Source organism: Haliotis rubra, unplaced genomic scaffold, assembly GCF_003918875.1.
Source record: "Haliotis rubra isolate DU_JTF1 unplaced genomic scaffold, ASM391887v1 Scf1175, whole genome shotgun sequence".
NCBI classification, from domain to species: Eukaryota; Metazoa; Mollusca; class Gastropoda; order Lepetellida; family Haliotidae; genus Haliotis; species Haliotis rubra.
Window position 1 is genome coordinate 137,967 of NW_025765087.1, and position 130,330 is coordinate 268,296.

The 130,330-nt window shown below is 40.8% G+C and overlaps 5 protein-coding genes across 11 annotated transcripts; 3 read left to right on the top strand and 2 right to left on the bottom strand.

The window, feature by feature from the left end:
* Positions 1-31,652: 31,652 nt before the first annotated feature.
* Positions 31,653-36,460, top strand: LOC124258629 (3-oxoacyl-[acyl-carrier-protein] reductase FabG-like). The gene is made up of 8 exons (XM_046692701.1): positions 31,653-31,786; positions 32,108-32,203; positions 33,194-33,332; positions 33,719-33,759; positions 34,356-34,425; positions 35,069-35,105; positions 35,666-35,726; positions 36,124-36,460. Exons 3-8 carry the CDS (start codon positions 33,263-33,265, stop codon positions 36,286-36,288), a joined length of 444 nt encoding a protein of 147 aa, XP_046548657.1. The 5' UTR covers positions 31,653-31,786; positions 32,108-32,203; positions 33,194-33,262; the 3' UTR covers positions 36,289-36,460.
* Positions 36,461-47,474: 11,014 nt separating this feature from the next.
* On the bottom strand, positions 47,475-63,365 carry LOC124258621 (11-beta-hydroxysteroid dehydrogenase A-like). The gene is made up of 9 exons (XM_046692691.1): positions 63,318-63,365; positions 52,023-52,159; positions 51,659-51,754; positions 50,191-50,329; positions 49,881-49,921; positions 49,518-49,587; positions 49,169-49,205; positions 48,269-48,329; positions 47,475-48,041 (listed from the first exon to the last, which is right to left on the bottom strand). The coding sequence occupies exons 1-6, from the start codon at positions 63,343-63,345 to the stop codon at positions 49,531-49,533; spliced, it is 498 nt and encodes a 165-aa protein (XP_046548647.1). The 5' UTR covers positions 63,346-63,365; the 3' UTR covers positions 47,475-48,041; positions 48,269-48,329; positions 49,169-49,205; positions 49,518-49,530.
* An 11,938-nt stretch (positions 63,366-75,303) lies between these two features.
* LOC124258595 (uncharacterized oxidoreductase MexAM1_META1p0182-like) lies at positions 75,304-81,497 on the top strand. Of its 2 annotated transcripts, none has more exons than XM_046692670.1 (9): positions 75,304-75,485; positions 76,053-76,183; positions 76,458-76,553; positions 77,719-77,857; positions 78,457-78,497; positions 79,049-79,118; positions 80,069-80,105; positions 80,623-80,678; positions 81,096-81,256. In XM_046692670.1, the coding sequence occupies exons 1-9, from the start codon at positions 75,452-75,454 to the stop codon at positions 81,113-81,115; spliced, it is 624 nt and encodes a 207-aa protein (XP_046548626.1). In that variant the 5' UTR covers positions 75,304-75,451; the 3' UTR covers positions 81,116-81,256. The 2 variants fall into 2 exon arrangements, with proteins under 2 accessions (XP_046548626.1, XP_046548620.1); XM_046692664.1 differs by having other exon boundaries at positions 75,312-75,485; positions 80,618-80,678; positions 81,096-81,497.
* A 3,024-nt stretch (positions 81,498-84,521) lies between these two features.
* On the bottom strand, positions 84,522-121,116 carry LOC124258639 (uncharacterized oxidoreductase MexAM1_META1p0182-like). 6 transcript variants are annotated; one of them, XR_006893641.1, is made up of 13 exons: positions 120,955-121,116; positions 114,668-114,798; positions 114,252-114,347; positions 112,852-112,990; positions 112,718-112,758; positions 112,060-112,129; positions 111,368-111,404; positions 110,749-110,809; positions 110,215-110,344; positions 100,074-100,333; positions 99,332-99,462; positions 98,956-99,050; positions 84,522-84,548 (listed from the first exon to the last, which is right to left on the bottom strand). XR_006893641.1 is itself a non-coding variant. In XM_046692722.1 (9 exons), exons 1-9 carry the CDS (start codon positions 120,986-120,988, stop codon positions 95,083-95,085), a joined length of 774 nt encoding a protein of 257 aa, XP_046548678.1. In that variant the 5' UTR covers positions 120,989-121,116; the 3' UTR covers positions 94,846-95,082. The 6 variants fall into 6 exon arrangements, 3 of the variants coding, with proteins under 3 accessions (XP_046548678.1, XP_046548685.1, XP_046548669.1); XR_006893640.1 differs by having other exon boundaries at positions 98,956-99,462; XR_006893639.1 differs by lacking the exon at positions 84,522-84,548 and adding an exon at positions 98,106-98,239 and having other exon boundaries at positions 98,956-99,462.
* Positions 87,547-87,921, top strand: LOC124258671 (cell wall integrity and stress response component 2-like). Its single transcript, XM_046692747.1, has one exon. The coding sequence runs from the start codon at positions 87,547-87,549 to the stop codon at positions 87,919-87,921; it is 375 nt and encodes a 124-aa protein (XP_046548703.1).
* Positions 121,117-130,330: the final 9,214 nt, after the last annotated feature.

A 130,330-nucleotide genomic window follows, 5' to 3' on the forward strand; every position in this document is an offset into this window, starting at 1 on the left:
GTGTCGACGCCGTCGCCCCTACATCTTTTCCTCCACATAGACTTGTCTATTGTCTCGAAAGTAACCCCAACGTACACCGTCAATAGGTTTAATTGCTCTAACCGCTCCCTAATGCAAAACCGTGTGTGTCCACGTCGTCGTCTCTACACCTTTTCCACCACATAGACTTGTTTGTTGTCTCGAAAATAACCCCTGCGTACATCGTCAATAGGTTTAATTGCTCTAACCGCCCCCTAATGCACAACCGTGAGCGCCGATGCCGTCGTCTCGCCAGTTTTCCCAGAAAATTGCATCTACTATTTTATACATCATTTCTGTCTGTCGATGTTGTCCATTGTGTGCGTTGAAGCTATAATCCTTTTAACTACGATCGTAAAGTGAATAGACTTCTTTCTCTCTCCCTCGCTTATCACAAAATGGCGCAAAACGACAACATTCTCATCACGGTTGATGAGGAAGACCCTGTATACGAGTTATTGAGAAATACGGACATGTCTCTTCTAGAACATCCTGAGGATGATTGAAAAGAGTGGAGAGTGAAATTTAATTTAGGCATTATACACAACTTAGTGGTTCAATGGAAGGGAGCAACCTGCCTCACGACCGATACCGTTTAAAAAGGCGTCATGTGCCGCTGACATACTACCCGCTATAAAGTATCCCTGCTACTGATGCCGCCACAAATGGTTTTAAGAAAAGGATCATTATTTCCAAACCATTGCAAATCTCGCCCGTACAGTATTTCAGAAGGATAGGTAATTTGCCTGTCATCTGCCTTAATGTATAGCAGCATTGCTAAAATGATCACATTCTATTATACTGTCAAACTCTCTATAGCGCACTAGTGTCAACCACAACATGCGACACTTTAATCTACCACTTTTCTTCTTCGTAAACACTTCTTCTTCGAGTAAGCCCTTTCCACATACAAACCATGGAATCGTCTTTAACCATATTCTCTTTACTGTAATGTTTCACCATATCGTCCCTAGAAATGTATGGCTGTGTAGGTAATCATGGCTTAGGTGTAGTGTGTTATACTTTGAAAACAATGTATCATATTTTTATAAGGGTCGGTGATACTTTTGGAATGGCCTACCATACTTTTGATACGGTGTGTCATACTTTGAAAACAGTTTATCATATTTTCATAAGGGTGCGTCATACTTTTGGAACAACGTGTCATACTTTGGGCGTGGTTATACATTCTCCCATCATTTTAATAGTAAAATCTGTGAGAATTGTACGAGGCTCAAGTTTCACTTTTGGGAGGATCTGTCATACTTCTTGAGCGGATTGTCGTACGTTTGGGACACTGCGTCATACCTTTGAATGGCTGAACCCTGCTATATATTGGGAGGGGACAGGGGCGATCAAAACGTGTTTCCTTTTGTTTGAAAGAAAATTTACCCATCGTAGATATCAAGCAATTTATAGCTGGCAAAGAGACAATTTTGAGTATATCTATCTCCACGGAGGAATGGTATAAATTAACCGCTAACATTGCGCGTATAAATAATCTTATCAAAGCGTTACTGTGAAACTGATGCAGCGTCTTTGTTAAAACACGTATTACTGTTTTTGTGTTGTTTTCGAGTGTTCGTAGATTTTACTACTGAAAAATGTCCGGAGGAAGTATAACCACACCCAAAGGCATGACACACTGTTCCAAAATTACGACACACTATTCTAAAAGTGTCACACGTCCTTCCCAATGTACGACTAACTGCTCCAAATGTATGACGACTCGTTTCAAAAGTATGACACACTGTTCTAATAATTACACACACTGTTCCAAAAGTATGACAGATCCTCCCTAAACCGTGTCATTAGTCGCGCACCCGGTCTATAGATTGTACTACTAAAAAGTATGGGGAGAACGTATAATCACGTCAAAGGCATGACACACTGTTCCAAAATTATGACACACTATTCTAAAAGTGTCACACGTCCTTCCCAGTGTACAACTAACTGCTCCAAATGTATGACGACTCGTTTCAAAAGTATGACACACTGTTCTAATAATTACACACACTGTTCCAAAAGTATGAAAGACCCTCCGAAAACCGTGTCATTAGTCGCGGACCCGTTCCATAGATTTTACTACCAAAAAAGTATGGGGAGAACGTATAATCACGCCAAAGGCATGACACACTGTTCTAAAATTGCGACACGTATGTCGGTCGTGGTCGGAGTCGCAGCTTCCCCGACGACCGTCTGCTCAGCATTTCATTCCCGATACACAACTCTGAGCGTTTGGCAATCCATTCTATTCACTTTTGCCTAGGTCGGTACACGTCTATTTCTCCGTGTTCTCTGTTTAACTGGTTCCCATGCACTCTAAACTTTTCTACATAGCTACAATGTGTGAAGCCCACGTGTGGTGTCCCCAGTTGTGATATTGCTGGAATATTGCTGAAAGTTGTATAAGTGTACCGAGGTAGACCTTTCTAATGAAACCACTGGGTAATCTTGATTATCGAGGCTAAAATGTGTAGTGGTGAGGTGTCCTGGTATTCGAGAAAAAAGGTGCATCAAAACGAATTTTTTGAAATACCGGACAGAGAGATGTTCAGATTATTAATTAAGTGTATCTGACAGTGATCCGGTCCGTTATTCGAAAAATCTATTTCTTGAAATATTTGAATGTTATCTGTTGTGAGGGTCGAGTAGTTGAATACATTACAATACATGTATGTATGTTATATGTGTGTGTGTGTGTGTGTGTGTGTATGCGTGCGTTGAATACATTACAATACATACCACTACACATTTTAGCCTCGATAATCAAGATTACCCAGTGGTTTCATTAGACAGGTCTACCTCAGTACGCTTATACAACTTTCAGCAATATTCCAGCAATATCACAACTGGGGACACCACACGTGGGCTTCACACATTGTTGCTATGTAGACAAAGTTTAGAGTGCATGGGAACCAGTTTAACAGAGAACACGGAGAAATAGACGTGTACCGACCTAGGCAAAAGTGAATAGAATGGATTGCCATAACGCTCAGGGTTGCGGGGAATGAAATGCTGAGCAGACGACAGTCGTGGGGGGAAGCTGCGACTCCAAACTGACCGACATGTGTCGTAGTTTTGGAACAGTGTGTCATGCCTTTGGCGTGATTATACGTTCTCCCCATACTTTTTTGGTAGTAATATCTATGGAACGGGTCCGCGACTAATGATACGGTTTTCGGAGGGTCTTTCATACTTTTGGAACAGTGTGTGTAATTATTAGAACAGTGTGTCATACTTTTGAAACGAGTCGTCATACATTTGGAGCAGTTAGTTGTATATTGGGAAGGACGTGTGACACTTTTAGAATAGTGTGTCGTAATTTTGGAACAGTGTGTCATGCCTTTGGGTGTGGTTATACTTCCTCCTGTGGCCCATGGGCGAGCGAGTTGAAATTGACAGTTTTCGAAACATTTTGTGTGCCTTTTTTCATCCTTGGCATGTATTAATAACAACTGCATGTTCCATTTGGTCAAAACCCTTGTCAGAAAGTGCCCACAGTGCGGAGAGTTTCTGGACATTCGTGAGTCCAGAATTAAATTGTGACGTGTTAAATATAACATTGAATCAATTACCCATCTCTTCTGGGACTGTGAAATTGTTGCATACATACATACATGCATGCATGCATGCATGCATGCATACATACATACATACATACATACATACATACATACATACATACATACATACATACAGACATACAGACATACAGACATACATACATACAGACATACATACAGACATACATACATACATACATGCATACATGCACACATGCACACATGCACACATGCACACATGCATACATGCATACATGCACACATGCACACATACACACATACACGCATACATGCATACATACACACATACACACATACATACATACATACATACATACATACATACATACATACATACATACATACATACATACATACATACATACATACATACATACATACATACATACATACATACATACATACATACATACATGCATACATACATGCATACATGCACACATGCACACATACACATAGGTATTGGAACCAGAACAAAATACCTGTATCCACAGCATAACTTGTTTCGAAACTTATCGTCCTCTTTTGGTCCTCACGACAAACATTTATTCATGTCGTACTCATGTTGGCTACTGCAGTATTGCCCTGCTACACCGGGCTGAAAATACTTTCTTATGTCATCACTGATTCCTTAATATATTTTTTCACAGGTATTTTGACTTTCAGACCAAATGGAATCTGATGATGTGAGTGTGTGGAAGTCATTCATCACAACAAAGACCTGTATACATGTAACAGGGATTAACAATACGATGGTATGCATGAACGGGATTAACAACAAAAGTGTATACCCATGGTCCTGAATAATGTGATCCACCTTTAGTTGTTGGCGATCTATAGCCTGTTTTATATTGTATCGTCCTCTATTGTTAAAGTATGTTAGATTTCATTAATAGTTTTAAATATATATCTGTGATAGTCTTATTGGTTTTACTGTCCTTTGTGGACAGATATTTTAAAATGATTACCTTGTTTTCATCGCTATATGGCTGTAATATTGCTGATGCGATGTAAAATTTTAACTCACTCACTCACTCACAAAATAGTATATGTGTTGGAGGAAGCCAACTATTCATGAAATATGGCGATATAAATAACTGATGTAATTAATGATTAACGAAAGCTCAGCTATTAAAAGGAGGTACCAACGCCATGTCGAAGGCAGACGTGTAATTTGTAAAAGACACCTTTGATGTCGAAAACGTTGTTACAGAAAACCATATATAAACGTCGGACTGCGCACTCAGGTGAGCTGCAAACTTGTCTGGAGTGTAAGTACTGATCGTCAATAGATATCAAGACTTTCTTTGTTGCTGCTGCTATATACAAATACATCAAGTGATGGTAGTGCAGGATACAGGTTGGTTTTGTTTAAGATTATCAAGAAGTTTCAGTTTACATATTCCTCTAAAGGATTAGATGTTACACCAAATGGGTAAGCTGTATTGTGCATTGCTTGCAGATACAATACCGTTAATGTGTGTACTCAATTTGGCACTTCCAGTAACACCAACCAACTTAACATCGAATAACACTGGTGATGTTAGGTCCACAAATAATCAACTGCTCGAGACTGTCGGCTGAAGCGGAGCTCCACATAAATTCACTTAGTAAATCTTTGATTTAAATGTTGTTCGTGGTCCTGCTCCAGATGGTATGTGGTTGCTGCTGATGTTTGTGCAGAAGTTGATGTTTGCTGAAATAAGGATGATGTTGTTCGTGGTCCTGCTCCTGATGGTATGTGTGAGCTGTTTGTGCAGAAGTTGATGTTTGCTGAAATAAGGATGATGTTGTTCGTGGTCCTGCTCCTGATGGTATGTGTGAGCTGTTTGTGCAGAAGTTGATGTTTGCTGAAATAAGGATGATGTTGTTCGTGGTCCTGCTCCTGATGTATGGTATGTGTGAGCTGTTTGTGCAGAAGTTGATGTTTGCTGAAATAAGGATGATGTTGTTCGTGGTCCTGCTCCTGATGGTATGTGTGAGCTGTTTGTGCAGAAGTTGATGTTTGCTGAAATAAGGATGATGTTGTTCGTGGTCCTGCTCCTGATGGTATGTGTGAGCTGTTTGTGCAGAAGTTGATGTTTGCTGAAATAAGGATGATGTTGTTCGTGGTCCTGCTCCTGATGGTATGTGTGAGCTGTTTGTGAAGTGTGAGCTGTTTGTGCAGAAGTTGATGTTTGCTGAAATAAGGATGATGTTGTTCGTGGTCCTGCTCCTGATGGTATGTGGTTGCTGCTGATGTTTGTGCAGAAGTTGATGTTTGCTGAAATAAGGATGATGTTGTTCGTGGTCCTGCTCCATATGGTATGTGTGAGCTGTTTGTGCAGAAGTTGATGTTTGCTGAAATAAGGATGATGTTGTTCGTGGTCCTGCTCCTGATGGTATGTGGTTGCTGCTGATGTTTGTGCAGAAGTTGATGTTTGCTGAAATAAGGATGATGTTGTTCGTGGTCCTGCTCCTGATGGTATGTGTGAGCTGTTTGTGCAGAAGTTGATGTTTGCTGAAATAAGGATGATGTTGTTCGTGGTCCTGCTCCTGATGGTATGTGTGAGCTGTTTGTGCAGAAGTTGATGTTTGCTGAAATAAGGATGATGTTGTTCGTGGTCCTGCTCCTGATGGTATGTGTGAGCTGTTTGTGCAGAAGTTGATGTTTGCTGAAATAAGGATGATGTTGTTCGTGGTCCTGCTCCTGATGGTATGTGTGAGCTGTTTGTGCAGAAGTTGATGTTTGCTGAAATAAGGATGATGTTGTTCGTGGTCCTGCTCCTGATGGTATGTGTGTGAGCTGTTTGTGCAGAAGTTGATGTTTGCTGAAATAAGGATGATGTTGTTCGTGGTCCTGCTCCTGATGGTATGTGTGAGCTGTTTGTGCAGAAGTTGATGTTTGCTGAAATAAGGATGATGTTGTTCGTGGTCCTGCTCCTGATGGTATGTCGTTGCTGCTGATGTTTGTGCAGAAGTTGATGTTTGCTGAAATAAGGATGATGTTGTTCGTGGTCCTGCTCCTGATGGTATGTGTGAGCTGTTTGTGCAGAAGTTGATGTTTGCTGAAATAAGGATGATGTTGTTCGTGGTCCTGCTCCTGATGGTATGTGTGAGCTGTTTGTGCAGAAGTTGATGTTTGCTGAAATAAGGATGATGTTGTTCGTGGTCCTGCTCCTGATGGTATGTGTGAGCTGTTTGTGCAGAAGTTGATGTTTGCTGAAATAAGGATGATGTTGTTCGTGGTCCTGCTCCTGATGGTATGTGTGAGCTGTTTGTGCAGAAGTTGATGTTTGCTGAAATAAGGATGATGTTGTTCGTGGTCCTGCTCCTGATGGTATGTGTGAGCTGTTTGTGCAGAAGTTGATGTTTGCTGAAATAAGGATGATGTTGTTCGTGGTCCTGCTCCTGATGGTATGTGTGAGCTGTTTGTGCAGAAGTTGATGTTTGCTGAAATAAGGATGATGTTGTTCGTGGTCCTGCTCCTGATGGTATGTGTGAGCTGTTTGTGCAGAAGTTGATGTTTGCTGAAATAAGGATGATGTTGTTCGTGGTCCTGCTCCTGATGGTATGTGTGAGCTGTTTGTGCAGAAGTTGATGTTTGCTGAAATAAGGATGATGTTGTTCGTGGTCCTGCTCCTGATGGTATGTGTGTGAGCTGTTTGTGCAGAAGTTGATGTTTGCTGAAATAAGGATGATGTTGTTCGTGGTCCTGCTCCTGATGGTATGTGTGAGCTGTTTGTGCAGAAGTTGATGTTTGCTGAAATAAGGATGATGTTGTTCGTGGTCCTGCTCTGATGATGGTATGTGAGCTGTGATGTTTGTGCAGAAGTTGATGTTTGCTGAAATAAGGATGATGTTGTTCGTGGTCCTGCTCCTGATGGTATGTAGTTGCTGCTGATGTTTGTGCAGAAGTTGATGTTTGCTGAAATAAGGATGATGTTGTTCGTGGTCCTGCTCCTGATGGTATGTGTGAGCTGTTTGTGCAGAAGTTGATGTTTGCTGAAATAAGGATGATGTTGTTCGTGGTCCTGCTCCTGATGGTATGTGTGAGCTGTTTGTGCAGAAGTTGATGTTTGCTGAAATAAGGATGATGTTGTTCGTGGTCCTGCTCCTGATGGTATGTGTGAGCTGTTTGTGCAGAAGTTGATGTTTGCTGAAATAAGGATGATGTTGTTCGTGGTCCTGCTCCCTGATGGTATGTGTGAGCTGTTTGTGCAGAAGTTGATGTTTGCTGAAATAAGGATGATGTTGTTCGTGGTCCTGCTCCTGATGGTATGTGTGAGCTGTTTGTGCAGAAGTTGATGTTTGCTGAAATAAGGATGATGTTGTTCGTGGTCCTGCTCCTGATGGTATGTAGTTGCTGCTGATGTTTGTGCAGAAGTTGATGTTTGCTGAAATAAGGATGATGTTGTTCGTGGTCCTGCTCCTGATGGTATGTGTGAGCTGTTTGTGCAGAAGTTGATGTTTGCTGAAATAAGGATGATGTTGTTCGTGGTCCTGCTCCTGATGGTATGTGTGAGCTGTTTGTGCAGAAGTTGATGTTTGCTGAAATAAGGATGATGTTGTTCGTGGTCCTGCTCCTGATGGTATGTGTGAGCTGTTTGTGCAGAAGTTGATGTTTGCTGAAATAAGGATGATGTTGTTCGTGGTCCTGCTCCTGATGGTATGTGTGAGCTGTTTGTGCAGAAGTTGATGTTTGCTGAAATAAGGATGATGTTGTTCGTGGTCCTGCTCCTGATGGTATGTGTGAGCTGTTTGTGCAGAAGTTGATGTTTGCTGAAATAAGGATGATGTTGTTCGTGGTCCTGCTCCTGATGGTATGTGTGAGCTGTTTGTGCAGAAGTTGATGTTTGCTGAAATAAGGATGATGTTGTTCGTGGTCCTGCTCCTGATGGTATGTGTGAGCTGTTTGTGCAGAAGTTGATGTTTGCTGAAATAAGGATGATGTTGTTCGTGGTCCTGCTCCTGATGGTATGTGTGAGCTGTTTGTGCAGAAGTTGATGTTTGCTGAAATAAGGATGATGTTGTTCGTGGTCCTGCTCCTGATGGTATGTGTGAGCTGTTTGTGCAGAAGTTGATGTTTGCTGAAATAAGGATGATGTTGTTCGTGGTCCTGCTCCTGATGGTATGTGCTGAGCTGTTTGTGCAGAAGTTGATGTTTGCTGAAATAAGGATGATGTTGTTCGTGGTCCTGCTCCTGATGGTATGTGTGAGCTGTTTGTGCAGAAGTTGATGTTTGCTGAAATAAGGATGATGTTGTTCGTGGTCCTGCTCCTGATGGTATGTGTGAGCTGTTTGTGCAGAAGTTGATGTTTGCTGAAATAAGGATGATGTTGTTCGTGGTCCTGCTCCTGATGGTATGTGTGAGCTGTTTGTGCAGAAGTTGATGTTTGCTGAAATAAGGATGATGTTGTTCGTGGTCCTGCTCCTGATGGTATGTGTGAGCTGATGTTTGTGCAGAAGTTGATGTTTGCTGAAATAAGGATGATGTTGTTCGTGGTCCTGCTCCTGATGGTATGTGTGAGCTGTTTGTGCAGAAGTTGATGTTTGCTGAAATAAGGATGATGTTGTTCGTGGTCCTGCTCCTGATGGTATGTGTGAGCTGTTTGTGCAGAAGTTGATGTTTGCTGAAATAAGGATGATGTTGTTCGTGGTCCTGCTCCTGATGGTATGTGTGAGCTGTTTGTGCAGAAGTTGATGTTTGCTGAAATAAGGATGATGTTGTTCGTGGTCCTGCTCCTGATGGTATGTGTGAGCTGTTTGTGCAGAAGTTGATGTTTGCTGAAATAAGGATGATGTTGTTCGTGGTCCTGCTCCTGATGGTATGTGTGAGCTGTTTGTGCAGAAGTTGATGTTTGCTGAAATAAGGATGATGTTGTTCGTGGTCCTGCTCCTGATGGTATGTGTGAGCTGTTTGTGCAGAAGTTGATGTTTGCTGAAATAAGGATGATGTTGTTCGTGGTCCTGCTCCTGATGGTATGTGTGAGCTGTTTGTGCAGAAGTTGATGTTTGCTGAAATAAGGATGATGTTGTTCGTGGTCCTGCTCCTGATGGTATGTGTGAGCTGTTTGTGCAGAAGTTGATGTTTGCTGAAATAAGGATGATGTTGTTCGTGGTCCTGCTCCTGATGGTATGTATGTATGTGTGAGCTGTTTGTGCAGAAGTTGATGTTTGCTGAAATAAGGATGATGTTGTTCGTGGTCCTGCTCCTGATGGTATGTGTGAGCTGTTTGTGAGCTGTTTGTGCAGAAGTTGATGTTTGCTGAAATAAGGATGATGTTGTTCGTGGTCCTGCTCCTGATGGTATGTGTGAGCTGTTTGTGCAGAAGTTGATGTTTGCTGAAATAAGGATGATGTTGTTCGTGGTCCTGCTCCCTGATGGTATGTGTGAGCTGTTTGTGCAGAAGTTGATGTTTGCTGAAATAAGGATGATGTTGTTCGTGGTCCTGCTCCTGATGGTATGTGTGAGCTGTTTGTGCAGAAGTTGATGTTTGCTGAAATAAGGATGATGTTGTTCGTGGTCCTGCTCCTGATGGTATGTGTGAGCTGTTTGTGCAGAAGTTGATGTTTGCTGAAATAAGGATGATGTTGTTCGTGGTCCTGCTCCTGATGGTATGTGTGAGCTGTTTGTGCAGAAGTTGATGTTTGCTGAAATAAGGATGATGTTGTTCGTGGTCCTGCTCCTGATGGTATGTGTGTGAGCTGTTTGTGCAGAAGTTGATGTTTGCTGAAATAAGGATGATGTTGTTCGTGGTCCTGCTCCTGATGGTATGTGTGAGCTGTTTGTGCAGAAGTTGATGTTTGCTGAAATAAGGATGATGTTGTTCGTGGTCCTGCTCCTGATGGTATGTGTGAGCTGTTTGTGCAGAAGTTGATGTTTGCTGAAATAAGGATGATGTTGTTCGTGGTCCTGCTCCTGATGGTATGTGGTTGTGCTGCTGTTTGTGCAGAAGTTGATGTTTGCTGAAATAAGGATGATGTTGTTCGTGGTCCTGCTCCTGATGGTATGTGTGAGCTGTTTGTGCAGAAGTTGATGTTTGCTGAAATAAGGATGATGTTGTTCGTGGTCCTGCTCCTGATGGTATGTGTGAGCTGTTTGTGCAGAAGTTGATGTTTGCTGAAATAAGGATGATGTTGTTCGTGGTCCTGCTCCTGATGGTATGTGTTGAGCTGTTTGTGCAGAAGTTGATGTTTGCTGAAATAAGGATGATGTTGTTCGTGGTCCTGCTCCTGATGGTATGTGTGAGCTGTTTGTGCAGAAGTTGATGTTTGCTGAAATAAGGATGATGTTGTTCGTGGTCCTGCTCCTGATGGTATGTGTGAGCTGTTTGTGCAGAAGTTGATGTTTGCTGAAATAAGGATGATGTTGTTCGTGGTCCTGCTCCTGATGGTATGTGTGAGCTGTTTGTGCAGAAGTTGATGTTTGCTGAAATAAGGATGATGTTGTTCGTGGTCCTGCTCCTGATGGTATGTGTGAGCTGTTTGTGCAGAAGTTGATGTTTGCTGAAATAAGGATGATGTTGTTCGTGGTCCTGCTCCTGATGGTATGTGTGTGCTGCTGTTTGTGCAGAAGTTGATGTTTGCTGAAATAAGGATGATGTTGTTCGTGGTCCTGCTCCTGATGGTGGTATGTGTGAGCTGTTTGTGCAGAAGTTGATGTTTGCTGAAATAAGGATGATGTTGTTCGTGGTCCTGCTCCTGATGGTATGTGTGAGCTGTTTGTGCAGAAGTTGATGTTTGCTGAAATAAGGATGATGTTGTTCGTGGTCCTGCTCCTGATGGTATGTGTGAGCTGTTTGTGCAGAAGTTGATGTTTGCTGAAATAAGGATGATGTTGTTCGTGGTCCTGCTCCTGATGGTATGTGTGAGCTGTTTGTGCAGAAGTTGATGTTTGCTGAAATAAGGATGATGTTGTTCGTGGTCCTGCTCCTGATGGTATGTGTGAGCTGTTTGTGCAGAAGTTGATGTTTGCTGAAATAAGGATGATGTTGTTCGTGGTCCTGCTCCTGATGGTATGTGTGAGCTGTTTGTGCAGAAGTTGATGTTTGCTGAAATAAGGATGATGTTGTTCGTGGTCCTGCTCCTGATGGTATGTGTGAGCTGTTTGTGCAGAAGTTGATGTTTGCTGAAATAAGGATGATGTTGTTCGTGGTCCTGCTCCTGATGGTATGTGTGAGCTGTTTGTGCAGAAGTTGATGTTTGCTGAAATAAGGATGATGTTGTTCGTGGTCCTGCTCCTGATGGTATGTAGTTGCTGCTGATGTTTGTGCAGAAGTTGATGTTTGCTGAAATAAGGATGATGTTGTTCGTGGTCCTGCTCCTGATGGTATGTGTGAGCTGTTTGTGCAGAAGTTGATGTTTGCTGAAATAAGGATGATGTTGTTCGTGGTCCTGCTCCTGATGGTATGTGTGAGCTGTTTGTGCAGAAGTTGATGTTTGCTGAAATAAGGATGATGTTGTTCGTGGTCCTGCTCCTGATGGTATGTGTGAGCTGTTTGTGCAGAAGTTGATGTTTGCTGAAATAAGGATGATGTTGTTCGTGGTCCTGCTCCTGATGGTATGTGTGAGCTGTTTGTGCAGAAGTTGATGTTTGCTGAAATAAGGATGATGTTGTTCGTGGTCCTGCTCCTGATGGTATGTGGTTGCTGCTGATGTTTGTGCAGAAGTTGATGTTTGCTGAAATAAGGATGATGTTGTTCGTGGTCCTGCTCCATATGATATGGTATGTGTGAGCTGTTTGTGCAGAAGTTGATGTTTGCTGAAATAAGGATGATGTTGTTCGTGGTCCTGCTCCTGATGGTATGTGTGAGCTGTTTGTGCAGAAGTTGATGTTTGCTGAAATAAGGATGATGTTGTTCGTGGTCCTGCTCCTGATGGTATGTGTGAGCTGTTTGTGCAGAAGTTGATGTTTGCTGAAATAAGGATGATGTTGTTCGTGGTCCTGCTCCTGATGGTATGTAGTTGCTGCTGATGTTTGTGCAGAAGTTGATGTTTGCTGAAATAAGGATGATGTTGTTCGTGGTCCTGCTCCTGATGGTATGTGTGAGCTGTTTGTGCAGAAGTTGATGTTTGCTGAAATAAGGATGATGTTGTTCGTGGTCCTGCTCCTGATGGTATGTGTGCTGATGTGTGAGCTGTTTGTGCAGAAGTTGATGTTTGCTGAAATAAGGATGATGTTGTTCGTGGTCCTGCTCCTGATGGTATGTGTGAGCTGTTGTGCAGAAGTTGATGTTTGCTGAAATAAGGATGATGTTGTTCGTGGTCCTGCTCCTGATGGTATGTGTGAGCTGTTTGTGCAGAAGTTGATGTTTGCTGAAATAAGGATGATGTTGTTCGTGGTCCTGCTCCTGATGGTATGTGTGAGCTGTTTGTGCAGAAGTTGATGTTTGCTGAAATAAGGATGATGTTGTTCGTGGTCCTGCTCCTGATGGTATGTGTGAGCTGTTTGTGCAGAAGTTGATGTTTGCTGAAATAAGGATGATGTTGTTCGTGGTCCTGCTCCTGATGGTATGTGTGAGCTGTTTGTGCAGAAGTTGATGTTTGCTGAAATAAGGATGATGTTGTTCGTGGTCCTGCTCCTGATGGTATGTGTGAGCTGTTTGTGCAGAAGTTGATGTTTGCTGAAATAAGGATGATGTTGTTCGTGGTCCTGCTCTGATGGATATATGTGTGAGCTGTTTGTGCAGAAGTTGATGTTTGCTGAAATAAGGATGATGTTGTTCGTGGTCCTGCTCCTGATGGTATGTGTGAGCTGTTTGTGCAGAAGTTGATGTTTGCTGAAATAAGGATGATGTTGTTCGTGGTCCTGCTCCTGATGGTATGTGTGAGCTGTTTGTGCAGAAGTTGATGTTTGCTGAAATAAGGATGATGTTGTTCGTGGTCCTGCTCCTGATGGTATGTGGTTGCTGCTGATGTTTGTGCAGAAGTTGATGTTTGCTGAAATAAGGATGATGTTGTTCGTGGTCCTGCTCCTGATGGTATGTGTGCTGCTGTTTGTGCAGAAGTTGATGTTTGCTGAAATAAGGATGATGTTGTTCGTGGTCCTGCTCCTGATGGTATGTGTGAGCTGTTTGTGCAGAAGTTGATGTTTGCTGAAATAAGGATGATGTTGTTCGTGGTCCTGCTCCTGATGGTATGTGTGAGCTGTTTGTGCAGAAGTTGATGTTTGCTGAAATAAGGATGATGTTGTTCGTGGTCCTGCTCCTGATGGTAATGTGCTGAGCTGTTTGTGCAGAAGTTGATGTTTGCTGAAATAAGGATGATGTTGTTCGTGGTCCTGCTCCTGATGGTATGTGTGAGCTGTTTGTGCAGAAGTTGATGTTTGCTGAAATAAGGATGATGTTGTTCGTGGTCCTGCTCCTGATGGTATGTGTGAGCTGTTTGTGCAGAAGTTGATGTTTGCTGAAATAAGGATGATGTTGTTCGTGGTCCTGCTCCTGATGGTATGTGTGAGCTGTTTGTGCAGAAGTTGATGTTTGCTGAAATAAGGATGATGTTGTTCGTGGTCCTGCTCCTGATGGTATGTGTGAGCTGTTTGTGCAGAAGTTGATGTTTGCTGAAATAAGGATGATGTTGTTCGTGGTCCTGCTCCTGATGGTATGTGTGAGCTGTTTGTGCAGAAGTTGATGTTTGCTGAAATAAGGATGATGTTGTTCGTGGTCCTGCTCCTGATGGTATGTGTGAGCTGTTTGTGCAGAAGTTGATGTTTGCTGAAATAAGGATGATGTTGTTCGTGGTCCTGCTCCTGATGGTATGTGTGAGCTGTTTGTGCAGAAGTTGATGTTTGCTGAAATAAGGATGATGTTGTTCGTGGTCCTGCTCCTGATGGTATGTGTGAGCTGTTTGTGCAGAAGTTGATGTTTGCTGAAATAAGGATGATGTTGTTCGTGGTCCTGCTCCTGATGGTATGTGTGAGCTGTTTGTGCAGAAGTTGATGTTTGCTGAAATAAGGATGATGTTGTTCGTGGTCCTGCTCCTGATGGTATGTGTGAGCTGTTTGTGCAGAAGTTGATGTTTGCTGAAATAAGGATGATGTTGTTCGTGGTCCTGCTCCTGATGGTATGGTTTGTGCAGTGTGAGCTGTTTGTGCAGAAGTTGATGTTTGCTGAAATAAGGATGATGTTGTTCGTGGTCCTGCTCCTGATGGTATGTGTGAGCTGTTTGTGCAGAAGTTGATGTTTGCTGAAATAAGGATGATGTTGTTCGTGGTCCTGCTCCTGATGGTATGTGGTTGCTGCTGATGTTTGTGCAGAAGTTGATGTTTGCTGAAATAAGGATGATGTTGTTCGTGGTCCTGCTCCTGATGGTATGTGTGAGCTGTTTGTGCAGAAGTTGATGTTTGCTGAAATAAGGATGATGTTGTTCGTGGTCCTGCTCCTGATGGTATGTGTGAGCTGTTTGTGCAGAAGTTGATGTTTGCTGAAATAAGGATGATGTTGTTCGTGGTCCTGCTCTGATGATGGTATGTGTGAGCTGTTTGTGCAGAAGTTGATGTTTGCTGAAATAAGGATGATGTTGTTCGTGGTCCTGCTCCTGATGGTATGTGTGAGCTGTTTGTGCAGAAGTTGATGTTTGCTGAAATAAGGATGATGTTGTTCGTGGTCCTGCTCCTGATGGTATGTGTGAGCTGTTTGTGCAGAAGTTGATGTTTGCTGAAATAAGGATGATGTTGTTCGTGGTCCTGCTCCTGATGGTATGTATGTGTGAGCTGTTTTGTGCAGAAGTTGATGTTTGCTGAAATAAGGATGATGTTGTTCGTGGTCCTGCTCCTGATGGTATGTGTGAGCTGTTTGTGCAGAAGTTGATGTTTGCTGAAATAAGGATGATGTTGTTCGTGGTCCTGCTCCTGATGGTATGTGTGAGCTGTTTGTGCAGAAGTTGATGTTTGCTGAAATAAGGATGATGTTGTTCGTGGTCCTGCTCCTGATGGTATGTGTGAGCTGTTTGTGCAGAAGTTGATGTTTGCTGAAATAAGGATGATGTTGTTCGTGGTCCTGCTCCTGATGGTATGTGTGAGCTGTTTGTGCAGAAGTTGATGTTTGCTGAAATAAGGATGATGTTGTTCGTGGTCCTGCTCCTGATGGTATGTGTGAGCTGTTTGTGCAGAAGTTGATGTTTGCTGAAATAAGGATGATGTTGTTCGTGGTCCTGCTCCTGATGGTATGTGTGAGCTGTTTGTGCAGAAGTTGATGTTTGCTGAAATAAGGATGATGTGTTCGTGGTCCTGCTCCTGATGGTATGTGTGAGCTGTTTGTGCAGAAGCTGATGTTTGCTGAAATAAGGATGATGTTGTTCGTGGTCCTGCTCCTGATGGTATGTGTTGCTGAGCTGTTTGTGCAGAAGTTGATGTTTGCTGAAATAAGGATGATGTTGTTCGTGGTCCTGCTCCTGATGGTATGTGTGAGCTGTTTGTGCAGAAGTTGATGTTTGCTGAAATAAGGATGATGTTGTTCGTGGTCCTGCTCCTGATGGTATGTGTGAGCTGTTTGTGCAGAAGTTGATGTTTGCTGAAATAAGGATGATGTTGTTCGTGGTCCTGCTCCTGATGGTATGTGTGAGCTGTTTGTGCAGAAGTTGATGTTTGCTGAAATAAGGATGATGTTGTTCGTGGTCCTGCTCCTGATGGTATGTGTGAGCTGTTTGTGCAGAAGTTGATGTTTGCTGAAATAAGGATGATGTTGTTCGTGGTCCTGCTCCTGATGGTATGTGTGAGCTGTTTGTGCAGAAGTTGATGTTTGCTGAAATAAGGATGATGTTGTTCGTGGTCCTGCTCCTGATGGTATGTGTGAGCTGTTTGTGCAGAAGTTGATGTTTGCTGAAATAAGGATGATGTTGTTCGTGGTCCTGCTCCTGATGGTATGTGTGAGCTGTTTGTGCAGAAGTTGATGTTTGCTGAAATAAGGATGATGTTGTTCGTGGTCCTGCTCCTGATGGTATGGTATGTGTGAGCTGTTTGTGCAGAAGTTGATGTTTGCTGAAATAAGGATGATGTTGTTCGTGGTCCTGCTCCTGATGGTATGTGTGAGCTGTTTGTGCAGAAGTTGATGTTTGCTGAAATAAGGATGATGTTGTTCGTGGTCCTGCTCCTGATGGTATGTGTGAGCTGTTTGTGCAGAAGTTGATGTTTGCTGAAATAAGGATGATGTTGTTCGTGGTCCTGCTCCTGATGGTATGTGTGAGCTGTTTGTGCAGAAGTTGATGTTTGCTGAAATAAGGATGATGTTGTTCGTGGTCCTGCTCCTGATGGTATGTGTGAGCTGTTTGTGCAGAAGTTGATGTTTGCTGAAATAAGGATGATGTTGTTCGTGGTCCTGCTCCTGATGGTATGTGTGAGCTGATGTTTGTGCAGAAGTTGATGTTTGCTGAAATAAGGATGATGTTGTTCGTGGTCCTGCTCCTGATGGTATGTGTGAGCTGTTTGTGCAGAAGTTGATGTTTGCTGAAATAAGGATGATGTTGTTCGTGGTCCTGCTCCTGATGGTATGTGTGAGCTGTTTGTGCAGAAGTTGATGTTTGCTGAAATAAGGATGATGTTGTTCGTGGTCCTGCTCCTGATGGTATGTGTGAGCTGTTTGTGCAGAAGTTGATGTTTGCTGAAATAAGGATGATGTTGTTCGTGGTCCTGCTCCTGATGGTATGTGTGAGCTGTTTGTGCAGAAGTTGATGTTTGCTGAAATAAGGATGATGTTGTTCGTGGTCCTGCTCCTGATGGTATGTGTGTGAGCTGTTTGTGCAGAAGTTGATGTTTGCTGAAATAAGGATGATGTTGTTCGTGGTCCTGCTCCTGATGGTATGTGTGTGAGCTGTTTGTGCAGAAGTTGATGTTTGCTGAAATAAGGATGATGTTGTTCGTGGTCCTGCTCCTGATGGTATGTGTGAGCTGTTTGTGCAGAAGTTGATGTTTGCTGAAATAAGGATGATGTTGTTCGTGGTCCTGCTCCATGATGGTATGTGTGAGCTGTTTGTGCAGAAGTTGATGTTTGCTGAAATAAGGATGATGTTGTTCGTGGTCCTGCTCCTGATATGGTATGTGTGAGCTGTTTGTGCAGAAGTTGATGTTTGCTGAAATAAGGATGATGTTGTTCGTGGTCCTGCTCCTGATGGTATGTGTGAGCTGTTTGTGCAGAAGTTGATGTTTGCTGAAATAAGGATGATGTTGTTCGTGGTCCTGCTCCTGATGGTATGTGTGAGCTGTTTGTGCAGAAGTTGATGTTTGCTGAAATAAGGATGATGTTGTTCGTGGTCCTGCTCCTGATGGTATGTGTGAGCTGTTTGTGCAGAAGTTGATGTTTGCTGAAATAAGGATGATGTTGTTCGTGGTCCTGCTCCTGATGGTATGTGTGAGCTGTTTGTGCAGAAGTTGATGTTTGCTGAAATAAGGATGATGTTGTTCGTGGTCCTGCTCCTGATGGTATGTGTGAGCTGTTTGTGCAGAAGTTGATGTTTGCTGAAATAAGGATGATGTTGTTCGTGGTCCTGCTCCTGATGGTATGTGTGAGCTGTTTGTGCAGAAGTTGATGTTTGCTGAAATAAGGATGATGTTGTTCGTGGTCCTGCTCCTGATGGTATGTGTGAGCTGTTTGTGCAGAAGTTGATGTTTGCTGAAATAAGGATGATGTTGTTCGTGGTCCTGCTCCTGATGGTATGTGGTTGCTGCTGATGTTTGTGCAGAAGTTGATGTTTGCTGAAATAAGGATGATGTTGTTCGTGGTCCTGCTCCATATGGTATGTGTGAGCTGTTTGTGCAGAAGTTGATGTTTGCTGAAATAAGGATGATGTTGTTCGTGGTCCTGCTCCTGATGGTATGTGTGAGCTGTTTGTGCAGAAGTTGATGTTTGCTGAAATAAGGATGATGTTGTTCGTGGTCCTGCTCCTGATGGTATGTGTGAGCTGTTTGTGCAGAAGTTGATGTTTGCTGAAATAAGGATGATGTTGTTCGTGGTCCTGCTCCTGATGGTATGTGTGAGCTGTTTGTGCAGAAGTTGATGTTTGCTGAAATAAGGATGATGTTGTTCGTGGTCCTGCTCCTGATGGTATGTGTGAGCTGTTTGTGCAGAAGTTGATGTTTGCTGAAATAAGGATGATGTTGTTCGTGGTCCTGCTCCTGATGGTATGTGTGAGCTGTTTGTGCAGAAGTTGATGTTTGCTGAAATAAGGATGATGTTGTTCGTGGTCCTGCTCCTATGGTATGTGTGAGCTGTTTGTGCAGAAGTTGATGTTTGCTGAAATAAGGATGATGTTGTTCGTGGTCCTGCTCCTGATGGTATGTGTGAGCTGTTTGTGCAGAAGTTGATGTTTGCTGAAATAAGGATGATGTTGTTCGTGGTCCTGCTCCTGATGGTATGTGTGAGCTGTTTGTGCAGAAGTTGATGTTTGCTGAAATAAGGATGATGTTGTTCGTGGTCCTGCTCCTGATGGTATGTGTGAGCTGTTTGTGCAGAAGTTGATGTTTGCTGAAATAAGGATGATGTTGTTCGTGGTCCTGCTCCTGATGGTATGTGTGAGCTGTTTGTGCAGAAGTTGATGTTTGCTGAAATAAGGATGATGTTGTTCGTGGTCCTGCTCCTGATGGTATGTGTGAGCTGTTTGTGCAGAAGTTGATGTTTGCTGAAATAAGGATGATGTTGTTCGTGGTCCTGCTCCTGATGGTATGTGTGAGCTGTTTGTGCAGAAGTTGATGTTTGCTGAAATAAGGATGATGTTGTTCGTGGTCCTGCTCCTGATGGTATGTGTGAGCTGTTTGTGCAGAAGTTGATGTTTGCTGAAATAAGGATGATGTTGTTCGTGGTCCTGCTCCTGATGGTATGTGTGAGCTGTTTGTGCAGAAGTTGATGTTTGCTGAAATAAGGATGATGTTGTTCGTGGTCCTGCTCCTGATGGTATGTGTGAGCTGTTTGTGCAGAAGTTGATGTTTGCTGAAATAAGGATGATGTTGTTCGTGGTCCTGCTCCTGATGGTATGTGTGAGCTGTTTGTGCAGAAGTTGATGTTTGCTGAAATAAGGATGATGTTGTTCGTGGTCCTGCTCCTGATGGTATGTGTGAGCTGTTTGTGCAGAAGTTGATGTTTGCTGAAATAAGGATGATGTTGTTCGTGGTCCTGCTCCTGATGGTATGTGTGAGCTGTTTGTGCAGAAGTTGATGTTTGCTGAAATAAGGATGATGTTGTTCGTGGTCCTGCTCCTGATGGTATGTGTGCTGCTGTTTGTGCAGAAGTTGATGTTTGCTGAAATAAGGATGATGTTGTTCGTGGTCCTGCTCCTGATGGTATGTGTGAGCTGTTTGTGCAGAAGTTGATGTTTGCTGAAATAAGGATGATGTTGTTCGTGGTCCTGCTCCTGATGGTATGTGTGAGCTGTTTGTGCAGAAGTTGATGTTTGCTGAAATAAGGATGATGTTGTTCGTGGTCCTGCTCCCTGATGATGGTATGTGTGAGCTGTTTGTGCAGAAGTTGATGTTTGCTGAAATAAGGATGATGTTGTTCGTGGTCCTGCTCCTGATGGTATGTGTGAGCTGTTTGTGCAGAAGTTGATGTTTGCTGAAATAAGGATGATGTTGTTCGTGGTCCTGCTCCTGATGGTATGTGTGAGCTGTTTGTGCAGAAGTTGATGTTTGCTGAAATAAGGATGATGTTGTTCGTGGTCCTGCTCCTGATGGTATGTGTGAGCTGTTTGTGCAGAAGTTGATGTTTGCTGAAATAAGGATGATGTTGTTCGTGGTCCTGCTCCTGATGGTATGTGTGAGCTGTTTGTGCAGAAGTTGATGTTTGCTGAAATAAGGATGATGTTGTTCGTGGTCCTGCTCCTGATGGTATGTGTGAGCTGTTTGTGCAGAAGTTGATGTTTGCTGAAATAAGGATGATGTTGTTCGTGGTCCTGCTCCTGATGGTATGTGTGCTGCTGCTGTTTGTGCAGAAGTTGATGTTTGCTGAAATAAGGATGATGTTGTTCGTGGTCCTGCTCCTGATGGTATGTGTGAGCTGTTTGTGCAGAAGTTGATGTTTGCTGAAATAAGGATGATGTTGTTCGTGGTCCTGCTCCTGATGGTATGTGTGAGCTGTTTGTGCAGAAGTTGATGTTTGCTGAAATAAGGATGATGTTGTTCGTGGTCCTGCTCCTGATGGTATGTGTGTGAGCTGTTTGTGCAGAAGTTGATGTTTGCTGAAATAAGGATGATGTTGTTCGTGGTCCTGCTCCTGATGGTATGTGTGAGCTGTTTGTGCAGAAGTTGATGTTTGCTGAAATAAGGATGATGTTGTTCGTGGTCCTGCTCCTGATGGTATGTGTGAGCTGTTTGTGCAGAAGTTGATGTTTGCTGAAATAAGGATGATGTTGTTCGTGGTCCTGCTCCTGATGGTATGTGTGAGCTGTTTGTGCAGAAGTTGATGTTTGCTGAAATAAGGATGATGTTGTTCGTGGTCCTGCTCCTGATGGTATGTGTGAGCTGTTTGTGCAGAAGTTGATGTTTGCTGAAATAAGGATGATGTTGTTCGTGGTCCTGCTCCTGATGGTATGTGTGAGCTGTTTGTGCAGAAGTTGATGTTTGCTGAAATAAGGATGATGTTGTTCGTGGTCCTGCTCCTGATGGTATGTGTGAGCTGTTTGTGCAGAAGTTGATGTTTGCTGAAATAAGGATGATGTTGTTCGTGGTCCTGCTCCTGATGGTATGTGTGAGCTGTTTGTGCAGAAGTTGATGTTTGCTGAAATAAGGATGATGTTGTTCGTGGTCCTGCTCCTGATGGTATGTGTGTGAGCTGTTTGTGCAGAAGTTGATGTTTGCTGAAATAAGGATGATGTTGTTCGTGGTCCTGCTCCTGATGGTATGTAGTTGCTGCTGATGTTTGTGCAGAAGTTGATGTTTGCTGAAATAAGGATGATGTTGTTCGTGGTCCTGCTCCTGATGGTATGTGTGAGCTGTTTGTGCAGAAGTTGATGTTTGCTGAAATAAGGATGATGTTGTTCGTGGTCCTGCTCCTGATGGTATGTGTGTGAGCTGTTTGTGCAGAAGTTGATGTTTGCTGAAATAAGGATGATGTTGTTCGTGGTCCTGCTCCTGATGGTATGTGTGAGCTGTTTGTGCAGAAGTTGATGTTTGCTGAAATAAGGATGATGTTGTTCGTGGTCCTGCTCCTGATGGTATGTGTGAGCTGTTTGTGCAGAAGTTGATGTTTGCTGAAATAAGGATGATGTTGTTCGTGGTCCTGCTCCTGATGGTATGTGTGAGCTGTTTGTGCAGAAGTTGATGTTTGCTGAAATAAGGATGATGTTGTTCGTGGTCCTGCTCCTGATGGTATGTGTGAGCTGTTTGTGCAGAAGTTGATGTTTGCTGAAATAAGGATGATGTTGTTCGTGGTCCTGCTCCTGATGGTATGTGTGAGCTGTTTGTGCAGAAGTTGATGTTTGCTGAAATAAGGATGATGTTGTTCGTGGTCCTGCTCCTGATGGTATGTGTGAGCTGTTTGTGCAGAAGTTGATGTTTGCTGAAATAAGGATGATGTTGTTCGTGGTCCTGCTCCTGATGGTATGTGTGAGCTGTTTGTGCAGAAGTTGATGTTTGCTGAAATAAGGATGATGTTGTTCGTGGTCCTGCTCCTGATGGTATGTGTGAGCTGTTTGTGCAGAAGTTGATGTTTGCTGAAATAAGGATGATGTTGTTCGTGGTCCTGCTCCTGATGGTATGTGTGAGCTGTTTGTGCAGAAGTTGATGTTTGCTGAAATAAGGATGATGTTGTTCGTGGTCCTGCTCCTGATGGTATGTGTGAGCTGTTTGTGCAGAAGTTGATGTTTGCTGAAATAAGGATGATGTTGTTCGTGGTCCTGCTCCTGATGGTATGTGTGAGCTGTTTGTGCAGAAGTTGATGTTTGCTGAAATAAGGATGATGTTGTTCGTGGTCCTGCTCCTGATGGTATGTGTGAGCTGTTTGTGCAGTGTGAGCTGTTTGTGCAGAAGTTGATGTTTGCTGAAATAAGGATGATGTTGTTCGTGGTCCTGCTCCTGATGGTATGTGTGAGCTGTTTGTGCAGAAGTTGATGTTTGCTGAAATAAGGATGATGTTGTTCGTGGTCCTGCTCCTGATGGTATGTGTGAGCTGTTTGTGCAGAAGTTGATGTTTGCTGAAATAAGGATGATGTTGTTCGTGGTCCTGCTCCTGATGGTATGTGTGAGCTGTTTGTGCAGAAGTTGATGTTTGCTGAAATAAGGATGATGTTGTTCGTGGTCCTGCTCCTGATGGTATGTGTGAGCTGTTTGTGCAGAAGTTGATGTTTGCTGAAATAAGGATGATGTTGTTCGTGGTCCTGCTCCTGATGGTATGTGTGAGCTGTTTGTGCAGAAGTTGATGTTTGCTGAAATAAGGATGATGTTGTTCGTGGTCCTGCTCCTGATGGTATGTGTGAGCTGTTTGTGCAGAAGTTGATGTTTGCTGAAATAAGGATGATGTTGTTCGTGGTCCTGCTCCTGATGGTATGTGTGAGCTGTTTGTGCAGAAGTTGATGTTTGCTGAAATAAGGATGATGTTGTTCGTGGTCCTGCTCCTGATGGTATGTGTGAGCTGTTTGTGCAGAAGTTGATGTTTGCTGAAATAAGGATGATGTTGTTCGTGGTCCTGCTCCTGATGGTATGTGTGAGCTGTTTGTGCAGAAGTTGATGTTTGCTGAAATAAGGATGATGTTGTTCGTGGTCCTGCTCCTGATGGTATGTGTGAGCTGTGTTTGTGCAGAAGTTGATGTTTGCTGAAATAAGGATGATGTTGTTCGTGGTCCTGCTCCCTGATGGTATGTGTGAGCTGTTTGTGCAGAAGTTGATGTTTGCTGAAATAAGGATGATGTTGTTCGTGGTCCTGCTCCTGATGGTATGTGTGTGTGAGCTGTTTGTGCAGAAGTTGATGTTTGCTGAAATAAGGATGATGTTGTTCGTGGTCCTGCTCCTGATGGTATGTGTGAGCTGTTTGTGCAGAAGTTGATGTTTGCTGAAATAAGGATGATGTTGTTCGTGGTCCTGCTCCTGATGGTATGTGGTGTGCTGAGCTGTTTGTGCAGAAGTTGATGTTTGCTGAAATAAGGATGATGTTGTTCGTGGTCCCTGCTCATGATGGTATGTGAGCTGTTTGTGCAGAAGTTGATGTTTGCTGAAATAAGGATGATGTTGTTCGTGGTCCTGCTCCTGATGGTATGTGTGAGCTGTTTGTGCAGAAGTTGATGTTTGCTGAAATAAGGATGATGTTGTTCGTGGTCCTGCTCCTGATGGTATGTGTGAGCTGTTTGTGCAGAAGTTGATGTTTGCTGAAATAAGGATGATGTTGTTCGTGGTCCTGCTCCTGATGGTATGTGTGAGCTGTTTGTGCAGAAGTTGATGTTTGCTGAAATAAGGATGATGTTGTTCGTGGTCCTGCTCCTGATGGTATGTGTGAGCTGTTTGTGCAGAAGTTGATGTTTGCTGAAATAAGGATGATGTTGTTCGTGGTCCTGCTCCTGATGATGGTATATGTGTTGATGTTTGCTGAAATAAGGATGATGTTGTTTGTGCAGAAGTTGATGTTTGCTGAAATAAGGATGATGTTGTTCGTGGTCCTGCTCCTGATGGTATGTGGTTGCTGCTGATGTTTGTGCAGAAGTTGATGTTTGCTGAAATAAGGATGATGTTGTTCGTGGTCCTGCTCCTGATGGTATGTGTGAGCTGTTTGTGCAGAAGTTGATGTTTGCTGAAATAAGGATGATGTTGTTCGTGGTCCTGCTCCTGATGGTATGTGTGAGCTGCTTTGTTTGTGCAGAAGTTGATGTTTGCTGAAATAAGGATGATGTTGTTCGTGGTCCTGCTCCTGATGGTATGTGTGAGCTGTTTGTGCAGAAGTTGATGTTTGCTGAAATAAGGATGATGTTGTTCGTGGTCCTGCTCCTGATGGTATGTGTGAGCTGTTTGTGCAGAAGTTGATGTTTGCTGAAATAAGGATGATGTTGTTCGTGGTCCTGCTCCTGATGGTATGTGTGAGCTGTTTGTGCAGAAGTTGATGTTTGCTGAAATAAGGATGATGTTGTTCGTGGTCCTGCTCCTGATGGTATGTGTGAGCTGTTTGTGCAGAAGTTGATGTTTGCTGAAATAAGGATGATGTTGTTCGTGGTCCTGCTCCTGATGGTATGTGTGAGCTGTTTGTGCAGAAGTTGATGTTTGCTGAAATAAGGATGATGTTGTTCGTGGTCCTGCTCCTGATGGTATGTGTGAGCTGTTTGTGCAGAAGTTGATGTTTGCTGAAATAAGGATGATGTTGTTCGTGGTCCTGCTCCTGATGGTATGTGTGAGCTGTTTGTGCAGAAGTTGATGTTTGCTGAAATAAGGATGATGTTGTTCGTGGTCCTGCTCCTGATGGTATGTGTGAGCTGTTTGTGCAGAAGTTGATGTTTGCTGAAATAAGGATGATGTTGTTCGTGGTCCTGCTCCTGATGGTATGTGTGAGCTGTTTGTGCAGAAGTTGATGTTTGCTGAAATAAGGATGATGTTGTTCGTGGTCCTGCTCCTGATGGTATGTGTGAGCTGTTTGTGCAGAAGTTGATGTTTGCTGAAATAAGGATGATGTTGTTCGTGGTCCTGCTCCTGATGGTATGTGTGTTGCTGCTGATGTTTGTGCAGAAGTTGATGTTTGCTGAAATAAGGATGATGTTGTTCGTGGTCCTGCTCCTGATGGTATGTGTGAGCTGTTTGTGCAGAAGTTGATGTTTGCTGAAATAAGGATGATGTTGTTCGTGGTCCTGCTCCATATGGCATGTGGTTGCTGCTGATGTTTGTGCAGAAGTTGATGTTTGCTGAAATAAGGTTGATGTTGTTCGTGGTCCTGCTCCTGATGGTATGTGTGAGCTGTTTGTGCAGAAGTTGATGTTTGCTGAAATAAGGATGATGTTGTTCGTGGTCCTGCTCCTGATGGTATGTGTGAGCTGTTTGTGCAGAAGTTGATGTTTGCTGAAATAAGGATGATGTTGTTCGTGGTCCTGCTCCTGATGATGGTATGTGTGAGCTGTTTGTGCAGAAGTTGATGTTTGCTGAAATAAGGATGATGTTGTTCGTGGTCCTGCTCCTGATGGTATGTGTGAGCTGTTTGTGCAGAAGTTGATGTTTGCTGAAATAAGGATGATGTTGTTCGTGGTCCTGCTCCTGATGGTATGTGTGAGCTGTTTGTGCAGAAGTTGATGTTTGCTGAAATAAGGATGATGTTGTTCGTGGTCCTGCTCCTGATGATGGTATGTGTGAGCTGTTTGTGCAGAAGTTGATGTTTGCTGAAATAAGGATGATGTTGTTCGTGGTCCTGCTCCTGATGGTATGTGTGAGCTGTTTGTGCAGAAGTTGATGTTTGCTGAAATAAGGATGATGTTGTTCGTGGTCCTGCTCCTGATGGTATGTGGTTGCTGCTGATGTTTGTGCAGAAGTTGATGTTTGCTGAAATAAGGATGATGTTGTTCGTGGTCCTGCTCCTGATGGTATGTGTGAGCTGTTTGTGCAGAAGTTGATGTTTGCTGAAATAAGGATGATGTTGTTCGTGGTCCTGCTCCTGATGGTATGTGTGAGCTGTTTGTGCAGAAGTTGATGTTTGCTGAAATAAGGATGATGTTGTTCGTGGTCCTGCTCCTGATGGTATGTGTGAGCTGTTTGTGCAGAAGTTGATGTTTGCTGAAATAAGGATGATGTTGTTCGTGGTCCTGCTCCTGATGGTATGTGTGAGCTGTTTGTGCAGAAGTTGATGTTTGCTGAAATAAGGATGATGTTGTTCGTGGTCCTGCTCCTGATGGTATGTGGTTGCTGAGCTGTTTGTGCAGAAGTTGATGTTTGCTGAAATAAGGATGATGTTGTTCGTGGTCCTGCTCCTGATGGTATGTGTGAGCTGTTTGTGCAGAAGTTGATGTTTGCTGAAATAAGGATGATGTTGTTCGTGGTCCTGCTCCTGATGGTATGTGTGAGCTGTTTGTGCAGAAGTTGATGTTTGCTGAAATAAGGATGATGTTGTTCGTGGTCCTGCTCCTGATGGTATGTGTGAGCTGTTTGTGCAGAAGTTGATGTTTGCTGAAATAAGGATGATGTTGTTCGTGGTCCTGCTCCTGATGGTATGTGTGAGCTGTTTGTGCAGAAGTTGATGTTTGCTGAAATAAGGATGATGTTGTTCGTGGTCCTGCTCCTGATGGTATGTGTGAGCTGTTTGTGCAGAAGTTGATGTTTGCTGAAATAAGGATGATGTTGTTCGTGGTCCTGCTCCTGATGGTATGTGTGAGCTGTTTGTGCAGAAGTTGATGTTTGCTGAAATAAGGATGATGTTGTTCGTGGTCCTGCTCCTGATGGTATGTGTGAGCTGTTTGTGCAGAAGTTGATGTTTGCTGAAATAAGGATGATGTTGTTCGTGGTCCTGCTCCTGATGGTATGTGTGAGCTGTTTGTGCAGAAGTTGATGTTTGCTGAAATAAGGATGATGTTGTTCGTGGTCCTGCTCCAGATGGTATGTGGTTGCTGCTGATGTTTGTGCAGAAGTTGATGTTTGCTGAAATAAGGATGATGTTGTTCGTGGTCCTGCTCCTGATGGTATGTGTGAGCTGTTTGTGCAGAAGTTGATGTTTGCTGAAATAAGGATGATGTTGTTCGTGGTCCTGCTCCTGATGGTATGTGGTTGCTGCTGATGTTTGTGCAGAAGTTGATGTTTGCTGAAATAAGGATGATGTTGTTCGTGGTCCTGCTCCTGATGGTATGTGTGAGCTGTTTGTGCAGAAGTTGATGTTTGCTGAAATAAGGATGATGTTGTTCGTGGTCCTGCTCCTGATGGTATGTGTGAGCTGTTTGTGCAGAAGTTGATGTTTGCTGAAATAAGGATGATGTTGTTCGTGGTCCTGCTCCTGATGGATGTGTGAGCTGTTTGTGCAGAAGTTGATGTTTGCTGAAATAAGGATGATGTTGTTCGTGGTCCTGCTCCATATGGTATGTGTGAGCTGTTTGTGCAGAAGTTGATGTTTGCTGAAATAAGGATGATGTTGTTCGTGGTCCTGCTCCTGATGGTATGTGTGCTGAGCTGTTTGTGCAGAAGTTGATGTTTGCTGAAATAAGGATGATGTTGTTCGTGGTCCTGCTCCTGATGGTATGTGTGAGCTGATGTTTGTGCAGAAGTTGATGTTTGCTGAAATAAGGATGATGTTGTTCGTGGTCCTGCTCCTGATGGTATGTGTGAGCTGTTTGTGCAGAAGTTGATGTTTGCTGAAATAAGGATGATGTTGTTCGTGGTCCTGCTCCTGATGGTATGTGCAGAGCTGTTTGTGCAGAAGTTGATGTTTGCTGAAATAAGGATGATGTTGTTCGTGGTCCTGCTCCTGATGGTATGTGGTCCTGCAGATGGTTGTGTGCAGAAGTTTTGCATGTTGATGCTGAAATAAGGATGATGTTGTTCGTGGTCCTGCTCCTGATGGTATGTGTGAGATGTTTGTGCAGAAGCTGATGTTTGCTGAAATAAGGATGATGTTGTTCGTGGTCCTGCTCCAGATGGTATGTGTGAGATGTTTGTGCAGAAGCTTATGTTTGCTGAAATAAGGGATGATGTTGTTCGTGGTCCTGCTCTCGATACTGATGGTTTGTGCTGATGTTGTTTGTGCATGGTGGTCATTTGATGTTTGCGGTGTTCATGAAATAAGTGTTGATGGGTTTTTCATGCTGTGTGTAGTAATTCCGTTCTGATGTTTGTATTGTTGTTGTTGTTGGCGGTGCTGCTTATGTTTTTAGGTGCTGTTGATATGGTTTCCAGATGATCGTGTTGGTGCTGTGAAGCAGTTTATTTGATATAATATATTTTAGTTAATGTCATTCTGCCATGAAATCTACCTATCATCTGGCTGTCAGATTTACACACGTTTAAAGTGGTAGTAAAACGAACGCTGAAGTCTGTATTTACATGTGTTTCTTAGGTGTGTACATCTGGCTATTGTTTCCATGTGTTTTCTAGCATGTGTAACAAACGTAAATATTGTGAATATAGGACATGGATTTCAATACCCTTGGAATCTCGTATGACCAGGGTTATGTTTGTCATATATTTAATAACGCGGAAATAATTGGTAATGGGTAAATCGAGTGGTACAGCATTGGCACTAATTTAACATGTATTTCAATGGGTTGGGAATAATACAGTCACATCTGGTTCGTTTACTCGTACGACCCCACCATAATGTACTTATGGCTGAAATATTGCCGAGGTGACGTTAAATTTTAACTCACTCACTCACCCATAATGTACTTTCTCACATACATGCGTTTCGGCGGTTTTATGTAGTTTTACGTCAAGAGCGTTAAATTGATCTATCCTAACTTTTCTTTTGTCTAAATGTTAGCATCTCCCCGTCCAATGGTGTATGCATATAGATTCAGAGTGAAAAAAAGTCTCCACGAGGTTGTATGGCCAAAAGGATGATTTCAACTTCCCCGTAGTCAGCTTCCCTTTCATGTGGAGCAATATTCCAACAGCGCCAGCCTTTGGTGTTTACGTGTCACACTCACCTTGTCTTCGAACACCTGGTATTATCACTATTTGAAAGAGATTAATAAACACATGCTCTGTCATCGTATCACTTGGTGACAATCACTGGATTGTTTGGTGCAAACTCGTTTTCCTTACAAACAACATCGTACAGCTTCTGGAACAAACACATACTCATGAAAGCAAGGAATTCCACAGCTATTTTAAGCGTGCCAAGGTTGTTGGACACAATCTGAAATTTGAGGTTGATTTTAATGATGGCAATGTACTGCTGGACGATACAGCGATAGGAGTAAACCAGGTGAAGTTATTCACCAAGTCTGCTCAGAGTTATTCTTTTGTGCAGACGCTTTCTGAGAAGCCATTACATCGTGTGTACATGCAGTGTGTGGAACAGAACAGCAATCCCACCGACTCCTTCGCCTGGATGAAGTCGGCTGGTCTCAAATGTGAAACTGAGGGCTTCTTTTTGCTGCTCAGGACCAGTCACGTCCCACTCGAAATAGCCTAGATGTGATTCTAAAAGAAAATATTTCTATGAAATGTCGATTATGCAATGAATTTACAGAGACTGTCCAACACCTTGTCAGTGCATGAGTGAGTGAGTTAATATTTATCGTCACATCGGCAATATTTCAGCCATATCGTGACGAGAACATTTATAATTAATTATATTATAGATCAATAAAGTAGGACATTAAAAAAACCTGTTGTCGAAGAACAGTGAGTGAGTGAGTGAGTTAAAATTTAACGTCACATCGGCAATATTTCAGCCATATCGTGACGAGAACATTTCACATTGAAATAGAATATAGATAGATATTATAAAAAACCCGCCGACGAAGGACAGTAAAAATACTAGATAATCACAGATATGAATATAAAACTAGCGAACAAAGCTAAAACATTCCAGTTAAAGAAGACAATACACTGTAAAAATGGGCTATAGATCGCCAACAACTGAAGGTAGATCACCATACTAGGGACCATGGGGACTTACATTACTTTTGTTACCTGCATGGACCCTAGTTGGATTGTCAGTGCATGCCCCTCCTTGGCACAAACAGCATATCTAAAAAGACATGATGGCATGGCTCGTTGCTTTTATTACCGTCTTCCTCACCGTCTTCCTTTGACACCGAGGTCCATCCATGGTACGACCCATGTCCAGGGCGTCATGGAAAATGATGCTTTCAAACTTCTGTGGAATAGGCCCATATACAGCCTCAGAAGAATTCCAGCCAACAAACCTGATCTTGTCCTTTTTGATAAAGCCAATGAATTTATTTATATCATTGAATTTTTCTGTCCCTTTTGACAGCAATGTGATCGGGAAGATTCAGGAAAAGCATGATAAATATGCTGACCTCGCCTTTGAAATGTCTCGCTTGCATCCAAAGTACACTGTCGTCAGGCTCCCCTTTGTTCTCGGTGCCCTTGGTTTGGTACCTCCTGATCAGGAGAATGTCCCGGGTTCTCCACCGGGGGCACAGCCCTTCTGACACTCTGGGTAATGCAGAAGGCTGCAGTGTTGGGAAGCCTTCATATTCTCTGGAAAGTTCTTGGTGGGTTCGACTAGGCAGTGTTTCCTGGGAGAAGTCCCATTCACTGTCTGGGCTGCGTGTAGAGGGGGCGAGGGCCCTGAGCTGATGATGAGCCTTAGCAGCCTGACTGTGCCAGGATCACCCGAAACCCTCTCTGCTGCATTTTAATCTTTAATCTAATGATATTGGCATGACATTTGGACACGACAAATGTAATACTCTTCATTTGAAACGTGGCAAGGTAACTAATGATGGATCGGTCAAGTTACAAGGGGGAGGAGTTATTGAGCATCTTGTGGAAGATCAGGCCTACACCTACCTTGGAATGCAAGTTCGAGACAAGCTCCAGAATGCCCAGATTCAAGACAAACTTCGGGCCGAGTATAAATCTCGCTTAAAGAAAATCTGGAGCTCAGGGCTAAATGTCGAAACAAAGTCAAAGCCCCCAATACTTTTGCTGTGCCAGTCCTCTCCTATTCCTTTGGAGTAGTAGATTGGACAAAACAAGATATCCAGAGTCTTGACCGCCTGACCAGAAGGATCATGTCTGATAACAGAGCCCACCATCCTCGTTCCTCTCTTAATCATTTATATATGCCAGTCAATTCTGGATGTCGGGGTTTGATTAATGTGGAGGCTCTTCATGATAGAATTTTATTGTGTACTTTTGCACATATCTATTAATCGGATGATCCTCTGGTGATGCATGTGAAGACTCATGATGAAAGCAAGGAATTCCACAGCTTTTTTAAGCGTGCCAAGGTTGTTGGACACAATCTGAAATTTGAGGTTGATTTTAATGATGGCAATGTACTGCTGGACAGTACTGCGATAGGAGTAAACCAGGAGAGAGAGAGACAGACACAGAGAGACAAACACAGAGAGAGAGAAGAGAGAGAGAGAGAGAGAGAGAGAGAGAGAGAGAGAGAGAGAGAGAGAGAGAGAGAGTGAGAGAGAGACACACACACACACACACATACAATGAAAAGCTCGCAATTGGGAAATAGTTGCTATCAGTCCATACGTTCTTTGTTTCAGGTTCCAGTTCAGGAATTGGAGCAGGAATTGCAGCAGTGTTTGCGAGAGAAGGCGCCAAACTCTCATTGACTGGCAGAAACCAGAAGGGTTTGGAGGGAGTGGTTAAGAATTGCAAAGCGGAAGCGTCTAATGTAAATAGAAATCAATAGAGAACCATTGAGCTGCTAGACAAGGCCACATGCATTTTAATTTATTTAATTCTATGCCCATCCATTCATAAACACATGGTCCGTGGTGTCACAGGCGTCATGACTGATTGCGTGTCCATTTGAGTCGTGTCCTTCAGGTGTGCCTTGGCCGAGTACAACGATAAACTGGTTCGTTTCAAAATGTGTTGCAAAGTTAAGGCCTCAACATATTGTTAGTTCTTCTTCCTCACTGGCAAAAAAAAAAGAAATTCACATTCATATAGATGGAATGATTTTCAATAGCGTGTTAACGTTCTGTTTTAGGATGTTCTCACAAACGTGGGCGACATCACACAGGGTGCTTTCAGAAAGATTCTGGTGGAAGCAACCAGGAAGAAGTTCGGGAAAATAGACATTCTGGTGAGCATATGGAACTACTTTAGAAGGGTTGGACGGACATATGCATGCATACCTTCTGTACCATCAGAAAGAAAAACATTTCAGGTTCTTGTGAATAATCCGGAACCAGACACGTCCAGCTGAACTTATTGCTTGAAATTGATGCTGCTTTATCTTGTAATCGCGGCATGAGTCCATCCATTTCACAGTGGCTCGTAAACAGGGGTAGGATAAAAACATCCAGTGAGTAATGTTGTTAACATCGGTCCATGCAGCAGGGTTTCTATGTGACGCAAACACTAATCTGACCACTCTTTCAACTAAGTCATGTTTACATAAAGGAAATAACCATTAGGATTGATGTCTAAAAGAAAAATAAACATTTTTCATGCGTTTTTTCAAATGAAATTCCGATTGTGGAATTTATTTTGAGATGTAAGAATGTGTATTTTAATATCAACATTCAAATCGAGTATGGAAACATTTAATATCTCAGTTCCTGCTTGCTATTCTGACGGTATTGGAAAACTTACATATGCAAATAAGTCACACAGCTAGTCGCTATAGTAGATCATCTTTACCAATATGGCTTAATTACAGATCCATCTTGCACATGTGGTAACCCACACGAAGTGACTGATCATAAAAACATGTAAGAGCATGTCCCTGATCTTTTTTCCCTGTGTGAGTAAAATAATTAAAACACCGATTACACGGAGAATCCATTAAGTTCAACATGCCTTGGTTACCGTGTGTATATATTATGTTTATATGACCACGGACAAGCACAGATCTCGGATCCTGATCTAGATCTGTACCAATGTTGGAACCACTAGGCCAAACCATAGTTGTATGAGGCCACTCAAACATCGGATGTCCACTGGATAACTGGTGGATACCATGTCATAATTGTTGCTCAGTCATAAGATTATCGATATATGTACGGGTAGTCGTCACAATTCTGATTAAACCAGTCCATAAACATTTGTGTTATCACTTGTCCGTGTTTAGGTGAACAATGCTGGGATCGCAGGTGTAAGTCCGCTGCAATCAACAACCAAAGAGCTGTACGACAGAACCATGGCCATAAACGTGGAGACACCTGTGTTTTTGACACAGCTAGTTGCACCGTATTTGATTGAATCTAAAGGTACTTACAATCATGTACTTGTGTTTGTGAGTGAGTGTGGATAGTTTTACCATGAGTACGCTTTTTGTCCTGACATTATTTTAAAGCACAGAGATTTCTGAAGATACTAAATACAAAGCGCCTCAAGATTCAGGACAAAACAATGTTTAACAGGAGGATATACTGGGTGTTGCAGCAACAAATTGTTCCTCGTTTCAGACAAAGGATATGATTGTACGTCTTGATGCAGTGATCCAAACATATTGAGTACTTAACATACCTTATATTAACATTTTCCAATAAATAAGATGCCAAAATCTAAAACCTGATATTTTCCTGTTTTATTCAGTAGGATGTTATGTGTGTCATACGTTATAGGACTAAACAAATCTTTTTTTTGTTTTCAGGATGTGTGGTTAATGTTTCAAGTTGCACCACGACTACAATTGTGAGTGTGATGTTGACAAATACAAGATCCACAACCTGTAATACCAACCCCATTAAAACCCAGTCGATCTATTTAAGAATAGGCCACACATATCACACACCAAAGCAAAGGTAGTGTTGTGTGAGTAAAGGAAGAACAGGTTGTGGCAATTTAAGTTTCCTCTCTTTTGTTGTTGAGAGATTCAAAAGATAGCGAGGGAACGTTATTCACCTGCATGCCACCTTTGTGGTGTCTCTTTTGGGACGTCACATGGTTTGATGTTTGTGTCCACTGTGTACCCTGTTTCATCACCCCATGAATCTACATGGTAAAGTTATACCTTGTTGGGGAGGGTGATTTCAGGTGTTCAGTTATTGTCATCTTGAAAACTAAATAGAAAAATGTCTAAGATTCAATCTGATTTTCTCAGGTTTAAGAAATACATGAACAGCACATTTGGGGTCATTACATGCCCTTATCTTGATTGCCCCAAAACCAAACCTTATACTGCTTCATCGTTTTAGATATCTGTATGAACTGAGGTAAACGATCTGCATCTGTTACTTTCATCTGTCATGTAAAGACTATTTAACTTATCAACCTTTCCTCCCGTGCAGTCTCCGGGAGGGGCTATCTACGTCATGTCAAAGGCGGCCTTGGACACATTCACAAGATACCTTGCACATGGTAAAAATACAAAACGTTTCTGAAAATCATGTGTTGCCCACTCATGTACTGTGCAGACAGACCTTTATTGACCAAGCATCTGATCATCGTCGGTTGTAATCGAGCATTCGGATTTTGACTACGAAACATCACGCTGTACATATAACTACACCTAGTGAAAGGCTTCATCTCCATTATTTGTAATCTAGTTAAGGCACAGAAAACATATGTGGTGATATGGGCTTCGCATTTCACTTTGTATCCTTACTTCATCAATTAAACTTGAAAAGATTCTCTCCATAGACAGGAGTGATGGGTAGTTAAAAGGTCATACGATAGGGGGAAACTATCTGATATCTTATTTCTTTTTACATTGTGAAGTAACTGAACATCTGGAATATGAAAATACAATGTAGCTTTAAACTAAAGCAGTCACTCGATATGTAATAACGTATGGCACAAACAATTCTTGACAAACACGTCTCAAACACATAAGATGAACAGATTTAGGATGAATATGAAGCACGATATTTTATCAAACAGGAACTCCAAGCTAGACTTGGTTCAAAAGGAGCTATACCTGTCACAGAAGGCAACTGGTTAATAAAATATTACTAAGCAGCTTTATCAGCAAGCAAATGAACAGCTTAATTTCTTTCTACAGAAATGGTTTCACACGGAGTACGCGTGAATGCAGTTAAGTAAGTACACAAAGAAAGGTAATACTTATATAGAAAGTACTGTTAACTTGTTTAGTCCGTGCATGCTCGGTGTGTGCATGCTGTTGAGGAGATTGATATTAATCTTAGATGTAGACGTTATCACTTTGATTTATTAAAGTTCCGTTTAGTTTATTATCTATACAATGATTAGACTAATGTTTACCATGTCTTCTTTCACATATATTTTCATTTGTTATGAGTATAGCAATTTATTCAGGGCAATCAATACTGTCGACTATGTAACCAGAAACCTCAGAAGTCTTAAAACTTTAGAGTATCGATCACTCCATACATGCACGCGTGCAGCACACGAAGCAGGAAGTTGGAACTGGCAAACAGGAATGAAGTAGTTTTATAACAAAACCAGTAAATCAGCACACCATGTGGCCTTTTGGTTACACGAAGGTAAACACTATCCCTGTGACTGATACATTCATTATTACAGTTTGTGATTGTATTCACTGTCAGATGTGTTGTCTTTCGCTATTGTTGTATTTGGCACGATTGTTCTATTCGCGGTGTTGTTTTTAATGTTTCAGTCCTGGTTACATACCCACTCAGTTATTGTCTCGCAACTTATCGAAAGAAGATTTGGCCATGGTAATTATATTTGTGCTACCACATCTGGAGGGGAAACCGAGAACCAATAACATGAGCAACTTTGATGTACAATTGTCATGTATTGAGAACGAACCTGGTCATCGCGTCATACCCAGTTGCCATTCATGCATAGCCAACATATCATTTAATCCAGAATTCTCGTAATGGTTTATTGTTGTTTAACGTCACAGTCAGCAATAGTCCAACTATATGACTGCGGTCTCTAAATAATCAAGTCTGGACCAGACAATCCAGTGATCAACATCATGAGCATCGATCTAGTCGCCACGACATGCATGTGATTCTCGTAATGAATGTAAATGAGTTTGGTGTTCGAAAACAGCCAGCCCAACAGGATACATTAGTGACCTTGTTTCATTCGCTCACACTGTTCCAGATGGAGAGTGCCGTGACTAAAGCAACGCCAGTTGGTCGGTTGGGTACCGTAGAAGAAATTGGCCACATTGTTGCCTTCCTAGCTTCAGAGAAAGCAGCCTTTGTGACCGGAGAATGTTTCAGGGCCGATGGTGGGTTGACAATGACCACACCAGCCCAAGTATAAAGAAGAGGGTCGCAAGGCGCCCAAATGCCTCCATCAATTGCAGACTGTGTAACGAGCATGTAGTGTGTACCAAATAGACTATACAAGTACGTATGTTTCATCAGTAGCGACCCCTGTTTTTGAGAACATCCTGAAATAGAAAGCTGATCAACCTGATAAATCATTACTTCAACATTCCCTTTGATTTGGCAGTTAGGAAGGATAGTTAATGGCTGTTTTAGGCACTAATTTTGTGACATGACTGGGAACTGTGACTGACTGATCATTGACTTAAGGGATTCTCCATTCTATCTTAAAGTTTAAAACTTGTTATTCCATAAAAACCCGGGTAACAAATCTCCCGATGACAGTTTCAGGGAGTCTTGTCATCTGGTCTTGCAGTTCCTGGCTTATTTCGGCTAACCTAACGGATGACTTTTGACACTGGCGTGGCGATCATGTTCCGCGCGCGAGGATAGGTTAGTCTTGAGGATAAGAAAACCTGCAACTGGTGTGATCAATCTAAGGACAGTTCTACTGTACGGCTTGGCTATCCTTCAGTGTTATTGCTAGGTCATATGTCCACTGTTTGGGGGTTCCCAAGATAGAAGGTCCCAAGCTGGCTTTACATATTAAAGTATAACATAGAAATAAAACACGTTTTTTGCTCCTTTGTTGTTTAACGCCGCACTCGGCAATATTAAAGCTATATGGTGAACGTCTGTTAAAAATCGAACAATCTAGTGATCAATAACATGAGCATTATCATACGCAGCTTTCATATGAAAACGTCCGTCGACCAAGTCAGCGAGTATGACCGCCCGATCCCGTTAATCGCCTGTTGCTGGAGACCAAATCTCCAGAACAAAATCCTTGGATCCACAGTGTTACTTGTTTCATGCGTTAAAGGGCTGTTTTCTCCATAAAACAAACCTTTATTCAGTGCTGTAAAGTCGCGAACACCTTTTGTCATCACAGATTTTCACTGGTTCTTTTATATATACTAGGCATCAAAGAAACGCAGAAACGGATAACTGTAAACGCATTTAAAGTTTTGATTGTATATTTTTGACAACATATCCAGCTTTACCTGAGAAAAGACATTCCTTCCCAAACCCAGAATGGAACTCATGAAATGGTCTCAACTACGCAATCTGATCTCGGAGATGGTACGGTGTTCTCCATTATTTTCATGCAACTCATGCTGCACGTGCTGTTCACAAGGACCAGCCCTAGAAAATGCACCCCCAAACCTGGTTGAAACATTCACATTACAACGTCACCAGGATGCCGCGACTCACGACAGCTCAGAGGAACCAGGCGCTAGGAAGACTTAAAGCTGGCCAAACTGCACAAGCCGTTGCCATTTACTTCCAGGTCAACGTTTGGACAGGCTGCGGCAACGTTTCCGGGCCACCAACACCACAAATGATCGCCCCCGTACTGACAGACCAAGGGTGACCACAAGACGACAAGACCGCCATGTTGTGCGACAGCATGTACAGAATCCCTTCATGCAGGCATCCGAAACAGCACGGAAGACCAATCAGTACTGATACAGTACGCCGACGTCTTAACAGCGGGAACCTCCATTGCCGTAGACATTACCGTGGATCTACCGGCGTGAACGTCTACAGTTTTCCCTACAGCACCAAAACTGGTGATACAGGCAATGGATAACTGTTCTGTTCACAGATTAGAGTCGGTACTGCGTATCAACTGCAGATGGCAGAACAAACATATGGCGACGACGTGGCCAGCGTTACTCAGACCAATGTGTTATGGAAACACACTCATGGGGAGGTGCAAGCATCATGGCATGGGGTGGAATAGGCCTAGAGAGTGGGTCCAGTGGTGTTCCAGAACCTTGGTCCAGGGAGAGGAGGCGGCATCACAACGGTGCGCTACATCGACCAAGCTCTAAGACCCCACGTCATACCACATTTCGCACGTCACCGGAACAACATTTTCCAGCATGATAACGCCCGGGCCCATACTGCCAGAGCTACACGTGACTTCCTACAGCAAAAAGGTGTCAACTTTATGCAGTGGCCAGCCCTTAGTCCTGATTTCAACCCAATTGAACATCTTTGGGATGAAATTCAGAGGAGACTGAATAATATCATACCAAGGCCGAACACAGCCGATTTATTGCGCCAATGGCCTTCATCAATCGATTGGTGCACTCCATGCATGGACGCTGTGCTGCAGTTTTTGCCGCTCGTGGTGGTCACACCAGATACTAAAGTCAAGGGTCCGAATGGACTGCAAACGTTCACGTAATGTCTTGAAATTGTGCTGAGTTATATATTGATGTGTCAAAATATTGTACACAAAAAATGTTTTTGATCCGCTTATTTTGTCCATTTCTGTAATGATTTGATTACAGTGCCTATCTAATTTTGTATTCGCACTGACGTTTTCTTTGCTGCTGAGTATACTTTAGGCGGCTATTTTGACCTTTATACCAAATGTAATCTGAGGATTGTCAAGACTTGACATTCTCTTCCACGTTCCTTTTCTAGTTACGTGTTGCAAATCAGAGTTTGTATTGTTAATGTAAAGTCAATGATAGACATTAGTATTTGATCTATTGAATGGCTATTTGCTCGGGATGTTGGTCATCTTTGTCATTGTCCTTTATTTTTATTTATTTTATGGGGCTAGGGGTGTTAGGGTTTTGGGGTTTTCTTTAGGGAAGGGATCGGACTTTGATTTCGACCGTGCACTTGCGAGGATACTTTTGATGTTGCTGGGGCATTGGGGTAGTCAGTGGTTCAAGTGTTCGCTTGTCATGCCGAAGACCCAGGTTCGATTCCCCAAATGGGCAAAATATGTGAAGCCCATTTTAGGTGTCTCCCGTAGGATATTGCTGGAACATTGCTAAAAGATGCGTAAAATAGAACTCACTCACTCACACTGATGTTTTTTGTGAGGATTGTGCTTATGTTGATAGTGGGGTTGTTGTTGAAGCTGTGGTTGTTTATCGTTCATATATAATCTTCTCTCCCCATGGAATCAAGGACTGGCAAGACATCCTGCAATATTTACTGTTAAGAAGAGAATGTCATTGAGTTCAATCACAATTCGTGTTTAGTTAATCACATTCTTCGATGATATTGAAGTCTGTTTTTTTCTAAATGTTCAAAATAACAGTCGATCATTTGAATACTTGACAGTTCACAAATATATTCACATAAATAAATGAGTATGAATCTCTTCCAGACAGATTTCATGTCAATGCATATAACAACGGTGGTAGATCCGATGACTATTACAGGTCACGGGTTCGGGTGTTAAAATGGAGGTCGAGAAAATATGTCTTTGTTCAGACGGGGATAGCCTTCACTCTGTCACTCTGTTACCATGTAAAACTTAATCTCCAAACTCTAAGTGTGTAATATTGCCTGTTAATTGCTGAAGTGTAACACGATAAACATGTCACACAACACACATAGTCATATCGTCCAGAGCACACTTCAACAGCTGTTAAACGCGTCCGTATATTATCTTTGACAAGAATTGATAAACTCGTCATCAGAAAGATTATTAAGACAATATATATCCAGTATCTGTGAACAGTTCAGCAATAACTGGAGAGGAAATCTTTAATATTTGATATTTATACTTCAAATCTACACATATCCGTAAAGCACTTGGTGATTGGTGTGTGCTCTCTATCCATAGATAATTCAGGGGTTTATAGACAAGAAGTCGTCCTTTTGAGATTTCACTATGAACACGAAGTCGACCAGCAGTTAACTTTGATGTTGAAGGTGTTGCTTGAGTCACGCTAATCCATAAATAGGTGTTGTTTTAAGATCTTCGATAACGTGGGCATCTGGTAAGGCATGAACATAGTTCACTCACGTACTTCACTCAAAATGTCATCAATGTCATCATATGAGAGTGAATTTTACGATGATGAACATATTTCATTCAATTTGGAACTATAAGGGAAGATCTCGCGGTAGCTTGCATTCAATTTCGAAATGGCAAACGCACAGTTCAATCAGTGGAAGTGCACGGAAAAGAAATTCAACTCCACTGCGTCCACTGTCATGACATTGTGACGATGGTGAAATGTGATCATACTCTGTCCAAGTAGACATAAAGGTAAGCGGTGCCTAATATCAATACGTTACTATGAAATATAAAGATAAATATTAGGTCCGAATAATGCACATGACAATGTTTTGCATATCATTTAATATATTTTGTTAGCTATTCTAAGCAAATTATATATAGCCATAGTAAAAGAAAGTGTAAAATGAAATAATAAATCAGGTTTGATTATCATTCAGATGAACCAGAGATTATCAGATGCTGCATCTTCCCAACTTCATGTTGGATGATTTTGTATCCGAAATATAATGGACGAAATATAATTATTTTCTCCTGTTGTCTGTGCTCTCAACCGAATAATCCGGATTATCCTTGTGAAAACACTGGATTATTTCTTTGTCCTTTGAAATCTCATGTTAATTGGTGTAAGTCAAATGAACAGGACGTCGACCTTTTTCTTAATTGAACCGTGACATTTCACTCAAGGGTCGACGTCCTGTGCAGACACTAATTCAGGGCGTTGGTGCTGAATCAGGTTTTGGTGTCAAGGCTACACAGATACAACTGAAGAGTGTAGTGACTCCTATTGTTCACTAGTACACACAAGAATGCACATAGCTGTATAGGATTTCGCCGGGTAATGCCCTGGAGATAATATTAAAACAACCCATAGTCGTGAAATAATGTGAAAATGTAATTCGAGGAAACAGGTTTGCTGTGTCAGTCAATTCCTGTTGCCATGACACTGGGGTAAAGATGCGCTATCATGGAGGAAATTTTCTATGGTGTAAGTTGTGTTAGGATCTACAGTGTGTGAGTGTATGTGTGGGTGTGTGTGTGTGTGTGTGTGTGTATCCCCGGAGAGACTGGTCTGTAAGACACGAGTAGGGACGAATACAGTTCACCAGCAACAGATGATTTCAATCACTGGACTGTCTGGCCCTGACGCGATTATAAACAGACTATCATCATCTACCTGGAATATTGCTGAGTGTCGCGTTAAACAATAAACAACCAAATTGAAATACAGTACTGAACAAGAGTTCTCAATCTGAATATCCACCTTACGCTTTGCAGATCTGATTTCAATTATGCTGTGATTTGTTCTAAGATGCTAAAAGATCAAAAGTTTGGTTTGCAGTTGCTTCACTCCTCTTCTAACATCACTGGTGGAAACATTACGTTCAACCGTTTCGATAGAAAAAATGTTCGAGTGCGACTCACAATTAAAAAGTGTCAGAACACGGTTCGCTTGATAAACCTATGTCCACAGTCCCACAATGCATCCGTGGAATGTCGCGTGACTTGTCAGCTACATCTGGTTTTACTGCTCTCCGTTTACGTTGGTAACCGAAATGCGACGTTCACTTTTCCCAGTACGGTATACAATTATCACAGATGTAATATAAATAATTTAGAGAAGACATTGAACTCGAACGTAAACCGTCTTCACTTCACATTGTCTATCATTTGATTTCCAGGCAACGTGCGTCTTAAAGTAGGGGGTCATGACACGTCAATAGGACAGCGCGTCAGTTAACCCTGAACGAGGATTCACCAACACCGTCACTGTTCTGTTTGTTTTCTGACTAATTAATCGTCGGTTACATTAAATTTGGCAACTCTCCTCTTGCTTTAACTATAATAGTTTAGGGCAAAACTGTACTTTATAACCTTAACCATAGAGGTATAGGGAACCGTTTTTCTTAATTATAATAATACACTGTGAAGGCAATATGTAATTACTTGACAATTACACAGTTATTTGATGATTTTTATTCCTTGACAAATGGTAGCAGGCTGAGAAAAGAATCCACATTACCAGGAATCCGGGAACAGTGTTTATACCACTTCTGTTCATTCATGTGAAGGACATTGCTCGTGATCTAAACTGCTAATTTGAAAACCTTAACAGAATTGAAAACTCCTGGGTGAGTGAGCGAGCGAGTTTAGATTTACGCCTCACTCAGCGATATTCCAGCTATATGGCGGTCGTTAAGCAAACATCAAAGATAGGCAACTGACTGGGTAAACGTATAGGTGATATTCCAGCTATATGACGGTCGTTAGACAAACATCACGGTTAGGTAAATGACTCGGTAAACGTAAAGGTGATATTCCAGCTATATGGCGGTTGTTAGACAAACATCACAGATAGGTAAATGACTGGGTAAACGTATAGGTGATATTCCAGCTATATGGCGGTCGTTAGACAAACATCTTAGATAGGTAAATGACTGGGTAAACGTATAGGTGATATTCCAGCTATATGGCGGTCGTTAGACAAACATCACAGATAGGTAAATGACTGGGTAAACGTATAGGTGATATTCCAGCTATATGGCGGTCGTAAGACAAACATCACAGATAGGTAAATGACTGGGTAAACCTATAGGTGATATTCCAGCTATATGGCGGTCGTTAGACAAACATCACAGATAGGTAAATGACTGGGTAAACGTATAGGTGATATTCCAGCTATATGGCGGTCGTTAGACAAACATCACAGATAGGTAACTGACTGGGTGAACCTATAGGTGATATTCCAGCTATATGGCGGTCGTTAGACAAACATCACAGATAGGAAAATGACTGGGTAAACCTATAGGTGATATTCCAGCTATATGGCGGTCGTTAGACAAACATCTTAGATAGGTAAATGACTGGGTTAACGTATAGGTGATTTTCCAGCTATATGGCGGTCGTTAAACAAACATCACAGATAGGTAACTGACTGAGTAAACGTATAGGTGATATTTCATAATCCATAAACATATAGAGGATAATACAGTCATCGAATGGCAAATGGTCTTCCCATGTATCCAAAACCTTGGATGTTGTTTTTAAAACCTCGAAACTGATCTACTCTCTGGGTACACTTAAATACGAAGAATACATCTTTCTGGTCCGTGTTTTTTCCCAACGGAATGTGAAACAAGCTATGTTCAGAAGTATGAATTTGTATTTCATTATTAAATTTCAAATTAAGCATGGAAACATAAAATCCCAATACTCCTCTGTACTATTTTGAAGGTATTAGAAAATCTGTACGCATATACTCCATGCAGATAGTAGAAGCGACGATCTTTCAAGAGTAAGCATAATTACAGATCAATGTGAAAATAGTATTGCAGATTTGAGTGATCACGAAAGTTTCATTAGATTTTAATATGTACATCTAGCGGTTTTATCAGAATGTACATTTTGTACTATATCTTGTTTGATATGCCTCCATTATTGTCAGTCTTCCTCTGTGTCAGTTTCAAATAGTTGTTTGTGATGAAAATATTTATTGAAAACTTCATCGAGGTATATTATTATGTGGGTATTTATATATAGTCCATCCCATCTACATGCACGCTCAAAGGGCTTTGTTTCCCTCGATCATTGGATGTCACTCTCAACGGCACATCGCATTTCAATCTCAACTCCCTGAGGATCATAAACTCGTGCAGCCAGTAGGCGCACCAAGTTAATGTGGCTTCCCCATCCTTACGAGGTGCCCATTCGTAGCTGGATGGACTGGGACACTTAGCCAAAGTACTTTGTCTAGGTTTTACTGCACGTTGCTGTACCCGCAACTAGGTGTTTGCACGTGCTGTGTACTGTACACTAGGGGCTGTGACAACACTGAAAGAGTCTGCACACAAAGTTAACTCCAAGGATTTTACAGCCGGTCACAGCTCGCCCAACACGCACCACGTTTTTACGTTCAGAGGGTTAGTCCCCGATCCCTTGTACTTTCTGTATATAATATGTTTACATAATCCACGCATCACGCGGGAAATCTGAATTAGACAACCTGTATTTGTCTGGGTTGTTTCGTAGAATGGGTTTTACCATGCATATGTAAAAATACTGCTAACAAAAAGTATGGACACACTCTAAAATTTGATAGTCATGTATAAATTTAAACCTGATGAGGTCATTTAGACTCTAAGGTAAATGCAACGTTTTGTGTGCTTAATGGACACTTTAAACGATATGTTGGAACATGCAGTGAAGCACCAGGTTTCAATATTTGTTGAGTCTGAGTGAAATAAAGCATTGTCAAAAACAGCGAAAACCAAGGGTGCTGAAACAAACCAGCACCATGTTTGATTCAAACGTCCAAACACAACAGCCTACAACACAGTTCTGTTACACCATAGTAGTCGTATGAGGAAGCTTACGATATCGGACGGTCATTGAATGCTCATGTTATCAATTATCACATTGGTCTCAGAACATGGAGCTGAGACTGGAACGATAAGCCCACTGCCATCAGCGACCAAACAGCTGTACGAGAGCGTCATGGACGTAAACGTAGAGGCACCTGTGTTTTTGACACAGTTAATTGCACCGTATTTGATTGAAACTAAAGTTACTCTCTTGTGAGTGTGTGTGGTTAGTTTTACCATGGGTAAATAAGTCCACAAACAACTGTGTTATCATTTGTCTATGTTTACGTGAACAATCCTGGGATCACAGAGTCAAGCCCGATGCAATCAGCGTGAGTGAGTGTAGTTAGCTACCATGGGTATAAGGGGTTTAACATCTGTAATTATACTACAAATCATACGTTGAGACTCACCTAAAGCACTCACTATATGTTATGTATATAAATGGTTACATCGAAGATGAATTTCTCCACTAACTTGGGGGAACCAACAGAAAACTTTATGCAGATGAATTGTACGAGGATCATGCATCAAATTGGTAAAAAGCATGTGCAAATATTGTCCATGTGAACAGCTGCGTTTTGGTGTAAAATTTGGTTACAAATTCGCCAATCATCACTGATTTTCATCATTTACCGAACTCATGACAATAATCTAATTACGTTACGAATTTGTTTTACAATACATTAGTTCATGTGTAAGCAGTACCTTTAAACTGAATGGAATATTTTGCAAAATTAAGTTAAGAACAGTTGACTGAAGTTAGTGACTACATTTACACTAGTGAGTCTAAACTTTTGATGGGTAGTATATTTTCAAAAACACTGATTTCTGAAGTTTCTTAAAAGCTATCACTGCCTCTAGATTTTTCTCATTAACATCAAGGATGTCAGACTCAAGCTGTCGAATCCTCTCTTCTCGCTCCCTGATGAGGGCAAGGTCATCCTCGATGATCACTTGTTGTTCCTGTAGCTGTGCCCGTCGGTCATCCTGTAATCGTTCCTCGTTTCAGAGAAAGGATTGTACGTCTTGATGCAATGATCTAAACATATTGAGTGCTTATCACACATCGTATGAAACATATAAACAAATATTTAAAATGATACACATAAGATGTTAAATCTTAAAACCTGGTATGTTCCTGTTTTCGTCCTTTAGATATTATATGTGACAGTTGCTTTAGGGATAAAGACATATTTTTGTTTCAGGATGTGAATGTGACACAGGCAGATATTAAGTCGGCTGTAGATTGACTCAGGCAGACATTACCTCTTGTGTTGATGGAGTTGTGTTGATTTAGCAGAATGTTGATTCAGCTATACAAAGGTTGACAAATGTCGGGTGCAGATATTCCATTGACAGAACATCAAGATGTAGGTATACCATGGATGATAGTAACAAAGCTATTCCAATTGACAGAGTTAGGCAAATGCATACAATGCAGTGGGACAGAAACACACGAGCACACAGCCCGAACAACAGACACTTAACACTACCAACACTCCTAAGCTGATGAATAACACAAAAATCTTCAAAGTCGAAGATATATTTAATAAAACCTGCCTGTCTTGGTCGTATTACCCCACGTAACCAGTTTGTGTTATTACAAAAACAATAACACATAGAAATAATAGAAAAAGAAAACAAATTCCAAACGAAACCACTCCATACTTCCACTCTCCCCACCACTTCTGGCAAATGCAGAAATAAAAATTAAAGCTGAAACACACCAGCACCATGTTTGATTCAAACGCCCAAACAGAACAGCCAAGTGCATGTGGAAGACAGACTTGGTGCTGGTGTGTTTCAGACCCTTGTTTTTCGCTGATTTTGACAATGTTTAATTTCACTTAAACTCAACGAATATTGAATCAGTTGCTTCACTTCATGTTCCAGCATGTCGTTTAAAGTGCCCATGCAGCACACAAAAAGTTGCATTTACCTTAGAGTATAAATGACTTTACCACGTTTAAGTTTATAAATGACTATCAAATGTTAGGATGTTCCCATACTTTTTGTGTGTAGTATACATTCAACAATTTATCTTGCCGTAACTTTCGTTCAAAATCACCCTCTGTCGATCAAACCAAATTATCTTCAGATCACGTCTGGGATATACGCATAATGTCGGAAAGCGCACGTAGAATCTCTAAATCATCGCTTGGAATGGCCTACTATATTGTGAATAACACGACGTTTCGGAGTGTATGCTTGCACCTCTGACGAAGATGCTAGCGTACACTCCGTGACGTCGTGTTATTCACAATAAAGAAGTTGACGTATATACATCTTGCCGTTCCTATGGTCTATAGGATGTGGGTATTTATATATAGTCCATCCCATCTACATTCACGCTCATAGCGCTTTGTTTCCCTCGATCATTGGATGTCAATCTGAACATCACATCGTATTATCAATCTCAACTCCTCGGAGAGCATACAACTCTTGCAGCCACTAGGCGCACCAAGTTATTGCGGCTTTCCCATCCTCACGAGGTACGATTCACATCGGGGTGGACTGGGACACAGTCACAGTACTTTGTCCAAGTTCACTGCACGTTGCTGTACCCGCAACTAGGTGTTTGCAGGTATTCATCTGATGATATACCAATAGATTCGTGGGTTCTTTTAAGTGCACAGGGTTGTGTACTGTACACTAGGGGTTGTGACAGCATTGAAAGAGTCTGCACAGAAAATTGACTCCAATGTTTTTGCACCAGGCACCTCAAGCTCGCTGGAACACTAGCCTTGCGCCTTAGACAGCTCGCCCACCATGCCAGTAGAGCCGAGACAAGGCGTTGTGTTGGAGCACCAAATGTGTTTGTGTGTGCAGAGAATAGTGTACCAACCAAACAAGATGGTTCACATATTCCTGTCTAACAGTGATTTCATCGACGAAACTCCTGTGTATCGCTAATTTACTGGTGGCTGAAAATATAATAACTATTTATTTTTCAGTTAATTTATCTAACCACACGTGACACAATCTTGCTTAATTTCTTTAAAGACATTGTATTCATATTAGTAATAGTTCATGTAATCGTATCCCAAATGCATAGATCGATGCTTATGATGTTGATCACTGGATTGTCTGGTCCAGACTGTATTACTCACAGGCTGCTACTGAAATAGTGCTGAACTGAGTGTGGCGTTAAACAACAAAGTAATAATTCAGAATTATTTCAGAATTTTTAAGCCGACGGTTTGGAATGAATTTAAAAATTATTCCTCTTTCATGCCATTGAATCATCGATAAATATAAGTAACTTATCAAGTTTCACTGGCATTTGTAGAGTAGGGGAATGTATTTGTTACACTTTCGAGTGTTCTTTACACAACCTTCTAATGGTGGAGGCAGGTGCGGCTCTTGCGTCCATCAACATATTCACCCAAGGGCTGGTGTGGTCATTGTAAAACCACCATCGGCTCTAAAACATTCTCCAGTTACAAAGCCTGCTTTATCTGAGGCTAGGAAGGCCACAATGTGACCCATTTCTTCTGGGGTAGCCGCTCGACCAAGTGGCGTCACTTTTATCATGGTGTTCTCCAACTGAAAACGAGAGCGTGAATGAATGAGTGAAAAAATAAGGTATATGAGCTACAATCAGAGAGTGCTTTACGTGCTTTAACTACACTGATACCAGTCTATTAACCTTCCAGTAGTGTTTGCTGCAGGAAAAGTATCGGGTTGTCAGGTTCGTACTAAGGGCGTGAAGTTGCTCATGTTGTCAATTACACAGGTGTCCACGGCGGATTTGGTGAGTTGAACGTACTTACCTCAGCAGCTTGTTCTTTAGTTGTCATCTTTGAAATCAACTGACTTGGTACAAAACCCGGACTGAAACAACGAGAAAAAAAACAGAGTGAAAACAGCTATTAAAACGAACACAGCACTAACAGCGAATAAAGAAAGTAAGGGAGTGAATGAGTTTAGTTTTAAGCCGCACTTAGTATTATTCCAGCTATATATGGTGATCGTGGTCTGTAAATAATCGAGTTTGGACCAGACAATCCAATCATCAACAGCATGACCATCGATCTACGCAACTGGGAACCGATGACATGTGTCAACCAAGTCAGCGAGCCTCCCCGCCTGATCCCGTAAGTCGAGTCTTACGACAAGCATGGGTTACTGAAGACCAATTCTAACCCCGGATCTTCCCGGATCGAATAAAGAAAGTAAATTGAAAAGAATAGTCACAATGTGTCATAAGCAGCATTCACAATAATCACGTATATGGACTAATAGCAGGAAACCAAGCATTACATAATCATCAATAACCCAGAACGTGCAACACAACTTATAAGATCGACGATTTTCTGATACAGAAAACCTTATATGATGGATGTGATATTCACTTGCAAAGATCTTGTACCACACTTCCCTTCTCAATGTCTTATACATCTGCTGTGACACGTGCTGATCTGCTAAAATCGGTTTCGATGTTCTACAACTTGTATATGTGAGTGCGATGTAAACCTTGTGAGATACCTGCGTACGTATTACATTGTATTCTTCTGTGAATAAATCCAGAATCCCATTTTAAAGAAGACATGATGCTTATAGAATCTCATTTTAAACTGAACTCAAATTAACATAAGCCATATTCCATCGATATTTAGCAGCCATATCTTCAACATCAATTGTTGTTGTTGTTGTTGTTGTTGTGTACTTACTTTATTGCATTGACACGTACCCCCTTTGATGCCAATTCTGTGCAAAGAAAGTTTGTATGTTGTTTGCTGCTTAACCACGCTTAGGAGGATTTCATGATCTTTTCCCTCTGCCACAGGAAAATATCACTAGGTCAATGTCTATTATAAGGCAATATGTATTACCACGCGTTGCACCTCTTACATTCTTATGTGTTCACGAAATCTCTGATAAATGGCTTTGCTTCTAATAAATTTATGTGATTTATATTGAGTGAGTAATTGCGTTACCGGTACTTTGATATTGCACAGCAAATTGCCGTAGCTAACTTGAGTGAGGCACCCAACTGTGGCAAAAAGGTTGCATACTAACCTTGAGCAAGGTATCATGTAAATGTGTCTAGGGCCACCTTCGACATAACGTAGATACCGCCACCCGGAGCCTGCACATATCATATGTAGAAACGTCCTTGAATGATATAATATGAAAATAACTGAACCAGCCAGTTCAATTCTTTCATATGGATATCGAAAATGGTGGATAAACTAAGTGTTTCTGAACTTGAAAGGGGACTAATCTTATGTCGCCACAAATAATATTTTTTTAACTCACACGGCACTCGGCTTAGTGTGTGGTAAGTGTGGCCTATTCTGAACTCAAATGGCCAAGGGATGTTTCAAGAAGTTCAGGTTTACAGTTGTGAATTATTCCTGTATTTGCTGACATCACACTCACAATTGTACCCGTGCCGGCGGTTGAAGTATTGATCACGTTTCCTGAAAAAAAAGATATATGTTTAGCCTAAAAACTAGTGACTATGCTCACATAACATCTTCCGGGAGAAAGTATGTGTTTCACTTTAACATCTTATCGGTAATCGCCATACAGGTATTAGATTTCCTATGTTCCATATGACGTACAATGTTTTCTCTGAAACGAGGAACTGACCAAGTTATGGCAAAGCTCACATTTCCCAGGATATCCAGTGAACAATTACTTATGAGTGTATATCTAGAGGATTATTTCGTTCACGTTCATCTAGTACCTTTGCTTTCAATCAAATGCGGTGCAACTAACTGCGTCAAAAACAAAGGTGCCTCCAAGTTTACAGCCATCGTTGTGTCGTACACATCTTTGGTAGCTGATTGCAGCGTACACATGCTTGCTATCCCGGCATTGTTCACCTAAACATAGATATAATACAATTTGTTTGTTTGTTCACCTAAACATAGACTCATGGTGCAACCTGTTTGTTTGTGTTCTGATTTAACTATACTCTCTGTTATCAATAATAATAATCTGTAAATATGTAGTCCAGATTTGTCTACAATTGCTAACATGTGACGGGCTGGAGTAAATCATGCAGGAGTAAGTACTGTAGTCCATAGTATGGTGATCTACCTTCTGCTGTTGGTTGCCTTTTTATGTTGTATTGTCTAAATAGTTAAAGTTTTACATCTATATATGTGCTATTTTAGTTGTTTGTACTGTTCTTCATTGGTTTATATATTAACTTAATGTTATGTATTATGAATGTATAACTTGTTTGAGTCATGATATGGCAGAAATACTGCCGATTTGTCTTGAAATCTTAACTCACTCACTCACTCGAGTCCAGACAATCCAGTGACTTATAATATGATCTACGATCTACTCGGAGAAAAATAACTGTTGCACGTTATCCACCTATTGAACACAAACCACTCCATCTCTTAAAACGCATCTTTCGACTGTAGTTTAAACTAGTGGTTGAAGCGTCTGCTCGGATTCCCCATGTGTACAATCATGTGTAAAGCCCAAATCTAATGTAGAAAGTCATGATATAACGTTCATTTGATGGGGTAAAGCTCAAGTACTCCAAATCAAAACAAGAATAAATTGATAGGGACCTAAATGCTCATGTGATGAGCTTATGGGATGTTCTCATAAGCTGCCGTGGAATGACGATAGTCCTGGAAATCTTTTCGATCATTTTCAGTTACTTTCTACTTTATTCTAGGGGGTGTAGTTTTGGTGGTTCATGTTCGACATCCAAGATTCTCGAAACAGCGATCGTTGATTGTATCGTAAATCCTCCCGACGCTTCGGTCTTCAGATTGAAAATCTATAGTTCCTTAACTCAGAGCATTGCAAATCATCTCAAGCTGTTCTAAATGAACGTAGCCGCAGACACTTCTTGCATCCGTCATTGGTACGCGTTAGCAGACGACCGACACTGCAATCGGGCAAATACGTTTACTTGTGAGAGTAATGTATACTTTAATTGATGGAATAATTTTTCGTGTGACAAAATTACTGAAATTAAAATCAGCTGAAATTTTCTGACTTTGTTTACACTAGAATCTTTGCATATCCTGGCCAGATACGTTGGTAGTCGAACACGTCTCGCGAATGGTCCACTTTTTTAGCTTCATGGAAATATAAACGTTAAACATTCTTTGTGAACCAATCAAATGCCACGCAATCACTCGCAATGGATATATTTTCTTCTGCCGTAAACGAAGTGTACTCACCAGAATGTCTATTTTCCCGAACTTCTTCTTGGTTGACTCCACGAGAGTCCTTCTGAAAGCATCCTGTGTAATGTCACCCACATTTATGAGGACATCCTAGAATAGAATGATGACCAAGCGGATAAATCATTACTCCCATACGATGTGATTTTCGTCGATTTGTCACTGAGGAAGGATAGTTAATGATTGTTTGGGGCACTACTTTTGTGAAATGATTGGAAACTGAACCAATTTCTATTTGCAGATCGCCTTCATAGGCTAAATGAATCGCGGCGCCTTGGAGAACTTGAGCTATGATTTTATGTATGGAATAGTGACAGGTGAGTTTGATCACATCCTGATATCACTATTGCTTTCTACTCACCTGGCAGCCCGCCTTCTTGCAGTTTTTGACCACTTCCTCCAAATTCTTCTGGTTCCTACCCGTCAAGGACAGCTTAGCTCCTTCTTTCGAGAAAGCTATAGCAATTCCTGCCCCAATTCCTGAGCTGGAACCTGAAACAAAGATTCTGGAATGTGTTCTTTTTTATTGTTTTACTTGAGCATGTTTGTCATTTATTGTATTAATTACATCAGTTATCAATACCAACTATCCTTATATACATAATTGTTATCAGAGATCTATGAATACATGTACATAGTTTTTATGAAACTTGTTAATTTCAATGAATGTAATGGCATATGTCAATGCCATATTCAACATTCTGGCTTCCTTCAATATCTTGGTGAAAACACGACTGACTAATAACAACATTCAGTTTTAATACATTGGAACAATGCTCACCCAGTTCTTACAGTCAAAAGGTAAGGACATAGATGATAGGTAGTTACATGAAAAGAATGTCAGGCAGCCGAAAGGAACAGCTGTAGGAATATCACAAGAATGACAGTGTCAGCACTGGCAGCAGCCGGACAAAGAAGCCCCACAGCAACAGCAATTCAGTGTAATTATTTGGAATGAACGTCAGACATTATGAAAAGGCCACGACGTCATCTCAGTCTCGCAAACAACATCATCAGACACCTCACCATCAACCAAACAACGTCACCGGCTAAATACACATCAGAGAAGCCTCATAAAGAACTCAAGCACAATCAAACAAACACCAACAGCCCCATAAACAACATCAGAAACAGGACCTGGAATAAAAACAAGCTGTACACAAAAGAATGTGACCAGCGCCACTAACCAGGGGAAGACCCACAAACGAAACCAGAAGCACCATGATAGCAAACAGCACCAACAACAACATTACATTTGTATTCCCTTCTGTACACAGAATATGTTTCACAAGCATAAAACACATGCTATTCATCTTCAACTATAAGAATGCTCTTGGATTTACATGATTAGAAATACCTCTCTGCAAAAATAAAATTTTCACATCTACCGGTTTCAAGTTCTAACTTAAACATCTCAATTTTGAAAAAAAAAATCTTAGGATATTGAGGAAGGTCCCTAATAGATGATTTGCTATAATAAAACATTTACGGTTTGCCTATATAGACCAGACCACGATTGAATTATCATACAATCTTTGCTTGAAAACATTGTCAAAAGCTGTTGATGCTGAATTTCCTGACTAATTCAGACAAGGCCAAATCCATGCAGAAATAGAAACTTTTTGTCCTTGTCGTCCATGAACTGCGACCTACATTTTCTAAAGATAAAAGCATAAAATCACATTGAATTGATAACTTATTATTGGGCATATACAGTATCTACACCAATATTTATTATCCTAGTCATATATACAAATTGCAAAGGTACTATTTCATATTCACCTGAAACCAGAATGTTACAAGCAGATTTTCCAACATTTAATGTATTTGAAGAAAGTTTTATGTGGACAGATTCAATGGTATTGCAATATGAAGTGACCCAAATTTCTGATCCATAGCATAGTATAAGTGTGATCATACAACCATATATCTTAAATAAATATGCACAATTAAAAATACCTAATTTCCTTTGAAAATTATTGACAGAAAATATTGCCTTATAGGCCTTATACCATCATAAAACCATATTTCTTAAGACCTCAAAGGGCCACCATTTTTAAAAAGATAATTTTAGTTTTCTTTAAGTTCACATTCATACCATTTTGTTCACAAATTGATTCGGTCACAGTATTTTTTCTTTGCAGCAGTACACAAGTATCATATATACCTGAGACATCATCAGCAAACATGAGTGAACAACTATTATTCATAGATGATGTAACTGTTATACCTCGCCCATCATCACGTTCCATCATAGTACATAGCTTGTATTTAAAAATGATAAAACTTTGTGGACTTAATACACATCCTTGGCGACTGTCATTATTACATGAAAACATTTTTGGTAAACCAGTTGGTGTTCTAAGACAAGCAGATAAGCAGTTAAACATAGATGGTATAATTGAAAGAACCGTACCCATAATGCCAGCCTCATATAGAGACTGTAAAAGTACATCATGTTTTAAAGCATCAACTAACTTAGAGAAGTCTATAAACAAGCAGTAAATTCTTCCACCCTTTTCTAATGTATTTCTGAACTGAGGACTGCAAGGAAACTATGTGATGAATGAGAGAGTAATTATCCCTAAAACCAGCTTATGATTTACTAATGATAATATGTACATCTCACCATACATGAAGGCGGCTATTCATATTAGACATAAATATCTTACAAGTGGAATCTATATGTGAAATGCCTCTATAAGTGTTTGGATCACTTTTTAAAACCTGGCTTAAATAAAGGGCAAACGATACTATCACGCCAAGAGTTGGGAAACCTACCTCCCATCAAAAATACAATATGAAAGCTGAGTAAAATATTGAACAATAAGGTGTCTACAAGCCTTCAAAAACTCGGTAGCTACAGCATCTGTGCCCAGGAGATTGATTATGTGCTGCACTGATGCTATGGGATAAACCTTCCTGCTCAGTATTTGGGTGATTAAGACCTACTAACATATCTGGGGAAAAATCGACATCAGGATGTCTCTACCGGAATAGGGTGACATGTATCTTTGATACATAGACGTGACATGAAATGCTCGATCCACTACCCATTAGAAATTGAATGTCAAATACCATCAAAACTATTGCATTTTTAAAGATTTGTCCAGAAGAGTTTTGAATCCTTGCCAGCTTCAACTAGCTTCTCCTTCTGCTTACTGAAATAATCCTACCTTTAGCTTTAAATACATTCTTAAAACTAATCCTCAAAGCTCTAAATACATCCAGACTCGGATCAAAATAGCTGTGAGCTCCACGAGCTCTATATTTACATTGTTTCAAGTCCTCTAACTCCTTATCCCCAACGGAGGTTGAAGATCTTGGCTGCAGTTATCTGTAAACCTGACAGTGTTTATAAATACAATCATTTAAATTTAAAAGGAGCCCCAGTGAGTTGGGAGATTAATGACCTAGACAAATCTAGAAGTGCTTCATTCGGGGCTTTAGCATTGCAGTGAGGGCTCGGCAGTAGGGAAAATGTTGTGGTTCAGGGACTGTGAGACAGACAGGAGTAGCCTCCCTTGCCTTGTCAATACCTCCGCATGCATCAGATGTAAACAAATTAGCACGCGTGTAAACTTCTTGTCACTGCATCTCTGAAGCCTGTGGGGGATCCTCGTGAGGAATATCCGCTCTTCGTCCCGATACACACAATAACCTCCTTCTCAGCAGTGCACGTCTATTCAATGTCGGCAAGACTGAAACGACATCACTATGACTTGCAGTTTTGTAATCATCAAGGACAAATCCTCCCTTCAACTGCTATGTACAGATTGGCGTCTTTTCCGTTTACAGCTTACATTGCTCACACAGAGATGATGCATTCTAGATATTGCATTTAAGGACAATAAGTCAACCTATTGTGACTTTGTATATTCATTAACAATAATCCACCTGTTTGTCCACATTTTTATCTGTTATTCATGGTATATCTACACCCGACTTTCTGTTACCGATGGTATATCTACACCCGACTTTCTGTTACTCGTGGTATATCTACACCCGACTCTCTGTTACTTATGTTATATCTACACCCGACTTTCTGTTACTCATAGTTTACCTACACAAGACATTCTGCTACCCATGGTATATCTACACCCCACTTTCTGTTACTCATGGTATATCTACAACCGACTTTCTGTTACTCCTGGCGCATCAACATCCTACTTTCTGTTACCCATGGTATATCTACACCCGACTTCCTGTTACTCATGGACTCTCTACATCTGACATGCTGTTATCCATGGAATATCTACACCCGACTTTCTGTCACCCATGGTATATCTACACCCGATTTTCTGTTACCCATGGTATATCTACACAAGACTTTCTGTTACCCATGGTATATCTACACCCCACTTTCTGTTACTCATGGTATATCTACAACCGACTTTCTGTTACCCATGGCGCATCAACATCCTACTTTCTGTTACTCATGGACTATCTACATCTGACATTCTGTTATCAATGGAATATCTACACCCGACTTTCTGTTACCCATGGTATATCTACACCCGACTTTCTGTTACCAATGGTATATCAACACCCGACTTTCTGTTACCCATGGTATATCTACACCCCACTTTCTGTTACCCATGGTATATCTACAACCGACTTTCTGTTACTCATGGCGCATCAACATCCTACTTTCTGTTACCCATGGTATATCTACACCTGACTTTCTGTTACTCATGGTATATATACAACCTACTTTCTGTTACACGTGGTATATCTAAACACGACTTTCTGTTACTCGTGGTATATCTACACCCGACTTCCTGTTACTCATGGTATATCTAAAAACGACTTTCTATTACCCATGGTATATCTACACCCGACTTTCTGTTACTCATGGCGCATCAACATCCTACTTTCTGTTACCCATGGTATATCTACACCCGACTTCCTGTTACTCATGGCGCATCAACATCCTACTTTCTGTTACCCATGTTATATCTACACCTGATTTTCTGTTATTCATGGAATATTGATACCCAACTTTCTGTTACCCATGGAATATCTACATCCAACTTTCTATTACCTATGGTATATCTACATCCCACTTTCTGTTACTCGTGGTATACCTACACAAGACATTCTGTTACCCATGGTATATCTACACCCGACGTTCTGTTACCCATGGTATATCTGCACCTGACTTTCTGTTACTCATGGTATATCTACACCCGACTTCCTGTTACTCATGGTATATCTAAACACGACTTTCTGTTATCCATGGTATTCTACACCCGACTTTCTGTTACTCATGGAATATCTACAGCTGACATTCTGTTATCCATGGAATATCTACACCCGACCTTCTGTTACCCATGGTATATCTGCACCTGACTTTCTCTTACTCATGATATATCTACACCCGACTTCCTGTTACTCATGGTATATCTAAACACGACTTTCTGTTATCCATGGTATTCTACACCCGACTTTCTGTTACTCATGGAATATCTACAGCTGACATTCTGTTATCCATGGAATATCAACACCCGACTTTCTGTTACCCATGGTATATCTACACCTGACTTTCTGTTACCCATGGCTTATCTACAGAGGACTTTCTGTTACCATGATATACCTACACCCGACTTTCTGTTACTCATGGTATATCTACACCCGACTTTCTGTTATTCATGGTATATATACACCTGACGTTTTCTGACCCGTGATAAGTTAACACCGGATCCCATTAGCTGTGAAAACGTGTGTGCCTCAGATGGACTGACGAGGTGGAGTTAGAAACTAATATTTGAAGGTATGTCCCGTAAGGCAATCTGAAAGAAACAGGTAAACTAGTGCATGGGGGCATAAGCACCGATCCCCCTTTGGAAAAGATGTCATGTAATCAGCCAAGCCATGATAATCAGCCTGTCTGATCACCTCATGCGTATCAGTAAACATATTTCTTGTTTTGTGTGTTTTTTGTTTTACTCTGCAATATTGCAGTTATATGCCAGTTTTCAGTAAATGATCTCTCGACCAATCAATCCAGTATATGCCATCATGAGCATCGATCTACCTATTTGGGATTCGATGACATTTATCACCCGATTCCCGTTAGGCGCCTCTTATGACAAGCAAGGGATTTTTATCTTATTGGATATGTCATCCATGCTAAATCTATAACCATCGAATTTCTGTTATGATAAACCTGCACCTGACATGAAGTCAGCCTGACACTATCTACTCAAGATATTTGTTCAACGACACTCTTCAATACTTGGGCTAAATGACATATCACTTGGGTTGTAGACGTTTTAAATGTATTTGGCATACTTTCATATTAATGGTGTGTGTGTGCATTGTAACTCATTGTAACTTAATATCTAACCGAAGTGTTGAGCGAATTTCTCATTGCGCAAGTGCTTCGCCCAAGTATCCCAATGTGTATTTTTGGCTTCTCACTGAATAAAGTTGTCGGCTAGGGCAGGCTGACCTCGACCTGTCTCGCGCACCCGTATTATCGCTGTTAGTGATTCATTCCTGGGAGGTCGTCCCGGACAGGTATTTATCGACGATGGAATTTTGGGTTTGGGTTACTGGGGAACATTAGAGATAAGGTCAAACTAAGTAATTATAGTCATGTGGCATCAACTTAAGTCATTTCATTCATTGTGTAACCATGTCCAAGCAATAATGATGCTTTTAACATTATTGGGCTTCCAGTAACAGCCGAGTTACCGTAACGTTAAATGTTTCTCCTTTGGTATGTAATGTTCATGTCACATAAACCTGTCATGATGGGAGAGGCGGGAGTCAATGGCTGGCGAGATCAAGTCAAAACATTGATTACAAAACAGTCTCGTTTCCTGCTGACAGGGTTCCGTCCTATTTCGCAACTTAGTACAATAACCAGTCCAGAATGTTGAGACCAATTCATTCAACTGGATATATAGATATTAATCAAAATTATTTGATATATCTAACCACTTGTATATTGCAACACTACGCTCCTTCTAATCCTTGCAAACACGTCGTGCAACGCGCTCTGTCGTACATGACAAACGGAAATCTGGAAATCGTGGAAATCTCAAAACGAGGCTCTGCGGCTAGAAACGTTTGGCGGTCTGGTACAGACCTGATATTATATCAATCACATTGTGCGTTACAAAACTACACTGAATAAGCGCAAAGAACACATAGCAGGTGTAACCAGTGAGCCAAATGACTTGTGAATCATTTTACGACCTCATCAAACAGGGGCAGTCTGTGACGTCTTAGTTGATTTCATGCTGCCTACACCTCGACATTTAATATAGAAATGCGATGTTATTAAAGTTTGAAATTAAAATTAACTTGTAAGTAACTCTTTCATATGAAACAAGGAATTGGAATTCAGTGTAACCATAGTTGTTTGTGGTGTCTCTTTTCACTTTCACACGAGAAAATTCGGATCGGCTGAAAAGTAGGTCATTGTCTGAATAGGTTCATGAGATTCATGTTTCGGTTTGGTGATTATTTTAGACAGTACGATTGTACTTCTGTGATTCTGTGAACCGAGACAACCGGGGAAATTCGGAAAAGGAAAGGGATACAAGGAGAGGCAGAAAGAGAAGATGCCAGTGTACGACGTATATCCACATGGACAAACCATCCTCTGCCTCACTGATAAACCAGACCCAAAAAAAAGGTTTTCAGAAAAATTCATCCAATCCGGTTCACAGAATCATAGAAGTACAATCGTACTGTCTAAAATTATCACCAAACCGAAACATGAATCTCATGAACCTATTCAGACAATGACCTACTTTTCAGCCGATCCGAATTTTCTAGTGTGAAAGTGAAAAGAGACACCACAAACAACTATGGTTACACTGAATTCCAATTCCTTGTTTCATATGAAAGTGTTACTAACAAGACGAGCGAAGGCTTTAACCACTAGGCTACCCCATAGCCCACGCATGGAGTGATTGCGGTAATATTGTCTAGTTGTAAGATACCTGTATACTACATAATCTCTGACTGATTCCGAAATGGACAGTGTGAAATGAATACCTCTGAAAATATTAATGAACATTATAGGCACTGGACATGATGAACTGAGTTCAGAAAGAAGCTTTTGATAACTGCCCAACCAGTACCAATAAGAGATCAAAACGGATGTGATAGAATACATTATGCAATTTACTCAGTTTATTGTATCTCACAATAAACTGAATTCAAATGAATATAAAGAAAACTATAGCTAGTCCCATTGACATTAACCTTAATAGGCATCTCCTCAATAATTATTGTTATACTTACTTGATTGCATTGACATATATAGAAGGAAATGTTGTCTCCTGCTTATTACACTTCTTTCTCTGACATTTCCTCTATAGGCCAAATCTTACGTTCTACACTGTTCAATACATTTATGACAATCAGACAAATCCCATTGCTTCCAACAGATTTATATAAACTGAGTGTGTAATTTGGTTCACCGTAACTTCTAATTATTGGATTCTTCAATGATAACAATGGCATAGACCCTAACAGCAGCTTGCATGACTGGGCCATTCAACGTTTTCAAAAAGGTTTCACACACTAACCTTGGGCAAGGTATCTTGCAAATGTGTCCACGACCGCCTTCGACATAGTGTAGATACCTCCATTCGGTACCTGCCCACGAGGGAAAGTTGATAATATGTTCAAAGGTATTTTGCATGATATATGGAAATAACAGAAGCAGTAGGTTCAATTCATTTAGATGAGGTAGATTAAGTGTCTGTAATCTTAAAATTAAAGGACACTTCTATCGCTATTACTTTCTTTCCATACAGCACTCAGTTTGGTCATACGGCTTTAACTCTGCTTAGTGTGTGATATGTGCGGGCTATTCTGAACTCAAATGACCAGCGAATTTCATGTTCAGTATTACAGGTTGTGAACTGTTCCTGCTCATGCCGACATCATGCTCACAATTGTACTCGTGCAGCATAACGTTTGTTTAGGGATGAAATTGTGTTGATCACCTGGGACCGGATTCACTAAACTTTTTAGAATTTTCTTAAGCCTACTAAGAATTCTTAGTTTCCATACCGGTAGCAACCCATCTAATACTAAGATTTTTGCTTAAGCCATATTCATCTCCCTTTTCCAACTTGCACATTTTTCAACGTTGAACTTGTTATTAACAAGTAAATATATATTTATAAATTAATTATTGTAGGAGGCAAATACATCACAGTTACATATACAAGGTGATAACATTTTAAAGTGCATTCAAAATTCAGTCCAGGTTTCCTTCTTCCGTGCAGAAGTAACGCCCGGACTAAACTTTCCAAGTAACACAGCCTTGTTTTCCTCAACAAGGCGTGTTAAAAACAGCGTTTGCTCGGCCGTCCAGTTTGGTTTCCTTGTAGTTTTCTTCTCCATTCTGATTGTCGTCTGCGTAACTTTTTTCTATCTCCACGATATGAAACTTTAAATTTCTTAGCTAAGATTTCTGCTTAGTCGCATGATGGATTTCTACTTAAGATACATTCTCAGCTAAGAATTCTTAGGAAACTTAAGCATAAAAACTAAGAAAATTCTTAGAAGTTTAGTGAATCCAGCCCCTGTTCTCTGCAACGGAAAGCTGAAGAATTTGTGGTGACAATACCTTTTTCCAGGACATCCTGCATATTGTCCAGTGAACAGTCGTCTTCGTGTGTAAATCATGGGACAATTTGTTTGGATCTGGGCTTTTTGTTATTATATTTTTTTCAAAGAGTTAAATAAAGGCGTACATGTACAACACCAGTGATGCATATACATTCATTCAGAAAGTAACTTTAGTTTCAATTAAATATGGTGCAACTAACTGTGTCAGAAACAAAGGTGTCTCCACGTTTACAGCCATCGTTTTCTCGTCGTTGATGTCATCGGACTCAAACCTGTGATCCCGGCATTGTTCACCTAAGCATAGATGCACATGTCCTCCAAACCCTTCTGTAGTACCTGAAGTATACTCACCAGAATGTCTATTTTCCCGAACCTCTTTCTGAAAGCATCCTGCGTGATGTCACCCACGTTTATGAGAACATATTAAACAAACAGTTGATCAATCATTACTTCAATATGATGTGATTTTCCTCCATTTGCCACTGAGGAAAGATAGTTAAGGATTCTGTTGTCATTTTGTGAGATGATTAAAATTGTACGCACCAATGGTTATGTGTGCTGTCGTACGAACGCTCGATATACATGACTTTCAACGACAAAGTGACACGCGGCGCCTTGGACAACCGAGATATTCTTTAATGTACAGAACTGTGGCAAGGTGTGCTTTTCCTGATTAGCTCAAGATTTGTCTACTGGTCTGCATTTACCAAACATCCTGCCTTCTTGCAGTTCTTGACCACTTCCTCTAAATTCTTCTGGTTCCGACCAATCAAAGACAGTTTTGCTGCTTCTTTTGCAAATGCTTGCCCAATACCTAAACTGGTACCTAAAACAAAGACTGTTTACTCAAAGCAAACATACAGAGTTGCAGTTAGTTTTCAAAAGTGCTCTGTATTATATTTTACATTTTTTCTTTTATATATTTGACTTTACATCATTCACTATGTGTGTCGTTCGTATCGGCATGTAGACATGACTATACATATGAACTCATTATATATATTTTGTGTGGTTAATCTAGGAAATTTTATTGTAATGTAATGAAATTGGACACCTGATTTCCTTATGTTCATCATTCACCCTCAGGCATCCTTCAGTATCATGATCTGTCAACTAAACAAGAACAACTAAATACGAATGACTGATAACAACACTTCTGAAATATTCACCCAGATTTTATACTCCATAGAGAAGGTAATATATGACGGAAGTAGGTGTTAGGTGGTTACTTGAACTGAACATCAGATGAAGGGAACAAGCTACCGCAGCAACGATATCACAAACAACATTTGCATCAAAAGCATACGACGGATATTGTTTGGAGTGAACATCATGAAAAAGAATAGCTTGAAAATAATAAGGGACAGAGCAACAACAATTTCTCATTTCAGCATCAGCAGATGCCTCCCCAAGAACCCCAGCAAGCACAAACACCAATAGCCCAATAAACAACATCAGAGACACGTCCTGAAACAATATCAGTTGTCCACAAAGAACATCACAAGAATTGCCCAATAAACAATACTAAGTGCACTACATACCAGCAACACAAACAACATCAGAAGGAAACACGCGAACAACATGAGCAGGCCAACAAAAAATGTGAACAACACCCGAGACAACAGCAGCACAAAAACATGAACAGCAAACCCGCACACGACACTGACAGTGAACACGAAAAATTAGTAACATTCCTACAAACAACCTCGGTATCCACAAGCAGGACTTCAAACAGCATCACCTTAGACAGCCAGTATCTTTGCTCACACCGTCAGTCAGTGTGCTTCAGTTGGTGGCCCGGTCACTGCAATTTACGAACTTCCGTCACATTGTTGAACTGTTGCTGAGTTTTGTTTCTTTGTTTGGTTGTTGTTTAACGCTGCACTCGGTCTGAAAATTATCGAGTGTGGTAATAAACAAATGCCAGCGCTTCATCACCCGATTTCTTTGATCGCCTCTTAAGACAGTACTTGCTAACAAACCACTGGTAGAAGATTCAAACCAATGAAAAGCAAATCCTTATACGTATTACACAATAAACAATCTCATCAAGTGATAGCAAGTTTTCCTCTCAGAGCCATTTTAATAGGACGTGAATGATTCAACAATTTCTATTGGACTCAATGTCCTATATGTTGTGTAATACCTTTCACGGCGACGAGTGATGTAACTGGCGAAGTTATATTTTGCAATGTAAAGGCATGGCACAGTTGTCTGTACTTGTGTACACTGTGTCCTGCGTCAACACAAAATCAGGACACAAGGTGCGTTCTCACGACTTGTAGTAACAACAAAAGTCGTTTTATTTGTATACCTTTTATGTCGCATGCAACTTGCGAGATTCTCACGTATCAACATGGCAACATGGATTCATCAAGTGAAGAAGAAACGCTAACGTTAATGTCATTCTACATATCGCAGTCACTTAAAGAAGAAGATAAAGCCTAATCAGCGTGGGTTCTTAGGTGGAACATTCCATAAACATTCCTGTAACAAGTAAAAACATAACCCGTTCGGTTTCTTCTCTGGTAAGGTCGACTGTCTTTCAGTCGTGTCTCCGACATGATGTTAAAATAAACCAAAGGGATGAAACTCTTGAGATGGACACAGATCAAACGATTTGATTAGTGGAGAGCTTGCGACTTGTAGGGGCAGCATTTATATTTTCTGTGTTTCTCATCGTCCGACCGACCCCTCTAATTCTAGCAATGCATGTATAGACGGCAAGATTAGAACGCCGTAACCGTGATCTCCAGTGTGTTAAGGTAATGTACAGATTCATTACTTTTGGAGTTTTCTTTCCATTTATAGCTTTAGCAGAACAAAGAGGGATGATGTACTTTAGTCCAGGATATTGCGTCGACCGATCTTGGCTCTGTACACACATAATACAAGGAAGTGTTTCCCAGTTGCTGATCATGCAGGTCTGCTCAGCAGTTAATCAGTTTCACATGGTGTATTAGTCTATCAGCATAATTATTTAACACGACGTCAGACATCAAAGTGTGTCATTAGATATTGCAAATACGAGGGCGTTCCAAAAGTAGTCGGCCTAACTATATTCTCGATGCCCAATGTTAGAAAACTTCCAGATTTCATTTTGATGGTGTCATTAGCAAAGCCATATGCAAAATTTCACATATGTGGGTAATATGGTTAACGAGATTTTAGTCATCACACCACATTGAGTTATAATATTTCTTTAAAGGTTTGCAGAAAGTGAAAAGCGGTCTGTCATTTTGTACCTCTTGGATAATGGTATACCCTCAGGTAATATATGAAATATGTTCTGTATAGTATTGGATGACTTCGGGTCATAATCAACAATCAAAGATTTGGATTGCTTGATTTATATTTAGATGGGCAGTTTTTAAAGGGCATAGCCCTTAAATCTTTTAAAAACATTGTGTCCAGATATTCAACCTGGCACCGTTTACAATATATTGAGTGCTGGCGCTTGCGTGACCATTCAGTATTTAGTTTGAACCCTTGGCAAGCCATTGTAGTTTCAAATTGCACTTTCATGCACTTTAATATCTACCTTTGATTCTAGAGGATTTCTGCCTGTCTCAAACACACAAAATGTTTCTTGCATATTTTGTTTCCTGAAGTTTGTGATGCATTTATTGCAGATTTTGCGTATTTTGGGGGTACCAAGATAAAAAGTCAGACAAAACGGGGATCGTGAGGCTAATACATGGCAAAAAAAAATTGCTTGAGGTTCAGAGATAACATGTAGAAAAATATAACATAACAACAGCAGCATTTGTATAATTTTCTAGGTGAGGCCGACTACTTTGGGACGCCCTCCTATATATCAAACCCAGCAGAGCAGGGTTGTAAAGAATATGGAAAGCTATTCCACAAGCCTTCCTTACCTATTCGACGATGTACTACTGTTGTTGCTTCTCACAGTTGACATACCCGTTACTGAGTGTTGCCGAATTCAATAGTTTTTGATAAGGATTGGGCTAAGAACAGTTATAGGGTGCGTTGCCAACAATCAATCGCTTGCAAGCGATGTACAGCGATTGGCCTGACAACGGAGTGCAACTTTCAAACGCACCAATCGCTGGATGAAGCTGCTTCATTCTCAAACCAAAATGGCGACCTACGGAAATTTGAATTCGACGACTGAACAAAAATATTGTTTGTCTTGATAAGCTGGGAAATAAGCAAAGGCAGCTTACATCCAAGCATCCTCAGTTTGTTCCACAGGTTCAATGTAGTCATCAACAATTATTATTTAATCGGCACGTCATCGAGACTCTTCTAATACGTTCTTCATTATGGCCAGGCGAGCAAATGGTAATTACTCCGCGATTTTGGAAGAGTGAGAAACGCTTCGAGCTGTTGGAAGCATGGGATATGTGATTTATTTGCTAACTCTGAGCGATTCCCGATATGCAACGCACCCTATGTGTCGACATTGCGCTGCTGTTCTCGCTGCACAAGGTGGGTATACCCGTTACTGAGTTTGTGACATTCGTGTTTAACCCCCGTAATCTTGCAGTTCTGTCGTCTTTTCAATATCCACCTGATAAAGTTTACATGAAACTTGTTGATCACTGGATTGTCCAGTCCTGACTCGATTATCTACACGCCGCCACCATGTAGCTGAAATCTCGCTGGTGCACCGTTAAATTAGACAACAAACGAACTCGCTCACCCATTAAATCGTCTTCTACAACCAACATTACCAATCGTTATATCAAGTGACCAAATGTCATTTCATTCTAGGAGTATTAGGGATTACACCTCATGACGTTACAGACCCACCCGGGATGGTGGGGTAGCCTAGTGAGTAAAACGTTCGCTCGTCATGCCGAAAGACACGGGTTCGTTTCCTCACAGGGGTTCCATGTGTGGAGCCCATTTCTGGTGTCCCCCGCCGCGATATTGCTGGAATATTGCTATTAGCGGCGTAAAATAAACTAACTCACTCACGACATACCCATCCACATAAACTGTAAATTTTGTGTCCCAACGATTACACGTGCGCATATGGACATCTTTTACCATCTCCGTTGATTCCCCCCAATTCCCTCGAAACAGCACAATAACATGCAAATGAACAGTGTCAAGGCAACTGTTCATGTGATTGCCTGCTTTACACAGGTGTCACAACGTGGAATGTTTTCGACCCCGTTGACACACTAGGCAAGACTACAGTTTGAGCGCTGAAGTGTGTCAAAACACGAGTGCATTGTAAAGATTAAACTGTTTTCCTCCTCTGGAGCGCTTGCAAAAGGGAGGCTATCAATCTAAAATGAGATAAGTCGGTCTGACTGAATTACAAGCAACTGAAATCTCCCTTCTCGTTTTACCAACCGTACATATACCCGGGCGGTGGTGTTGCCTAGTGGTTTAAGCGTTCGCTCGTCACGCTGAAGACCCACATGGGTACAATGTGTGAAGCCCATTTCTAGTGTCCGCCGCCGTGATATTGCTGGAATATTGTTTAACCATACTCACTCGCTCACTCTCATAAGTCCATCTGAAGGATGGGAATTGTGGATTACTGACTCACAGGCAGGCACACACACACACACATACACGCACGCAAGCACGCACACACAAAGGATCGACATGACTAGGAAATCTGCCAATATGCATTTACACTGAAGAACGAATGTGTACAAACCTGACAGGCTACAAATAAACATATTTTTTGACACATTTGTACCAATCGCTCCCTAAACTACTTACCTCGAACTAAATACATTCTATTGCATTTCACAAGGACGTTAAGTACATATTCCAGATCAAAACAACGTGTTTTGTGTTTCACCCTCTGAAGTAGCAATGTTCTTGGATCCTTATTCAAAATTCACTTACCATGAACTAGTTATTGAGGATGAAATTGACATGTACATAACAAAGAGTATTTAACACGATTAAGACCAAAGCAAGCTTCCAACGAATGGAACTTAATGAGCTGTAGCCACAATGATCAGTGTGTCTCGGTCTGTGATTTGCAGACTTTCGGAACAGGTCCAATGCTAGTCAAACACACATGTTTGTAAAGCCCCAGCACGTTATCAGATGCTTGTCATATGTGCTGTATGTGCACAACATGAAAGTGTTATGTTCTGTCACTGTATCCCCTCGTCCAGCCATCGTTGATCAGTAGCATTTTGCAACCGTCACTACTGATACGCGTTATAAAAATACGTGAAATATTCATGGTTACCAAATCGATGAAGCCAGTTTCTTTCAGTGAGACTCAGACGGTTTCACCCACCCCTCGTATAAATAAATTACAGTCACGTGTGCGTAAACCCATATGTTTGCACACATTAAACACGCACGAACAAGAAGATCAGTTGAAACCGCATGTAAAGTTATCGTAATGGATGAGATGAAGAATGACAGTCAACAGCACCTGATGGTTATGCATTGTGAGGATGCAAACAACAGGGCAATTTACTCAAAGCATGAACATTTAACATGGCTTAATCAGTATTGGGTTATGCCCCTAAGATCAGTCAAGATCAACCATTTGTTAAAATGAAGAGGCATGGTCCCAATCAATCTCCTGATGACAGTTTAAGGGATTCTTGTCAACCGATCTTGCAGTGGCTGGTCTACATGGGTTTGCATTTTTGGTTTGTGTAGAAGTTTTGGCATTAATGATAAAAAATAATTAGCATATAAGAGGAATAAAAAATGACACTATTGAGACATTATGTCACAATTTGCTGATGATACGACGATGCGCCTGATGTTTCCGAAAGTTGTCTTTATGCTGCCTTAAATACATTACAATTCTTTGAAAGATTCTCTGGGTTAAAATTTAATATTGAAAAAAACCAAAACTAACTTGGATAGGATCAAAAAAGAGATCAAGACTAAAATTATTTAAAGACTGGAATTTTGACTGGTCTCACACTGAATTTACACTTTTAGGTATTCATTTTGACGTAGATTTAAAAATTATGGTTGAAAACAATTATTCTGATAAAGTGTCTCAAATTACGGAAGAAATGAAAACCTGGTCAGCACGAACACTCCCTTCGTTTGGAAGAAACACAGTTTTGAAATTATTCCTGCTTCCTAAATAAAATCACCTATTTGCTACACTACCAAATCCTCCAGATCATGTTTCAGATAAACTTCAAAACCTATGTATTAGATTCATTTGGAAAGGAAAACCAGACAAAGTGAAAAGGGACATTATTACATCTCTCGTAAACATGGTGGATTAAAGGTGCCAAACATCAAAGAGACAATTGCTGCCCAAAAGCTTGGATGGGTAAGAAAGTTATTACAGAAATCAAATAGGTGGGATTACCTATTTTTCAGAAGTGTGTTACGTGAAATGTACCAATGGTCTGCACATAGTAATTATATTAAAAATGTTGCATTGTTACTCCAATCTTAACTAATCAGTTTTGGAAGGATGTGCTACTTGGTTATTATCCCATGGAAGTGTACCTTCAGCACGGATCTAAGATGGTTACAACACAGAATTATCCCTAATATTCTACCTACAAAACAGTTTTTGTTTAAGATCAAGTTTATAGACTCTCCCATTTGTGGTTTTTGTAAATATAACATTGAATCAATTACCCATCTCTTCTGGGACTGTGAAATTGTTGCATACATACATACATACATACATGCACATATGCGCACATGCATGCATACATACATACATACATACATACATACATACATACATACATACATACATACATACATACATACATACATACATACATACATACATACATACATACATACATACATACATACCACACATACGTACATACATACCACACATACGTACATACATGCATGCACACATGCACACATACGTACATACATGCATGCACACATGCACACATACGTACATACATGCATGCACACATGCACACATACATACATACATGCATACATGCATACATACATACATCTTACATACAGATACATACATACATACATAAATACATTATGGTGCTATCTGATGGCATTTGCAGACTGTTTCTATAGAAATATCATTGATTGTTTTGTATATCTTGTATATCAGCACCATTGTACCTATCAACTTCACACCTTGACTACATGTACTGTACCTATAAATACGTTAAAACAAGGTAAATAATAAAAAAACCCAATTGGGTTATGCCCCTAAGATGAGTCAAGATCAACCATTTGTTAAAATGAAGTGGCATGGTTCTAATCAATCTCCTGATGACACTTTAAGGGATTCTTTTCAACTGATCTTGCAGTGGCTGGCCTACTTGGGTTTGCATACACGTGTACCGATCCGCGCGCGACGAAAGGTAAGGCTGCTTGAGATACAACTTGTAATAGGCATGCGCGCGAGCATTGTAGTCTTGAGAAACAAAACGTGATTACGCCTTGTGCGGAAACATTATGCCTGTAACTACTAGTTTTTTCCGGCTCTTACAGCCTGGTTTCTCATAAATCGATACTGAAAAAGGGCGCTTTATCTTTGCAGAAACCTGTTCAAGTCTGCAAAAGTTGTGAAGTGGGTCATTATACTAAGAACGACAATATAGAATTACTTGACGGATGGAAGGATGGATGGAGAGTGTTCTTGTAAGTCTTGGCTAATCTTCAACCGTATTGCGAGATCAGAATTCCACTTTTGGGTAGTTGCAAGATAGGGGGTACCAAGCTGGCTGTACATATGAAAGTACATCATACACACATAGGTATTGGAACCATAACAAAATACCTGTATCCACAGCATAACTTAGCGTCCTCTATTGATCTTCACGACAAAAATTTATTCATGTCGTACTCATGTTGGCTACTGTGGTATTACCCTGCTACGCCGGGCTGTAAATACTTTCTTATGTCATCACTGATTCCTTAATGTATTTTTTCACAGCTGTTTTGACTTTCAGACCAAATGGAATCTGATGATGTGAGTGTGTGGAAGTCATTCATCACAGAAAAGACCTATATACATGTAACAGGGATAAACAATACGATGGTATGCATGAACGGGATTAACAACAAAAGAGTATACCAATGGTCCTTAATATGGTGATCCACCTTCAGTTGTTGGCGATCTATAGCCTGTTTTGTATTGTATCGTCCTCTATTGTTAAAGTATGTTAGATTTCATTAATAGTTTTAGATATATATCTGTGATAGTTTAGTTGGTTTTACTGTCCTTTGTGGACAGATATTTTAAAATGATTACCTTGTTTTCATCGCTATATGGCTGTAATATTGCTGATGCGATGTAAAATTTTAACTCACTCACTCACTCACAAAATAGTATACTTGTTGGAGGAAGCCAACTATTCATGAAATAAGGCGATATAAATAACTGATGTAATTAATGATTCACGAAAGCTCAGCTATTAAAAGGAGGTACCAACGCCATGTCGAAGGCAGACGTGTAATTTGTAAAAGACACCTTTGATGTCGAAAACGTTGATACATTGACACGCAAAATCAACACACAGCCATACATCACTCAAGGGATCAGGTTGTACCGCCTATTCATAGGCAACAGTGTACGGTGCTGAATCAGGTTTTGGTGTCAAGGTAACGCAAGCATAGAACATGTACTTACTCACAGTAGAGGCAAGAGAGCACATAGTAACGTGTGACCTGGCCGGTTGACGCTGTAAAGTTATATTAACTTACCTCGTACGTTGTTGTGAAATAAGAAAAAGTGTGATTCGAAGAAACAAACTCTGGACCAGTCAATTTCCTTTGCCATGGCATTGAGAGGAAAAGTTGCGCTTACCACTGGTAGGTCAGGCTGCTGCTGCTTGCTGTAGCAATGCTGGTAGTAGTACTGGAGCTAATGTAGGTCGGGCTGCTGCTGCTTGTTGTGGCGATGCTGGTAGTGGTACTGGAGCTGATGTAGGTCGGGCTGCTCCTGCTTGTTGTGGCGCTGCTGGTAGTGGTGCTGGAGCTGATGTAGGTCAGGGCTGCTGCTGCTTGTTGTGGCGCTGCTGGTAGTGGTGCTGGAGCTGATGTAGGTCGGGCTGCTCCTGCTTGATGTAGCGGTGCTGGTTCTGGTGCTGGTGGAGCTGATGTTTGTCGGGATGCTGCTGCAGTTTGACGTACTGCTAATGTGATTTCTAGGTGATGTTGTAGGGCTTTCGTGATATATGGTTGTGGTGACTTGGATGTGATGTTGACAAATACAAGAATGATTCACAACCTGTAATACAAACCCCCTTCAAACCCAGTCGATGTGTTTTAGAAAAGGCCACGCATATCACACACTAAAGCAAAGTGAGTGTTGTGTGAGTAAAGAAAGAATAGGTTGTGGCAATTTAAGTTTCCTCTCTTTTGTTATTGAGAGATTCAAAAGAAAGCGAGGGAACGTTATTCACCTGCATGCCACCTTTGTGGTGTCTCTTTTGGCAAGTCACATGGTTTGATGTTTGTGTCCACTGTGTACCCTGTTTTCTATCATCACCCCATGAATCTACATGGTAAAGTTATACCTTGTCGGAGAGGGTGATTTACAGTGTTCAGTTATTGTCTTCTTGAAAACTAAACAGAAAAATGTCTCAGATCCAATCCGATTTTCTCATGTTTAAGAAATAAATGAACAGCACATTAGGGGTCATAACATGCCCTTATCTTGATGGCCCCCAAAGCAAACCTTATACTACTTCATCGTTTTAGATATCTGTATGAACTGAGGTAAATGATCTACATCTGTTACTTTCATCTGTCATGCAAAGATCATTCAATGTTATGTCGAAGGCGGCCTTGGACACATTCACAAGATACCTTTCACATGGTAAAAATACAAAACGTTTCTGAAAACCATGTGTTGCCCACTCATGTGCTGTGCAGACCTTTATTGATCAAGTATCTGATCATCGTCGGTTGTAATCGAGCATTCAAATTTTGACAACGAAACAACACGCTGTACGTATCACTACACCTAGTGAAATGCTTCATCTCCATTTTTTGTAATCTAGTTAAGGCATAGGAAACATATGCGGTGATATGGGCTACATATTTCACTTTGTAACTGCTACTTCAAAACCATCTTTACATCCATTATACTTGAAAAGATTCTCTACATAGACAGGAGTGATGGACAGTTAAAAGGTCATACGATTTCATTTGTATGGGGAAAACTATGTGATACTAGGATTTCTCTTGACATTGTGCAGAAACTGAACTTCTGAAATATGAAAGTACAATGTAGCTTTAAACCAAATCAGTGACTTGATATGTAATAACGTATTGGCACAAACAACTCTTGAAAAACATTTCTTAAACACATAAGATGAAAAGATTTAGCATGAATATGAAGCACGTTACTTTATCCAACAGGACCTATACCTGTCACAGAAGACAACTGGATAATAAAATATTACTAAGTAGCTTTACCAACAAGCAAATAAACAGCTTAAATTTTTTCTACACAAATGGTTTCACTCGGAGTACGCGTGAATGCAGTCAAGTAAGTACACAAAGAAAGGTTATACCTATATAGGAAGTACTGTTGACTTGCTTTAGTCCGTGCATGTTCGGTGTATGCATGCTGTTGATGAGATTGATATTAAACATAGATGGAAATGGTGTTTAGTAGCAGTGTCCCACAGTAACTGTTCATGGCAAAGAAGCACTTGAGATAGCTATTTGATGATGAGTCAAACAATCGTGACTTGGTACATGTGTAGTATACGGACGTGGTTTCACAGCCGTTTGATGTGTGTTCTGGACGATAAATTGTGTGTGGTATTTGTAACAGCGAATTCGGCAATGAAACTACATTCAATCATATGATTCTATGTGAAGTCGTGTTGAGCTTCCATCAACTGGAACCTGAAAGGAAGAACGTGCTGACTGACATCTTACAATCATTTCCCGATTCCCAGCTCTTGATTGTGTGTGTGTGCGTGTGCGTGTGTACAAGTGAATTGAGTTACATCTTCTTTTTGCAATTACGCCAAGCTTTATACAAGAGCCAATGATTCAGGTTTTAATTGTCACAGTAAGTGTTTAGAAAAAGATTTCATCCTATCTGATAATGTGCACTGTTGAGTGTTTAGTGAGTTAAACCGTACTAGAATATTTCGCTCATTTGACGACGTGCATGCCTGTGTATGTGTATTTGTGGCTGATTGCACTAGCCCAGACTTAAGCTGGGTTTATAGTGCTACCTCGCTGAGATACCATGCCACAGTGATGCATGAATACCCAACTCAGACACAATCTACTGACTACGAGCCGACCAGTCCTTGTTTTACCAATTCATGCCGAGCGCCAACAAGTACCATATTTTAATGTCTTTTGGTATAACGCGATGGGGGATCGAACCCGCGACCTTCCGCTCTCCGGGCGGACGCTCTAACCATTACAGCACGGAAGCGGCCGTAAATACGTCCGTATATTATAAGTATATACTGAGTCAAAAAAGAAACTTCACATTCTTTCTTCAGGGCACTATGAAAGAACAAGAGATGGGAAGATGGTTAAATTGTTATTATTTCATTGCTGAGATCTGTGTGATGTACCCGATACAATGACAGTGCCATAATCAGTTCCATTAGGCTACACCGCCGTTCCAAAACTTGGGTATACAGAATATCAAGTCACAAGAATGAAAATGAGAAAATTCTCAGTTCAATATAGTGTATGGCCGCCCCGCGCATTCACCACTGCCAAACACCGTCTCCTCATCGACTGCCTGATGCTTGTGAACACGTGGTTGGGGATTCTGCGCCATTGCTCTTTCAAGGCAGCGCCAAGTTCCTGCAAATTCTGAGGTTGGTTCCTAAGACCACGAAGCCTTCTCCCAAGTGCATCCCAAACGTGCTCTATTGGATTAAGGTCAGGGGACCTCGCCAGTCCATGACGTTGATTCAAGCAAAACGAAGGAAATTTCGTGTCAACATCGCGGAATGCGGTCGAGCATTATCATGCTGGAACTGTAGACCTGGGCCATGAGCCGCCATGTAAGGAACGAGTTCTGGGGTGAGCACCTGGTCGCGGTAAGCAGCAGCTGTGAGGTTTCCACGGATGACCAGAAGTCGGGAACGGTTGTTCCCACAGAAAGCACCCCACACCATGCAACTTCCGCCCCCGAATCTCGACTTCCTGTACACAACATTGGGCATACCGTTCACGACGTCGTCTCCAGACTCTATGCCTGCCGTCCCCGAATCTGAGGGTTAACCTGGATTCATCGCTAAAGACGACTCGATGCTAATCTCTCTGGGTCCATCGGAGGTGACGTTGGGCCCACAGCAGACGTTGACGTTGATGAGACGGCATCAATATTGGACCACGATATGGACGTCTAGAATGGAGATTGGCAGCCCGCAACCGATTTCGAATGGTCTGTGAGGACAGTCGACCTCTAAACATCTCAGCCCTGGTTCGTGTAGCCGGCAGAAATCTGTCACATAGGTGACGTAGGACGATTGACGGTCTTCTGCTCGTGACGTCACACGTGGACGACCCGACCTTGGGCGATCAGAAGTGGTGCCAGTTTGTTGTAGACGACCTCGCAAGTCATACACAGTACGACGGCTGCATCCCATTGCTCTTGCGACGTCAATAACTGATCTTCCCGCTTGCAACATGCCAACGGCACGTTCACGTTGCACATTTGACAATCGTGGTATTTCAAGTACCGTTAGAACTGTGGTTTAAAAGTGAGTTTTTCCAATTCTTGAGGCCAATGCAAACACGTGCATATGAAGAAAACTTCGATGTGAAGATCACGTGATCGACTGCACGTGCAAAACCTGATTTGGCACTTACGTCATTTGCACGACGAATGGATGGGTTTGAGTGGGTTTTGCTAACGTTTTTCTAGAGTCGAAAGATAGGGATCCCATTTCGGATACATAGATGTATCATCAGAGAAAGATTATTCATTATTTTTCAAATTACATTTTGTGAAGTTTCTTTTTAGACTCAGTATATATATATATATATGTCAAGTCATGTTTGCTTGTCCCATCATCAAATAGCTATCTCAAGCTACAACCAGAAACTGCTGGTGGTACACATTGTGCGGTGCACAGTCACGTTTGGTGTCAAGGTTACACAACGACAGAGTGTTCTATCTCCCACCACGTGCAAGAGTGCACATAGCTGCATGTGACTACGCCGGGTGAAGCTGTAGCGATATATTAAGCTAAACCATAGTCGTGAAATACGTAAAACTGTAATTCGAAGAAACAGCCGCTGGATCAGTGAATTCCTGTTGCCATGGCATTGAGAGGAAAAGTTGCGCTCGTCACAGGTGAGATTATTCATGGTGTAATTATAAGTTGTGTAAAGATCTGCATGTCATGTCTATATATTCCAGGAGATTGGTATGTAGGACACACGTAGGGATGGTTACAGTGGCAAAAGTTGTGCTTATTACAGATGAAATTGCTCATAGCGTCGGTTGTATGAGGATGTTTGTATGTCCGGATACTGGTATGTGAGACAAATACTAGTTGTACGAGGAGATGATGAGTTAATTTTAAACGATATTTAGGTTACGTTAATCACATACCTCACTGTACTGAAGGAAAAACCTATTTTATCGAAAGCCCAAACGCCGATGCATGTAACGATGGTAGCCACCTTTAACCCACTAAACACTCAACAGTGCACATCATCAGATAGGATGAAATCTTTTTCTAAACACTTACTGTGACAATTTCAACCTGAATCATTGGCTCGTACAAGCTTGGCGTAATTGCAAAAGAAGATGTAACTCAATTCACTTGTACACACGCACACGCGCACACACACACAATCAAGAGCTGGGAATTGGGAAATGATTGTAAGATGTCAGTCAGCACGTTCTTCCTTTCAGGTTCCAGTTCAGGAATTGGGGCAGGAATTGCAACAGTACTTGCGAGAGAAGGAGCCAAACTGTCACTGACTGGCAGGAACGAGAAGAATTTGGAGGAAGTGGCCAAGAACTGCAAGACGGAAGCTTCTGACGTAAATAGGAATCAATAGAGAAATCTTGAGTTGATGGAGAAATCCGCATCCATTTCTATACATTTATATATGCCGATTTATTCATGAAGACATGACCCTACAATACTTGCCCCTGGTTTCATGATTGACAGGGATTTCTGTCCTCAAGGACATGTTGAGGCGTGCCTTGGAAAAAACGTTCCTTAACCAATTATCGGCTCTATTTCCTCACTGGCAAGTAGAGGGAATTCACATTCATATAGATAGAATGGTTTTCAATAACGTTCTGTTTCAGGATGTTCTCACAAATGTAGGTGACATCACACAGGATGCTTTCAGAAAGACTGTGGTGGAAGCAACCAGGAAGAAGTTCGGGAAAATAGACATTCTGGTGAGTACATGCAACTACTTTAGAATGGTTGGACGGACATATGCTTGCATACTTTCTGTACCATCAGAAAGAAAACAATAGTTCACGTTTTGTGGATAATCCGGAATCAGACACGTTCAGCTGAACTTACTGCTTGAAACTGATGGTGCTGTGTCTTGATAATCGCGACATAAGACCATCATTGAAAAATGGCTCGTGTACAGAGTATATGGCAACTAGGCTTCCGATAACCTGAATAGCATTGAGATCTCTTTTAACACAAATGAAAACAAGTTAAGCTACTGGGCAATTTTCTTCTATAGATTTTCACACTTTTCATAAAACTGTGTTTAGAATCTTCGATGGTAGTGAAAAAGAACTACGATTACAGTTGGAAAGTTTGTAGATGGACTCTGCAAGAACTATATCAGGAATTCAGAAATATTCTCTATTCTATGGCATTTATAAGTTTAGGTTACATGAAGGTAATAGCCATTATGATTTATGTCTGAAACAAGAATAAGCATTTTTCATGTGGTGTTTGTCCAATGAAAATCCGATTTTGGAACAATGTCTTTTCAGGAGTAAGAATTTCTACTTCAATATCAAAATCGAATCGAGCATGGAAACATCTAATACCTCAGCCCTTTCTTACTATTCTGACGGTACTGGAATACACAAATAGGTCATGCAGCTTGTAGTAGACCATCTTTACAAATTTGGCTTAGTTACAGATCCATCCCGCAAATGTCGGCACCACACGAACTGACTCATTATAAAATATAATTTGATTTATAAGCTGTAAGAGCATGCCCCTGATGATTTTTCCCTTTGTGAGTAAAATAATTTAAACTAATACACCGATTACACGGAGAATCCACTAACCATTAAATTAAACATGCCTTGCTTTGGGGTAGAGCCATTTGGTGTAGAGCTTTTACCATTGCCATGTGTACATATTATGGCAATATCACCACGATCTTGATCCAGATCTGAACCCATTTTGGAACCACTAGGCCAAACAATACTTATATGAGGCCACTCAAGACATCGGATGTTCATTGGATAAGTGGTGTATACTGATATTATTAATCACAAGATTCTCTGGAATATGTGCAGTAGTCCTTACATTACTGGTTGTTTAAAATGTACATGAACAATTGTGTTATCTTTTGTTTGTGTTTAGGTGAACAATGCTGGGATCACAGGGATCAGCCCACTGCAATCAACGACCAAAGAACTGTACGACAGTGTCATGGCCATAAACGTGGAGGCACCTCTGTTTTTGACACAGTTAGTTGCACCGTATTTGATTGAAACTAAAGGTACTTTCTTGTAAGTGAGTGTGTTTGTATGACAAAAAGGATGATTTTAACTTTCCAATAGTCCACTTCTCTTTCATGTCGAGCAATATTCCACCAGCCTTTGGTGTTTACATTTTACAACACTGGATTGTTTGCTTACAAACAACATCATACAGCAGTAATGCTGCTGAAGCAAAGATATAGTCATGATACAGTTACAGTTGTACAATCAACTCTGCTTTTAAGAGAGACTTCTTATGAATGTGGTAAGGGTTTCTACTTACCACGTGTATGGTTTTTGGCCTGACATTATTTTAAACCAGTGATTTCTGAAGATAATTAAGTGCGTCAAGATTTTGGACAATACAATGTTTAACAGGAGTATATGCTGAGTGTTGCAGCCACAAATTGCTCCTCGTGTCAGACAAAGGATGTGATTGTACGTCTTGATGCAGTGGTCCAAACGTATTGAGTACCTAACATAGGTCATATAAACATTTTCCAATAACTAAGATACAAATAAGATGTCCACATCTAAAACCTGATATTTTCCTGTTTTCTTCAGTAGCATGTTACGTATGTCAGTCGTTATAGGGCTTAACACATCTTTTTTGTTTCAGGATGTGTGGTTAATATCTCATCTTGCGGCACGAGTACAATTGTGAGTGTGATGTTGACATACACAATAATGATTCACAACCTGTAAAACCAACCTACTTCAAACCTAATCCATTGATTTCAGAATAGGCCACATCCTAAAGCAAGGCATGACCAAAGTGAGTGTTGTGTGAGTAAAGGAAGAAGTAGTAGTGGTAATTTAAGTGTCTTCCTCCCTTTTTGTTGTGGGTAGATTCCAATTTACAAGGAAATGGGAACGTTGTACACCTGCATGTCACCTTTGTGGTGTCGCATTTGGCAAGTCACTTGGTTTCTTGTTTGTGTCCATTGTGTACCCTGTTTTCTGTCATCACCCCGTTATACTGGTAAATGTGTCGGAGATGGTGATTTCAGGTGTGGAGATAATGTTGTTTTGAAAACTAAAGCGAAAAAAAGTCTCAGATCTAATCTTACCTTGATGGGACAAATATTGAACCTTATCCTACCGCGCCGTTTTAGATATGTGTATGAACTGGAGTAAACAATCTACATCTGTTAATTCCATCTATCATGCAAAGACCATTCAACTTATGATCAATCTTCTCTCCCGTGCAGGTTCCGGGATTCGGTATCTACGTCATGTCGAAGGCGGCCTTGGATACATACACAAGATACCTTGCACATGGTAAAAATGCAAAACGTTTCTGAAAAGCATTTAATGCCCACTCATGTGAGGTGATAGAGTTTGCTGTGCAGACCTTTACTGATCAAGCATCCAATCATCGTGGGTTGTAACAAAGCATTTAAATTTTGACGACGAAACATCACGCTGTACATATAACTACACCTAGTGAAATGCTTCATCTCCATTATTTGTAATCCAGTCAAGGCAAAGGTGATAAGGGCTAGCTCAAGCCCCATATTTACATCATATATAGTTGAAAAGACAGAAATGGTGGATAGTTAAAAGGTTAGAGAAAAACTGATACTGGAATTCTTTTTGACATTGTGCAGAAACTGAAACTTCTGAAATAGGAAAGTAGCTTAAACCAAATCAGTCACTCAATGTGTAACACGAAAAGCCTTTAAAGAGGCAACGTTGGAGGCACCTGAGTAAATTACGAAATTTAGTGAGAAGAACATGAGATGATTTGGGAATGAGGATGATTTCAAAAGCATCACGATGACCATAACTCCGTCTATAACAGGTTGGCTGTACTCTCATCACCAGTATATGACATTTACTCTAACCATGTCTGGAAGAGAAGTACTAGTGACGGACGGAGGTACTATAGTCCTACACAGTGCTACCGACGGCCAGCGTCTGTAAGCACAGTGATTGTTAAGATGGCATAACACGTATGCTCACCGCTCAGCACACACAGTTGGCAGAAAGTTCATTTGTAATAATTCAAGTGCATATTGTAGAGAAAAATAGCTTTAAACGAAATCAGTCACTCGATATGTAATGAACAGATTCAGCTTGAACATGAAGTACATGGTTTTATGGAACACGAACTCCGAGTTTTCTTGGTTCTAAAGGAGCTATACCTGTCACAGGAGGCAATTGGTTGACACTATATTACTAAACAGCTTTACCAACAATCGAATAAACAGCAAAATTTCTCTCTACAGAAATGGTTTCACACGGAGTGCGCGTGAATGCAGTCAAGTAAGTACACAAAGAAAGGTAATATTTATTTAGAAAGTACTGTTGACTTGTTTTAGTCAGTGCATGTTCGGTTTTGTTTGTTGTTAAACGCCGCACTCAGCAATATTCAAGCTATACGGAGGCGGTCTATAAATAGTTTGGACCAGACAATCCAGTGATCTACAACAGAAGCATCGATCTACGCAATTGGGATACAATGACATGTGACAATCAATAATATCTACTATGTAAAACCAGTAATCTATCAAGTCTTACAATTTTAGAGTATCGATCACTTCATACATGCACACGTGGAGCACATGAAGGAGGAAGTTGGAACTGACAAACAGGAAGTAGTTTTGGAACAAACCAGTAAATCAGCACATCATGTGTCCTTTTGGTTACACGAAGGTAAACACTATCCTTGTGACTGTTACACTTTGTGTTTGTATTCACTGTCAGATGTGTTGTCTTTTGTTATTGTTGTATTTGGCACGATTGTTCTTTTCACGATGTTGTTTTCACTGTTTCAGCCCAGGTTACATACCCACTCAAATATTGTCTCGCCTGTTATCGAAAGAAGATTTGGCCAAGGTAATTATGTTGGTGCTGCCATACCTGGAGGGGAAACCGAAAATTAATAAGAAGAGTAACTTTTATGTCCACTTGTCAAACATTGAAAACGAACCTTGCCATAACCAGGTGTCATTCACGCAGAACCAACAAATCATTTAATCAATAATTCTCGTAATGATTGACTGTTGTTTAACGCCGCACTCAACAATATTGCAGCTGTATGGCGGCATACATATCGAGTCTGGACAAGTGAATGAGCATCGATCTAGTCGTCTCTTACGACAAGCGTGGGATGCTGAATACCAATTCTAACCCGGATCTTCACCGGTCTCGTAATGAATGTAAATCAGGCTGGTTTTCGAAAATACATTTTCCTTCATAACAAGATGAATAAACGACATTGTTTCTCTCACTGACTCATTCACGCTGTTCCAGATGGAGAGTGCCGTGACTAAAGAAACGCCAGTTGGTCGAGCGGGTACCGCAGAAGAAATTGGTCACATTGTGGCTTTCCTAGCCTCGGAGAAAGCAGCCTTTGTGACTGGAGAATGTTTCAGGGCCGATGGTGGGTACACAATGACCACACCAGTCCTTACATAAGGCAGATGGTCACAAGACGCCCACATGCCTCCATCGATCGCAGACTGTGTATCTGATGTGTACCACATAGGCTAGACAATTACCAATGAAATTTGACATATGAGTTCTATTTATATGGTACAAATTAAAAACAAACAAATCCTGAAATATTAACAATACTGACACAGTGCCAGTTAAGAAAACCAAGATACTGTTCCAGTTATGCTTATATAAATAAATATTGATGCACATGCTGAAGTCATGTTGGTTATTTGTTTGGGTGGGAAGGTTGATGGGAGTCCAAGCTTCAGTCACTGTCTCGTCCGGTCATCGTTGATTATTAGCAGTTTTCTACCGTCACTACTGATGTAAACATAGGTGTTGTAAAAATAAGTGAAATACACGTGGTTACCAAATCGATCAAGCCAGTCTATCACAGTTAGCACCACACGTTCACACCCACCCCTTCTATAGATTTGTTTGTTCAACAGAGTCACCGTCAGTGACCCATATGTTTGCAGACATTAAACACGCATGAACAAGCATAGCAGACGTTAACACATCTGGTCAGATATTCCTTGTTTACATTTTCTGTCATAACAAGTATGGGATATTCGAAGAAATCAGGTGAAGTGATGGTAATGTATGAAATATATTGGAAGCACAGATGTGGAATGACAATCAACAGGACCTGACGATTATGTACTGTGAGGATACAAACAACAGGGCTGTGTACTCAAAGCATGAACATTTAAGATGTTCAGTAATCAGTATTGGGCTAAGCCCCCAAGATGAGTCAGCATTAATCATTTATTAAAAAGATTGGCATGGTCCCAATGTTCGCATGGTCCCAATGTTCGCTGGTAATATAAATAGTATTAAACTTTTTTTCTAATTGGTATATTTTTAAAGTATGACGTTTGTATTTGTAAAAACAACCCAGAATATATGTGAGCATTGTAGTCTTGAGAGACAACACGTGATTCCGCATTGTGCGGAAACATTATGCCTGTAACTACTAGTATTTCCGGCTCTTACAGCCTGGTTTCTCATTAATCGATCCTCGAATAGGGCGCTTTATCTTTGCAGAAACCTGTTCAAGTCTGCAAATGCTGTGAAGTGGACCATGATAATAAGAACAACAATAGAGAATTACTTGACGGATGGAAGGATGGATGGAGAGTGCCGTTGTTGGCCGAGGGCTTCGGCAAATGATAATGCACTGAACAATAGCGTTACCGTTTTTATAGCTATATGGATAGAATTTTTAATAAACTGAAAACAAACAAGGGTATAGGTTTGAAGCATTTGCTGCTGCTAACAACACACGACGGAGGTCACCGACACACATTTTACAAATATGGAAACGTCATAGAACACAAGATAGGGGTACCAAGCTGGCTTTACATATGAAAGTAGATCTTGCAAACATAGTTGTTGAATCCAGAACAAATTTTCATGTATCTAAAGAGAAACTTGTTTCGGAATTTAGAGTCCAGTATTAGTCCTCACGACAAACATTTATTCATGTCGTGGTCGTCTTGGCTACTGTAGTACTGTGTTGCTGCGCCGGGCTGTAAATACTTTCTTTTTAGATTTCTTTCAAATCCGCGAACACCTGGTGTCATCACCGATTCCTTCATATATATTTCCCAGCTATTGTGGCCTCCAGACCAAATAGAATCTGATGATAGTCACGAGTGTGTGGAGGTCATTCTTCACCGAAGAGACCTATATACATCTAACAGGGATTAACAAAGACAACAAGATGATATGCATAAACGGGACTAACAACAAACAAGGATATTTGTTGGAGAAAGCCAACCGTTCATGAAGTAAGGCGATGTAAATAGCTGATGAAATTGATGATTAACAATAGCCTCAGTTATCAAAAGGAGGTATCAACGCCATGTCGAAGGCATGTTGATACATAAAACCATTTGTAAACGTCGGATTGTGCACTCCTCTGAGCTGCAAAGTCTTCTGGGTGTAAGTACTAATCCTCAATAGATAGATAGTTTCTTTGTTGCTGTGCTTTCCATAAACGTCAGTTTGAGCCTGGGATTCTAACTTACATTAATGCCCTTTTCGCTTTCACCAACCTGCTCTATATATACTACCCATCAAATGTTTAGACTCATCTAAAGCACATATGTTATGTATATATGAAGGGTTACATCGAAGATGAATTTCTCCACTAACGTCGGGGAACCATCAGCAAACCTAACGAGGATCATGCATCGAATTGCTGAAAAGAACGTGCAAATATCATGCATGTGACCAGCTGCGTTTTAGTGTAAAGTTTTGTTATGAATTTGTCTTTTTTCACTGAGTTTCATCATTTATTGAACTCATGGCAATTATCTTTTCAACATTACGAATTTGTTTTACAATATATCAGTTCATGTGTAAACAGTACCCTTAAATATAATGGACTATGTTGCAAAATCTAGTTAAGAACAGTGGTCTGAAGTAAGTGAGACTAAACTTTTGATGGGTAGTATACAAATACATCAAGTGATGACAGAATACCAGTTTTGTTTAAGATTATCAAGAAAACTCAGTTTAACCATTCCTATAAAAGTGTAAATGTTACACCCGGTGGGTAAGCTGTATTGTGCATTGCTTGCAAATACATTTGCTGTTAATGTGTGTACTCAATTTAACACTTCCAGTAACACCAACCAACTTAACATCAACTAACACTGGTGATGCAGCCTATTCCTATCAAGAGAAATAATTACCTGCTCGAGGTTGTCTGCTGAAGCGGAGCTCCACACAAATTCACTTAGTATATTTGATTTAATGTAGTTTTACTACTATAACGAAATATTTGCACATTTGTATCTGACCACATGCTGAACACTCTCTTCTGATACCTCCATGAGGGATGTATCTCCATGAGGGATGTATCAACAGTGATGCTTATCTTCAAGTATAAACGGAACCTCAATAGAACTCAAGCGTTTTTTTTTCTTTTGTTCTTTTTTTTGCTGCGAAACAGGAACAATTTGTGGCGCCCAGTATATCCTCCTGTTAAACATTGGTTAGTCCTAAGTATTGAGGCGCTTTGTTTTTAGTATCTTCAGAAATCACTGTGCCTTAAAATAATGTCAGGCCTAAAAGCCTACCCATGGTAAAACTATCCACACTCACTCACAAGAAAGTGCCTTTAGATTCAATCAGATACGGTGCAACTAACTGTGTGAAAAACACATTCGCCTCCACGTGTACGGCCATAATTCTGTCGTAGAGCTCTTTGGACACTGATTGCAGAGGACTTGGACCTGCGATCCCAGCATTGTTCACCTAAACATGGACAAAAGATACTACAGTTGTTTGTGGACTTGTTTGACAACCAGCAATGTGAGAACATATTCCAGAGAATCTTGTGATTAACAATGTGATCAAAGATTATAACATGGTATCCACCAGTCATCCAACGAACATCCGATGTCTTGAGTAGACTCTTATAACTATGGTTTAGCCTAGTGGTTTCAACATTGGTACAGATCTGGATCAGGATCCCATATCTGGGCTTGTCCGTGGTGATATTGCCATAATATATACCCATGGTAATGGTAAAAGCCACTCTACACCAAACCAAAACATGTTGAACTTATTGGTTAATGGATCTTCCATATAATCGGTGCATTATTTTACATTGTAAACCAAAAGTCACTGTGTTCTTTAATCTGATTGGTTGAAAAACGTGATCAAATGGTATTTGATTCCCGGAAATTGTCTGCGTATTAATACATACAAACATCGCTCACACCGTTGTATTGACGCCGTCGTTTCCAAACGAATTTCCGTACTTCAAATACTCAATAACACCCGGAAATTGGCCAACACATGATGTTTACCTCCTAAGTATATTACTCACAAAGGGAAAAAAGGACTAGGGGCATGCTCTTACAGCTTGTAAATCAAAATATAGTTTTATGATCAGTCAGTTCGTATGGGTTACGACATTTGCAGGATGGATCTGTAATTAAGCAAAATTTGTAAAGATGGTCTACTACTAGCTGCATGTCTCATTTGTGTATGTAACTTTTCCCATACCGTCCGAATAGTAAGGAGGAGCTGAGTTATTAGACGTTTCCCTGCTTGATTTGAATTTTGAAAATGACTGACTGACTGACTGAGTTTAGTTTTACGCCGCTTTTAGCAATATTCCAGCAATATCACGGCGGGGGAAACCAGAAATGGGCTTAACACATTGTGCCCATGTGGGGAATCGAACCCGGGCCTTTGGCGTGACGAGCCAACGCTTTAACCACTAGGCTACCCCACCGCCCCATTTTGAAAATGAACTACAAATTCTTACTTCTGAAAATACATTCCTCCACACGCAGAATTTCATTGAAAAAAACGCCACGTGAAAAATGTTTTTTCTTGTTTTAGACATAAAACATAATGCTATTTCTTTTCTGTAGAATGGACGTCTGTTGTTCTGAATGTTATAGAATAGACAATCTTTTTGAATTCCTGAAAATAACTCTTGCAGCCTCTGGATACTTTCCAAATGTAAAGTTATTTCTTTTTTTAACTACCACCCAAGATTCTAAACAAGGTTTTATGAAAGTGTATGAATCTTGAGAAGTGTATTGCCCAGCTATTTAACCTTCTGCGATTTGTTTGAAGAAAGGTCTCAAACCTATTAAGGGTTTCGGAAGCCTTACCTAATTATGTGTCATCAACAACAGTCGAGTTAAGCAGTCTAGATCACGAACAATACATAGACAATGGATAGAAATGGCCCAAGTACCGATCCCTGATGGGTGTACATGGATTCTTTTCTCTGCCTGTTATGATTTGGCAATGAATGGAAATCTCTGATTTGTCACATGATGGCCTTTTTTTCTCCACAGTGTATCATTATGATATGGATCCTTGAAATCAGATCTACAAAGCACGTGACTGAGAAGTGATGGGCAGTAACCTTTATTTGTCCCGAAAAGAATGAGTTAGTTAAAAGAGTGGTCTGACTTGAAGAAACCCTACTGCATGGACCGAGTTTCACAACATCACTCACTTGTTTTGTTGTTGTTTTTTGTGCTGACTCTGTATACGAGCCACTGTGAAATGGGCGGGCTTATCAAGACCCAGTACCCTCAATTTCAAGCATTTAGTTCAGTCGGATGTGTTTGGTTCCGGATTATTTACAAGAACCTGAAATATTGCAGTTTCTCTTTCTGATGGTACAGAAGGTTAACTTGCATATGTCCGTCCAACCCTTCTAAAGTAGCTGCATGTTCTCACCAGTATGTCTATTTTCCCGAACTTCTTCCTGGTTGCTTCCACCAGAGTTTTTTCTAAAAACATCCTGTGTGACGTCACCCACATTTGTGAGAACATCCTGAAACAGATAGTTAACACGCTATTAAAAAGCATTGGATCTATATGAATGTGAATTTCATGTATTTGCTGGTCTGGTTAAAGAATTCCGACACGATTTGAAACGTAACAATTTATCGTTGTACTCGGTCAAGGCACGCCAAAAGGATACGACTCGCAGTCAATCATCACGCCCTGGACACTACGGACCACTGAATGAATGACCATTTATGAATAGATGGGCATAGAATTTAAGGGATGAGAATGCATATGGCTTTCTATACCAGCTCAAGGGCTCGCTATTGGTTTCTGTTTACGCTAGACGCTTCGGTCTTGCAGTTCTTGACCACTCCCTCCAGACTGTTCTGGTTCCTGCCAGTCAATGAGCGTTTGGCGCCTTCTCTCGCAAACACTGCTGCAATTCCTGCTCCCATACCTGAACTGTAACCTGAAAGTGAGTATGTGTGGACTGACATCGACCATTTCCCAATTCCTGGCTTTTCAATGTATCAGTGTATTTGTGTGTCTGTGCGTGCGTGCGTGCGCGTGTGAGTTTGTGTGTGTGACGCAAACGACAATCAGGTATATGCCTCACAAACAATACCGGCATCAGAGTGGCAATTAACATCTGCACATGAAGCTTCAGCAGTACCTAAGAACCAAAACCAACTTCAGCAGCCACACAAACAATATCCCCAGAACATCACCACCACAAACAACATCAACAAACAAACAGCAACAACCTGAAATCATCATAAGCGACAGCCTGAACACCAACACCAGCAACAGTTACAGATACACAACAAACAATACAGATACAATATAAGTAGTTAGCCACAAACACCAGTATAATCCAACAAACATCCAAGTCACCACAACCATATATCAGGAAAGCCCAAAACAACAACATAAGTAACAGCACCACAAACACAATCAAAAAACACTAAAACAACAACACGTAGAAACTATGAGCAGCACGTCAAACTACAGCAGCAGCCAGAAAAACATCAGCTCCAGCACCACTACCAGCATCGCTACATCAAGCAGCAGCAGCCTGACCTACATCAGCTCCAGCACCACAACCAGCATCGCTACAACAAGCAGCAGCAGCGCGACAAACATCAGCTCAAGCACCACAACCAGCATCGCTAAACAAGCAGCAGCAGCCCAACAAACATCAGCTCCAGCACCACAACCAACATCGCCACAACAAGCAGCAGTAGCCCGTTCTACATCAGCTCCAGCACAACAACCAGCATCGCTACAACAAGCAGCAGCAGCCCGACCTACATCAGCTCCAGCACCACTACCAGCATCGCTACAACAAGCAGCAGCAGCCTGAGAAATAGCCTGACAACCTGTTTGATAAGCTGTTGTGACCGAGTGCTAGTGCAGGGTACCATTTAGTGTCTTGTGAGTTATTATGGGCTATCACCGATGTATGTATCCACGTGTACGCTATCCATAGATCATGTATTCATACGCACTTGGTAGGTGGCAAATATTGCTTCGAGGGATTATATGGTTTAGTTGTGAACAATGGTCGGTGTCCCGCCCATTTGTCGTCGCATGTCTCACTATTTTTATTGATTATTGGATATTTATATAGCGCACATATCCACGCACTAGTGCATGCTCAAGGCGCTGGTATTTTTTTCCTTCGATCATTGGATGTCAATCTCAACGGCTCATCTTATTATCAATCTCAACTACCTGGGGCGCATACAACTCTTGCTGCCACTAGGAGAACCGAGTTATTGCGGCTTTCCCATCCTTACGAGGTACCCATTCACAGCTAGGTGGACTGGGACAGACAGTCACAGTACTTTGTCCAAGTTAACTGCACGTTGCTGTACCCGCAACTAGGTGTCTGCAGGTATCCATGTGGCCACCATCTGGTCATATACAAACGTATTCATGGGTTCTTTTAAGTGCACAGGGTTGTGCACTACATATCTCACTACATTTCCCTTTAGAATAGCCCTCTATCTCTCTTGGAGCACAGCCAAGTACCAGGGACTAATCAAGTTGTGATTTCAATGTCTAATCAGCTCGAATAACACTGCTGTATAAAATTTATTTCTTGAAGTACATAATTGGAACATTATTCAGTCTCCTCTGAATTTTATCCCAAAGATGTTCATTTAGGTTTAAATCAGTACTAAGGGCTGGCCACTGCATAATGTTGACACCGTTCTGCTGTAGGACGTCCCGTGTAGCTCTAGCAGTATGGGCCCGGGCGTTATCATGCTGGAAATTGTTGTTCCGGTGACGTGCGAAATGTGGTATGACGTGGGGTCTGAGAGCTTGGTCGATGTAGCACACCGCTGTGATGCCGCCTCATCTCCCTGAACCAAGGTTCTGGAACACAACAGGACCCACTCTCTGGTTCAGGCCTATTCCACCCCATTCCATGATGCTTGCACCTCCCCATGAGTCTCTTTCCGTAACACATTAGTCTGAGTAACGCTGTTGTCAACAATATACAATCAAAACATTAAATGAGTTTACAGCTATCCGTTTCTGCGAAGGAAAATTCCAAACTGACATTTCTTTTGCTGCTTGAAGAAATTATATCTTTTCTAAGGATCTTCAGATTTTTGGGAGCAGTCTTAGGACAAATGACGTTCCAGTGTTGCCAAACATCGTGTACACCTTTAGGAAGACATAGACGCAGACGCGTGATACGATAACAGGTCATGGGTTTATTAATATCTATGAAATAGTGATGATACCAGGTGTTCGCGAAAAGATGAGTGTATCCTGCTCCGCTGGTGGTAGCATCGTAAGCATATGCTAAATCAACTTAACTGTTTGCCTGAAATAATTCGGGAGCGTATGGTACAAATCAAAGATGAAAATTGCATCTGACATCATTTTTCTCACTGATGCATCAAATTTCAAAATGTCCTCCACATGTCTACCATAAAACTTGAAAGCGTTACTAAGGCCTTGGATGTTGTAACCATGATCAAACAACTTCTGATAAAGAGTGGTATGATGCTCTTTGAAATTTTTGTACAAAGAGTATGCTCGTTTGTATCTCAAAGGCTGGCGCTGTTGGAATATTGCTCGACATAAAAGGAAGTTGACTATTGGGAAGTTGAAATCTTCCCTTTGGTCATACAGCCTTGTGGAGAGTTTTTTTGTGTCACTCTGAATCTTTATGCATACATCATTGGATGGGGAGAGTCACAAGAAAACTTTACCGTTGTTGACGTATAAAAACACAAAAAAACGCCAAAAGTCCCAAGTGCAAAGTGCCGTGTGTGTGAGAAAGTACATTATTGCTGGGTCGGACGAGCAAATGAACCCGATGTGACTGTGTTATTCCGGAACCATTGAAATACATGTTAAATCAGTGCCAATACTGTGCCACTTCAATTACCCATTACCAATTATTTATGCGTGTATTGAATATATGACAAACCTAACAAGATTTTTAGGATACTGAAATTAACGTACGTTACACATGCTAGATAACACATGGAAAGAATAGTCAGATTTACACACAAATGAAACACATGTACGTTGAGTGTTCGCTTTACTGCCGCTTTAATAATATATAATAATAATCTTTATTTGCACTGAGAAGGCCACAAGCCTATAGTACATAAAGTTATGTTACATTTGAGAGGAATTTAGATCGAGTAATCATAGCATAGTAAATGAGCATTGAAATATTTTGTAGAAGAACTGGATTTTTACTACTTAACAGTAGGGCGAATTTTATCACATTTGGATGGACATAGTAATATATTATAATATATTTTGTTCGCAACCGGTCATGAAATGGACATATTAGGAGAAAATGTAATTCATCTTCTATTTCGTTAAAATTACAAAGTGTACATATTCTATTTTCTCTTTTTACATTCATATATCTGCCTCTTTCAATCAACAAATCATGAGAAGAGCATCTGAATCCTGCCAGTGCTATTCTAAACTTTTTAACATTAACACAGGATAGATATGACTTAAGAACTATGGCATTTTTAAACAATGAATAATACATGCATGTATTTGATAAGGATATCCTTTCACACCATGTTTGAATATACATACCTTTCAGTCTTGTCGTTAAGGATTGTATGAATAACGTAGGTGATTCGACATATTGTGTATTCCATGTAATTCCAAAACCAATAGAATATAAAAAGTTTTTTACATTGGTTGCCCAGTTTTTTTGTCCACCTTTATCACATAATAGCATCATATTATAACACTTCTTGGGTAAGCGATTTGAAAGCATAATCAACAGTTTTAGCCAGTACTTAATAATGCTTTAATGCTTGTAAGAATGTGCATTGGGTACCTACCGCATTCACCATAAATCACTGGGTTAATAGTGTTAATTTTAACTAATTTTAACACATGCTTTAAACATGTGTAAATCTGACAGACAGATGATGAGTAGATTTCAAACGGCCGCCGAATCAAATGTGCATTTCCTAAAGTGAGTAAACTCCACACCACTACCACTACCAGCATCATTACAGCAGCAGCAGCCCCACACACATCAGGAAAGGCTACATAACATATCGTTTAATATTGTTTTATAAGGTGTTGCTGCCAAGTGGAGTGTAACATTGAGTGTCTACAGAGTTCTAATTGGCTGTTATCCCCCGATGTTTATGTACAAATGTGTAGGCTTTAGATCATGTATTCATATACAAATGGTATGTAGATAAAAACAATCAGTGAAATAGACACCCGGTGTCTATTCACAACCAAATAACCTTCTGTTTAATGGCAGAATGGCACTAAAATATACATCAATAAACTGCTTCACAGCACGATCATCTGGAAACCATATCAACAGCACCTAAAAGCAAACCATCAGCACCACCGCCAACAACAACAACACAAACATCAGGACGGAAGCCCTACACACAGCATGAAAACCCCATGAACAACATTACACAAGTAGCAGTATTAACACCATCACACAGGCAGAATGACCAGCATCCCCTAAAGCAACATCAGTTACCACATAAACAACATAAGAAGGGCCACAAACAACATCATTTTCATCTTAGAGAAACATAAGCTTCTGCACAAACATCAACAGCACAAACAAATCATCTGGAGCAGGACCACGAACAACATCAGCATACATACATGAAATGCGGATCCTACACACACCAATCTCACCTGTAATAAGCGCACATTTTCCTCTTAATGCCATGGCAACGGGAATTGACTGATCCTGCGTCTGTTTCTTCGAATCACACCTTTTCGTATTCCGCAACAACGAGGTAATGTACCTTTACCGTCAACCGGCCAAGTCACATGTAGCTATGTGCTCTCTTGACTGTTCTGGGAGTAAGTAGACTGTGTAATGCTTACGTAAGCTTGACACCAAAACCTGATTCAGCACCGTACACTAGGCAGTACAAACTGATCCTCAAGTGTTGTATGGCTGTGTGTACACTTGGCGTTTCAATGTATCATTTACCAAAGATTTCCTTTTCAACTTATATCTTAACCTGTTCATAGATACTGAGAGTTGTCTATATATTCTTTTGGAGTCAATCATTCGTGGCTTGGTACATATACATGTATGATATACGTACTTATTTTCACATCTGTTTGTGCGTGCTGAAGGATCATGACCGGGAAGGCCAAAGTCGTGACGATTCTCGGTTCCATGAATGTAGCCTTCGCGGTACTTGCAATGCAATGTTATGACTGAATGAACACGGCGCTCCTATCTTGGAGGCTCTGATAAATTACCTTCCCGGGACATCTGAAAAATAAATTTTAGCCATCCCGGCACGACACCGTGCTGAATAACTGGTTGTATGTGTAGCATAACAGCGAACGCAGCAATACCCAAGCTAAATGACGTGGCCTAAAACAAACTAGTGATTGAGTGATATGAACAACGTCCAACACCATCTGATACAGTCAGACACGTGCTTGGAAATAGTTTGTGAATTTCTGGTATTAAACTAAATGCTATTATGCTTATGTTATGTTTATTATGAGGTTCAGTACTTACACTTACACAAATTTAGACTTGAGAATAAGCCGGCTTCGCATCACTATTAATACACCCCTTATGGAGATACACGGGTATCAGAAGAGAGTGTTCAGCGAGTGATCAGATAAAAATGTGGAATTATTTCTATGAAGTAGTAAAACTACATTAAATCAAGGATACTAATTGAATATATCGGGAGCTCGGCTTCAGCCGACAGTCTCGAGCAGTTAATTATTTGTGGACCTAATTTACTCTTGATAGGAATAGGCTACATCACCAGTGTTAAGTTGGTTGGTGTTACTGGAAGTGCCAAACTGAGCACACGCATTAACGGTATTGTATTTGCAAGCAAAGCACAATACAGTTAACCCATTGGGTGTAACATTTACACCTTTGTGAGAATATTTAAACTGAAACTTCTTGATAATCTTAAACAAAAGCTGTATCCTGCACTACCATCACTTGGTATATTTGTAAATAGAGCAGGTTGTTGAAAGCGAAAAGATCATTTATGTAAGTTAGAATGTCAGACTCAAACTGACGTTTATGGAAAACACAGCAACAAAGAAACGCTTGATATCTATTGAGGATTATTACTTACACCCAGACAAGTGTGCAGCTCACAGGAGTGCGCAAATCCGACGTTTACAAATGGTTTCCTGTTTCTTTTACAAATTACACGTCTGCCTTCGACAGGGTGTTGATACCTCCTTTTAATAGCTGAGCTACTGTTAATCATTAATTGCATCAGATATTTATATCGCCTTATTTCATAAATAGTTGGCTTCCTCCAACAAATATCCTTGTTTGTTGTTAGTCCCGTTTATGCATACCATCGTTTTGCTGTTAATCCCTGTTAGATGTATATAGGTCTCTTCTGTGAAAAATGACTTCCACACACTCTTGGCTATCATCGGATTCTATTTGGTCTGAAGGTCACAATAGCTGGGAAATATATACGAAGGAATCAGTGATGACACCAGGTGTTCGCGAATTTGAGAGAATTTGTTTGTCATGATGACTAATACTGGACTCTAAATTCCGAAACAAGTTTCGCTGTTGATACAGGTATTTTGTTCTGGATCCAATAACTATGTTTGCAAGATCTACTTTCATATGTAAAGCCAGCTTGGTACCCCCTATCTTGTGTTCTATGTCGTTTCCATATTTGTAAAACGTGTGTCGGTGACCTCCGTCGTGTGTTGTTTGTTAGCAGCAGCAAATGCTTCAAATGATACCCTTGTTTGTTTTTAGGTTATTAAAAATTCTATCCAATTTAGCTATAATAACGGTAACGCTATTGTTCAGTGCATTATCATTTGCAGAAGACCTCGGCCAACAACGGCACTCTCCATCCATCCTTCCATCCGTCAAGTAATTCTCAATTGTTGTTCTTATTATAATGGTCCACTTCACAGCATTTGCAGACTTGAACAGGTTTCTGCAAAGATAAAGCGCCCTATTCGAGGATCGATTAATGAGAAACCAGGCTGTAAGAGCCGGAAATACTAGTAGTTACAGGCATAATGTTTCCGCACAATACGGAATCACGTATTGTCTCTCAAGACTACAATGCTCACGCGCATGCCTATTGCAACAATCTCAAGCCGCTTTACCTTTCCACGCGTACGGCACATGATCGGTACACGTGTATGCAAAACCAAAGTAGGCCGGCCACTGCAAGATTAGTTGACAAGAACCCCTTAAACTGTCTTCGGGAGATTGATTGGGACCATGCCACTCTTTTTAACAAATGATTAATGCTGACTCATCTTGGGGGCTTAGCCCAATACTGATTACTGAACATCTGAAGTTCACGCTTTGAGTACACAACCCTGTTGTTTGTATCCTCACAGTACATAATCATCAGGTCCTGTTTATTGTCATTCCACATCTGAGCTTCCAATATATTTACATTACCATGACTTCACTTGATTTCTTCGAATATCCCATACTTGTTGTGACAGAAAATGTAAACAAGGAATATCTGACCAGATGTGTTAACGTCTGCTATGCTTGTTCGTGCGTGTTTAATGTGTGCAAACATATGGGTCACTGACAAATCTATACAAGGGGTGGGTGTGAACGTGTGGTGCTAACTGTGATAGACTGGCTTGATCGATTTGGTAACCATGTGTATTTCACTTATTTTTACAACACCTGTGTTTACATCAGTAGTGACGGTAGAAAACTGCTAATGATCCACGATGACCGGACGAGACAGTGACTGAAGCTTGGACTCCCATCACCCTTCCCACCCAAACAAATAACCAACATGACTTTAGCATGTGCATCAATATTTATTTATATAAGCATAACTGGGACAGTATCTTGGTTTTCTTAAGTGGCACGGTATCAGTATTGTTAATATTTCAGGATTTGTTTGTTTTTAATTTGTACCATATAAATAAAACTCATCTGTCAAATTTTATTGGTAATTGTCTAGCCTATGTGGTACACTTCAGATACACAGTCTGCGATTGATTGAGGCATGTGGGCGTCTTGTGACCATCTGCCTTATGTAAGGACTGGTGTGGTCATTGTGGACCCACCATCGGCCCTGATACATTCTCCAGTCACAAAGGCTGCCTTCTCCGAGGCTAGGAAAGCCACAATGTGACCAATTTCTTCTGCGGTACCCGCTCGACCAACTGGCGTTGCTTTAGTCGCGGCACTCTCCATCTGGAACAGGGTGAATGAGTCAGTGAGAGAAACAATGTCGTTTTTTCAACTTGTTATGAAGGGAAATGTATTTGGGCTGGTTCTCTTTGAAAGCCAAAATGATTTACATTCATTACGAGACCGGTGAAGATCCGGAATAGAATTGGTATTTAGCACCCCACGCTTGTGTAAGAGGCGACTAGATCGATCCTCATTCTCTTGACCAGACTCGATATGTATGCCGCCATACAGCTGCAATATTGTTAAGTGCGGCGTTAAACAACAGTCAATCATTACGAGAATTATTTGTTAAATAATTTGTTGGTTCTGCATGAATGACACCTGGCTATGGCAAGGTTCGTTCTCAAAGTGTGACAAATTGACATCAAAGTTACTCTTCTTATTAATTTTCGGTTACCCCGCCTGGTATGGCAGCACCAATATAATTACCTTGGCCAAATCGTCTTTCGATAACAGGCGAGACAATAATTGAGTGGGTATGTAACCTGGGCTGAAACAGTGAAAACAACATCGTGAATAGAACAATCGTGCTAAATACAACAACAACAAAAGACAACACATCTGACATTGAATACAAACACAAACTGTAATAATGAATATAACAGTCACAAGGATAGTGTTTACCTTCGTGTAACCAAAAGGCCACATGATGTGCTTATTTACTGGTTTGTTACAAAACTACTTCCTGTTTGTCAGTTCCAACTTCCTCCTTCATGTGCTCCACGTGTGCATGTATGAAGTGATCGATACTCTAAAATTGTAAGACTTGAGAGATTGCTGGTAACACATATTGTCACATGCCATCGTTTCCCAATTGCGTAGATCGATGCTCCTGTTGTAGATCACTGGATTGTCTGGTCCAGACTCGTTTATTTATAGACCGCCTCCATATAGCTTGAATATTGCTGAGTGCGGCGTTTAACAACAAACAAAACCGAACATGCACTGACTAAAACAAGTCAACAGTACTTTCTATATAAGTATTACCTTTCTTTGTGTACTTACTTGACTGCATTCACGCGCACTCCGTGTGAAGCCATTTCTGTAGAGAGAAATTATGCTGTTTATTCGCTTGTTGGTAAAGCTGTTTAGTAACATATTATCAACCAGTTGCCTTCTGTGACAGGTATAGCTCCTTTTGAACCAAGTCTAACTCGGAGTTCTTGTTCCATAAAACCATGTACTTCATATTCAAGCTGAATCTTTTCATTACATATCGAGTGACTGATTTGGTTTATAGCTATTTTTCTCTACAAAATGTAAACCTACTTTCCTATTTCAGAAGTTTCAGTTTCTGCACGATCTTAAAAAGAATTCCAATATCAGTTTTTCTCTAACCTTTTAACTATCCACCACTTCTGTCTTTTCAACTATATATGATGAAAATATGGGGCTTGAGGTAGCCCTTATCACCTTTGCCTTGGCCGGATCGCAAATAATGGAGATGAAGCATTTCACTAGGTGTAGTTATATGTACAGCGTGATGTTTCGTCGTCCAAATTTAAATGCTTTGTTACAACCCACAGCAAACTCTATCACCTCACATGAGTGGAAACACATGGTTTTCAGAAACGTTTTGCATTTTTACCATGTGCAAGGTATCTTGTGTATGTATCCAAGGCCGCCTTCTACATGACATAGACACCGAATCCCGGAACCTGCACGGGAGAGAAGGTTGATCATAAGTTGAATGGTTTTTGCATAATAGATGGAATTAACAGATGTAGATTGTTTACTCCAGTTCATACAGATATCTAAAACGGTGAGGTAGGATAAGGTTCAATATTTGTCCCACCAAGGTAAGATTAGATCTGAGACTTTTTTCTCTTTAGTTTTCAAAACAACGTTATCTCAACACCTCCGACATCTCCGACAATTTTACCTGTATATAGGGGTGATGACAGAAAACAGGGTACACAATGGACACAAACAACAAACCAAGTGACTTGCCAAATGCGACACCACAAAGGTGACATGCAGGTGTACAAAGTTCCCATTTCCTTGTAAATTGGAATCTACCCACAACAAAAGGGTGGAAGCCACTTAAATTACCACTACTACCTTTTTCCTTTACTCACACAACACTCACTTTGGTCATGCCTTTGCTTTAGGATGTGGTACGTGTGGCCTATTCTGAAATCAACCGATAAGGTTTGAAGGAGGTTGGTTTTACACGTTGTGAATCATTCTTGTTTTTGTCAACATCAAACTCACAATTGTTCTTGTGCCGCAAGTTGAAATACTAACCACACATCCTGAAACATAAAGGTCTATTTAGCCCTATAACGACTCACATACGTAACATGCTACTGGAGAAAACAGGAAAATATCAGGTTTTAGATGTGGACATCTTATTTGTATCTTAGTTATTGGAAAATGTTTATATGACCTATGTTAGGTACTCAATACGTTTGGATCACTGCATCAAGACGTACAATCACATCCTTTGTCTGAAACGAGGAGCAATTTGTGGCTGCAACACTCAGCATATACTCCTGTTAAACATTCTTTCGTCCAAAATCTTGACGCATTTAATTATCTTCAGAAATCACTAGTTTAAAATAATGTCAGGCCACAAACCACACACATGGTAAGTAGAAACCCTTACCACATTCATAAGAAGTCTCTCTTAAAAGCAGAGTTGATTGTACAACTGTAACTGTATCATGACTATATCTTTGCTTCAGCAGCATTACTGCTGTATGATGTTGTTTGTAAGCAAACAATTCAGTGTTGTAAAATGTAAACACCAAAGGCTGGTGGAATATTGCTCTACATGAAAGAGAAGTAGACTATTGGAAAATTGAAATCATCCTTTTCGTCATACAGACACACTCACTTACAAGAAAGTACCTTTAGTTTCAATCAAATACGGTGCAACTAACTGTGTCAAAAACAGAGGTGCCTCCACGTTTATGGCCATGACACTGTCGAACAGCTCTTTGGTCGCTGATTGCAGTGGGCTGATCCCTGCGATCCCAGCACTGTTCACCTAAACATAAACAAAAGATAACACAATTGTTCATGTACTTTTTAAACAACCAGTAATGTAAAGACTACTGCACATATTCCAGAGAATGCTGTGATTGATAATATCAGTATACACCAGTTATCCAATGAACATCCGATGTCTTGAGTGGCCTCATATAACTATGGTTTGGCCTAGTGGTTCCAGGTTCAGGATCCGAGATCAGGACTAGTCCGTGGTGATATTGCCATAATATATACCCATGGCAATGGTAAAAGCAACTCTACACCAAACCAAGGCATGTTTAATTTAATGGTTAGTGGATTCTCCGTGTAATCAGTGTATGAGTTTTAATTATTTTACTCACAAAGGAAAAAACTTCAGGGGCATGCTCTTACAGCTTATAAATCAAATTATATTTTTATGATCAGTCAATTCATGTGGTGCCGACATTTGCAGGATGGATCTGTTACTTTATTTGTGTTAAAAGAGGTCACAATTCTATTCAGGTTTTCGGAAGCCTAGTTGACATATACTCTGTACACAAGCCCTTTTTCAATGAATGGTCTTATGTCGCGATTATCAAGACACAGCACCTTCAGTTTCAAGCAGGAAGTTCAACTGAACGTGTCTGATTCCGGATTATCAACAAAAACGTGAAATATTGCAGTCTTTCTTTCTGATGGTACAGAAAGTATGCAAGCATATGTCCGTCCAACCCTTCTAAAGTAGTTACTCACCAGAATGTCTATTTTCCCGAACTTCTTCCTGGTGCTTCCACCAGAGTCTTTCTGAAAGCATCCTGTGTGATGTCACCTACGTTTATGAGAACATCCTGAAACAGATCGTTAACACGCTATTGAAAACAATTCTATCTAAATGAATGATAATATCCTCTACTTGCCAGTGAGGAAATAGAGCCGATAATTGGTAAAGGAACTTTTTTCCAAGGCACACCTCAACATGTCCTTGAGGACAGAAATCCCTGTCAATCATGAAACCAGGGGCAAGTATTGTAGGGTCATGTCTTCATGAATAAATCGGCATTTATAAATATTTAGAAATGGATGCTGATTTCTCCATCAACTCAAGATTTCACTATTGATTCCTATATACGTCAGAAGCTTCCGTCTTGCAGTTCTTGGCCACTTCCTCCAAATTCTTCTCGTTCCTGCCAGTCAGTGACAGTTTGGCTCCTTCTCTCGCAAGTACTGTTGCAATTCGTGCCCCAATTCCTGAACTGGAACCTGAAAGGAAGAGCATGCTGACTGACATCTTACAATCATTTCCCGATTCCCAGCTCTTGATTGTGTGTGTGTGCGCGTGTGCGTGTGTACAATTGAATTGAGTTACATCTTCTTTTGCAATTACGCCAAGCTTGTAAGAGCCAATGATTCAGGTTTTAAATGTCACAGTAAGCGTTTAAAAAAAGATTTGTTTCTATCTGTTAATGTGCACTGTTGAGTGTTTAGTGGGTTAAAGGTGGCTATCATCGTTACATGCATCGGCATGCATTTTCACATGCACATTTTCTACGACCAAACGTGTATATAGTGAAAATACACATATGTTGTGACCATTCAGGATCAAGGGTCCTTCCGTACGGGGAAGAATGTGATTAACGTAACCTAAATATCGTTTAAAATTAGCTCACCATCTCCTCTTTCAACAAGTATTTGTCTCACATACCAGTATCCGGACATACAAACATCCTCATACAACCGACGCCATGAGCACTTTTATCTCTAATAAGCACAACTTTTACCACTGTATTCTTCCTTACGTGTGTCCTACATACCAATCACCGGGAATATAAAGACATGACATACATATCTTTACACAACTTATATAATCTCACCTGTGACGAGCGCAACTTTTCCTCTCAATGCCATGGCAACCGGAATTCACTGATCCAGCGGCTGTTTTACGTATTCCACGACTATGGGTTAGCTTAATATATCGCTACGTCTTCATCCGGCGTAGTCACATGCAGCTATGTGCACTCTTGCATGTACTGGGAGTAAGAACACTCTGTCGTTGTGTAACCTTGACATCAAACCTGATTGAGCACCGCACATTGTGTACCGCCAGCGCCTTAATCTTGCCTGCGTGGTATCTCTGAATAGAGAGACAAACTAACCTTTCAAGAGAGTTTAGGTTGTGTGGAGATTGGCGTAATAGTGTATCAATTATTAAAGATAAATTAGCTTAAATTGTTCACAGTTTCTGGTTGTAGCTTGAGATAGCTATTTAAACATGACTTGACATATATATATAATTATAATATACGGATGTATTTACATAACTGCTTGGTGTGTGTTCTGAACGATATGTTGTGTGTTCAGTTTAACAGCAATACCCAAGCTAAATGACTCAAATAAACCGAATCTGGAAAAGACAAACTTGTGATTGATGTTACGAGCAACGCCCATCACCATCTGACACCGAAGGTACTTGGAGACCGTTTGTGAATTTTTGGTAAGAAACTAAATGGTGTTTAGTAGAAGTGTCCCACAGTAACTGTTCGTGGCAAAGAAGCGCTTGAGATGGCTGTTTGATGATGAGTCAAACAATCGTGACTTGGTACATGTGTTTTATCGGGACTTTGTTTAACAGCCGTTTGATGTGTGTTCTGGACGATATATTTTGTGTGGTATTTGTAACAGCGAATTCGGCAGTGAAACTATATTCAATCATGTGATTCTATGTGAAGTCGTGTTGAGCTTCAATTCAGCCAGCAGTCATAGGCAGTTAATCAGTTGTGGACCTAACTTACATTTTGCAGTTATAGGCTACATACTGAATGAAGGTTTTCAAAGCCCTTGATGTTACTTGCAGAATCAAATGTAGCACACATATTAAACAAATTCTATTTATATTTTGGGTTTGGTTTGGATTTTTGGCGAGGAAAATAGGAATACTTTGTACATGACACTTTTTGCTACTCTGAAACAACACTGTTAACCGATGCAAAAGACTTTATCTAAATGTTTCAACTATGTCTTATTCAAATAACCTTTACACAAGGATCTCAGCATGTATAGGCGTATATATTTCAGAAATTGTTTTAGTATATTTGAATGTGGAGAATTAAAACATACAACAGAGGCAGGAAGATACACTTATGTACCAAACTGTTTGAGATCTTGTCTTAGTGAGTGAGTGAGAGTGGTGGGGGACACCGGAAATGTGTTTCACACAATGTACCCATGTAGGAAATCGAACCCGGGCCTTCTGTGTAACGAGCGTAAGCTTAAACCACTAGGCTATCCCACCACCTCTCGTTGGCCTTATGACACAATATACACATTTTACATATAAAATAATGTTTTACTTTGCCTGTGCTACCTCATAAAAAGAAACTTCTAATTACAGCGTCAGTTACTGTTTCCTATAAAACAAGTAGACCTCACAAATTTAACTTCCACATGTCAGTGACGTCTATACTGAAACAATCAGACTCATGTGTAAATGTTTGTCATGAGTGACTGGTAATATTGCAATCGTGATTCCTAGTACATGTAGATTAACCAACAAAATACTGCAAGGAGACCTAAACTGACAAATCAGTTATAGCCTCACAAGAGCACTCAACCAAATGCAGTGTATATTGACGTATTAAGGATTAGGTTAGCAATCGTTAAAGTAAAAAAAATGCATATGGCTGAAATGTTTAGCAGCAAAAGAAGATAACAGGTCTTATTAGAAAAGTGCTCTCGCCGATGTCCAGTGTTTGCCACAGCAGTCAAGAATGAGAAATTGTCCTCCATGCTTGAATTCTGTGCATCGCATGGAATGACAGCGGATTAAAACATATTTACCAAATGCTTACAAGAGTATTAAAATAAAAGAGTTTAAATTGATAAAAAATGAGTTTAATATTCGTGATACATATTTACTTTACTTCAAATTACTAAAATATCTCCCGTGTACATAGCTTTCGATTATCAACCAACCTACCAACACTTGTCACCTCGAGAAATTGCGATTTATTATTACGTCTTCCTCGTTCTGATGATTTTAAATACTTCTGTCAACTATAGAACAAAACTAGATCTCGCTCGAAAAGTTATGTAACAAATGGAAAAGCAAAATAGATCACAGTATTTCACAAGAGCATAATGTTAACCTGACTTGAGTTGAGTTTGGGTTTTACGTCACATCGTCATTATTCCAGCCTTATAGTGACGAGATCAAGTCTACAATCCTTCGAAATCATCTTATTGACAACCCCATCCGAAACTCTCAACACAGATTGCTTCGTCGAATCATTCCAACTAAATCTCTTCGCTATAAGATCATGCAAAGTGATGATCAACGTTGTTTTTTCTTTTGTGAACATGAACATGAAATCATTGAACACTAATTTTTGCTATTGCTGTAAAATGCAGTTTCTGATTGACAGTTTTCTGAGTTGGTTCGAAATTGAAACCAGTCGTAATATTGAACTGTTTATTTCTTCTGGGTGACCCCAATGATAGCTTTCTTGCCACTCACTACCTATTCACTATCAATAAAAAAACATTTACAAATGTAAATGCATGCAGAAAGAATTAAATATTCACTATCTCCCAAAAGCGATAAAGCTCCCTTATGATGTTGAAAATATATATTTGGTAAAAATATATTTGAGAAGATGGGCTGTCTGTTTCAACAATTAAACATGCCTTCTTCTTTCTGTCTCCTCTTTAACCGCCACCACCCTCTCTCTCTCTCTCTCTCTCTCTCTCTCTCTCTGTATCGCCTTTATTTTAGTACATATAATATGCAACACATGATGGATGTGCCACATTATTATGTAATAAGACCTCTCACCACGTATAGTTGTAGTGGATTGTAAAATCGTGGCACCTACTACGTCTCCTTCGGCTCATGATGAAAGCAAGGAATTCCACAGCTATTTTAAGCATGTCAAGATTGTTGGACAGATCTGAAATTTGAGGTTGATTTTGTTGATGGTGATGTAAAGTGATAGGAGTAAACCAGGTGAAGTCCTTCACCAAGTCTGCTCAGAGTCGGTCATGTGTGGAGAAGCTTTTTGAGAAGCCATTGCATCGTGTATACAGGCAGTGTGTGGAACAGAATAGCAATCCCACCGACTCCTTCGCCTTGATGAAGTCAGCTGGTTTTAAATGTGAAAGTCAGGGCTTATTTTTTGCTGCCCAAGACTAGTCACTTCCCACTCGCAATCGCCAGAGGGTGTTTCTTAAACAAAACATTAACAAGAAATGTCGGCTATGTAATGAATTTAGAGAGACTGTCCAACACCTTGTCAGTGGATGCCCTTCCTTGGCACAAACAACATATCTTAAAAGACATGATGGCATGGCTCGCTGATTCTACTACCGTCTCCGCCATGCCTGTGGCTTTGACTCTGAGGTCCATCCATGGTACGACCTTGAAAATGTCCAGGACGTTATGGAAAATGATGCTTTTAAACTCCAATGGAATAGGCCCCTATACAGCCCCAGAACGAACCTGATCTTGTCCTTTTTTGCAAAAAGCCCTTGAATATATTGATATAATTGAATTTTCTGTCCCTCCTGACAGCAACGTGATTGGCAAGATTCACGAAAAGCGTGCTAAAAATGCGGACTTCACCTTTGAAATGTCTCACCTGCATCACTCTGTCGTCAGACTCCCCATTGTTCTTGGTGTCCTTGGTTTGGTACCTCCTGATCTCTTGGCGCACCGGGAGCACAGCCCTTTTGGCACTCTGGGTAATGCAGAAGGCTGCAGTGTCGGGGAGTCTACATATTCTCCGGACAGTTCTTCGTGGGTTTGACTAGGCAGCGTTTCCTGGGAGAAGTCCCATTCGCTGTCTGGGCTGCGTGTAGAGGAGACAAGGGCCCTGAGCTGATGATGAGCCTTACCAACCTGACTGTGCCAGGATCACCCGAATCCACTCTGCTGCATACTATCTTTAATCTGTAACACATAATAACAAACAAAAATAATTAAAAAATGGCGTTTCACTTGGTGTATTTGAATACAGAGCAGGTTCCTTGAAAGCGAAAAGGTCATTCATGTAAATTTGAATGTCAAGCTCAACTGACGTTTATGGAAGACACAGCAAATGGCAATACTTTCGACATGGCGTAGATAGCTCCTTTCGGTAGCTGAAAGAAGATTGATAGCAAATTGAAAGGTCCGAGCATGACATATGAAAGCAACAGGAGCAGACACCTTACGTGAGTAACTAAACATAATATTCTATAATAGACATAAACTAGATTTAAAAATGAAAACAAAAACATATTTAAAACTGAAAAAAAAATCAGCTTGGGTTCAAACCTTTAAGTGTTTAAGGTCAAACACAACAAAACACGTCTCATAGAACACCATTAAAACACCCTACTCGAGACATTTTATTCTTTTTTTCTACATTTAATAATTTTATGATAAATGAGACATTCGAGAAATGTGGAACAGGACTCTTGCAAAAGCTCCACAATACAATTGCTTAGCTCAAATTAAATAAATTCCTCACATTCTTCAAAAACTCTCTACAGTATATTATGATGCGAAATTTGCCGACACATCTGATAAAATTGAGCTTCGAGCTACAACTAATTATTCTATTTTGTCTTGGCAGTTCCTCCAACAAATATCCTTGTTTGTTGTTAGTCCCGTTTAGTCATACCATCATGTTGTCTTTGTTAATCCCTGTTAGGTGTGTATGAGTCTCTTCTGTGATCAGTGACTTCCACACACTCTTGACTATAATCAGATTCCATTTGGTCTGAAGGTAAAAGTAGCTGTGAAAAGCATATGTATAAATCCAGATGTAGCTGACTAGTCACGCGACATTCCACGGATGCCTTGTGGGACTTTGGACACAGGATTAGTAAGCGAACCATGTTCTGTCACTTTTAAATTGTGGGTCGATCTGGAACATTTTTTCTGTCGAAACAGTTAAACTAATGTTTCCACCAGTGATGTTAGCAGAGGAGTAAAGCAACTGCCAACCAAACCTTTGATCTTTTAGCGAAGCATCTTAGAATATGCTATCAAAGCATAATTAAAATCAGATGTAAAAGCGTAAGATGGATATTCCGATTGAGAAATGCTGGGCAGTATTTTATTTGGTTGTATATTGTTTAACGGCGCACTCAGCAATATTCCAGGTAGATGACGACAGTCTGTATATAAACGTGTCAGGACCAGACAATCCAGTGTTTGACATCATTTATTGCTGGTGAACTGTATTCGTCCCTACTCGTGTCTTACCGACCAATCTCCGGGGATACAAACACATAAAATGTGGATCCTTACACAACTTACACCATGAAATATCTTACTCGTGATAAGCGCATCTTTCCCCAGTACCATAGCAACAGGAATTGACTGAGACAGCAAGCCTCTTTCCTGGAAGTACACCTTCACGTTATTTTACGACTATGAGTTGTTGTAGCATATGTCCAGCGCCTTATCCGGCGAAATCACATATAGCCATGCGCAGTCTTGCATGAACTGGTGCATAATAGGAGTCACTATACTGCTGAGTTATTTTTGTGTAGCCTTGACACCAAAACCTGATTCAGCACCAAACACTGAACTGTCATCGCCCTGAATAATCTATAGATAGAGAACACACTCTAATCCCCCAAGTGCTTTACGGTTATGTGTAGATTTCGCATTTATGTATCAAATATTTCCTTTCCACTTATAGGTAAGCTGTTCACATATACTGGATGTATGATAACACAATGCCATTTAGAAAGTGGTCAAATGTAACATATGTTATACTTAGGATTACACTTATACAGATTCTAGTGCCTTTGTGTGCTGGGTTGAGTCACATCCGGGATTCGAACCCACACCCTCAGAGTCAGGCACCTAATCGACAGCACACAACAGTACTAGAATCTGTACTTTACTAAGAAAGTGCAATCTCAAATTTAACATATGTTGCATTTGACCAGTTTCTAAAGGGCATTGTGTTATCATAGCTTTCGGCCATGAGAGCCGTGCCAATTTACATTTATCAGATGGGTACACACAGTTCGCATTCTAGACTACCAGTTGTCCGACTTCCATTTTCGTAGAATTCGCGGTGGCTGAGCCGATTAGGCGGCTGATTTGTGAGCTGGCGATTAGGTGCCTGACTTTGAGGGTGTGGGTTCGAATCCCGGATGGAACTAGTACTTTACTAAGAAAGTGTAATCCCAAATATAACATATGTTACTGGATGTATATTGCGTTAATATTCTTTTTCATGAAGAGTGTATCAATTCTTGTCATTATATTATATACAGACGCGTTTTCACAGCTGTTTGATGTGTGTTCTGGACGATATGGTTGTGCGTGTTGTTTAACATCCTTATCATGTGTTAACAAGCAATATTACACACTTAGAGTTTGGAGATTACGCCGCTTTCAGCAATATTCCAGCAATATCCTGCGGGGGACACCTGAAATGGGCTTCACACGTTTCGCCCATGTGGGGAATCAAACCTGGTCACGCGAACGCTTGAACCACTGGGCTACTCCTAACGCCCCAAACAACATCAGAAGGATTCTCACAACGAACACTGGCAAGGTGAAAATAATTGCTGTTGTAAGACCTTATGCCTTTTGACGTACGAACAAACAAATAAAAAACCCAAAACAAAACAAAAAAACTAACCCCCCAAAAAGGATGAAAGAAAGGAAAATAACAAAGATGACAATGAACAAAGCTGAAACGTGCCGGTTGAGAGAGTCGACAACTGTTAGACCACAATACCTCTGTAGAGGACACATGCTACTCTGATAAACAAGCATGAATTACTAAGTTATTCATCATTTGTGCTTTGTGCGGACATATCTCGTTACCACGTCACACATGCTACGCTCTTGTTCTGGATTAAATACACAGGTTTTCATGATCTACGTTTACATCGTATGTTCAGAAGGGTGGAAATCTGGTCTGACTGAATGCTTGGTACGTCAAGCCATGAAAGAGAACTGGGACATTCTGTAGGTAAAATCAGTACGCTGTCGGATATCTGGGTACATGTATTGAAACACCACCAAATGCTACTGTAATCATTGACTTGATACAGTAACAATACAAACTCTGATTTGCAATTCATACATAAAAAAAATACTTGGAAAATAATACCCAGTCTTGACAATCCTCAGATTACATTTGGCGTAAAGGTCAAAATAGCTGTTGTAAGTATATAAAAGAACCAGTGAATATCTGTGATGACACAAGGTGTTCGCGAGTTTATAAGCAGCAGCACCCGCCATTCATACCCGACGCTGCATACAAGTACTAAAGCAGCATGAATAAATGTTTGTTTTATGAAGAAAGCAGCGCTTTAACTTACGAAACAAGTAACACTGGGGATCCAAGTATTTTGTTCTGGAGCAGCAACCCATGCTTCTTGACAAATGAGATCGGGCGGTCAAGCTCGCTTACTTGGTTGACACATGTTATCATATCAAAACTGCGTAGAACGATGCTCATGCTGTTGATCACTAGATTGTTCGATTTTTCACAGACGTTCACCATATAGCTTGAATAATGCTGAGAGCGGCGTTAACAACAAAGTGAGTGAGTGAGTTAAAATATAATTTAATATTTCAGCCACATAGTGACGAGAAGTGTTTTACATAAACAATAAATTTAGGTTGCTAAATAAACAGTCATCGAAGGACTGTAAAATAACTAGAGTATCACAGATGGTGTCTAAAACTAGCATGTACATGTAAAACCATTTCATTTATGAAGACAATACAATATAAAAACGAGGTCGCCAACAACTGAAGGTAGTTCACGGGGACTTACAGTGCTTAAACAACAAAGGAACAAAAAGCGTGTTCTTGTTTCTATAACTATGTTTTACTTTAATATAAAGCCAGCTTGGGACATCCTATCTTGGAAATCCCCAAACAGTAGAAATACGGCCTAGCAATAACACTGAAGGATAGCCAAGCCTGCCCGTCCATTGATCACACCAGTTGCAGACCCTGAACGGGTTTCTTATCCTCAAGACTAAAATGTTTGTCCGCATGCCTATTGTAACTATCTTAAGCCGTCTAACCTTTCCTCACGCGTGGAACATGATCGGTACGCCAGCGTCAAACGCCACCCGTTAGGTTAGCCGAAATAGGGCAGGAACTGCAAGACCAGATGACAAGACTCCCTGAAACTGTCATCGGGAGATTTGTTACCCAGGTTTTTACGGAATAACAAGTTTTAACCTTTAAGATAGAATTGAGAATCCCCTATGTCAATGATCAGTCAGTACAGTCCCCAGTCATGCCACAAATTTAGCGCCTAAAACAGCCATTAACTATCTTCATTATTGTCAAATCGAAGAAAATGTTAAAGTAATGATTTATCAGGTTGATCAGCTTTCTATTTCAGGATGTTCTCAAAAACGGGGGTTTGTTTTGTTTTAAACATATTTTATTCATTCAAGAAAGGGTTTGGGCACAAGTTATCCAACTTAGAAAAGCCCCTCCGGATAATTATACAATTCTTCTTGCAACAAAAGTACACAAGTGACAGACATAGGCTAGGCTATGTACAACAGATGTTAACTGAGACAGCGTTTTGTTTGAGATATATAGATATGTACATATTTGAAAACATTCTGGTTTTCAGTGATTGAGAGAACTGCATTTCCATGTAAGATAAGATTATATCAATCAGTGTTCTATTTTTTGACAATATGTCCTAAAGATTTTAACAGTTTATGCCTTTGAATAGTATACAATGGACATTCAAGGAAGTAATGGAAAACATTCTCACATCAATGGCCACATTGACATGATGCATCATTTTTCACATTTATTCTATATAAATCATAATTAAGTGTACTCGTCATATATCTTAATCTAGTGTGCATAACATTGAACTTCCTTATTCTATATGAATAATATATAGGTGCGCATTTTTCCTTCACGTGGATATAGGATATAAACGATGCAACAGAGTCGCAATTTCTAATAGCTAAGGGAATATTATTCCACACTTTAACTATTGATGGAATAAGAGATGACGTTGAGTACCTCAGTCTTGTATATGGAGTTATTGGAGTTTCTTAACTCATAACTTGTCTGGTTGCCTACTACAGGTGGGAGTAAATTGACCTGATTGACTTTTATAACATAATGTTAATTTGCGTCTTCTCCTTCTCTCAGAAAGTGAATCCCATCCCGTTTCATAATACAATGAACTGGAAGATGCATATCTAGGAAGACCAGTAACTATGCGAGCTGCTTTTTTCTAATCTATTAGCTTGTTCAGTCAAACATCCATCCCATACCTCCCATGCGTACTAAAGGTGTGGCCTTTTAAATACAGTATATATTTTCGCTAGTGTTGTTCTGTTTAGTAGGAACTTTAATTTCCGAAATGCTCCAATCATTTTAGATGTCTTTTTGATAATGTTCCAATATGATGATGCCAACTCCCGTTAGACGTGAAGATTAAACCCAGATGTTTACGAAAATCGACTGTTTTTATATTGCGGTTTTCAAACTTCAAATTAATGTCTTTTCGGCCATCTTTCAAGTAAATAATACAGCTTCAGTTTTTTCCTGGTTGTAAGAAATTAACCAGACCTTTGCCCAATCGCATAATATTTCTAGATTTTCATTCATGGCTCTTTCCATCACTTGTTTGTCCTTTGATAAAGTTCCCAGTGAAATATCGTCAGCGAAAAGCCGTGTTATACAATGTAGCTTATCGGTTATCTCATTTACATACACAATACAAAGAAATGGGCCTAAAACCTATCCCCTGGGAACTCCTACTTTCAACACCATAGGCTTGGATAACGACCCGTTAACAAACACTGATTGATTGCAATCACTTACATAACTATTAAACCAATCAAGGAATTTTGCACTGACGGGGGTCACACTGCTGAAACATATTTTGTATAGTCTATTTGGTACACATCACATGCTCAGTATACAGTTTTCAATTGGTGGAGACATTTGGGCGCCTTGCGACCCTCTGGTTTATGTAAGGGCTGGTGTGGTCATTGACAACCCACCATCGGACCTGAAACATTCTCCAGTCACAAAGGCTGCTTTCTCTGAGGCTAGGAAGGCAACAATGTGGCCAATTTCTTCTACGGTACCCAACCGACCAACTGGCGTTGCTTTAGTCACGGCACTCTCCATCTGGAATATTGTGAGCGAATGAAACAATGTCATTTATTTATCCTGTTGGGCTGGCTCTTTTCGAAAACCAAGCTGGTTTACATTCATTACGAGACCGGTGAAGATTCGGGTTAGAATTGGTATTCAGCACCCCATGCGTGTCGTGGCGACTAGATCGTTGCTCATGATGTTGATCACTGGATTGTCTGGTCAAGACTTAATTACATGTATTTAGGGACCGCAGCCATATAGCTGGAATATTGCTGAGTGTGACGTTAAACAACAATAAACCATTACGAGAATTCTGGATTAAATGATATGTTGGCTATGCATGAATGGCACCTGGGTGACAATTGTACATCAAAGTTGCTCATGTTATTAATTCTTGGTTTCCCCTCCAAATATGGTAGCATAAATATAATTACCTTGGCCAAATCTTCTTTCGATAAGTTGCGAGATAATATTTGAGTGGGTATGTAACCTGGGCTGAAACAGTGAAAACAACATCGTGAATAGAACAATCGTGCCAAATACAACAATAACAAAAGACAACACATCTGACAGCAAATACAAACACAATCAACTGTAATAATGAATATATGAGTCACAGGGATAGTGTTTACCTTCGTGTAACCAGAAGGCCACATGATGTGCTGATTTACTGGTTTTGTTATAGAACTACTTCCTGTTTGTCAGTTCCAACTTCCTGCTTCGTGTGCTGCACCTGTGCATTTATGGAGTGATCGATACTCTAAAGTTTTAAGTCTTGTGAGGTTTCTGGTTAAACAGTCGACAGTATTGACTGCCCCTGAATAAATACTATACTCAACAAATGAAAATATATGTGAAAACAGACATGGTAAATATTAGTCTGATCATTGTATAGATAATAAACTAAACGGAACTTTAATGAATCAAAGTGAAAACGTTTCCATCTATGTTTAATATCAATCTCCTAAACAGCATGCATACACCGAATATGCACGGACTAAAACAAGTCAACAGTACTTTCTATATAAGTATAACCTTTCTTTGTGTACTTACTTGACTGCATTCACGCGTACTCCGAGTGAAACCATTTCTGTAGAAAGAAATTAAGCTGTTTATTTGCTTGTTGGTAAAGCTACTTAGTAATATTTTATTAAACAGTTGTCTTCTGTGACAGGTATAGCTCCTTTTGAGCCAAGTCTAACTCGGAGGTCCTGTTGGATAAAATAACGTGCTTCATATTCATGCTAAATCTTTTCATCTTTTGTGTTTAAGAAATGTTTTTTGTGCCAATACGTTATTACATATCAAATCACTGATTTGGTTTAAAGCTACATTGTACTCTCATATTTCAGAAGTTCAGTTTCTGCACAATGTCAAGAGAAATCCTAGTATCAGATAGTTTCCCCCATACAAATGAAATCGTATGACCTTTTAACTGTCCATCACTCCTGTCTATGTAGAGAATCTTTTCAAGTATAATGGATGTAAAGATGGTTTTGAAGTAGCAGTTACAAAGTGAAATGCGTAGCCCATATCACGGCGTATGTTTTCTTTGCCTTAACTAGATTACAAATAATGGAGATGAAGCATTATACTAGGTGTAGTTATACATACAGCGTGTTGTTTCGTAGTCAAAATTTGAATGCTCGATTACAACCGACGATGATCAGATGCTTCATCAATAAAGGTCTGCACAGCACATGCGTGGGCAACACATGGTTTTCAGAAACGTTTTGTATTTTTACCATGTGCAAGGTATCTTGTGAATGTGTCCAAGGCCGCCTTTGACATGACGTAGATACCCACTCCCGGAACCTGCACGAGAGGAAAGATTGGTAAGTTGAATGGTCTTTACATGACAGATGAAAGTAACAGATGCAGATTGTTTACTCAAGTTCATACAGATATCTAAAACGATGAAGTAGTATAAGGTTTGCTTTGGGAGCCATCAAGATAAGGGAATATAATGACCCCTAATGTGCTGTTCATTTATTTCTTAAACCTGAGAAAATCAGATTGGATCTGAGACATTTTTCTGTTTAGTTTTCAAGATGACAATAACTGAACACCTGAAATCACCCTCTCCAACAAGGTATAACTTTACCATGTATATTCATGGGGTGTTGATAGAAAACAGGGTACACAGTGGACACAAACATCAAACCATGTGACTTGCCAAAAGAGACACCACAAAGGTGGCATGCAGGTGAATAACGTTCCCTCGCTTTCTTTTGAATCTCTCAATAACAAAAGAGAGGAAACTTAAATTGCCACAACCTATTCTTCCTTTACTCACATGTGTGTGATAAGCGTGGCCTATTCTTAAATACATTGACTGGGTTTGGAGGGGGTTTGTATTACAAGTAATGAATCATTCTTGTATTTTGTCAACATCAAACTTACAATTGTACTCGTGCCGCAGGTTGAAATATTAACCACACATCCTGAAACAAAAAAGATTTGTTAAACCATATAACGTAAAGCGTACTCATGGTAAAGCTATCCACACTCACTCAAATACAAGTACATGTAAGTACCTTTAGATTCAATCAAATGCGGTGCAACTAACTGTGTCAAAAACACAGGTGTCTCCACGTGAATGGCCATGATTCTGTCGTACAGCTCTTTGGTCACTGATTGCAGCGGACTTGCACCTTCGATCCCAGCATTGTTCACCTAAACACGGACAAAAGATAACACAATTGTTTGTTGATTTGTTCAACATCCAGTAATGTGAGGACAACATGTACACATTCCAGAGAATCTTGTGATTCAGCAACAATTATGATATGGTATCCACCAGTTATCAAATGAACATCCGATGTCTTGAGTGGCCTCATCCACCTATGGATTGGCCTAGTGGTTCCAACATTGGTACAGATCTAGATCAGGATCCCAGATCTCGGCTTGTCCGTGGTGATACTGCCATAATATATACACATTGTAACAAAAGCATGTTGAACTTAATGGATTCTCCGTGTAATTGGTGTAATAGTTTTAATTATTTTACTCACGGAGGGAAAAAAGTTTAGGGACATGCTCTAACATTGTTTTATGATCAGTCACTTCGTGTGGGTTACGACATTTGAAGGATGGATCTGTAATGAAGCCAAATTTGTAAAGAAGGTTTACTATAGCTACTAGCTGCACGACGTATTTGCATATGTAAGTTTTCCAATACCATCAGAATAGTAAGGAGGAACTGAGATTAAATGTGTCCATGCTCGATTTGAATTTCGATATTGAAACACACATTCTTACATCTCAAAATAATCTCCATCTTTTCGGAATTTCATTGGGAAAAAAACGCATGAAAATGTTTATTGTTCTTTTAGACATAAATCTTAATGGTTACTTCGTGTATGTAAAGATGACTTAGTTGAAAGAGTGGTCAGATTGGTGCTTGCATCTCGTAGAAACCCTACTTCGTGGACCGATGTGCACAACATCACGCACTGGATGTTTTTTTATCCTACCACTGTTTATGAGCCACTGTGAAATTGATGGACTCCATCGCGATTACAAGACAAAACACCACCAATTTCAAACAATAAATTCAGATGGACGTGTCTGGTTCCGGATTATTCAAAACCTGAAATGTTCCATTTTTTCTTTCTGATAGTACAGAAGGTGCTCGTGAGAGAACAAACGACTAATTCTGGTGCTTGCGTTCTTCAGTTCTTTCTTTATTCCAATTGGATATACAAGTTTGTGTTTTGTATGAGTTCAAAGGCATAATTCGACTTGTTTTTCCCGTTTTGGAACACAGCGTTGTGTTTGTGTTTTTCATCTAAGGTTACTAAGCCAGATAACTACTAGCAAAAATAATATTTTCGAAAACTAATGGTTGAATGAAACGAAATTCTTCGTATATTTAACAGAAAGGTATGCATGCATATGTCCTTCCAACCCTTCTAAAGTAGTTCCATGTACTCACAAGAATGTCTATTTTCCCGAACTTCTTCCTGGTTGCTTCCACCAGAGTCTTTCTGAAAGCATCCTGTGTAATGTCGCCCACGTTTGTGAGAACATCCTAAAACAGAACGTTAACACACGATTGTAAATCATTCCATCTATATGAATGTGAATTTTATTTTATTTACCAGTGAGGAAGATGAGCTATTAATTGGTTAAGGCATTAACTTTGCAACACGATTTGAAACGTACCTGTATATCGTTGTACGCGGTCAAGGCACACCTGAAGGGCACGACTCAAAAGGACACGCAATCAATCATGACGCATGGGACAGAACGGACCATGTGTTTATAAATGGATGGGCATAGAATTAAATGAATGAAAACGCATGTGGCCGTGTCTAGCAACTCAAGAGTTCTCTATTGATTTCTATTTACGTTAGATGCTTCCGTCTTGCACTTCTTAACCACTCCCTCCAAACCCTTCTGGTTCCTGCCTGTCAATGAGAGTTTGGCGCCTTCTCTCGCAAACACTGCTGCAATTCCTGCTCCAATTCCTGAACTGGAACCTGAAAGAAAGAATGTGTGGACTGACATCAACTACTTCCCAATTGCAAGCATTTGATTGTATGTGTGTGTGTGTGTGTGTGTGTGTGTGTGTGTGTGTGTGTGTGTGTGTGATTGTCACAATAAACATCAGCAGCAGCCATGAAAATGGCAACGGCACGGATACAACAATCAGGCATAGCAACTGCCTCGCACACGATACCAGCATCAGAGTGGCGCATATCATCTGCACATGGAGCTTCAGCAGTACATAAGAACCAACAGCAACTTCAGCACCAAGTATCCCCAAGAAAACAGTATCCCCAAGAAAACAGTTTCCCCAAGAAAACAGTTTCCCCAAGAAAATCAGCACCACAAACAACTTCAACAGACAAACCAACAACCTGAAATGAACATTAGCGACGGCCTCAGAACCAACACCAGAAAAAGCTTCACATACACAACAAAAAGTACAGACAAAATATAAGCAGAACCACAAACACCAACAGAATCCAACAAACGTTCAAGTCACCACAACCATATATCAAGAAAGCCCTGCAACAACACCTAGAAATCACATTAGGAGCACGTCAAACTGCAGCAGTAGGCCGACAAACATAAACACCAGCACCACTACCAGCATAGCTACAACAAGCAGCAGCAGCCCGACCTACATCAGCTCCAGCACCACAACCAGCATCGTTACAACAAGCAGTAGCAGCCCGACCTACATCAGCTCCAGCACCACAACCAGCATCGCTACAACAAGCAGCAGCAGCCCGACCTATATCAGCTCCAGAACCACTAACAGCATCGCTAAATCAAGCAGCAGCAGCCCGACCTACATCAGCTCAAGTACCACTACCAGCATCGCTACAACAAGCAGCAGCCCGACCTATATCAGCTCCAGAACCACTACCGGCATCGCTACAACAAGCAGCAGCCCGACCTACATCAGCTCCAGTACCACTACCAGCATCGCCACAACAAGAAGCAGCAGCCCGACAAACATCAGCTCCAGCACCACAACCAGCATCGCTACAACCAGAAGCAGCAGTCCGACCTACATCAGCTCCAGTACCACTACCAGCATTGCTACATCAAGCAGCGGCAGCCCGACCTGCATCAGCTCCAGTACCACTACCAGCATCGCTACAACAAGCAGCAGCAGCCCGACCTATATCAGCTCCAGTACCACTACCAGCATCGCTACAACAAGCAGCAGCAGCCCGACCTATATCAGCTCCAGTACCACTACCAGCATCGCTACATCAAGCAGCGGCAGCCCGACCGACGTCAGCTCCAGTACCACTACCAGCATCGCTACATCAAGCAGCAGCAGCCCGACCTATATCAGCTCCAGTACCACTACCAGCATCGCTACATCAAGCAGCGGCAGCCCGACCTGCATCAGCTCCAGTACCACTACCAGCATCGCTAAATCAAGCAGCAGCAGCCCGACCTACATCAGCTCAAGTACCACTACCAGCATCGCTACAACAAGCAGCAGCAGCCCGACCTACATCAGCTCCAGTACCACTACCAGCATCGCTACAACCAGAAGCAGCCCGACCTATATCAGCTCCAGAACCACTACCGGCATCGCTACAACAAGCAGCAGCCCGACCTACATCAGCTCCAGTACCACTACCAGCATCGCCACAACAAGCAGCAGCAGCCCGACAAACATCAGCTCCAGCACCACAACCAGCATCGCTACAACCAGAAGCAGCAGCCCGACCTACATCAGCTCCAGTACCACTACCAGCATCGCTACATCAAGCAGCGGCAGCCCGACCTATATCAGCTCCAGAACCACAACCAGCATCGCTACAACAAGCAGCAGCAGCCCGACCTATATCAGCTCCAGAACCACTACCAGCATCGCTAAATCAAGCAGCAGCAGCCCGACCTACATCAGCTCAAGTACCACTACCAGCATCGCTACAACAAGCAGCAGCAGCGCGACCTACATCAGATCGAGCAAAACTACCAGCATCACAACAACAGGCAGCAGCAGCCCGACCTACATCAGCTCCAGCACCACTACCAGCATCGCTACAACAAGCAGCAGCAGCCCGACCTACATCAGCTCCAGCAAAACTACCAGCATCACAACAACAGGCATCAGCAGCCCGACCTAAACCAGCTCCAGCACCACTACCAGCATCGCTACAAGGAGCAGCAGCAGCCCGACCTACATCAGCTCAAGCACCACAACCAGCATCACTGCAACAAGCAGCAGCAGCCCGACCTACATCAGCTCCAGTACCACAACCAGCATCGCTACAACAAGCAGCAGAAGCCAGACCTACATCAGCTCCAGTGCCACTACCAGCATCGCTACAACCAGAAGCAGCCCGACCTATATCAGCTCCAGAACCACTAACAGCATCGCTAAATCAAGCAGCAGCAGCCCGACCTACATCAGCTCCAGTACCACTACCAGCATCGCTACAACCAGAAGCAGCCCGACCTATATCAGCTCCAGAACCACTACCGGCATCGCTACAACAAGCAGCAGCCCGACCTACATCAGCTCCAGTACCACTACCAGCATCGACACAACAAGCTGCAGCAGCCCGACAAACATCAGCTCCAGCACCACAACCAGCATCGCTACAACCAGAAGCAGCAGCCCGACCTACATCAGCTCCAGTACCACTACCAGCATCGCTACAACAAGCAGCAGCAGCCCGACCTATATCAGCTCGAGAACCACTACCAGCATCGCTACATCAAGCAGCGGCAGCCCGACCTGCATCAGCTCCAGTACCACTACCAGCATCGCTACAACAAGCAGCAGCAGCCCGACCTATATCAGCTCGAGAACCACTACCAGCATCGCTACATCAAGCAGCGGCAGCCCGACCTGCATCAGCTCCAGTACCACTACCAGCATCGCTAAATCAAGCAGCAGCAGCCCGACCTACATCAGCTCAAGTACCACTACCAGCATCGCTACAACCAGAAGCAGCCCGACCTATATCAGCTCCAGAACCACTACCGGCATCGCTACAACAAGCAGCAGCCCGACCTACATCAGCTCCAGTACCACTACCAGAATCGCCACAACAAGCAGCAGCAGCCCGACAAACATCAGCTCCAGCACCACAACCAGCATCACTGCAGCAAGCAGCAGCAGCCCGACCTACATCAGCTCCAGTATCACTACCGGCATCGCTACAACAAGCAGCAGCAGCAACACACGGATCAGGAAATGCCCCATGAAATATAATTGTTTTAAACTGTTTGATAAGCTGTCCCAAGTGACAGTGGAGGGTGTCATTGAGTGTCTAGTGAGTTCTTATGGGCTATGATCGATGTATGTATCAACGTGTATGCTATCCACAAATCATGTTTTCATACGCACTTGGTATGTGGCAAATGCTGTGAGGTGTTTCGGAAGATTAAATGTTTCATTGGTGAACAAATGTCGCTGCGGCGCCACTTTGTCCTCGCAAATGTCACCATAGTCCCTTTAGAATAACCCTCTACCTCTCTTGGGGTACAACCAAGTACCAGAGACTAACCAACTCGTGATTTCAATGTCTTTTCAGCTGGAACAACACTTCTGTATAACAGGAATATTATTGCACTACCCGTTTTAATAGTTGCACTGTGCCTGAACTAGGTTATTTCCCCTTCCACTCAGTCTTTGCTGTAAAAGCTATGCTACCTATCAAATGTTTATAGACTCACTTAAAGCACTCACTATATGTTATGTATATATATATATACATATGGTTACATCGAAGATGGTAGTCTTGACTGTGGACTTTGTGTACCCCTCTGATAAGTGTTAATTGGCACGGCTCCCATGGTCGAAAGCTATGAAATACACAATGACATTTTAGAAAGTGGTCAAATGTAATATATGTTATATTTGGGATTACACTTTCTTAGTAAAAGTACTAGGATCTGTACTTTACTAAGAAAATGTAATCCCAAATATAACATATTGGAAGTAAGTAGAGTAGACTGTGCAATGCTTGCGTAAGCTTGACACCAAAACCTGATGCAGCACCTTACACTGTACGGTCACTTGCCTGAATCGTGTTGCCTATAAACAGGCAGTACAAATTGATCCTCAAGTGTGTGTAGATTTGGCGTATCAATGTATCATTTATCAAGGATTTCCTTTTCAACTTATATCTTAACCTGTTCATATATCTTAAATTCTGTCTGCGAAGGTCAGTAAAAGAACTAGAATATCACAGTTGGAGATTTAAAACTAGCGTACACATATATACCATTTATGACATTACAACAGGCTATAGATCGCCAGAAACTGAAGGTATATCACCATACTAGGGACCATGGTGACTTACAGTACCTGTGCTACCTGCATGGACCTTAGTTGGATTTGCACCATCCCCCCAGCCGCTGGCGATTGTAGGAACATGTAGCCGAAATTTACAATAACAAAGATACTACATTTTAAAAACAATCGGTTCGTTGAAATTTTACTTTGAAAGTTTTGGGACTTACGCATCCTCTCAGGAGGACAATATACTTTAACCCCCTTTGACGATACAGCTTCTAACAATCGCAGTTGCTAATTTATACTGCCATGTTAAAAGACCATGTACCTATTTACAAAACATGTCATTCAAAATTTCTCTTATAATTCTACTTTTTTAATAAATCAATAATTAAATGATAATTAACATTTTCAAAAAGATCCTTAATTGTTTTGACCTTAAGATTATTATCCCTTGTGATGGAAAAGTCACTGCGGTCAAGCAGGACATGCTTGACTGTGATTCTCTCATCACAAGGGATATAAAACGGAGAATCTTCAGCTTTGAGCAAATATTCATGAGTGTATCTAGCATGGCCTATATACGACATCGTCGGATAATGACCTCTTCAAATCTAGACAGACAACCCAAGTAGGTGTAACCGATATTTGGTTTTATTTCATGTAATATATTTATGCCTACTTGAGTGTCCCCCTTCTCTGCATTAGATCACGGATATAAGATCCAATGACAGCTTTGTAATGTATACACTACACGTCAAAAGAAACATTACCTTCCTACCTTTATGAATTACTTAAAAACTATTAAAGATATGTTAGAAGCTTAACAAGACAACTTTATGCAAATCACGAAAAATATTTCTCAAATGCATTCATATTTAGGTGAAACGCATCTTTTTCAGAAGAGTTAAATTGCCCTATTTTCGTCCATGCCGAAATAACCCAATAACAGTGATTTAGATGTCCCCAAAAAAGTTGAAATAAATTCTGCTTTGGCACAAAGATAAACCATTTAAAGTCACCATTTTTCAACTATTTTAAAACAAGAAAAACTGTTTTAGAGTGTGTAAAATTGTAAGATAATCATTCCTATTATTCCAGTCTTTTAAAACATTTTGTGCTATTTTGCATTAGTGAAAACAAGTAAAACGTGTTATGGTATTGTGAAAAAATGTTTAGGAATATGTTAAATTATCTTTGTTATCTTTGTTAACATTTTTGCTTGCAAAGTAACATTTTTCTATTTTCTGTTTACACATAGCAATATCAATCGCCAAAACGAAGCAACATTCAAGCAGTATTTGCATCCATTTCACATGTAGAATGATTCTATAGGGTATGAATAGAGCTTAGAATGCATGATATGATACAGTACGAGAAATAGGCCACGATTAACAGCTGAAGAGAGAGAGAAAGAGCCATTGGGATGGTGCAGATGGGGTCGACATACGATGTTGTTGCCAACGCCCTCGGATGCCAGCGTCTCACGGTTATAAGATTTTATGCAGGGCTGCAGACAAACTGGGGTCACCGTAGACAGACCAAGAAGTGGACGCCCACGCATCACAACGCCAGTTGAAGATAGGTACCTCCGTCATTCAGGAAGGAGGATAATATTTCTTTTGGCGTTAAGTGTATATCGTGAAATTAGACACATGTTTTCACCATTCATAATCAAGGGTCCTTCAGTACAGGGAGGAATGTGATAAACGTGAGCTCATCATCTCCTCTTACAACAAGTATTTGTCTCACATACCAATCTCCAGGCATACACATATCCTCACACAACTGACACCCTGACCAATCAACTTTTGACACTGTATTCTTCCCTACTTGTGTCTTACATACCAATCTCCGGGCATACAAAGACATGAAATGCAGATCCTTACACAATTGACACCATGAGGAATCTCACCTGTAATGAGCGCAACCTTTCCTCTCAATGCCATGGCAACAGGAATTGCCTGATCCAGCGTCCGTTTGTTCGACTTACAGTTTTACGTATTTCACGACTATAAGTTAGCTTAATATATCGCTATGGCTTCACGCAGCGTCGTCACATGTAGCTGTGTGCACCCTTGCCTGCACTGTGAGTAAGTACTCTCTGTCCCGCGCTATCGTTGTGTAACCTTGACACCAAAACCTGAATTTGCACCGCAAGCTGTGTATTGCAGGCACCCTGAATTTTCCCTGCGTGTTATGTCTGAGTGAGTGAGTGAGTTTTCGCCACACTCAGCAATATTCCAGCTATATGGCGGCGGTCTGTAAATAATCGACTCTGGACCCGACAATCCAGTGATCAACAGCATGAGCATCGATGTGCGCAATTGGGAACCGATGACATGTGTCAACAAAGTCAGCGAGCCAGACCACCCGATCCCGTTAGTCGCCTCTTACGACAAGCATGGGTACTGAAGGCCAATTCTAACCCTGACCTTCACGAGTGTGTTATGTCTGACTAGAGACCACAAATTGATCCTTCAAAAGTATATAGGTTGTGTGTAGATTTGGCGTGATAGTATATCAGTTAGTAAAGATAAATTAGCTTAGATTGTTCAGTTTCTGGGTGTAGCATGAGACTGCTGTTTGATGATGGGACAATCAAACGTGACTTGACATATATATATAATATACGAGCATGTTTTCACAACTGTTTGATGTGTGTTCTGAACCACAGGTTGTGTATGCAGTTTAACAGCAAAACCCAAATAAATGACGCCGACTAAAACAAACCAAATCTGGAAAAGACAAACTTTTGATTGATATCATGAGCAACCCCCATCATCATCTGACACTGACAGGTGCTTGGAAATCGTCTGTGAATTTCTGGTTTGAAACTAGATGTTATGGTGTTTAGTAGCAGTGTCCCACAGTACTTCTGACAAAGAAGCGCCTTAGCCAGCTCGCCCACCATGCCTCAAATATACGCTTATGTACCAAACTATTTAAGATCATGTCTTTTTCGTGGGCTTTGTGAGTGTGACAGTGAGGATGGCTTTACGCCGCTTTTAGCAAATTTCCAACAATATAACGATGGGGACACCAGAAATGGGCTTCCCGCATAATGTACCCATGTTGGAAATCAAACCCGGGCCTTCAGTGTGGCGAGCGGACGTTTTAACCACTAGGCTACCATCCAACCCTCGTTGGCCTTGTGACAAAATACACACAGCAAAAAGTGATGTGTTACCTCATAAAAACAAAATATTAATTACACCGTCAGTTACTGTTTCCTATAAAAAAGTAGATTTTACAAATGTAACTTCCATATGTCAGTGGCCCCTATACTGATTATATCTTTTAGAATTGTATGTTCATTGTCAATGAAGTTCTATATCAAACTATAATATGCTGTAGGGTTATCACAACGGGAATATATAGTTTGAAGTACTGTCCACTCGTGTATGCCGGCAGTTACACCTGCAAGGAATTCATTTTATTGTCAGTTTTATCATTTGCATGTACCACTATCTGAAAACAGTCAGACTCATATGTATGTGTTTGTCATGGATGACTGGTAATATTGTTATTATTGTTCCTAATACATGCCAACAAATTACTGCCTGGAGGCTTAAAATGACAAATCAGTAATAACCTCACTAGAATAAAAAGCACTCAACCAATTACAATGTATATTGAAATTCCAAGGATTAGGCTAGCATTAAAGTTAATCTAATGGCTGAAATGTTGGGCAGCAACTTAAGATAACAGGTCCTTTTAGAGAAGTGCTTAGAGTCGGTGCTTTAACCGATGTCCAGTATTTGCCACAGTAGTCATGAATGAAAAACGTCCTCCATGCTTGAATTCTGGACAAGTATATACATCGCAAGGTAGAAGGAAGTCTCGGGCAAGCCTCGTCTCGTCTCGTCTTAGCCTCGCTCTTTCATACAATGTAGGTTCAACCAGCTTTCTAGAAAATGTTATCCGGAAGCTATTTGTATAGTCCTAAAAGTATATGAAAGTAAACAAACACGTAAACAAGCTCCTTACTGTAGTGTTCTCGATACTTGCAGCGTAACGGAGATGTCAAACGCTGTGACAGAGTATGTACTTTAAACAGTCAAGGGACGTACCTTTCTGCTGGCCCCGTGAAGATCTGAGTAAGAATTATTCTTTGGCAACACGTGCTGGTCTTAAGTGGCGAATGGTCAGGCTCGCTGATTTGGTTGACACATGTCATCGTATCCCATTTGCGTAGATCGATGCTCCTGCTGTTGATCACCTGATTATCTGGTCCAGACGATAAAAAAATGGCGTGTCACTTGGTGCATTTGTATACAGAGCAGGTTGCTTGAATGCGAAAAGGTCATTCATGTAAATTGGAATGTCAGGCTCAACTGACGTTTATGGAAGACATAGCAAATGACAGCGCCTTTCGGTAGCTGACAGAAGATTGATAACAAATTGAAAGGTCCGTGCATGGCATATGAAAGTTACAGGAGCAGACCCCTTACGTGGGTAACCAAACATAATCTTACCTAATAAATATAAACCAGATGTAAAATGAAAAAAATCATCTTGGGTTCAAGCCTTGATTAAGTTCAAACAGTACAAACAACGAAGTCATAGAACACCTGTAAAACACCCTACTCGAGACATTTAATTCTTATTTCTACATTTAATAATTTTATGATAAATGAGATATACAAGAGACAAGGAACGTTCACGCCTACACCAGTCTGCTGGAAGTCACCGTGACCGTGGAAGACACGATATAGCTCACCAAAATATTCCTACTCGACAACATACGTCGGTTTAAAGTGCACGTCCGAGGAATTACCTGATAACCAATTGAAAACCATTTCGTAATTTTGTATAAAACAACCGATGAACAACCATCAGTAGTGTGCAGTGTCTCCCTGGCGTCGTTTTCAAGATGGCGGCACATCCGGTCCCCATGGGCGCCGCCATCTTGGATCCGGTCAGGGGAGATCACTCGGGTTCCGGTTCCGGTGCTTCCGGTTCCGGTGTGTGTGCGCACGCATCGCGATGACGTCACGTCCGGTTCCGGTGTTTGCGCGCATGACGATGACGTCACCTCCGGGCCAAGATGGCGGACGCGTTTCAAGATGGCGTCCCATCCGGTGGGATCGCGTGAGATCTCGTGGGATCTCGTGGATTCTCGCGGGATCTCGCGAGCGTAGACGCCTTTCAAGATGGCGGAACGGACGAGCGGCGGACGGGACGGAGAGGGGACGGAGAGGGAAGGGAAGGAGAGGGAAGGAGGGAGGGAGGGAGGGAGAGAGGTGAGGCGGACGATGGCGTGGCTAGACAAGTGTTCAAGCAAGATGATCATATGTTTCCATCATGTGAATTACTTGGCTCATGTAATTTCACTTTCACACATTTAAGTACGTTTGAAATCAACGTTCACATGACCTCAATATTCTTATCACCAAAGAGCCTGACAACAAAGAAAGCGGTATTACGCAAGCTAACACGCCTTATTAAGCTGCACTCGCTCTTGCTACCAGTATCAATTACGCCTTGTCTGTGGTGTTGGCAAATCATAATAAACTTTAAAGTTTGTTTCACTAACGCAAAAGTATACAATAAGAAACAATGCCATATCAAATTATATATTCTGTGAGACATGAAAGGAAAAAATGTTTTTATCGAGTAGCGATTATGACCGGATAGCACAGGCGGGTGCGTTCTCTGAGTATATCATAGACATGTTGGATCTCCGTGCCTTTTGTGAAATTCGTCTATATTGTCCTGTTTAAATTGACGATCCATAACTCAGATTGCGAGTAAATATCACGTAATTAATTGTGATGTCGCATTGCTGTAAATTTCCCTGTCGAAGAAGTCATTCTCACAAGATGTATATTCCCTTGTTTGGAGAAGATCTATGGCTATTACGCCCCAGTGTTGCTAAACATCTTATAGGCCTTTAGTCTGACACAGACGCGGAGTGAGTGAGTGAGTTGAGTTTTACGCCGCACTCAGCAATATTCCAGCTATATGGCGGCGGTCTGTAAATAATCGAGTCTGGACCCGACAATCCAGTGATCCACATCATGAGCATCGATCTGCGCAATTGGGAACCGATGACATATGTCAACCAAGTCAGCGAGCCTGACCACCCGATCCCGTTAGTCGCCTTTTACGACAAGCATCGTCGCCTTTTATAGCATGCATGGGTTGCTGAAGGGCTATTCTACCCCGGACCTTCACGGGTCCACAGACGCGGACATCGCATGTTCAGGTTCTGATCGGACAGGGGCTGAAAATATCATTCCGACATGAATACAATATCTCAGTGTTTTCCTAAGTAAGTGGAGATCTTTCTACAACATTGGAAATAACTCTATCGTTATCCTTCTGATATTCCCCCGAACGAAAGCTCTATCCATTTAGGGTACAATGTGTAAGTTACAGAATTGTAGGGAATAGTCTTAAGACTTTTCTACTTTGACCAAGATTCTTCGAACTTGTAACAGTCGTTTGTGAAGATCAAAAGAGAAAAGGGTAGTGCGCGATGTATGTGACGGACGTATATGGAGAACGTTCGAAGAACTTTATAAATACAATAATAGACACAGCACCAAAAAGCGGATAGTAAACCATTGAAATATACGTAAATACAGTAGGAAATCCATGCCATGACCGGGTTTACGTATGTTTTCAGATGTTTCCTAACTTCGGGCATATATTTCATATGAATCTATACCTTTGAAACATATGTTCATCGTACATTTTCGTATGCACAAGCACCTCGTTCATGTATGCCCTGACCGGATTGTCGGGGATTTCCAAATATGAATTGCAAAACAGATACCCCGGTAAATACATGATCATACAGTATTTCCAATGCATTCCTTTGAATTTCAGTGGGTGCTGAAATTTCCGATTTCGTTCTAAGTTTACTCGGGTTGGAAACATGTGAATTTACTTAGGTGGAGAAACACAAGTACATTTTCAAATTTGCAAATGTTTACACACCTTAGATATTTATGTATCATACCGGATTTCAGGGGTATGTATATGAACGGTTCATACACCATCATGTTACCTGTATTCAAGCAAGATGATCAAATGTTTCCATCATGTGAATTACTTGGCTCATGTAATTTCACTTTCACACATTTAAGTACGTTTGAAATCAACGTTCACATGACCTCAATATTCTTATCGCCAAAGAGCCTGACAAAGAAAGCGGTGATACATGAAGCTAACACGCCTTATTAAGCTGCACTCGCTCTTGCTACCAGTATCAGTTACGCCTTGTCTGTGGTGTTGGCAAATCTTGTGAGGTGCATGTTTCGAGGGATTGAAAGGTTCAGTGGTGAACAAAGGGCGATGCGTTGCCCTTTGTCCTAGCAAGTGTCCCTAGCTGCCCCAAAGAATAGCACTTTGTCTCTCTTGGAGCACAGTCAAAGATGCTACACGAACCAACTTCGTAATTTCTTAAGTCTGTTCAGTTCGCGCATCACTACTGTACAATAATTGTGGCAGTACATAATTGGAATATTATTGCACTTGCTGTAATAAACGCCATACATAAACTTTAAAGTTTGTTTCACTAACGCAAAGAGTATACAATAAGAAACAATGCCATATCAAATTATATATTCTGTGAGACATGAAATGAAAAATTGTTTTTATCGAGTAGCGATTATGACCGGATAGCACAGGCGGGTGCGTTCTCTGAGTATATCATAGACATGTTGGATCTCCGTGCCTTTTGTGAAATTCGTCTATATTGTCCTGTTTAAATTGACGATCCATAACTCAGATTGCGAGTAAATATCACGTAATTAATTGTGATGTCGCATTGCTGTAAATTTCCCTGTCGAAGAAGTCATTCTCACAAGATGTATATTCCCTTGTTTGGAGAAGATCTATGGCTATTACGCCCCAGTGTTGCTAAACATCTTATAGGCCTTTAGTCTGACACAGACGCGGAGTGAGTGAGTGAGTTGAGTTTTACGTGATCAACATCATGAGCATCGATCTGCGCAATTGGGAACCGATGACATATGTCAACCAAGTCAGCGAGCCTGACCACCCGATTCCGTTAGTCGCCTTTTACGACAAGCATCGTCGCCTTATATAGCAAGCATGGGTTGCTGAAGGGCTATTCTACCCCGGACCTTCACGGGTCCACAGACGCGGACATCGCATGTTCAGGTTCTGATCTGACAGGGGCTGAAAATTTCATTCCGACATGAATACAATATCTCAGTGTTTTCCTAAGTAAGTGGAGATCTTTCTACAACATTGGAAATAACTCTATCGTTGTCCTTCTGATATTCCCCCGAACGAAAGCTCTACTCATTTAGGGTACAATGTGTAAGTCTTAAGACTTTTCTACTTTGACCAAGATTCTTCGAACTTGTAACAGTCGTTTGAGAAGATCAAAAGAGAAAAGGGTAGTGCGCGATGTATATGACGGACGTACATGGAGAACGTTCGAGGAAATTTATAAATACAATAATAGAAATACCGGTTATGTTTAAAACGCACCTTCAATCTGATAGCCAGAGGGATTATTGTGAAAGATCGCAGTATGTATCATGATAAACGGGCCAAGATAAAAGTACATGTCATTCATCTCCACATTATATCCCTTTTATAGACACGGGACATCGTTACAGGTAGGGCAAACACTTTATTCTTAAGTATCTGCCGGTTTCACTCTACATACATGTGTTCAGATTATCGAGAAAACTAGCGACGCAGGTTCTCCTTCATCACACCAGAGACCACATAATCTATCATATGGCCTTTGATCACACATATAATTGTATAGATACCTAGTGTTTATTGATAGCGATGAAGCAACTTATCAAAATTTACAGCCGACAGTATCATCTGCATTACTCTCTTACATAAGGTGAAATATCACAGGGTTGTCATGGTAACGATAATTTGGCATACTATTTATTGTGTTGTTCTTTAATCTGTGATTAGAATTTAAATCAGTTTTGACGTGAGCATGTTAAGAAAAGAAGCTGTAAAACGAAATGTATTGTGATCGAACCTATAGGCCTTTGTAAAAGCGAGCTTCAAGTCACCTACATAAAACCTGTTTTCATGATAAGTATCTGCTAATCCGTGGCACGATTCCGACCATATCGTGGGCATGTGTTTGTGAATCATAATCAAATAGTGATGTTACAAAGCAGTCCATGCCACGTCAACAACACATGCAAACAGGGGCGTAGCTACCATTATAAAAACAGCTCGAGCATTCACATGATCTTTGCTAAAAATAATTTACAGTAAATTACAGTAAACAGGTTATTCTTCATATCATAGCTTTCAGTGATGATTGTTTTTCCATCGACATGTATGAGGATGTTTTGTTACAGTCATGATTATATGTGAATCATCACTGAAATGCAGTTGTTTATTTATCATTTGTTTATCAATTATTTTAGAAAAACACCAAATACTCGATGTATGGTATTGTATCAATGCAGCTGACATGTATAAAATATGTCCAAACATATTTGTATATGAGGAAATCACACTTGAATTTCCATGGTGGTAAGACTTCCGTCCGTAACCCCAAACCTCCCCACCCTACCTTAAATTTTAACGATGAGGAAAACTTTCTTTGAGTGGCATTTATATGTCTTTCAGTATGTTCAGATTAAATAAACAAAACACGTTAAAACCCATCCTTATCGGATGAGGAATATATATTCAGGTGATATGATTTGACTAGAATGAAATTTAAGTGGGGATACAGGCGGAAGTCTTTCCACCATATTTTGAAGCTATTGAAATCATCAAACGTCAAATGATAACTCTTCAGGTCTCACAAAAAATGAAAGTTGGACAAGAGCTCAATACCACCTTAATATAAGGCTTTGCAGCTCATATTGCTTACACGAAAAACATGGCTTGCTACATGCCTGGCAAACGCACGAGAATTGCAATACGGGCCTCTAACCACTGATTCTCCGTGACCTGGAGACACATGTGATTGAGCGTGTGTTGGGACGTCGTCTGTCATACAGACCCTGAAGCAAATATATCCAAGCCCACGCAAGTCTACAAAATGTGGCAAGTCTAGATTTTCACAGCTTCAGGAGAAAGTCTCAGGGCTCCTTTTCCTTATATCATATTCTTTTTTTACTATCAACTTTTTTTCTGTAAAATATGTTCATATCAGAGACTAGTTGTTAATCTAGTTCTGACGGGTAGAAGACAAAAGACAAAATGGATACTAGTGCTGTTACATTTTTTAATTATATATAAACATTCGTCCTTGTCTCGGGATAAATGTATACTTTCCACCAAATGTACATTCGGAGGATATCGAAATCTAGGTTAAGCTAGTTGAATCATATTTACAATTAAAAGACCCAAACAATGGTGTGTTGTTCACATTTTTGGTTTTCCATAGTCACAGAACGATATTTTCTCCCCTTCCGTCTCTAGGAAAACTCACTGCAGGGTTCGGGTTATGGAGAGCCATACCGAACACCCACAGCTGGCGGGACCAACATCTCCAGTAACATTTACATCTGCCAACGCTTAATTCGCAAGTGGTGAGGCAATAGGCTAATGAGGCTAAGGGTCCTGTACCATGTTTGTGAAATATCTGTGATGCCTTATATTAAGTCTATCATCTAAGCAAGTCTAGCTATGTATGGCGTTAAGTCACTGGTTTAAGAAAGCCTCTTTTAGAATTTTATCTGGTCAATATTAGTATTTCCATCATATCGGAAAATACATAGACTAACGCTTAGTGTCCCGAATATATAATTTTGATAGTAACAAACAAGCCCATTTAGAATTGAGCCCCAGGGAGACACGAGATTCAGTCCGGCTAGCCATGGCTGCAGTTAGCTATAGATATGTTTACTTTGTAACCCGACCCCAAAGTGAGTTAGGGTTCTTGCAGATGTTAACAGACCCTGGACCTGAGGAGATCTAGACTTGCTTCATTTAAGGCTTTAGCATTGCACAGGAGTGCTTGGCAGTAGGGGAAATAATGTGGTTCAGGGACTGTGAGACAGACTAAACAGTAAGGAAAAATAATGTGGTTCAGGGACTGTGAGACAGACTATAAAATGCATGGCAACCTACACTTCATTGTGCCTGTCACTTTAAAACACAAAGGTTATATCTTTGGGTTAACGGACAGGCTTTCGGTGTCAAATTATTTGGAACTCCAGCCAAAGGTGATGTTATGCTGTCTGGAAATATGGCCTTTTTGTAATGCCATAATGAAAAGTGATTGTTGTACATATGATGTTTTGAAGGAGAATATCAGCGTACTAATACTCTTGCATTTTCCATACCCGTAAAGTTAACTTTCCAATATATGC

Bases quoted from the DNA above. Each gene is read 5' to 3' on its own strand.
- LOC124258629 (XM_046692701.1), top strand. From the start codon at position 33,263: ATGGCCATAAACGTGGAGACACCTGTGTTTTTGACACAGCTAGTTGCA. The intron at 34,426-35,068 runs GTAAAAATACAA...TTCTTTCTACAG, and splicing joins CACAAGATACCTTGCACATG to AAATGGTTTCACACGGAGTA. The intron at 35,727-36,123 runs GTAATTATATTT...ACACTGTTCCAG, and splicing joins CGAAAGAAGATTTGGCCATG to ATGGAGAGTGCCGTGACTAA.
- LOC124258621 (XM_046692691.1), bottom strand. From the start codon at position 63,345: ATGGCTCTGAGAGGAAAACTTGCTATCA. The intron at 51,755-52,022 runs GTGAGTAGAAAG...ATTCTATTCTAG, and splicing joins GCAAGAAGGCGGGCTGCCAG to GATGTCCTCATAAATGTGGG. The intron at 50,330-51,658 runs GTGAGTACACTT...ATCTATGTTTAG, and splicing joins TCGGGAAAATAGACATTCTG to GTGAACAATGCCGGGATAGC.
- LOC124258595 (XM_046692664.1), top strand. From the start codon at position 75,452: ATGGCATTGAGAGGAAAAGTTGCGCTCGTCACAG. The intron at 76,554-77,718 runs GTGAGTACATGC...GTTTGTGTTTAG, and splicing joins TCGGGAAAATAGACATTCTG to GTGAACAATGCTGGGATCAC. The intron at 80,679-81,095 runs GTAATTATGTTG...ACGCTGTTCCAG, and splicing joins CGAAAGAAGATTTGGCCAAG to ATGGAGAGTGCCGTGACTAA.
- LOC124258671 (XM_046692747.1), top strand. From the start codon at position 87,547: ATGAGCAGCACGTCAAACTACAGCAGCAGCCAGAAAAACATCAGCTCC.
- LOC124258639 (XM_046692722.1), bottom strand. From the start codon at position 120,988: ATGGCATTGAGAGGAAAGGTTGCGCTCATTACAG. The intron at 114,348-114,667 runs GTAAATAGAAAT...GTTCTGTTTTAG, and splicing joins GCAAGACGGAAGCATCTAAC to GATGTTCTCACAAACGTGGG. The intron at 112,759-112,851 runs GTACTTACATGT...TTTTTGTTTCAG, and splicing joins GCATTTGATTGAATCTAAAG to GATGTGTGGTTAATATTTCA.